The sequence below is a fragment of the Pleurodeles waltl genome, chromosome 1_2 (assembly GCF_031143425.1).
Source record: "Pleurodeles waltl isolate 20211129_DDA chromosome 1_2, aPleWal1.hap1.20221129, whole genome shotgun sequence".
NCBI classification, from domain to species: Eukaryota; Metazoa; Chordata; class Amphibia; order Caudata; family Salamandridae; genus Pleurodeles; species Pleurodeles waltl.
The window spans coordinates 90,762,630-90,906,808 of record NC_090437.1 but is presented as its reverse complement, the minus strand read 5'-3'; positions in this window follow the sequence as shown (position 1 = coordinate 90,906,808).

Sequence of the window (144,179 nt, the reverse complement as noted above, 5' to 3'; positions counted from 1 at the left end):
AAATTCTAACCTGTTTATCTCCTCAAGTGCCCCCTGTAGAATGCAGGTACAGTCGCAGCTCGCATCGCTTAAAAGGAGCAGGGCGGGCTCAGCGTGACAGGTAGGGGAACGGGGCAGTGGGGCCGGCCAAACACACATGCACTCTGAAGGGGAGTGCTGAGCACTCCCCCTCAGTGCATGTCACCCAGTGGCCCCTCCCCTTTCAGAACGAAAGGTTAATAAACATAGTTTATTATCCTTTCGTTCTGAAAGGTTTGCAGCTTCTGCTGCTGATGGGGGGGGGGGGGCGACGCTCCTCCGCCATTATGGAAGAGCCACCCCTGTGTAGATATCAAGGTTATCTATAAAGGTTTGCAGCTTCTGCTGCTGATGGGGTGGGGGGTGAGGCGATGCTCCTCCACCCTTATGGAAGAGCTGCCCCTGTGTAGATATCAAGGTTATCTATAAAGAGGCTCCAGTCAATCTCAGTCATCTTGAGATGACAGGTAGGGGAACGGGGCAGTGGTGTTACATTAAATTATTTTTTTTATTTTTTTAAACGTACCTGATCCGCCGACCCGCCTCGTTCTCCTTGCCAGCATCACTGTTGCTACAGGCACAAGGTCCCCGTCTGCCCTGCTCCAATCCTGATTGGCTGGGAGCCTGTGCAGGCTCTCTGCCAGGCTGGAGACAGCCTACAGCGCATGTGTGTTTGGCCAGCCCAAGACAGCCGGCCAAACACACATGCGCTCTGAGGGGGAGTCCTGAGCACTCCCCCTCAGTGCACGTCACCCCGTGCCCCCGCCCCTTTCAGAACAAAAGGATAATAAACATAGTTTATCATCCTTTCGTTCTGAAAGGATTGCAGCTTCTGCTGCTGATGGGGGGGGGAGGTGACGTTCCTCCGCCATTATGGAAGAGCTGCCCCTGTGTAGATATCAAGGTTATCTATAAAGAGGCTCCAGTCAATCTCAGTCATCTTGAGTTTTAGCTCACAGACATTCCAGCTGGCAACAAATGTGTTCTCGTGTTTCGAGGCCCCAGACCCCAGTATAGGGGTCGTCCTCCATGTGAAGTAATTACTCTGGGTTTCTAGGGAGTGTCACAATCAGTGTTATGGAATTACATTTGTCATACATACTATAGTTCTTACTAGGGAGTGAATCACACAAAGTGGAAACCGTACCAGCCCCCTCTTCCTTGGCTTGAAGGACTTAATCACATAATGTAACAGCAGTTTCCATAGAACAAACAAGGGTCGGACAACCAACTCTATCTCTAAATTCAGGAAAGTCAAAGTTCGTTAAATTTGCCTCATACCCCACTGTCCTTCATTGTCATTGTCATTAAAGCTGGCAAACACAGTAAACCCACTGCTGGTAGGCGCTGTAGCATTTGTGACAAGGGTGTTAGGTCATTTGGCGGGCAAGGACAAGCTTTATGGGCTATAAAAAAAGCCCTGAAGTAACATTTTTATAGCATCTGAGCAATGTCGATTTAGAAAGGGTAAACTCAATAAAACAGCCACTACTAGGGGTTCCTGAAGTTAATGATAACACAGCCACCCTCAAACTCTTTGTTCAGAGTGTCCACCCAATCCACTCTATGTGCAAATAACATTTAATTAAGCAAGCAGCCAATGGGTTTGGTGTTCTTGTGCTGCCAGTAAATCACTTATTCAGTTATTCCTCCTGTGTTTCTGCAGCACGAATTCTAAGGTGGGGATATTGGTTAATACCACAATATAAGCGCAAGCGGCCGGAGGTGGTTCGAGGAGCGTTGCATGTCTGGCAAGGCTTGTGTCTCTGCAGTTTACAGCTAGTGTGACACAATTCTCCCATCACCCATGTTCTTTCCCCTCCAAATGTTGACCTGCTGATGGCCGTGTGTCAAAGCTACCTCCAGACTAGAGCAAGCCCTCTTCCTCCTTTACTTGGGAGCTCGTGATGGTGCATGCTGATATCTGTGTTGCCGCTTTGGCTACTTGCTTAGTAGGCAAGTTGGTTGTAGGATCCACATTGCTCCCTCATCAGCAAGGAATTTTCAATCAACTACAAGGGGCAACTAACAGACAGAGGGAATTTCTCAAAGGGGCAGGGAAATATACTACAGAGTGTTTTGATAGCCTTAATGTTTAGATGTCCTGGCTGGCAGTCGGTCTCTATCAAGTCTGAATGTGCTTTGCCCTTCCTGCCATCTCTCTTGTGCCCTTTGCAGCCTCTGTTCCATTTTGTGGGAGGGGATCAATCAGTTTGATCAAAAAGACCTTTTGTTTCAACAGTCTGTGGCAGTATGGCACTAGGTCCGCCCGTCAGATCTCCATTAGAGGCCCAACCTTGGACAACTGGTGATGCTGCAGGCAACCCAGGCAATGGAAGCAGAGCAGTTATTGAGTACATCGAAAGAGAGAGCCGTCTCTCTGCCAATTTGATTTCTTTGTCAATGACCCCCCACCGCTGGTCCAAAAAATCCCTCCAGAGTTGTAGGTTTCGCAGAAGGAGGTTTTGCGTTTCCCTGTTGCAACAATACATAAGGAACAATGACTTTTCAACCAAGGGACCACAATGGGGACCCAGCCCAGCCTCCTCCAGGTGATCACAAGGCTGCCCTTGGCCCAGGATTTGCCTTGGTGCAGCCCGTATGCGTCCCTTGCAGAGGGAGCCCTGTATGCACCATATACTGGACCCTCCTCTCTGGCTTCAAGCAAGTCACCAGCAGGCTAATGTGGGGCTTGGAGTCTTGTTAGAGGGAAATCTGTTAATAAAATAAGACAGATCAACTTGACACAATAGTATAGGTTTAATCGATTTTCAGCTGGGAACAACAGGCAGTCTCAACATAGAGGCCATGACTGAAGTTCAAAGTTCTAGTTCACAAGCAGTGGTATTTATACTGTAAAAACCACCAAAAACTATGCTGACAAGTTCAGCATTGACTTAAGCAAGAACAAGAGGTACAGATAAGATAATAGGAGAGGGAGAACTCTTGACAAGAGCACATTCACGATTACTGGTCACCTCATGGGTGGGTAAGTAACACTGACGTCATTCAGCATCTCTATCTTTCCTGCACAACAAATTAATATATTTTACATGATTCTCATGGTAGCCCTGCCTTGTGCTAATGCTTATCTGACCCTAACACAGTTCACCTCACCAAGAAATGAATGACTTGTGGTTTTTAGGACCCTTGTGCTAAGGCAGGATACACCCTTTTGTTCCACCCTGTTCGTGAACATTTTGAAAGCAACAGTTGGTGCAGCTTTAAAGAAAAACTCTCATTCTAATGTGGCTAGGGCATCATGTGTTTTTCAGCACAGCTAACTTAACAATGCAGTATGTGTATAAATTTCCTAAGTAATAAGCGTTTGTTTGTTCTAAATATGACCTGCCTTTTCTATTGAACCCACAGTCTGTCTTTTTTTAGCATTTCATGTATTAAGCCTTTCACTACTTACATTAGTTTACAACTATCCCTAGCCTAAAATGTTTTTATTGGAATTTTGGAACGTATGTTTGTTTGTATGTGATGTATTCCTATTCTTCCTATTCCTATTCTTCCTACATCATTCCCCCTTCTAGTTGATTATTCAACTACTTTTCCTACCTTCCCATCTACTAAAGAAACTTGGGGAATCACCACATACCCACTACTCTGTCCCTCCCAATTTAGCTGTCATTCTTTTGCAACATGCTATTATTACCTGAAAAATAAGACACATCAAGAGCAACAACACGATCAAAGGCAACAAGGCCTTGAACAACCCCGACATCCAGGACGGCACCCATTCGAACTAGCCCTCGAACCACCCATCAGGGGCACCCCCCTCTTCAATCATTTTCTTTTGTAGATCATGCAGTGTCTGAATGGCCTGAGTTAATGTCCCATTGTCCGCATCATTGGCCGGCACATAAGTACAACAGGCCGATCCAATCTTCTTACACACCCCTCCTTCCATGACCGTCATTAAATCAAGTACATATCTGTGTTGCATTACCATCAGCCTAAGGGCTCGGAGTTCTTCCTTGATAACATTGAACCCATCTTTGGTTGCATTTATGGTCTTCATCAATTCAAAGCTTGTGATCTGCAGCCAGCGTGCAGTTGCCTTTGCCTGAATAAATGGTAGGATGCTACCAAAAAAGATTTGGGCATCATTGTCTATGTTCCTGTGGAACGTCTTTCCACACTTCAGTACCAAGAAACTCAGCAGCTCGTTTTGTCCGGTAATGGTGAAGCAAGGTTGTTGGACGGCTTATGGGATGGTCATGTAACTGAGAGATGTCCACACCTGGTATCACCAGGGAGGGGGGGTGCAAAGTCACTAGGGAGCAGAGGCCATTCCAGTTCGGGGGTAGTTGCATGTGGAGCCGGGCCCCACACATCCAGTATAGATCCATCAGGCTGGAGGTGCCGTCTTGCATATCAGCGTTGTAGTTGGTGATGTTGTAGTTGAGGTTACTCCCCACCTTCACTGTCCCATTCCCTCTGAAACAAAGAGAAAACTGTGTTAATTCCATTGCTGTTCTAGGGTGTATGATAGTTCCTGTCCATGTATATCTCTGTATGTTCGCATCCCATATTTCCTGACATTGGCCTATTATCTTATTAAAACTTAATCTTGTGTCTCAGTGCCATTCCATAATGATATTGCTCTTTGGCCTCGGTATGCCATTTATCATGGGCAAATGCTGATCCTGTGATACTAAGAACTGGTCTGCCTGCGCAATTAGGGGGCAGGGGATTAGCTAAATAGTTACTACATTCAGATGATAGGTGAGACCTTCCAAAAATACCTTTATGTAAAACCCCTTTTTCCCAATCTGGGTGAGACCTTTTTTGCCCTGCTTTCTTCATTTTTGATATTTCTTCCATTATCTCTTGTTTTCCTGTCAGGACTTGTAGGACTTCTGGGGTGGTGTCAAATCTAGTTGTGTTAACTAGTGCAGTAACAGGACTAACGTGAGTTGGTTGTAGCTGTGCTCTCATTCTGCATAAAAATAGGTGCAAGAGACAATGTGTAATGTTTGGGGATACCTCTTTTGGGAGATGCAATATACCTACTCCAGCAGCATGGGGGATGAGAGAGCATACATAACAACTGGTGTTGGACGTGGATGTGCCTATACTATGCATGTGCTGGTACCACATATTATCTAACAAAACAGTAGGGAGAGGGTGATGGTCAATATCATTATCAACAGTTCTATAGGATCAAAAAAATTTAAACATCCAAGGGCTAAAAACATCAATATCAATGCACAGAGGAGGAAAAACAAACATAAAATACATAACTGGAAAGAAGAATTGTCTAATATTGGAGCTTTAGAGGGAGGCTTTACTCTGGTTGTTTATCTCCTGTTCTCCCCCCTCTTTTTCCTTTTCGGTGTCCAAAGGGATGGATGGCATGGTTGGGGCCAGGCAGATGTCCTGGAGGTGGTACCATGGTTTGTGGCCTTGGACTTTCACTGCTGTAGTCGTGCTGTCTGTCACTGGGAAGGGTCCATTGAATTTGCAGTCCTTTCACTTTCTGACAAAATTGTGAATATATATACTAAAGTTCCCAAAGGTAATGGTGTTTGTTGATCCTTTACAGGAGATGCATGGGCACGCTTCTTGACTGCACGTGTAACCTGTTTAGAGAAGAACTTTGCAACTTTGGTTAGCTCAGACATGTATTCATTCATTTCAGTTTGTACAACTTCAGGTGCACTCTCAGTCTCCAACTTATGTCTAGTTGATGGCACAAATGTGCTCATTGTTCTACCTGTCACTATTTGATGAGGAGTCAAATGGTGATCTGATCCTGGGGTATTTCTCAAAGCAAAGAGTGCCATAGGGAGGCAGTATAACCATTTCTTCTTCAATGTCACACATAGTTTACTTATTTTGTTCTTGAGGAGGCCATTAAGGCACTCCAAAATTCCATTGCTTTGCGGATGATAAGCTGAGGACAATTTATGTACTATTCCTAGCAAGGTGGTGAGGTGAGAAAATATATTATTGAGGAAGTGGGTGCCATTGTTGGATCTGATCCCCTCAGGGACACCCCATTAACTCACGGGTCAAAACATTTGCAGCAGACTTGGCATCACAGTGAACACAAGGTCCTGCTTAAATCCACCTTGAGAATGGGCAGACTACAACTATAAGATAGCGATAATGATTGCATCTGTCAATCATAGCAATGTAATCAATGTGCAGTTCCTTAACGGGACCTTGTGGGAGAGGTATTGTGGAAGCTATTACCTCAGAGGTGGGACTTGGTGAATACTGCTGGCACACTGTGCAGGTGTGTATGTACATTGTAATACTCTCATGTAAGATAGGGACAAACCAATCCTGACGTATTTGGAGGGACATATTGTCTCTAGCAGTATGTGAAGGAAGATGTAGCTGGTTTAGAGCTATCAGTAGCAATGCTTGGGGCATGACAGGCTTCCCTGTTGACATTTGTCTGAATATTAAATATGTTCCTGTCTGTGTGCATCTTCTGGCTTCCCACAACTGTTTCTCATGCTCTGGGGCATTTTCTTGTATCTCTCTTATATGCAGATGAGCTGTCTCTGTGTAATGTCTGGATGCATTCAAAGGGTCTGGAGGTGTCAATGTTTCACTAGCTAACAAAACTGTGGTATGTGTGTCACTAAGAGGGCGTGTTGCTGCATCTTTGGCTGCCCAATCAGCCAGAGCATTTCCACGGGACACAAAATCCTGACCATTAGTGTGGGCTGCGCATTTCACTACTGCAACTGCATGTGGCAGTGTTAAAGCTTGTATCAAGTCCTCTAAAAGGGGGCGGTGCATGACAGGGCTTCCATCAGACTTGAGAAATCCCCGTCTGTTCCACCGCATAATGCTGGAATGCACTGTTGTAGTGACACAGGCTGAATCAGAGTATACTGTTATTGTTTCTCCTTCCCCTTGTTTGAGGGCTGCCACTAAAGCTACAAATTCAGCAGCCTGGGCTGAATATTGAGATGGCAAAGTTATCTGTTCAGTTATCTGCAATGTGTCTGAAGAGTTGTGCTGCATCGCTCTGACCACTGCAGCACCTGTATGTCTTACCCCTGTGTCCTGATCTAATGTGGAAGACCCATCCACAAAATATACAACACTCCCTGGAATTAGGTCTTCTGTTGCTTGGCTACACTCATCTGGAGTATATGTGGCACAATCATGGGCATCATCGTCAGTGTCTGAAATGGGGTGTGCAAAGAAGGTAGGAGGATTGACTATGTGGCATTTAACCACCTTCAAGGATGGTAATGATAATATTATCTCATAGCCTGATACTCTCTGTGTTGTTAATGTTGTTTTAGCTTTCTGAATTAATGCAAACACAGCATGTTCGGCATACAGTGTCAGAGGTGCACCCATGACAATGGGGGCACTTTTCTCTACTGCAAAGGCCGCTGTGGCTAGTGCTTGTTCACAAGGGTAATGGCTTTTCATGACAGAATCAAGTAGGCCACTAAAATATGCAATTGGTTTGTGGCCTAAAGGATACTTTTGGGTGAGGACAGCTGTCATCACCTGGCCATTACAGTGGCAAAAAAGAAAAAACTCTTTGTTGTAGTCTGGTGTTCCTAACACTGGTACATTGGTTATCTCTGCTTTTAGCTTACTGAAGGTTTGTTCCATCTCTGTAGTCCATGTTATCCTGTCTTTCTGTGTTTTTGCCTGTTTGATAGATGCAAGCAGTGGGGATATTAAAGTACTGTAGTCAAAAACCCATTGTCTGACATAATTACATAAGCCTAGGAACTTCTGCATTCCTTTCACAGTCTCAGGCTCTGCCATCTGCCAAATGGATTCTGCTCTCCCAGGCATAATTTGTCGGCCTGATCCTGAAAGTAGTTGCCCCAAGTATTGAACTTCTTCCTGGCAGTGCTGTAATTTGTCCCTGTCCACCTTGTAACCTCTTTGAGCAAGGGTGCACAACAGGGACACAGTGTCCTTTCTACACTGCTCCTCTGCTGGACTACAGATCAGTAGGTCATCGACATACTGCAAAATTGTGCTGTCACATTGAAAATTGGTGAGGTCATTCTTGACCGTCCTGTTAAAGACACTAGGGGACTCACAGTACCCTTAAGGTAATCGGGAATGAAGGTACTGTGAACCGCGATAGGAAAATGCAGTCAAATAGTGACTGTCTTGGTGCAGGGGAATGCTGAAAAATGCATTCTTCAAGTCTATGACTGAAAAGTATTTAGCATCTTGGGGTATGTTTGTTAGGATGATGGAAGGGTCAGGTACTACAGGGAATTCTGGTATCACTATGTCATTAAGGGGACGCAGGTCTTGAATCATGCGCCACAAATTTCCCTTGGCCTTCCTTATAGGGTAAATTGGGGTGTTGCAGGGGGATACACCTGGGTATATGACTCCCTGCTCCACAAATGCCTGTATAACAGGTGCAATGCCCTCCTCTGCTTCTTTGGATAGAGGGCATTGTCTCACTCTTGGTAGGATTGCTCCTTCCTTCAAAATTATTCTGAATGGTATTGCTTTGCGGACAAGGCCTACATCATAAGGGCCTTTTGTCCACAAGTTGGAGGGTACCTGCGCAAGGTCATTATCTTTGATAGGACTGGAGACATTTATTGGTATCACAGGCTTTGTCTCCAGTGTGGTGCGTAGAGGTATACTGTTTTGAAAAACAATCTTTGTCTTTCTAAGGTCATCAGCAAACAAATGGTCATCTGATATGTCTCCCACCTGCATGTTGTGATCATAAAAGATGACACATGCCCACATCGCACCAGTGTGGTCACTTGTTATCAGTGTCCCATAGGTGGGGGACACTTCTAGAGCCTCTATTTCCAGAATGAGGTTTTTGTCTAATATTTCAAAATAGGGGCCCTGTCGTCTAAAGAGAAAGCTCTTGGGTAATTCAGCTAGCTTCCCTGTCACTTCTGGTGTTTCTGCTATGATGGTGTACACTGCTCTAGTAAAAGCTAAAATGTCTACAGGCCTGGCTCTAACTTGGTTACCATCTGGGGGTGTGTAACCATTGTCATGATGCGTGTACTAGATACTCCAGGTGTTGAACAGATCATAGTCCCATCCTCTTCAAAGTGAATAGTCATGTTTAATTTTGCCATGAGAACACGTCCTAACAGATTAGCTGGTGCACTTGGGGAGAATAAGAAACATCCGTCAACATACCTTCCCCCTATTTTCATCTCCACAGGTTTAGTGAATGGAACCCTCATTACATCCCCGGAGAACCCCTGTGTGTCCATTTATAAATTTGACAATGGCAGTCCCCTCTCACGGATACAGGACCTAGTGGCCCCAGTGTCAATGAGAAAGGTGTACTCGTTGTCATTTATAGCTGCCATCACAGTGGGTTCCTCGTCTGGCCTGTGGGTTACCGATAAGACTGGGCACATGAGACTTCTCCTTGGGCACCTTCATTGGGCATATCCTCCCATGTAGTTTTGCTGGAATGGGTTTCCTCCCCTGACAGTTACCCCTCCTTTTAAGTTCTGGTGCTGCAAGGTGGGCTGCACTGTCTGCTGTGGCCCATACTGTATTTGGGGCACTGATTGCTGTAACTGCTGAGGCTGTATCTGTGGTTGAGGCTGCAGTTGTATTTGGGGCTGTGGGAGATATATCACTTGGGGACTCGTGGCAGGTTATGCTACAATGCCACCAGGCTGTACCATTTGTTGGCCATAATTTGCCCTTGTCTGGTTACTAAGTTCATCTTCCTTTTTAATACTACAGTCTCTAATGAAATGTCCTGTCATCTTGCAATAGTGGCATGTCTGTCCACTCTGGAATGTGTTTACTCTATTTCCCCCAAACCTTCCTTGCCCTCCTCTTCCATTATTCCTGTTATTGCTTCTCTGGGCATACTGGTAGGGTTGCATTGGGGTGCCTGAAGGGGGCACTTCCAGGGACATTGCAGCTAACTGGGTGGTGGCAGCGACAATTCCTTCCTCTGTTTTCTTAGACAGTTTTTGCTGGACCAATTTAGCTGCTGCTTTCTCTATTTTATCTTTCTTGTTCTTTTTCCTTTTCTTGTCTCTTCTTACAAAAATGTATTATGTGTGCTTGTATCTCTATCCATGGTTTGGCCTCTAAGGCCACTATATTATCTAATTTATCCTGCACTTCAGCTGGCAGACCCTTTTTCACTATATTGTAAAATAGTATTGCATTCTGTCCAGTTACATCCCAACTCTCCCCCACTTCCTGTGTCCATTTTTCCTTCATTCTGCTAAGGAATTGGGCTGGGTCCTCATTTGGCTGCATTGTTTGTGCCATAAGGGACCCAATGTCTGGCCTGTCAGAATACATTTTTCTCAGTTGTTTCCAAACAATTCCCCTTACTCTATTAAAGGGTGCCCCATCAATTTTGGGTTGGTCAATGTCACATCCTTTACTCCTGCCTTTGTGAACAGTAGGTCTGTCTCATCTCCTATAAGGGAACTTAGTAAACTCTTAGGCGGTCATTCCAAGCCTGGCGGGCGGCGGTAGCCGGCCGCCAGGCGGGAACCGCCATTTGCCCGCTACGCGGCCAAAAGACTGCTGCCAGCATTACAACCTTCCCGCTGGGCCGGAGGGCGCTAACCATGTTAGCACCCGCCGGCCCAGCGGGAAGGAGGCCTGCAACACAGAAGCCGGCTCCGAATGGAGCCGGCGGTGTTGCGGCCGTGCGACGGGTGCAGTGAAAAGTCGGCCGGGGCCCTGTTCGGGGGCCCCTGCACTGCCCATGCCAGTGGCATGGGCGGTGCAGGGGCCCCCAGGGGCCCCAAGACACCCGTTACCGCCAGCCTCTTCCTGGCGGTGACAACCGCCAGAAACAGGCTGGCGGTAAGGGGGTCAGAATCCCCATGGCAGCGCTGCTTGCAGCACTGCCATGGCGGATTCGCCCAGCCGGGGCTAAAGCGGCGGGAAACCGCCGGCCCCGGTTTTCTGACCGCGGCTTTACCACCGCGGTCAGAATGGGCTATGAAGCACCGCCAGCCTGTTGGCGGTGCTTCCGTCATCCGCGACCCTGGCGGTCATAGACCGCCAGGGTCGGAATGACCCCCTTAATGTCCCCTATTGCAAGAGTAATCCCTGCAGTATGTTTTTCCAGAGCTGCTATCCATTTCCCAGCACCCTCAGCAAGTTGTGGCAACTGTTTTTTAAGATTTTCTTTGTCCATCTGGGGCCATGGTATATACTGAGTCGCCCCTGGGCCCTTGAATATCAAGGGCAGTTGTGACAGGACTGTGGTCCTATTGCCAGTAGGGTGACGAGAGTCATACTTACAAGCATATTTCTGCCACACTCTTAGACTTTTCTGCATATAGGGATAATCCCAGTAAGGATCCCCTGTGCCCTGAAAAATGCACATTTCTGCATTAGCCATGTCTTGGGGTTCAAAGGAACCCTCTCGCGGCCATGGTGTCATCTGTGATGCCAATCCTTCTGTCCAAACTGCTAGGTTGTCAGTAAAAGGGACAACATTTTACCAACTATTTTCATACTGAGCTACTATTTCATTGGGCGTCAAATTATTGCCAGGGCATACAGGGAATGCATGTGCCATGTCTTTCCTCAGTGTCATTTTTCCTTCCATATCAAATGTTCCCTTTCTCTCATATGGGCGTGCATGCGCCCCATCAAATACTAATCTCTGTAATTCTCTTGGCTTCTTTTGTAAAGCCTGTCCGGTCTTATTGTTTTCTTCTCCCTCACAGGCATATTGTGACTGTTCCCTGTTATGGTCCTCAAGAAGGGACATTCTTTTAACATGTTCAGTGATGTCATCTAATGACCCCTCTGATCCTTTGTAGGATTTTTCTAAATCCAGATCTTCTTCACCTAAGCTGCTATGTGTGGAGACTGTGTCATCTAGTCCTTCTTGTTCAATCATTTGTGGCCTAGTGAGGGCCCTTGATGGCCTCAAGGGTCCTTCCTCCTTTTCCTAAGTCGCTCTTTGGTCTACCCGTCCATTTTACTGCACTGTGACCCCCTTGCCTACACTATTCTCCTCTGCTCCTGGGTGCATAAACCTCCAGCACTCTGTGGGAGGACTTTCTGGTGTCTAAGCTAACCTTCTTGTCTCATTTTTAATGTTGGTTTTTGGTTTTTACAAAACACCTTCTTTTTTTCTAGTCCCATCCATTCTCTGTGCCTCTCTTGACTCCTCATTAGGTATACCTTAATATTTCCTAGTGGGGGACATCTCGTCCTCTAAATGAAGTGTAAATGTGGCATCTAATGTCCCTATGTATTTAGTACTGTCCCCACCTAACATTTCCCGTGGTGCACTGGCCATTTGAGGACATGGAGATGGGGGGACATATTCTCTATGTTCAGAAAAAGATTCTAATGGTGGGCTATACTCGGGTCTGTATATCCCACAGCAGGGGGATGTGAAGAGGTGGGTAGTGAGTGTGGGGTACCAGGTTGCATCGTATACATGCCCTGTACCTTTGCACTGCCTAACCTTAATTGCACGTCTTGATAGGGGGGTGGAGGAGCCGAAGGGAGGGTCTGAGGCTTTGTATTTGACTCAGTCATATTTGTTTCACAAAAGACCCTCCATAGGTCTAGTGTGATCTTCCTTTTCTCTAGTTTATTTCCCTTGAATTTACTCTGTAGGAAGGTGGTCATGTGTTCTATTGTACTATCAAATGTGCCCTCTTTGGGCCAAGCATGTGCAAGTTTTAATGTTGCTTTGTGCCATTCCTTACAGTATTTTCCTATCCTGTCCTTGTCTCCTGAGAACACTTTAACCATGTGTTCTGAAGGAGACCCCATGTCTGTTTAGTGAACTTAGGGCCAGATGTATCAAAGGGTTTTACCCATTCTATGTCTATGGGAAAATGTGTTCGTACATATGGCCCTTAATCCTTTATACTATATGGTTTACACTCTAAATGGACTTCTATTTACTTCCTGGGGTATTTCCAGACTTCACATAAACTATTACTAGGTTGTGAAGGTGAACATCAGATATATATATCCCTAATCTCTGAAGGACTGCTCTTTTATATATATATTAGGTAGGTGCATTTATGTGTGGCTTAACTGGTTTGTTTGCCTGACACAACAAACAATAATGTTATTGTGATACATATATACATGTTTATAAGTTACTCATATCCTTAATTCCACACTGGGAGGTCCTTAATAAATGCATACAGTAGGAGGTCTAATACTAAATATGAGTCTGTTGTTATTGCAGGGAATTCACGTGACTGTTGCCCATGGTTCCACTGAAAAATTGCAGTGACTTCCATATGTTCACTTTCTTGCCACAAGGTGGCACCAGTGTCACCCATGAAAAATTAAACTGAATATTTTAGGGGCCTTCAAAGGGGTGCCTCACTCTTGGAAAGACAACTGCAACAGGTTTTGTAGCTTTCAAAATAAACTCTTTTATTCTAACTATGCGAAGGTCCTGTTCACATCTATCTGAAAGGTAGTTAAATATATTTGTATGTATAGTAGCTGATAATTCTCCTTCTATCTGTATACCCTCAAGATATGTGTATATGTCCCAGTCTATACTGTTTGATAATTCATCTTGCCTCCAATCTTGAGGCTCTATAGTTTCATAATGGGGATAATAATTAGTAGTGTCAGTATTTGTTATGGGGTTCATGAGGCTACTAAGCTACATTTAACTTGGAGGACAATGTCCTTATATTAGTTCTTTGAATAATTATTTATAATTGTCTAACGGGCATTTCTCTTATGTCAATGTAGGTTGTTTTAAGGCCTAGAGATGATATACTATAAACACCTAGGCATTCATAAACTTTTGACTTAAACATAAATGATTCTATGTTATTGATATTACTGGTCTACTAAGGTCAGTTCTGTTGCAGAGGGCGACAGCCTGACCATTATAAAAATGAATAATTAATTCAGGAATGTGGAATTAATTAGTTTACTTTTTTGGGACATTTGCTCAATCCAGTCAATTACTTTACTTTTGAGTATCCTGTTATAACTTAACCTTCATAAGAATAGGATGGCTGATACGTATTCCTAAATTATACACTAAATAACATAAATTTATATATTGATATTATTATGTGGCCACATTTCTATCTATACATGCATATATATACAAAGTAATTCTTCATTTCATACTAGTGCAAACAAAATACTACTGGTCACTTCCCTCCGGATTCATAGAGGGGACAACTTTTCACTATTTGCAACTACAAATTGTGACTTCCAGACTTAAGGTCTGGGTTAGGTTGACATGAGTGTTCTTTAGAACATACACTGATTGCTCAGCCTCAAGTCCAACACTACTCTTGACCACTTTTGACTTACTTAGTCAAGCTCCCTGTATCTTCCGGACTTACCACTGGGTTCACTTAATATTGAATCATTTCATGCATAATCTTGCATGCAAACACCAAAATTATATACATTACAGTGTCAAAATTGTAAATGGCTTTATAAAATAAAAGGAACAGACCTCGTACTTTGTCCACCTCACTACCTTCAACTGAGTCCCATCTGTCCCCACGAAATCAGAGATTTTTACATAAGTGTTGGCATCTCCTTTGCCTCTTTAAAAAGTGCGCAAATCACCTCGTAGAGACAGGCAGGGCCACCAGTCCAGCAGTTGGTGAGATCAAAATAGAGCTCCTAGCTTAGCTGGCCAATATGTTAGAGGGAAATCTGTTAATAAAATAAGACAGATTAATTTGACACAATAATATAGGTTTAATCGATTTTCAGCTGGGAACAACAGACAGTCTCAACATAGAGGGCTAGACTGAAGTTCAAAGTTCTAGTTCACAAGCAGTGGTATTTATACTGTAAAAACCACAAAAAACTATGCTGACAAGTTCAGCATTGACGTAAGCAAGAACAAGCAGTACAGATAAGATATTAGGGGAGGGGGACCTCTTGACAAGAGCACATTCACGATTACTGGTCACCTCATGGGTGGGTAAGTAACATTGACGTCATTCAGCATCTCTATCTTTCCTGCACAACAAGTGATTATATTTTACATGATGCTCACGGTAGCCCTGCCTTGTGCTAATGCTTATCTGACCCTTACACAGTTCCCCTCACCAAGATATGAATGAGTTGTGGTTTTTAGGACCCTTGTGCTAAGGCAGGATACACCCTTTTGTTACACACTGTTTGTGCTAAGTGAACATTTTGAAAGCAACAGTTGGTGCAGCTTTAAAGAAAAGCTCTCATTCTAATGTGGCTTGGGCCTCTTGTGTGTTTCAGCACAGCTAACTTAACAATGCAGCATGTGTATAAGTTTCCTAAGTAATAAGTGTTTGTTTGTCCTAAATATGACCTGCCTTTTCTATTGAACCCACAGTCTGTCTTTTTTTAGCATGTCATGTATTAAGCCTTTCACTACTCACATTAGTTTACAACTAACCCTAGCCTAACATGTTTGTATTGGGATTTGGGAACTTATGTTTGTTTGTATGTGATGTGTTCCTATTCTTCCTACATCAGTCTCCTGCAACCAGTGTTCTACGCAGCGGGAGACCTCTGTGCCCTACATAGCACAATAATACTTGCCCCTCCTGTCTAGCTTCAAGCAAGTCAACAGGAGAGCACTGTGAGGTTTGGAGTCCCCTGCAACCAGCGTATCAGTTGAATCTACTTATTGTTTTTAAAATCTCTTGGATATAAACATACAGAAAACAATGGGTGAAACATCTTAATATTCCATGGTTCTTTGGCCAAAATGCTTTTTACCCATTATTTTCATGCCCAAATGTGTAAACTTTTTAAGACAAACCTGAACAGTTAAAGGAATAAGGGCCAGTTGTAGGAACCGGTTTGCATGTCGCAAACTGCGAAAAATGCAGTTTGCGACATGGAAAACGCCGATCGCGATGCTGATTCACATTTTGCGAGTCGGTACCGACTCGCAAAATGTGAATCCGACTCGCAAATAGGAAGGGGTGTTCCCTTCCTATTTGCGACTCGCACCGCGATGCAGAATTGCTTTGTAACCGCGAAAGCGGTCGCAAAGCAATTCGCAGTTAACACCCACTTGAAGTGGGTGGTAACTCATTCGCAAACGGGAAGGGGTCCCCATGGGACCCCTTCCCCTTTGTGAATGTCGCTGAAAATATTTTTTCAGAGCAGGCAGTGGTCCAATGGACCACTGCCTACTCTGAAAAAATGAAACCAAATGGTTTCATTATTTTTTTTAATTGCAACTCGTTTTCCTTGAAGGAAAACGGGCTGCAATTAAAAAAAAAAAACTGCTTTATTAAAAAAGCAGTCACAGACATGGAGGTCTGCTGTCTCCAGCAGGCCACCATCCCTGTGAGTGCAGGGACTCGCTATGGGGTCGCAATTTGCGACCCACCTCATTAATATTCATGAGGTGGGTCTTTGCGACCCCATAGCGAGTCGCAGAAGGTGTCTGAGACACCTTTCTGCATACAATTTTGCAAGTTGCAAATTGCAAGTCGGTATGACTCGCAATTTGCAACTCGCAAAATTGTCTGTTGCTACATCTGGCCCTAAATGACTTTGTGACATGTAATTAAGGTATTGGCAATTGTTCACTATCTTGCAAATAAAAATAAGCAGATGAATCGGATCTTCTATTGGTATCAAAACAGGCAAACATTTCTTAGGAGTCCCTCAACCTACCAGCTCAAGGAGACCCACAGTGTTTCTACTGAGTGAAATTACACAGTTCATATTGGCCAGTTGGTTGATGAATGTAGTGTTTTCCATAGTGATGAAAACCAAACATTTTATTATAGTTTTTTATGCCAAAATGAGTATTGTCATTACATGATAAAGCATAGGTATTCAAATAATCTAGTAGCTATTTGTCTGTTTTAATTTAATAACAAGGCATACATGTAATTTACTGAAGAATGCACAATGTTTCTGTACGTCAGTGGACCCCCATATTTGATATGGATCCCTTTCCTAAAAAATGCCTTCATGTAATGGATAAGCAATAATGTTAACAGCACCATACCTCCTTGCCACATGAGGTGAGGATGAATGTGGTTACAGCTTTTGTATTTACATTTGTTAATTAAGCACCCGGTTACCTAAAAAGGATGCTTGGCACAGTTCTACTGATCTAATTGAAATGGAAGAGTATTCCATAGCAAAGCAACCACACATGAGAATGATTGTCCCCCACATCTGTATTCAGAGACTGTATGATGGTTTGACAAAAAGAGAGAGATTTGAACCGTATGTGCTTCTCAGTAGGTAGCCAGTGTTTATGCTTCGGTGTTGAAAGACTGACGTCAACCAAGGAAGCCCCAGCTAAAATATGCTGTTATATTGTGTTTAAATGGAAGCTTCTGCAGCAGATATACCAGAAGGAAGAGATGGAGGTGAAGAGAATATCAATAATTCAGGCATGATCCTGAGAACGCACAACTTTGGCTGTGCCATTACGCGTCACAAGACTGACACAATAATGCAATCAACAATACGCAATATGTGTGCACATTTATATTCATGTACTTTGAATGCAATATTATGGTGAATTTGCATTTTATCATGTTAATTCATAATAAGGGCTCACGGTTTTATGGTATTTTTTTTTTTAAACATTTCAGTCTGTATTTATCAATATTTATTTCTTGCCCATCTTATTGGTATTTCTCCATAGTTATTTTGTGTTTTGTGAACAGATAAGGTGATAACTTGTATGCTTCTACATTTATTCAATGGGAAAACCTGCACTCATTTTTTGATGCCTGTTAACTTTTAGCACATTACACAACCAGAAATGATAAAATAATAAAGCCACATGCAAAAAGAATTAGAATAATAGCACAAATACATGTTGAGATATGCAGTAACTTAAGCAAATCTCATTCAGCTTTGTCACTCCTCCTGCTGCCATTATGTACTGCTAGTGGCCTGAAATTCATCAATCTCATTGTGGATAGTCACTCAACGGAAGTCAAATTATCTGTATTTTTCTGCTTTTAACAATTAAATACAGACATGAAACACAATGGCCCTCATTACAACCCTGGCGGTGGGTGCAAATGTGGTGGTAAAACCGCCAACAGGTTGGCGGTAATTACCGCCAAATTATGACCATGGCGGAAAGATCTCAGATAGACAGCCACTTTAGCACACCAACCGCCATGGCGGAAACAACAGCCACCATGGCGGTAGCCGCATACAGCCAGGCGAAAGTCAATGTTCCGCCCACCGTATCAAGACATGCCAGTCCACTACCTTTTACGGGGCAGTACCAATGACATCAAAAGCCTGGCGGAAACCGAGCTCAGAAGTGAAAGGACTCTCCATTGGAGACACAGGGAACAACCACGCCGCCATGGAGCCTGAGCTGAATGTCTTCCCCATGCTCTTCTACGTGCTGCTCCACCACGAACACAAATGACAGCGAAGATGACGACGGTGAGTACAGCCGCCTAGCACACAAGGGAGGGGGGGGAGGAAAAAGAGAGTGACACACACACTCACAACACACACACACCCCCAACACCATACACACAACCAGATGCACAAGAAACCAAATTATTCCCCCTAAATCGGCTGAATAATGGAAAGACAACATGAATTTACTAAAGTGAGTGTAACAGGATCAACACAGTACAAAAATAACAGCCAATTTTACAGATATTTACAATTGTACAGTTCAAGGGACACTGCCCAGTCCTCAGTTTGCGTGGGCCACATGGCCGCAGGGCAAAGTCCAAGGCTCCACTTGTCACCTGCATGAACACACAGAGAACACTGCAGGGGCATCAGTTAGCAAATAGGCAGGGCACCTTAGGGAGATGGGGGGGCACTTCATCCAGGAGATGGAACAACACCACTGTTTCTAGAGGGGGCAACATGCCCTTTGCATGATCCTGGGGAGTGCAAGGCCACAGTCTCTCAAGTGGGTGACATGCCCACATGCTCTGGAGGGGTCAACATGCCCTGTGCTTGATCCTGGGGAGTGCAAGGCTGCAGTCTTTCACGTTGGTGACTTGCCCACATGCTCTGGAGGGGGCAACATGCCCTGTGCTTGATCCTGGGGAGTGCAAGGCCACAGTCTCTCAAGTGGGTGTCTTACCCACTGGTTCTGGAGGGGGCATCGTGCCCTGTGTGTTTGGTCCTGGGGAGGCTGGGTTTGGTGGGTGTCTTACCCACTGGTTCTGGAAGGGGCATAGTGCCCTGTGCTCTTGGTCCTGGGGAGGCTTGGGTTAGTGGGTGTCTTACCCACTGGTTCTTGAGGGGGCATCGTGCCCTGTGCTCTTGATTCTGGGGAAGCTGGGGTTGGTGGGTGTGTTACCCACTGGTTCTGGAGGGGGCATCGAGCCCTGTGCTCTTGGTCCTGGCGAGGCTGGGGTTGGTGGGTGTCTTGCCCACTGGCTCTGGAGGGGGCATCGTGTCCTGTGCTCTTGATCCTGGGGAGTGCAAGGTCACAGTCTCTCAGGTGGGTGTCATACCCACATGATTTGCAGGGGGCCGGCCTCACAGCAGCCCTTGGAGGCAGCACTACATACCGTCCGCCGGCGGTGATGGCTGCTCAGTGGTAGAAGTGGTGCTGCTGCAGCCGCTGGTGGGAGGAGGCTCCAGCCCATCCCCTGCAGCCTCGGATGGCTGCCCACTGGTGGTGGTGGTGCTGCTGCTGCTGGTGGGGGGGAAGCTCCAGCCCATCACCAGCAGCCTCAGGTGGCTGCACAACCATGATTGGTGGTGGGGGCTCTGTAAGAGTTCCTGCCCCAGGCCCCTTTCCCTTCCTGCCTGCTGGTGCTGGTTCCTTGGTCTTCCTGGTAGCAGCTGGGGCAGGCTCCTTACCCGAGAGGCTGCCTGGTGCAGGCTCCTTCACCCTCAGGACATGTGCCCTGGATCCTTTACTGCCATGAGTGGGTGTGGTGACTGCTGGGCCTGTGGACTGGGTGCCTGAGGTGCTTGGCTGGGTTTTTGCCACCCTGACCAGACGTGCAAGATGGGGGTAGGGGTTGGGAAGAGGTCAATGGTGGATAGGAAAAGCTTTTTAGGGACATTGGGTCGGGAAGAGGGAGAATGTTTGGAAGTGGAGGAAGAGGGAGTGGTTGTAGGAGGTTTCTGTATGCTGATTTTGTGTGTAGGTGCATGGGCTGGATGCTTTTGTAAGGTGGATGGCTGTTGTGTGCTTGTGTTTGTGTACTTTAGGAGGGGGGGACAGACACAGTGGGAGAGGACACAGGGGACGTGTGCATGGCTGTTGTGGAGGTGTCTGCCAGTGAGGTGTGTGTTCTGCTAGGTGGTGATGCTGGTAGTAGATGAGGATGTAGTGAATGCAGGTGTGAGGGTAGACGGATCTGGGAGGGAGGAGGAGGAGGAGGGGGAGACAGTGAAAATTGTGGATGTTGGTATGTCTGCATTTGGATGGTGTTTCTGTGAGTGCCTGTAGGATGATGTGTGGTGCTTGTGTTTGCCTGTGCCACTCTTGTGTGTTGTCTTGTGTGCATGCTCGCCTGCCTTTGTGCTTGGGATAGGTGGGGGTTGAGGGGAATGGGATTGGGAAGAGGAAGCTGGAGGGGGAGGGTGGAAACAGGGACAGTGGCTGCCATCAGAGAGGATGCCAGAGCCTGGATTGATCTCTGTTGGGCCGCCAAGCCAGTGTGAATGCCCTCCAGGAATGCATTAGTCTGTTGCATCTGGGCTGCCAGCCCCTGAATGTCATTTGCAATGGTTGACTGCCCTACAGAGATGGATCTCAGGAGGTCAATAGCCTCCTCACTCAGGGCAGCTGGGCTCACTGGGGCAGGGCCTGAGGTGCCTAGGGCGAAGGAGATGCCCAACCACCTGGGTGAGCAGGTACGGGCAACTCGCTGAGGGGCTGCTGGGAGGGCTGTGCTGGTACGGGGGAAGGCAGCTGTAACTGTAGCTTGGGTGGTCACAGAGGTGTCCGCCACCACCAGGGAGCTTCCATCGGAGGAGGTATCTATGTCCGAACTGTCCCCTCCAGTCTCCGCCGTGGTGCTCCCCTCTGTCCCATTGGTGCCCTCACCGTCGGTGGACTCCACCTCCTGATCCCTATGGGATGCAGCTCCCTCCGTTGCCGGTGCCTCTGCTCCTCTGCCAGATGATGCTAATGCACATAAGTACACAGCACACTCACCCACAGGAAGGAGGCCTATGCACTATTCATTGCACTACCAGTGATAATGCTAGCCAACAAGGCATGGGGAGGGGCACACACCGCCAAATCCAGTACACCTTGGACCCACCCAGCCTTGACCAGTAGTAGATGCCTACAACCTAGGTAGCAGGATTATCCCTTCAGGACCCTAGCCACCATAGGACCTATACTGCAGTATCAGGCCTGGCCTAAGGGCACCCATTGACACACATCCCCCACCCGGATACCACCCTACCATGCGTAAGTTATAAAGATGGGCACTGTACTCACCCCGTTGTGGCTGCTGTGATGTCCTCAAGTGCCCATCCAGCTCAGAATAGGCCACCACCAGTATGCAGGCCATCAGAGGGGTCAGGGTTCGACAGGCACCCCTTCCTCGTTGGGAGGCCATCCCCAGCTGGGCCTCCGTCGTCTTCCGTGCCCAGCGTCTCAGGTCCACCCACTGTTTCCGACAGTGGGTACTCCGTCTGCCATAGACCCCCAGGGTCCGCACTTCCTTGGCAAAGGCATGCCATTTACCCTTCTTTTGATGGGCGCTGACTTGCAGAGGGAATACACACAGGAAAATAGTATTAGTTAGACAGTCCTGCCTGTTACACTTATGGCCCACCATACCCCTTCACATCACCATTTACACACACATGGCCCAGCACACAACCTGTAGGCCGCCCAGGGGACATCCACCCACCCCCCTTCCACGATGCCTTCACACCCCACTCCATGCATTCATGCAACATGGATCGTGCCAACAGTGTACTCACCTGTTGGTCTGGAGGCCCATACAGCAGTCCGTACTGGGGTAGGACCCCATCCACCAGTCCCTCCAACTCTGCTGAAGTGAAGGCATGGGCCCTTTCCCCAGTCACACGGGCCATGGTAGGTTCCAGACACAAGTCACAACAGCACATGCAGTGTAGGTCCTCTCGTGTTGAACGTCAGGTAGCAAGTGAGGAATGAGATAGAAAATGGCGGTCACGTCCACGGCGGTGCATACCGGTGTACATCATCATTGGCCACTGTACCCCGTAGGGCTCAATTATAACCAATGAGGAGTTGCACAGTGGTCCCCAACCGTCTCCCGCAATGGCTCACAATGTCAGCGGAATTACCTCACATTCACCTGTCCCTCCACACAGGGCAGCCGGGCGCCATTTCGGGGGGGCAGGCCTTGAATAATTACTGCGTCACTGTTTAATTTTGGACATACAGGACAATTCTCACTGACCCATTACAATTTGACAGCATGCATCATACTGTTGTAGCCCCATTGTTCTGTTTGTGACCGACTTTTCACTCTTTTGTCCCTTAGATTGCTACCACTGTGGATGAATAGGAGATGGAGACATACCCCGTGTACAGACCCCTGGTGGACTTGGCAACAGTGGAGGACAGGCACATCATCCTCAACTATAGACTTGACAGGGCCACAATCACAGAGCTATGTGCCCAATTGGAGCCTGACCTGATATCTGCTATCCGTCACCCCACTGGGATCCCACACTTGTGCAAGTTCTATCAGTTCTCCATTTCCTGGCAACTGGTTCTTTCCAAGTGACAGTGGGCTTGGCAGCAGGAATGTCCCAGCCAGTGTTCTCAATAGTGCTGACCGGAGTGTTGTCTGCCCTGGTTAAACACATGTGCAGCTACATTGTATTTCCCCAGGTGGAAGATTTGGCCACAGTGAAGGCTGACTTCTATGCAATGGGACATATCACAAACATAATTAGTGCGATTGATAGAACACATATTGCATTTGTGCCCCTGTCAAAATGAACAGGTGTACAGAAATCGTAAGAGTTTTCACTCAATGAATGTACAGATGGTGTGCTTGGTGGACAAGTACATCTCCCATGTCAATGCTAAGTATCCTGGGTCTGTGCATGATGCCTTTGTCCTGAGGAATAGCAGCATCCCAAATGTGATGGCCCAACTACAGAAGCATAGGGTGTGGCTAATAAGTGAGCCCTGGTTCCCACCCAGTAGATGTTGGGGTGTGGGTATGGTGTGGGCTACATGGGATAGTGTGTGGCTAAATGTTGTCCCTCAATATTTGCAGGTGACTCTGGTTACCCAAACCTATCATGGCTACTGGCCCCTTTGAGGAATGCTAGGACAAAGGCAGAAGAACGTTATAATGAGGCCCATGGGCGAACCAGAAGGATCATAGAAAGAACTTTGGGCCTCCAGAAGGCCAGGTTTCTGTGCCTCCATCTGACAGGTGGATCCCTGTGCTACTCACCCAAGAAGGTCTGCCAGATAATAGTGGCATGCTGGATGTTGCACAACCTTGTCTTGAGACGCCATGTACCTTTTCTGCAGGAGGTGGGGGCTGGAGATGCCCGTGTGGCAGCAGTGGACCCTGTGGACAGTGAGGATGAGGAGGCAGAGGAAGAGGATGAGGACAACAGAACAGCAGTGATCAGACAGTACTTCCAATGACACACAGGTACGACAGTGTTACTTCACATTTCATTGTCATTATTTTGAAAATGGTTTGGCACTGGCATGCTGTTATTTCCCACTTCTATGCCCCCTTACTGTACCCTTTGGCAATTCATTTTACAGATGTTGGTGCCTCACAGTAGCTCCTGGTGTGATCACTGCAGCCAACTACATATCTTTTTATATGTGATCATTTACTGCACAGTTAATTTGCAATGTTTGTACATGGTTAAACATATACATACTTAAATAATGTGACATACTCTATACTTCTATTTGTTTCAAGGGTGTTTATTTAAGTGCTAAGATATTGAGGGGCAAGTGCAATGGGATGGGGTGATGATGGAGAAAATTCCAAGGTATAGTTCCTGTCTGTAGCACAGTTGCATTGCCCATGGGGACATAGGAAGGGGAGCAATGGCAGTTCAAGGTGGACAGGGTGACAGAGTGGGACACAAGGGTGACAATTAGGTGGGTATCATTTCCTGGCGGGGCTCTTGGCAATAGTCTCTGGCTTCTGCCTGGATCGCAGGGAACATTTGCGGGGTGGTTCTCCTTCTGCAGGTGGAGGGCTTCTGGAAGCCTCTTTGTCCTGTGACAAGGCCTCCTGTCCACTAGCGGCAGCAGAGGTGGAAGGCAGTTCAGATATCTGGTTTTGGCACGAGCCCGCTGTTGTGGGACTGCCTCCCTCATAATATTGGCCATGTCTGCCAGCACCCCTGCTATGGAGACCAGGGAGTTGTTGATGGCCTGCAAGTCCTCTCTGATACCCTGGTACTGTCCCTCCTGCACCCGCCTGTTCTCCTGCACATTGTCCAGGATCTGGCCCATCGTGTCCTGGGAATGTTGGTATGTTCCCAGGATCTCTGCAAGTGCCTCCTGGAGAGTTGTTTCCCTGGGCCTGTCCTCCCCCTGGCGCACAGCACTCCTCTCAGTTTCCCTGCTGGCCTGTGCCTCTGTCCCCTGAACCATGTGCCCACTGCCACTGACCCCAGGTCCCTGATTGTGTGGGGTATGAGGTGTGCCCTGGGGTCCCTGTAGAGGTGGACACACTGCTGATTGGAGAGTCCTGGGGACAGTGGTGTGGGTACGCTGGGTGGGTGCTGTGGTGGTGTTTCCAGGTGGGGAGGCTCTGTGGTTGTCTGTGACTGGGCTTGGGTAACTCAAGAAGGTCTGCCAGATAATAGTGGCATGCTGGATGTTGCACAACCTTGTCTTGAGACGCCATGTACCTTTTCTGCAGGAGGAGGGGGCTGGAGATGCCCATGTGGCAGCAGTGGACCCTATGGACAGTGAGGATGAGGAGGATGACTGTCCAGAGGTCCCTGATGGGCCAGGTTGGTCATGCAGATCCAGGCGACCAGACTTGCTGTCATCACTGTGGGCCTCTTCTGTGGGGGGACTGGATATTGCTGGCACCTCCTCCCCGCTGACATTGGCTGGTATACCTGTTGGGATGTAAATGATGTGTTATTGTTTCTGTGTGTGACATATTGTGCATCAGTGGGTTGCCCTCTTTGGTTGTATTTGCCCTGGCAGCTTTCACTTGTGTAAGTTGGTATGTGGTGGGCTAGCTGATTCTTTCTAGTGTGCATGCTTTAGTGATAGGTGTCCATGGAGCTCTGTGAGTGGTGTCCATGCATTGGTAGATCATGCATGGCTTGGCATTGGGATGACTGAAATGGTGATGGTGGGGTGTGTGGGAAGTGGTGGAGTGATGGGATTGAGGGTGAGGGTGGGGGTATGTGTCGGCATGCTGGTAAGGGGGTAGTAGTAGTAGAGAGTTCACTTACCAGAGTCCATTCCTCCTCCTACTTTGGCCAGGCCCTCAGGATGCATGATTGCCAAGACTTGCTCCTCTCATGTTGTTAGTTGTGGAGGAGGAGGTTGGGGTCCACCGCCTGTCCTCTGTACAGCGATTTGGTGTCTTGCTGCAATGAAATGTACCTTCCCCCATAGGTCATTCCACCTCTTCCTGATGTCATCCCTGGTTCTTGCATGCTGTCCCACGGCGTGGACCCTGTCCACGATTATCCACCATAGCTCCATCTTCCTAGCTATAGATATCTGCTGCACCTGTGCTCCAAATAGCTGTGGCTCTACCCTGATGATTTCCTCCACCATGACCCTTAGCTCCTCCTCTGAGAATCTGGGGTGTCTTGGTGGTGCCATGGGTGTTGTGTGAGGTGTGTAGGTGAGGGTGTGTAAGTTGATGTGTTGGGGTGTGTGATGTGGGGTGCTTGGGTGTGTAGGTAGTGTGTGGCTCTGGTTTTGTCTGTAGTCGTGGTGTCTGTCTCGTGCCAATTGTTTGTAATGGTAAAGGGTTGTGGGTAATGTGGGTGTATGTTTTATAGTGGTGTGGGTGTGGTGTGTGTATGGGTGTCAGGTGTGTATTCTTAGAATTGTCCAATGTGGTGTTGTTTTGTTGGAGAGTGTGTATTTTGAGCACAGCGGTATCTACCGCCAATGGTTTCCCGCCATTGAATATCCACTGTGGTGATTCGTGGGTCATAATGTGTGGGCGTATTTCTGTTGGCGTAACGGTGTGGGTTTTGATACCGCCAGTTTATCACTGACCTTTGGTGTGGCGGATTTGTGTGTGTGGCTGAATAGTGACAGATTGGTGTGTGTGTGTCATAATATGGTGAACAGATATCCGCTGCGGCGCCGATATGTTGGAGGCAATCAGCGTGGCGGTAAGTGGGATTTACCGCCAATGTCATAATGAGAGCCAATGTTTCCTGCCTGTATTTATCTGTAAAAATCTGTAAAAACAGAAAACAGGGAGCCCTAGTCAAAAGCATGTTGCAATCATAATTGAAGATGCATGTATAATCATATACTTCGAATGTGCTTTGAAATGCCAAATTAGGTTAGCTTAACTAAAAGGCCTGAAATCTTGATTTTGGGTGTTTAACATAGAGTTTGTTCGCATTGCAATATGCTTATTTACAGAACCACTTGTCTGAGTCTATATGAAATGAAAAGCATATTGAGTATTTGAGATACTTTGAGGAGGATACTTTGGCAGGGACAAAAGGAGCGCTAACAAACTGAGAAGAGAGACTCCTGTTTGTGTACCATGCTCCTTGAACCTGAAGGGAATTTCTAATTTCAACTGTTCTGCAAGGTTTAATTAGGATTTCCTTAAAGCTAAGCTAGAATACTTAGATTAAATTAGTTTTCAAATGATAAGGCAAGAGGACTGCTACTTATATACTGATCACTACATTTTATTCCTTATGTTTTGTATTGCTGCAGCCGAGATTCTGGTATGCCGTATGTTTGTACGATTTAATCTGAGTTGACGCATTACTTAACCTGTGGTGATTCTGTACATATATAGCATGTTGTTGAGACTCATTTACATAAGTTTGGCCTTAAATTTGTAACAAACTTTTAAGTGTTGATTTGAACTCCCTTTAGCCCTAGAGACTCCTACAAAGGCCTGTCGGAAGAAGAGAAGTAAGAATATGTGTCCCTAATGTCCTCAGATGGTTGCAGAGTGAAGATGGTTAGGATCCTGAATGAAGGGGAGCTAAAACCCTTTATTCTAGAATAGTTAGTCCCTACAGCCCAGTCTCTAGTGTCCATGTATAGAATTTGGAGGATGGATGGAGTTCCAGAGATTCCGGAAAGAGTCAAATCAGCAGTGGAGGAGTGAGTATCAATAGGGTCATAAATTACAGTGGTTCATGTCTAGCTTGCAGTGTTTTGTGGAGTTTGGATGGTGTTTGTGGAGATGTTTTGAATGTTGTGTGTGTGCTGTTTTGTAAAAGAAGCTGAAGTTGTCATTGAGTCCAACGTGGCCTAAGATCGCAGGATAGTATTAAAAAGTGTAGAAGACACTAAATTGAAATTGTCAATAGCGCTTCTGAGATAAGGACTTTGGCCCTCATTCCGACTCTGGCGGGCGGCCAAAATACCGCTTCCCGCATTCGGACATTCCCGCTGATCCGGCGGGCGCTAACCAAGTTAGCGCCGGCCGGCCCAGCGGGAATGGGGGCCGCAACACAGGAGCCGGCTCCGAATGGAGCCGGCGGTGTTGCGGCGGTGCGACGGGTGCAGTTGCACCCGTCGCGCTTTTCACTGTCTGCTAGGCAGACAGTGAAAAGCTTCATGGGGCCCTGTTAGGGGGCCCCTGCACTGCCCATGCCAGTGGCATGGGCAGTGCAGGGGCCCCAAGACACCCGTTCCCGCTAGCCTCTTCCTGGCGGTGACAACCGCCAGAAACAGGCTGGCGGGAAGGGGGTCAGAATCCCCATGGCAGCGCTGCTTGCAGCGCTGCCCTGGCGGATTCGCCCAGCCGGGGGAAAACCGCCGGGAAACCGCCGGTCCCGGTTTTCTGACCGCGGCTTTACCGCCGCGGTCAGAATGGGCATGGAAGCACCGCCAGCCTGTTGGCGGTGCTTCCGTCATTCGCGACCCGTCAGAATGACCCCCTTTATCTTTGCATGAATGTGAGATGGTTGCTATGGTGGATCTCAATGTGCTTTATGAACCTATACTGATCTGAAAGATACCCCACAGGTCAAGGTTTCATTCAAAGTACTTCATTACTTTGACTCTTGTGTGACTGAATACTGTCAATTCTTTAGTAGAGCAAACAAAGGTTATTGTATTGTATTTTGTTAGAAGTATTTGATACTGAGGAGAGTGTGTGCGTACAGATCGTAAAGGAGGGTGAGCCACTACAAAGAGTGAGATTGACACCATAAGTATGTCACACTGGTATTGTCTGGTTGGTGCCACACTGCCATTGGTTGTCAACCTCATAAGGGGTGGCGCTGTGATTGGTTGTTGCTGCTGAACAAGGAATTGTGGATAAAGAGTTATTTCCTGATAGGGAACTAAAATTCTATTTGTGATTATTGATATTTGGTTGAAAAATGAATTGTTTTAAGGCTATACAAGGTTTATATAGAGGAGATGTGCCTATACCTAGTAAAGAGGGATACGATGCACCTCCTGAAGATACCCCAGGTTATTATCTGGCAATAAATGTAGGGCTCCACACATGTATTTGGCTTAGTCAATGGCACAAGATCACAGAAAAAGACGCATTGAGTTTTCCATGTTATGGCACATTTAATTTGAGGATCATTGAAAACTTGAGGAGAGTGTAATATGAGATGAAACCATCTCCTAGACCTGCACAATATGAGTTGCTTAATGCTTGGGATCATGCTGCTCATGCTGTAGAGAAAGAGAAGTGTAAGGGGAGAGCTCGGAAAGCAGTGCCCAAATACACTGATGCTAGATGGGATGCCAATCAAAAGAGATGGAGAATTGATATGATAGTTAAGTCAGCGATAGTGATACTGGCTATAGCTTTTTGGATATATTATTGTCAGATTGTTCACCTACATATACCGAGACCTGAGTGGAGGGAAGCGATAACACGAATGGTGGTGGAAATAGTGGATTAGCAACCAATGGGAGCAGGTTCAGGAATTCATATTCTTGCTAAACCTCCTATCCCAAGCCCAACTATCCCAAACACTGACGCTCTTACTTTCCTAGTTAGTATTGGCCCTGCCGTCCAAATGTATAAACTTGATCTTCCATGAAAGACAAATTATAATTTGGTTCTCCCCGTAGCAGTGGATGGTCCAGGCAGTGTTGCAGCAAGTCCTGACACAAGAGGATTTGTTATTTTAGTCCCAACATACACAAGTTCTCTATGCTTGGCGAGTACTGATTCAACTATGAATCTTTCAGGATCGGTTCCATTGCACATATCAGAGAATACTGATGTCTGGTACATCCATATGGGAGCTGCAGTACCCATGGGAATAGGTCTAAGGTCTCTGAAGTGTCACAGAGTTTTAGTGCTAAGGAAAGAAATGAGTGGGTGAAGGCTTTTAATACTGATACTCCTTCAAGAGAAAGTGGGAGTTCTGAGGTGAGTAATGGAACAATTCAGCCACTGGAGAGAAAGATGGGTGTGGCTAAATTAAAGTTAGAATTGGATGAGATGATTAGCTGGAACCTTGATACAGCTCGTTTATATTCTTATCGTGAAAATGAGCTTGTGTTCATGTGTAAGGATATCACCAGGTGTGCAGGACAAGTTTATGACATATTATCTCAGTTGGCTCAAAGATATGTTTATGTGCCTTGAAAGTAGAAGTGATCTTGCATCATTCACTAATGACTTTCCAAAACTGAGAGAAAAGCCAATGGAATGGTACAAACAAGGTGGAAGATTTGTGAAGATTTCAAAGGTGTTGTGGGTCAATTTAAACACTCTGTTCGACATTGTGGTTCAAAGTGACTTGTGGGCGGAATGTAAAATAGCTGTTGAATGGCCTGAGTCAGAAATGCCAAGGATCCTAGTGATGAAAGGCCCTTCATCTTTGGTGATGAAAAAGTATCAGCAGGTGATGACATTTTTAAAGTTGAAAGTGTTTCTGAAAGATATTGATTGGATTAAGATTGATAGAAAAACTCAGGAACCTAAAGAGTCGATTCATGCTTATTTTGAAAGGCTTTCACGGGTGTTCAAGCTGTTTAGTGGAATGGAATTTAGCCCAAGGGTATGGGTCATTTTGTGTTGAGGTATGTGACAGGATTGAGACCTGAAATTAGCATGATGATTCAACAGCATGTAATTTGTTGGCAGGATAAATTAGTTGATGAGATATTGATGCATGCAAAGTACTGCAGTGATTAAATTGACATGAAACAGAAGAAGCTGAAAGAGAAGTTAATGAATGGCAGATAAAGGCTGCTCATAGAGGTAGTCAAGTCCAGCCATTTGAAGGGAATGTTGGTGCTCTGCAACATATGTATCAGCAGGGTACTAATGCGATGCAGGGTAGAGGTTGAAGAGTCCCGATAGACCCTAGTACAGGAATGGATGTGGTTAGTCTGAAGAAGAAAACCCCTTGCATTTGTGCAACAAGTTGGGGTATTGGAAGAGGGAATGTTTTCTTTATCCAGCCCACAGCTCCAGAATTCTGGGTTTGTACAACCCCAGAATAACCACCCAGTACAGATGCAAAATGTAGAGAGACAGAGAGGGCAGTTTCACAATCTCTAATGCTTCAACAAAATGTGAGTGGCCCCAGATTAAATTCCAGTGAAGTTCCAAACATGAATTTGAATGCATTTCAAGACAATAATCCCTTCCAACATCTTCCTATGTTTGAGACATTCAAAAACTATGGCTCCAATCAGTCAGCCTGGTGGGGAGGAAGATTGCGCATTTGGCGCAGTCTTGGAGGTAGACCAGAGTGGTCCATTCATAGATGGTGAGGTGTCCTTTTTGGTTGACACTAGTGCTACCCGTTCTACTTTGAGAACAGTAGAAGTCCCAAACCTACCCCTCTTGGGAAAAACAATCCAAGTTATAGGAGTTGCGAAAAAACAAATGACAACCCAAGAAATAACAGATGTGCCTGTGCAAATAGGATCCTTTGAAGAGAATAACCAATTTGTGGTGTGTGATTCTAGTCCAGTGAGTCTCTTGGGAAGCGATTTACTTTGCAAGTGGAATTATGATATCTATTGTATGCTGAAAGGCATAGAGATGTAAACTCTTGATGAGGATGTCACCTTTAAGCTTGTGAACAATGGATCTTACACTGCATTGTTTACCATGCTAACCATTAACGATTTGCCAATAGTCCTTAAAGACAGGAGTCAGGTCTGAGGTTTAGGATTTTTCAAGAAAGGCTATCGGGTTGATCAAAGGTGTTGAACCTGTTTGAATCACAGTGAAACCAAAATACTGAATGTTGAGAACACCTCAATACAATTTAACACCTGAAAGGATTGCTGGGATTACTCCTGTAATTTAAGCCATGATTTAACAGGGAATCTTGAAGTTAATTATGGGAAGTCCCTGCAATTCACTCATTATGGGCTTGCAGAAGCCAAATGAAAAGTATTGCATAGTGCAGGACCTGTGAAAGGTAAACAAGGTTGTTCCTTGTTGTCCTGTGGTACTAAATCCAACTGTAATTTATTTCAGACTCCATGTGAGGCTGAGTGGTTCACGGTCATTGATTTGTGCCAGGCTTTCTTTTTGATACCGTTTCATCGGGACAGTCAGTTCCTCTTTGATTTTGGTTTGGAAATCATGTCTTGGCATTGTGTTGAGTCCCACAAGGCTATACACCGGTATACTGAGAGCCTCTCCATCTTTAACCAGATTCTGAAGAGGAATCTGGAGTCTCTGGTCATACCATGTAACCTAGGGCCAGATGTAGGAAAATCCGGCATTGCGACTCGCAAATTGCGAGTCTGAGTGACTCGCAATGCCGGATGCAGGATGGTGTCCACCTCATTAATATTAATGAGGTGGGTTGCAATTTGCAACCCACTTGTGAGTCGCAGCACTCACAGGGATGGTGGCCTGCTGGAGACAGCAGACCTCCATGTCTGTGACTGCTTTTAAATAAAGCAGTTTTTGTTTGTAATGCAGCCCGTTTTCCTTAAAAGAAAACGAGATGCATTACAAAATGAAAAAAATGAAACGTGTCAGTTTCATTTTTTCAGAGCAGGCAGTGGTCCGCTCTGAAAAAATGTTTTCAAGGCCATTCACAAAGGCGAATGGGTTACCACCAGTATGACACTGGTGGTCACTGCGATTGCTTTGCGACCGCGTTCGCGGTCACAAAGCAATCCTACATCGCGCTGCAACTCGCAAATAGGAAGGGGAACACCCCTTCCTATTTGCGACTCGCAGTCCCATTTTGCGAGTCGGTAAATAGGTTACCGACTCGCAAAAGGGGAATGGGCATTGCGATGTGGGTTTTGCGCCTCGCTGTTTGCAACGCGTTAAAGCCTTTCTACATCTGGCCCCAAGTCCTAAATCAATCCATCAATGACCTGTTGGTGGTGTTGAATACTCAAGAAGCCTGTAAACAAGATACAATTCCATTATTGAACCACCTGGCTGTGAATGGACATAACTTGTCCCCAGGAAAGTTACAGTGTTGAGAAAGGATCAAGGAAATTGTCATGAGAGGATTTCAGCAATTGTGAAAATTAATCTTTCAACTACCCAGAGAGGTCAAATAGCCACCTTACTAAGTATGAACAGAATATCCTTGCAGCAGAAAATGTGACTGTCAAGATCCTTGCTGTTCTAAATCCTTTTGCCTATACCTGACAATGGAATTAATGAATGTGAAGTGGAACATGAATGCCTCAATGTCACTGAACTATGCACCAAGATGAGACCAGATATATAGGATGGTCTACTACCTGATTCTCATTTTACGCCATATGTTGATGACTCGTGTTTACGAGACAATGGAGGACATCTGAGAGATGCTTATGCAGCCTGCACAATTTTAGGAGTTGTTTAAGCTTCCTGTTTTCAGGGAATATTTTCCTCACAGGTATCTGAATTGATTGCTTTTACTAGAGAATACTGTGTTTTAGACCAGCTGAAGGTGACAATCTTTACTGATAATCAGTACGGCTTTGGTGTCATTCATGACTTTGGATAGTTATGGTTCCAGAGGGGGTTCATGACATCTTCCGGATCTCCAATCCAGAATGGAAAGCAAGTGAGAAACCTCCATGAAGTGTTAGAGTTATGTGAAGAGGTTGCAGTTGTTTGCAGTTGTTAAATGCACTGCACACCATAGTGGAAGTGATCATATAACTTTGGGTAACAATTATGCGGATGAAGTCACAAAGTACTGTGCTCACAATGTCTGTACCTTTAATGGGGAATATACCAATGAGGGAATGGTTGAGACCAACTACAAGCTTTTGTCAGCAACTGCAGATACATGGGAAGAGGTAAAGAAGCTTCAGGAAGAAGTGTCAGAGGAAGAACGGCAGTGTTGCGTTAGAGCAGGTTGTGTCAAGAGAGACAATGAGAATTGAGTTTGAATGGATGGAAGACCACTGTTGCTGAATAGTTTAGCTCCAATGGCTAGGCACTTCAGTGGTCCAGCTCATGTTGGGAGGGATGCAATGATGCAATTGTTTAGACAGACCTGGTTTAATCCCAAGTTCAGGTTGATGGCTGAAGTGTTATATCACAGATGGGGTGGGTGCTAGCAGAATAATGGTGTGAAGAGAATAGCAGTAAGACTCAGCCACAGGAAGATCAGGAGGTCCCTTTAACAGGATGTAGTTGGACTTTATCGAAATGCCTGTGTGTAACTGTCTGAGATATGTTCTGGTGGCTGTATGTATCTTCTTTCAATAGATTAAAGCTTACCTGACCAGAAGAAATGATAGTCTTACTGTAGCAAAACAGTTGTTGAGGGGGGAGCTCATACCCTGGTTTGGCTTTCTGACTTTTCTGGAATCAGATTGAGGGACTCACTTTAATAATGTGGTCCTAAGATTGTTGCGAGTAGCATTGCTAGTGGAGCCAAGACTACATTGCAGCTATAGACCTGAATCTTCTAGTCTTGTCGAACAGGTGAATGGGACGTTAAAGTCCATATTGGCCAAAGTGTGTGCTTCAACGTCATTGAAATGGCCTGATGTTTTACCCCTAGTATTGATGAATCTTTGGAGTGTATGGATCTCAGCCTGATCAGAAGACATGACTGTTTCCCCACGAGATCCTTATGGGCAGTGCTATAAGATTTCCAGCTATTTCTGCGAATGCACTTGTGAACATTGCAGATGATATTATACTTGATTACTGCAAAAGGGCTAGATGATGTGGTGTGTTCTGTGTCTCATTAGGTCGGAGCAGCCAAAGCCCCTCCGCATCAGAAACAGTTCCAGACCTCAGTCCTGACGACTAGGTCCTCCTGCAGAGACGTGTAAAAAATACATATTTGGAGTCTCATTGTTGTGGGCAATTTCAATTCATCTCGGTAACAATGACTGCTGTTGTATGCGGAGGTCTCCCTAACTGTATACACGCTTACCATACTTGCAGAGTTGAGTGTCCCCTTGATGTGACAGCACCTGTTCCTGAAGTACCAACAGTAACAAAGAGATGACAGGAGCAGGTTAGTCAAGCTGTCAGGGTCAAACAGAGTCTTATCTAGCACGTTTTGTCTGTGGGGGGTCTGGAGGGATCCACAGTTGAAGTCGAGATAGAAGAGTCTTGTCCTGTAGTGGTAAATGAGTTGACTTCAGATTCAGACCCTGACGAAGGACCTTGTGCTGTGAGGAAGCGAGTAGAAGCTAGAGACAGTTGGCTCAGAAGACAGTAAAGGGAAAAACTGAACCTGCCTAAAGAACGTGTGCCTCAGACAATTCCTGATCTTAGTGAAAGTGAGAATGAAGGATTGGCACTGAAGAGATCAAAGAAAATGAAAGTGCCCTGTCGGAGGTACTCTTCACCTGGATGTACATACTTTGCTACAGATGACAGAGAGAGAACATTTTGAGAGTTTGGGGATAACACTGCAGATCCATCTGCACCTTCTTCAATTGAACATTGCGTTAGAATTTTATTTTGAGTTTCCTCTGCTGCTGGATGGACTGAGAAATTTAATTCTAGATTTTATTATTAATGAATTTGAACTGCATTTTTTATAGACTTTGCATTGACTTTGTTAGAGAATTAAGAAGAGTTCTGAGGCATAAGTGAAGGAGCGGAAGGTTGCCCTTTAGAAGAACTCAGAGTATGGATAAGGAAGACTCACAAAGACCTTGTAAATCAGATAATTTGCTGTTCATCACTTGGATTTTGTTTAGCTGCTTTGCACAGGTGGATGTTGACGGATTATACTTTGTTGCTGCTGCTGTGTTCCACCCTAACGAACTGATTTTAGAGAAATCATGGAAGTTAATCAAACCCATAGATGCAGATACATATAATGTGTAATATTTCTTGTTTCTGTTGTAGTATTAATCATTTAATTCATAGGAGCATTTTCCCCTAATCCTTCTGCAATAAATGAGCTATCATCTAGTGTTCCCCCACCAACACTGAGCCCTAGAGATAGTTGCCTATATAGACTAGATGATAAGGCTTTCCACATAGATGATTCTAGAGGAGATTATTATATAAATGTATATCTTAGATTGCTTTATGAATATATTGATACTATTGGCACAAGGGATTGCTATGCCTGCACGCAATTACTTGCTTCCATTTTAGAAATTATCACTTATCTACACGTTCCTTTGCCTTATGGAATTTCCTGTAGTCTTTTGTTTAGTATATTCTATAGACAGGGTAGCTTTCAATATATTTTTTTAAAATTATGATTCAGTTCTTTCAGAAGCTCTTATGTTCAACCATCTGAATAGGAATGCTTTCTTTAAGGGTGCAGAGATAGCAGGAAAATATTTTGTATCTCTCTCTGCATATGCATACAAACATAATTTGACTTGTTCAATGACCGATGGGGAGAAGAAATTGGTGAATCTAGTGAAAGACAGGAGAGATCTAGACTCCAAATTTGAAGCAGTAAAGATCATAAGAGCACTATAGGTGGAAAAGAGAAGAAATTGAACATCAAGTGAAAGGACATTTTCCAGCATTACCTTTAGATTGGCAGCATAAGGGAAAGTTGTGCATACACATTAATCAGAGTTATTTGGATCCATATTTATAGAGAAGAGTGAATGTGAGCACACCTTTGATGTTACAGTGAAAAATAATTCTTGTTAGATGGTAAGTATCCTGTGATTCTTGGAGTTTTGTTTTATTTGTGGACAGTATGTGTAGGAGGCTGGACTGGCTTGTAGTGAGTACCTAGGGGTACTTGCACCTTGCACCAGGCCCAGTTATCCCTTATTAGTGTATAGGGTGTCTAGCAGCATAGGCTGATAGATAATGGTAGCTTAGCGGAGCAGCTTAGGCTGAACTAGGAGACGAGTGAAGCTCCTTCAGTACCACTTAGTGTCATATGCACAATATCATAAGAAAACACAATACACAGTTATACTAAAAATAAAGGTATTTTATTTTTATGACAATATGCCAAAGTATCTCAGAGTGTACCCTCAGTGAGAGGATAGGAAATATTCACAAGATATATGTACACAATACCAAAAATATGCAGTATAGTCTTAGAAAACAGTGCAAACAATGTATAGTTACAATAGGATGCAATGGGGACACATAGGGATAGGGGCAACACAAACCATATACTCCAAAAGTGGAATGCGAACCACGAATGGACCCCAAACCTATGTGACCTTGTAGAGGGTCGCTGGGACTATTAGAAAATAGTGAGGGTTAGAAAAATAGCCCACCCCAAGACCCTGAAAAGTGAGTGCAAAGTGCACTAAAGTTGCCCAAAGGACATAGAAGTCGTGAAAGGGGAATTCTGCAGGAAAGACACAAACCAGCAATGCAACAACAATGGATTTCCAGTCGTGGGTATCTGTGGAACAAGGGGACCAAGTCCAAAAGTCACAAGCAAGTCGGAGATGGGCAGATGCCCAGGAAATGCCAGCTGTGGGTGCAAAGAAGCTTCTACTGGACAGGAGAAGCTTAGGTTTCTGCAGGAACGACAAGGGCTAGAGACTTCCCCTTTGGAGGACGGATCCCTCACGCCGTGGAGACTCGTGCAGAAGTGTTTTCCCGCCAAAAGACCGCCAACAAGCCTTGCTAGCTGCAAATCGTGCGGTAAGCGTTTTTGGATGCTGCTGTGGCCCAGGAGGGACCAGGATGTCGCAAATTGCGTCAGGAGAGAGAGGGGACGTCGAGCAAGACAAGGAGCCCTCTCAGCAGCAGGTAGCACCCAGAGAAGTGCCAGAAACAGGCCCTACAAGGATGCGTGAAACGGTGCTCACCCAAAGTTGCACAAAGGAGTCCCACGTCGCCGGAGACCAACTTAGAAAGTCGTGCAATGCAGGTTAGAGTGCCGTGGACCCAGGCTTGGCTGTGCACAAAGGATTTCCGCCGAAAGTGCACAGGGGCCGGAGTAGCTGCAAAAGTTGCGGTTCCCAGCAATGCAGTCTGGTGTGGGTAGGCAAGGACTTACCTCCACCAAACTTGGACTGAAGAGTCACTGGACTGTGGGGGTCACTTGGACACAGTTGCTGGATTCGAGGGACCTCGCTCGTCGTGCTGAGGGGAGACCCAAGGGACCGGTGATGCAGTTCTTTGGTGCCTGCGGTTGCAGGGGGACGATTCCGTCGACCCACGGGAGATTTCTTCGGAGCTTCTAGTGCAGAGAGGAGGCAGACTACCCCCACAGCATGCACCACCAGGAAAACAGTCGAGAAGGCGGCAGGATCAGCGTTACAGAGTTGCAGTAGTCGTCTTTGCTACTATGTTGCAGTTTTGCAGGCTTCCAGTGCGGTCAGCAGTCGATTCCTTGGCAGAAGGTGAAGAGAGAGATGCAGAGGAACTCGGATGAGCTCTTGCATTCGTTATCTGAAGTTTCCCCAGAGACAGAGACCCTAAATAGCCAGAAAAGAGGGTTTGGCTACCTAGGAGAGAGGATAGGCTAGCAACACCTGAAGGAGCCTTCAGAAGGAGTCTCTGACGTCACCTGGTGGCACTGGCCACTCAGAGCAGTCCAGTGTGCCAGCAGCACCTCTGTTTCCAAGATGGCAGAGGTCCGGAGCACACTGGAGGAGCTCTGGACACCTCCCAGGGGAGGTGCAGGTCAGGGGAGTGGTCACTCCCCTTTCCTTTGTCCAGTTTCGCGCCAGAGCAGGGCTAAGGGGTCCCCTGAACCGGTGTAGACTGGCTTATGCAGAATTGGGCACATCTGTGCCCAAGAAAGCATTTCCAGAGGCTGGGGGAGGCTACTCCTCCCCTGCCTTCACACCATTTTCCAAAGGGAGAGGGTGTAACACCCTCTCTCAGAGGAAGTCCTTTGTTCTGCCATCCTGGGCCAGGCCTGGCTGGACCCCAGGAGGGCAGATGCCTGTCTGAGGGGTTGGCAGCAGCAGCAGCTGCAGTGAAACCCCAGGAAGGGCAGTTTGGCAGTACCAGGGTCTGTGCTACAGACCACTGTGATCATGGGATTGTGCCAACTATGCCAGGATGGTATAGAGGGGGCAATTCCATGATCATAGACATGTTAAATGGCCATATTCGGAGTTACCATTGTGAAGCTACATATAGGTAGTGACCTATATGTAGTGCACGCGTGTAATGGTGTCCCCGCACTCACAAAGTCCGGGGAATTGGCCCTGAACAATGTGGGGGCACCTCGGCTAGTGCCAGGGTGCCCTCACACTAAGTAACTTTGCACCTAACCTTTACCAGGTAAAGGTTAGACATATAGGTGACTTATAAGTTACTTAAGTGCAGTGTAAAATGGCTGTGAAATAACGTGGACGTTATTTCACTCAGGCTGCAGTGGCAGGCCTGTGTAAGAATTGTCAGAGCTCCCTATGGGTGGCAAAAGAAATGCTGCAGCCCATAGGGATCTCCTGGAACCCCAATACCCTGGGTACCTCAGTACCATATACTAGGGAATTATAAGGGTGTTCCAGTAAGCCAATGTAAATTTATAAAATTGGTCACTAGCCTGTTAGTGACAATTTGAAAGAAATGAGAGAGCATAACCACTGAGGTTCTGGTTAGCAGAGCCTCAGTGAGACAGTTAGGCACCACACAGGGAACACATACATATAGGCCACAAACTTATGAGCACTGGGGTCCTGACTAGCAGGGTCCCAGTGACACATAACAAACATACTGAAAACATAGGGTTTTCACTATGAGCACTGGGTCCTGACTAGCAGGATCCCAGTGAGACAGTGAAAACACCCTGACATACACTCACAAACAGGCCAAAAGTGGGGGTAACAAGGCTAGAAAGAGGCTACTTTCTCACACAACCCCCCCCCCCAAACGAAGAACAATAAGGCTAACCTTGGCCAGTTGAGACTTTATTGTCTAAGTGGTGATAAGTAGAGAGTAGCTCTGCAATAGACTCGTTACTCCCTTTATCATCCACTATATGGTTACTTCCCTGTGGGGATGTAAACCACCCTGTTTGAAGTTTTATAGCTAAGCAACAATGTGAAGATGTATTTTCAGAGTTTCTATCAGTAAGTTTTAGTTTAGAGCAGTGGGAATTATCCACTGAACCTATTTGTAATGATGGAAACTCTGATACAGGCTGTCATAATCAGTAACTTTACTGCCATGTAACCACCCCTCCAAGGCCTTCACTGAATGGTCAATGAAATCAACCCAGTCTTGTGAAGACTCCTTTTTGGTCTCTCTGAACTTTATCCTGTATTGTTCAGTGGTTAAGCCATAACCATCCAGGAGTGCATTCTTAAGAACTGTAAAATTATTGGCATCACTTTCTTTCACAGTAAGGAGCCTATCCCTACCTTTTCCACTAAATGATAGCCATAGGATAGCAGCCCACTGCCTTTGAGGGACATCCTGTACAACACAGGCCCTCTCAAGTGCAGCAAACCACTTGTTAATGTCATCCCCCTCCTTATAAGGGGGAACTATCTTATGCAGATTCCTGGAATCATGCTCTTTTGCAGGATGACTATGGGGAATACTGCTGCTGCCACCATGGGTTTCAAAACCCAACTTCTGTCTTTCCTTCTCTAGTTCTAAAGACTGTCTATCCAAATCCAGCTGTTGCTTTTTAAGCTTCAGTCTGGTTTGTTCCACCCTCAACTTATTGAGTTCCCTTTCTAACAATCTGTCATCAGGGTTGGTGGGAGGGACATTCCTAGACACAGAAGTATGATGAGAATGAACAGAAGGAGACCTGTCCCTTACAGAGGGCACCCTAACAGCTTGGCTAACAGAAACATCATTTCTACTGTGATGAGAATGAATGCTCTTGCTATGATGTGAGACAACACTATCTGTACGGTGTGACTCAACATCAGTACCAACTATGCTAGACTGTCTAGTAATGGGCAGGCTTGGAAGTTTCTTTCCTGAATCTTTTCCTGGGGGAGTCCCTGGATCAGATTGGGAACCATTAGCTACTTTTTCAACAGATGGGGCACTTTTAGCCTTATCATGTTCTCTAAGCATATTAAGTAACAATTCCAAGGAAGGATTCTTCCCTACACTCAAACCTCTTTCTACACAGAGACTCCTTGCTCCTTTCCAGCTAAGGTGGTCATATGCAAGTTTGGACAGATCAACATTTTGGCCTGTGCCAGACATTTTTAGAAAGAGTTAAAGTGATAGAAAAAGAGAAAAAGGTTTGTCAGAGCTTTTTAGAAAGACAGAAAAAAAACTTTTTAAACTTTTAAGAACTTTTTGAAAGTTTAGAAGTACTTTTCAGCACTTTAGAAAAGAGTGAAAAGAGGAAATGCAAAACTTTTTAGCTATGTGTACACACACTGAACTTGTTTTGTATATTTTTCTCTTATGAAAAGTACAATGACAAGAGTGGTAAGTAGTCTCAAAGCACTTATCCCACCGCTGCACAACCAATGTAGGAGGCTGGACTGGCTTGTAGTGAGTACCTAGGGGTACTTGCACCTTGCACCAGGCCCAGTTATCCCTTATTAGTGTATAGGGTGTCTAGCAGCATAGGCTGATAGATAATGGTAGCTTAGCAGAGCAGCTTAGGCTGAACTAGGAGACGAGTGAAGCTCCTACAGTACCACTTAGTGTCATATGCACAATATCATAAGAAAACACAATGCACAGTTATACTAAAAATAAAGGTACTTTATTTTTATGACAATATGCCAAAGTATCTCAGAGTGTACCCTCAGTGAGAGGATAGGAAATATGCACAAGATATATGTACACAATACCAAAAATATGCAGTATAGTCTTAGAAAACAATGCAAACAATGTATAGTTACAATAGGATGCAATGGGGACACATAGGGATAGGGGCAACACAAACCATATACTCCAAAAGTGGAATGCGAACCACGAATGGACCCCAAACCTATGTGACCTTGTAGAGGGTCACTGGGACTATTAGAAAATAGTGAGGGTTAGAAAAATAGCCCACCCCAATACCCTGAAAAGTGAGTGCAAAGTGCACTAAAGTTCCCCAAAGGACATAGAAGTCGTGAAAGGGGAATTCTGCAGGAAACACACAAACCAGCAATGCAACAATGATGGATTTACAGTCGAGGGTACCTGTGGAACAAGGGGACCAAGTCCAAAAGTCACAAGCAAGTCGGAGATGGGCAGATGCCCAGGAAATGCCAGCTGTGGGTGCAAAGAAGCTTCTACTGGACAGGAGAAGCTTAGGTTTCTGCAGGAACGACAAGGGCTAGAGACTTCCCCTTTGGGGGACGGATCCCTCACGCCGTGGAGAGTCGTGCAGAAGTGTTTTCCTGCCGAAAGACCACCAACAAGCCTTGCAAGCTGCAAATCGTGCGGTAAGCGTTTTTGGATGCTGCTGTGGCCCAGGAGGGACCAGGATGTCGCAAATTGCGTCAGGAGAGAGAGGGGACGTCGAGCAAGACAAGGAGCCCTCTCAGCAGAAGGTAGCACCCGGAGAAGTGCCAGAAACAGGCCCTACAAGGATGCATGAAACGGTGCTCACCCAAAGTTGCACAAAGGAGTCCCACGTCGCCGGAGACCAACTTAGAAAGTCGTGCAATGCAGGTTAGAGTGCCGTGGACCCAGGCTTGGCTGTGCACAAAGGATTTCCGCCGGAAGTGCACAGGGGCCGGAGTAGCTGCAAAAGTCGCGGTTCCCAGCAATGCAGTCTGGCGTGGGGAGGCAAGGACTTACCTCCACCAAACTTGGACTGAAGAGTCACTGGACTGTGGGGGTCACTTGGACACAGTTGCTGGATTCAAGGGACCTCGCTCGTCGTGCTGAGAGGAGACCCAAGGGACCGGTGATGCAGTTCTTTGGTGCCTGCGGTTGCAGGGGGACGATTCCGTCGACCCACGGGAAATTTCTTCGGAGCTTCTAGTGCAGAGAGGAGGCAGACTACCCCCACAGCATACACCACCAGGAAAACAGTCGAGAAGGCGGCAGGATCAGCGTTACAGAGTTGCAGTAGTCATCTTTGCTACTATGTTGCAGTTTTGCAGGCTTCCAGCGCGGTCAGCAGTCGATTCCTTGGCAGAAGGTGAAGAGAGAGATGCAGAGGAACTCGGATGAGCTCTTGCATTTGTTATCTGAAGTTTCCCCAGAGACAGAGACCCTAAATAGCCAGAAAAGAGGGTTTGGCTACCTAGGAGAGAGGATAGGCTAGCAACACCTGAAGGAGCCTATCAGAAGGAGTCTCTGACGTCACCTGGTGGCACTGGCCACTCAGAGCAGTCCAGTGTGCCAGCAGCACCTCTGTTTCCAAGATGGCAGAGGTCTGGAGCACACTGGAGGAGCTCTGGACACCTCCCAGGGGAGGTGCAGGTCAGGGGAGTGGTCACTCCCCTTTCCTTTGTCCAGTTTCGCGCCAGAGCAGGGCTAAGGGGTCCCCTGAACCGGTGTAGACTGGCTTATGCAGAATTGGGCACATCTGTGCCCAAGAAAGCATTTCCAGAGGCTGGTGGAGGCTACTCCTCCCCTGCCTTCACACCATTTTCCAAAGGGAGAGGGTGTAACACCCTCTCTCAGAGGAAGTCCTGTGTTCTGCCATCCTGGGCCAGGCCTGGCTGGACCCCAGGAGGGCAGATGCCTGTCTGAGGGGTTGGCAGCAGCAGCAGCTGCAGTGAAACCCCAGGAAGGGCAGTTTGGCAGTACCAGGGTCTGTGCTACAGACCACTGGGATCATGGGATTGTGCCAACTATGCCAGGATGGTATAGAGGGGGCAATTCCATGATCATAGACATGTTACATGGCCATATTCGGAGTTACCATTGTGAAGCTACATATAGGTAGTGACCTATATGTAGTGCACGCGTGTAATGGTGTCCCCGCACTCACAAAGTCCGGGGAATTGGCACTGAACAATGTGGGGGCACCTCGGCTAGTGCCAGGGTGCCCTCACACTAAGTAACTTTGCACCTAACCTTTACCAGGTAAAGGTTAGACATATAGGTGACTTATAAGTTACTTAAGTGCAGTGTAAAATGGCTGTGAAATAACGTGGACGTTATTTCACTCAGGCTGCAGTGGCAGGCCTGTGTAAGAATTGTCAGAGCTCCCTATGGGTGGCAAAAGAAATGCTGCAGCCCATAGGGATCTCCTGGAACCCCAATACCCTGGGTACCTCAGTACCATATACTAGGGAATTATAAGGGTGTTCCAGTAAGCCAATGTAAATTTATAAAAGTGGTCACTAGCCTGTTAGTGACAATTTGAAAGAAATTAGAGAGCATAACCACTGAGGTTCTGGTTAGCAGAGCCTCAGTGAGACAGTTAGGCACCACACAGGGAACACATACATATAGGCCACAAACTTATGAGCACTGGGGTCCTGAATAGCAGGGTCCCAGTGACACATAACAAACATACTGAAAACATAGGGTTTTCACTATGAGCACTGGGTCCTGACTAGCAGGATCCCAGTGAGACAGTGAAAACACCCTGACATACACTCACAAACAGGCCAAAAGTGGGGGTAACAAGGCTAGAAAGAGGCTACTTTCTCACAGTATGCCTATTTCAAATTACCCAAGGATGGCATGGTACATATTTTGGTATAGTTTTTTTCAAAGATTTATAATGTGGAGCATTTCACTAAACGTGAATGGTATAAGAAGATAAGTACTGGAGAGGTAGTAGGAGATATATTTGGTGCATTGATCCTGCCTGTAGGAGTGATTCTGACTTATTTAAAGATTAGAAAACTGTCCACTATAGTGGATAAATTAGCAACCAGTGCAGCACATTCCTTATTGCATGTGAATACAGAAATGGTAGCAATAAGATTTATGGTTGTGCAGAACAGATGCGTTATTCCTTCTACTTGCAAAAGAAGGCGTAGTCTGCTGGATGCTAAAAATTTAGCAATGCTGTACTTGCATTCCAGACAAAAGCAAGGATCTAGAGAAGTACATTCAGAACATGTCTGGTTTGACTAAGAATTTGAAAGAGCTGGAAGCAACAGGAGCATGGGAGGCTATCAGAGATGGATTTCCTGCTATAGGCAGATGGTTTGGAAACATAGGAAGTGGAATTGTGGGTTTTGTTTTGAATCTGTTGTTGGTGATTGCCATATGTCCAATAATTTCATTTATGTGGTTCGGCATCTATCAGAGGATGAAGGTTGAACCGGCAAAGAAGAGAAAGAGGGCAAATGTTGAGCTGGATTGTATATTTGAGATAGTGGGATGCGGGAGGATATTTTGGCAAAAACAAAAACAGTGCGAACCAATTGGTAATGAAGACTCATGTTTTTTTTAATGTATTTATTTATTTATACAATTTTACATAATACCAACAACAACAGCCCGAAAGCCCGCTAAAAATCCATGAGCGTGTATAAAAGGCAAGCCGGGATAACAAGGCGGAGTCAAAGAAAGCAAAGTCCGCCGCAGGGTCAAAGCCCTAGATTCAACTACCATCCCATATACATGCCGATAGGAGCTACAAAAAGCACACCCTCAGGGGGAACCTAAATACAGAAGCTCTAGGGGCAAAAACTAATAACAATCTTAACATCAGAAGGACGGAGGCGGCCGGACAGATCTACACAGCAGCAATGCCCAGCAAACATCATTTTCCACACATACAGGAGCAATATTCAGTCCAAACAGTTCTGCACATAGTTTCACACCCATCAAAAGGATGCTCTCAATTTTAACCTGTGGATTCCATAAAGGAGCGGAAAGGCGCCCATATGTCGAGAACGCGCCAGGCCAACTCCCAAAAGATGGACAGCTTCTCCTGACAGAATGCAGCATCCCACAGCCAATCATCCCTCCGCGGAGCCCTGCCCCTCCCCCAGCATACCGCCACTCTCCGCTTTGCCAACAAGAGCAACATACCAACGAGACGTCACCACACCAATGGTACCCCATCCAGCAGACCCAGCAGCGCCACCACGGGGGAGAAAGGCAAATCCAGGCCAGTCATGCCAGTTATCGCACACATCACTTCACCCCAAAAGACGTATACCGCCTCACAAGTCCACGCCAAATGCAGAAAATCAGCGTCCAGGTCAGAGCATCGTTCACAACGCACATCATCCCGCAACCCCATAGCCCGTAAACTGAGGGGGGTATAATACAAGTGAAGCAGGAATTTGAAGTGTATGAGCTGTAATCTATAATTGGGCGACAGTGCTCTCATGTGCGCACAGCAGCTTCTCCACATAGCATCAGTGATCTCCTCCCCAGCATCTCTCTCCCATTTCACTCTCGCAGCCTCCACCACCGCCCGTCGCTGCTCCTGCGCACACCTATAAAGTTTGGTGATAAGCTGATGCGGGAACTGCACGCGCCAAAGCAGCTCAAGCGCCTGACAAGCTTGAGGCATAGTCGGAAGACCAGAAAATCCCCCCCGGAGTATCACGTATACCCGTAACAAATACAGCCTATGCATCGCATTATCAACCCCATCGCCTAGCATCTCCTCAGGTGACCGCAGATGCTCATTCAGAAACCAATCCCCCAGCAAAAACAGCCCAGAAGCAGACAGGAAGTCCCACAGTCGCACTTCACTTGACATTCTCTCATCCGCAACCTCCAGCACCGGCATCGTAGGGGCAAAAGGCACACATTCGCCCTACCGACACAACAATGCAGCCCAAGCCCCAGACGTACACGCAACCATGTTCACACCCCTGGGACGAGTCCGAGTCATACATCCAAGCACTCTCGGCAGCCGGTCCGGCCATACTGCATCACTCTCTGCCGCAAGATGAGGTCAATATCTCACCGGGCGGATCCAAAAGTACGCAAAATGGGCCTGAGCACAGTAATAATACAACTCTAGATCTGGGGCAGCAAGCCCAACCAGCTCAAATGGCAGTGTCAGCTTCTCCCACGCGATCCTGGGCTGCCTTCCCGCCCACACCAGCCGCACTAATGCCGATCAAAGTCTCCGCAGAAAGCTCAGGGGCAGCACCAGCGGAAGATTAACGAAAAGATACAGAAATTTGGGTAAAACCGCCATCTTAGCAATGCCAATGTGCCCAATCAGCGAAAGCGGCAAGGAGCGCCACATTTCCAGCCTGTCCTCCAACCAGGCCACCAACCTACCATAATTGGCAAGCCAGAGGGTCTCGAGGTCACAGCTGAGCCATACGCCCAGATAACGGACCGGGCCTTCCGCCCACGCGATGGGAAACGCGCGGTGCGATGAGTAAGAGGAAGCACCACCGACTTGGACCAATTCATCACTATGCCAGAGAAGGTACCGAAGTGGACAACCTCAGTGAGCAAAATATCCAAGTTCTCACTCAGCTCCCGCATGTACAGCGCAATATCATCCGCATACATAGAGACCAATATCGGGCGCTGCCTAAACTGCAGTCCCCTATGATTGTGGTGCTGCTTCAAATAGGCCGCCAACGGCTCCATCGCAATAGCGAAAAGGAGCGGGGACAAAGGACACCCCTGCCGAGTTCCTCGGGCCACCGGGAAGGGCTCAGAGATACATCCATTCAACCGGAGCCTTGCAACTGGATCCGTATAGAGAAAGCGAATCAACCCAAAAAAGCGCGCACTCATACCGACCCTGCCCAGCACCGCAAATAAATAGGGCCAGGCCAGCGAATCGAACGCCTTTGTCGCATCCAAAAATGCTGCAGCCGCCTCATCCTCCGCCGCGAGACTACCCAACACCGCAAAAAACATGCGCAAATTGTGCGCAGTCGAACGCCCCGGCACAAAGCCAGACTGATCCGGGAGCACCAGACACAACATAAACGGCTGCAACCAAAGCGCAATCAACTTAGCCAAGATTTTACTGTCAACATTAATCATGGAGAGTGGGCGGTACAAATCACAACTGCAAGGATCCTTGCCTGGCTTAAGTATTGTAACAATCAGCGCCTCCCACAAGGAGGCGGGGAGAGATCACGCCTCCAACGCCTCAGCATAGACCTCCAACAAGTAGGGAGCCAGAATATTGGAGTACACCTTGTAAAAGGCAGGGGTCAAGCCATCGAGGCCCAGAGCCTTGTCCCCAGGCAGTCCACTAATTACTGCCTTGATCTCTTCCATCGAAAAGGGCTCATCAAAATAGGCCCTATGCTTGTCATCAAACCAGAGCAGACTGATGTCATCGAAGTAAGCCTGCGCTGCATCAAGATTTGACGCAGCAGGGGCCGAATAGAAGTCCTCATAGTACCATGCAAAGACGTGCACAATCCCCGCTGTTCCTGTTACCCGCTGTCCTTCCCGCTCGTCTATCTCAGTAACATACCCACTCGCCCAGGGCCTGCGCAGCATATTTGCCAAGGTGCGACCTGCCCTTTCACCCTCCCCATAACGTTGGGCCCTGGCATATTTCCCCAAAAAGCACACCTCGCGGCCAGATGCCTCCTCATATCGGGAGACTGCATCCCGCAAATCTGCCAACATCCCACCATCCCAGTCCGTTGCCAATTTCGCCTCCAACTCTGCTATCTGAGACTCCAGTTCAGCCAATTCCCGACGCAAGGCACGAAGCACACCATGGAGAGGCACACCCCTCGAATAAACACTTTAAAGGCTTCCCAAAGCGTTCCGGCACAATCCACCGACCCATGATTCTCAGCTAAAAAATGTAAAATGGCCTACCTCACCTCCTCATGAAAATCTCATCACGAAGAGCTCCCTGCGGCAAGCGCCAAGCAAATGCAGCCCTTGGAGCCCCAGGTATCGACAGCTGCAATCGCACCGGAGAATGGTCAGAAAGGGTCCGGGCCAGATGCTCCACCGAATGCGTCCACATCTCCACATCCCTAGTCCCCAGCCAGCGATCCAGTCGTGATCAGCTCAGCTATTATGGACTCTCCCTCAGATCTCCATGCTTAGCTCTCCATAGATCAACCAAAGCACCATCACACATCACATTCTTCAAAGCAGCAGCAGCAGCAGCAGCAGCAGCAGAATGTCTAGGCCTAGTCGAACTCTCCCGGTCCCTCTCCAGATCCAGAACCACATTAAAATCTCCCCCCCAGATCACAGCACCACTGCCCAACGATTCCACCAAATGCCACACCTCGCAGAAAAAGCCAGGGTCATCCACGTTAGGCACGTACACTGACACCAACTCGCAGGGCCTGTCCAACAATGTCCCGCCTAGCAGCACATACCGCCCATTCGGATCTACTATCACACGATGCGTGCGCCATTGAAGCCCCTTGCGCAGCAAAATCGCCACCCCTCTAGCGTAATTTGAAAACACTGCACCATGACACACTCCGATCCACCCTGCCCTCAGCCGCTTCATCATCTGGGCCACCAGATGAGTCTCCTGAAGTAGACACACATCTATACGATGCCTTTGGATATAAGCAGAGACATGACGCACCTTCCGCTGATCATTCAAACCACGCACATTCCACGTAAGGCAACTGACCGCCGTCATTGACCCCAGCATCCTCCCAACATCTTTTCCAGGCATCCCGCTGCAGAACCAACCATCACCGCCAGCCAACTCCGTCCAACACAATAACACAGTAATGCAAGTCGAACATCACAAATACACGAAATCAGAACCCAGTCCCCCCCCACCCACGCGGACCCCCGAAATGGGTCGAAGCAACGCACCCCCTCTTCCCCAAACAGAGAAGATCTGAACCCCACATCAGAAGGAAAGGACTCATCCAGGGGTCATAAGGCTAGCCATCCAGCCCATCCGAAGAACAGACAGGCCCGGAAGGGACAAAGGGCTAATAAAAAAGGCAGATAAACTGATTCAGAAGCTCTGAAAAGGAAATCCGCGGCACCACCAAGACGGCACCCGCCATGATTCAGGGCCAGCTGTCATCACAACTTCAGAACAGTCAATCAGTATCACTGAGGCGCGCCTGCTCTGAGCCCGAAGCTCCAGACTGTTCAGCCGCAGGACGCCGAGGGAGCGTCTTAACAAACTTGGCCGCCAGCTTCGGATCCGTAAAGAAATGCAGTGTTCCACCATGTTGTATCCGAAGCTTAGCCGGGTAGATGAGCGAAAAGTGAGCTGCAGTCAGACTCAGAGAGAGCTAAACCGGCAAGAACGCCTTACGCGCCGCCTGCACACTTGGAGTGTAGTCCGGAAAAAATTGCAGCTCACTGTTTCTATATACCACCGGACGGCGATCCCGAGCCAGGCGCAGCACAGCATCACGGTCACAATGATTCAAAAGACGAAAGATAACAGGTCTCGGCGGGGTCCCAGGAGGGGGCCTGGGCCCCAGGGATCTATGAGCCCTCTCCACGACCAGCATACGAGAAAGCTCACCAGGAAACAGATCGGCAAGCATTTGCTCAACAAAATCCTCCATCCTGCCCATGTCCGTGGTCTCAGGGAGGCCAAGCAACCGGACGTTATTGCACCGGGACCGCGCCTCCAAGTCCTCATTCTTGGCCCTAATGACCTCCAGTACTCGCTCCATCTGCAGCAAGCGCTCTCTCTCCCCGTGCCACTGATCCTCCATCTCCGAAGTGCGTGACTCCAGCTTCTCAAATCGAGCGTCATGCTCATCCACCCGAGCCCTGATGTGGTCCATCTGCTCTGCCAAATGGTCCAACTTAGCGTCTATTCCGGCCAAGCTACTCTTGAGATCCAGGAACATGGATATGACAGAAGCCTCAGAAGGTCCATCCTCCATCTGCACCTCACCAGATTGCAGCACGGTGGCGCCTCCCTTCCGCCTACCACCCTCAAAGGAGATCTTGGCCTGTCACTGCTCCGCCTTACCCATCGCGGCCGCCCCGGACAGCCCGATTCCAGGCACTCCACCAAGTAACCAGAGGCAGGCGGGTCCACAGCAGGCAGAGGGCAGCCGGCTACTCACAGGGAGTTCTCCAGCCACTGATCAGATCACACCCGCCGACAGCCGCCCTCCTCCGGAGGAAGTTGTCCAGCAATCGCAGCATCGTCTTCTCAAGTGCACGCAAGGTACCCCAAGTGCCTCCTCAGCTCTCCACAAGCCCCAAAGAAGAGGGAGACAAAAGCTCTCCGGCCCCCGCAATGAGCAACAGCGAGGCTTCCCCCCGGCCCGATCCGGCCGGCGACAATGCAATGCAACGCATGCCCCCCCAGCTTGGGCTCACCACCCGAGGCCCAGATCAAGGCCGCCTCCCAGTATGCCACAGAAATGGGCCCTCTCCAGCCTGTATCCCACGGGGCCCCCTCACCGCAAAAGTTCCACCGCCCTGAGGGGCCCCCGCAGACCTCCCCCAGATCAGGCCTCTCCGTCTCCAGTCCCACCTCCAAGGCAGGAAAGGCCCACAGCCGCGATGCGCTCCTCCAGGCAGCCGCGCGTCACCAATCTAGGTCTGACTAGGCCCACCACTTCCCAGGGGAGAAGGGGGGCCGCGGCCCAGCAAGACCGCCGATGGCCCCCCCAGCACATCAATCAATCAATCAATCAATCAATTAATTTGTAAAGCACGCTACATACCCGCGAGGGTCTCAAGGCGCTGGGGGGGTGCTACTGGTCGAAGAGCCAGGTCTTGAGGAGTCTTCTGAAGGCCAGCAGGTCCTGGGTCTGTCGTAGGATGGTGGGGAGAGTGTTCCAGGTCTTGGCGGCGAGGTAGGAGAAGCATCTGCCGCCGGCGGTGGTTTTTCGGATGCGGGGGACTGTGGCAAGGGCGAGGTTGGCTGAGTGGAGGCTTCGGGTGGGGGTGTGGAAGCTGAGTCGGTTGTTGAGGTAGGTGGGTCCGGTGTTGTGCAGTGCTTTGTGTGCGTGGATCAGGAGCTTGAAGGTGATCCTTTTGTTGACGGGGAGCCAGTGCAGACCTCTCAGGTGGAGTGTGATGTGGCTGCGGCGGGGGACATTGAGGATGAGTCGGGCCGAGGCGTTATGGATGCGTTGGAGTCGTCTCAGGAGCTTGTTTGTAGTTCCTGAGTAGAGGGCGTTCCCGTAGTCGAGTCTGTTGGTGATGAGGGCCTAGGTAACATTTTTTCTCGTGTCGAGGGGAATCCATTTGAAGATCCTGCGGAGCATACGGAGGGTGTTGAAGCAGGACGCGGAGACGGCGTTGACTTGCCTGGTCATGGAGAGAGTGGAGTCGAGGATGACCCCCAGGTTGCGTGCGTGGTCCGTGGGTTCCGGGGCTGTGCTTAGTGACGTGGGCCACCAAGAGTCGTCCCAGTCTGATGGGGTGGGTCCGAGAATGAGGACCTCCGTCTTGTCTGAGTTCAGCTTCAGTCTGCTGTCCTTCATCCAGTCGGCTATGGCCTTCATTCCTCGGTGGAGGTTAGCTTTGGCGGTGTGGGGATCTTCGGTGAGGGATATGATCAGCTGGGTGTCGTCGGCGTAGGAGATGATGTTGAGGTTGTGTTGTCGTGCGACGTGGGCGAGGGGGGCCATGTAGATATTGAACAGTGTCGGGCTGAGGGAGGATCCCTGTGGGATGCCGCAGATGATCTCGGTGGTTTTGGAGCGGAAGGGTGGGAGGCGGACGCTCTGGGTTCTGCCGGAGAGGAAGGATGTGGTCCAGGCCAGGGCCTTCTCTTGGATACCGGCGTCATGGAGGCGTGCTGATAGGGTGCGGTGGCAGACCGTGTCAAAGGCTGCTGATATGTCCAGGAGGATGAGGGCGGCTGTTTCTCCTTTGTCCATCAGGGTCCGGATGTCGTCAGTGGCGGCGATGAGGGCGGTCTCGGTGCTGTGGTTACTGCGAAAACCGGATTGGGAAGGGTCCAGGATGTTGTTGACTTCGAGGTAGCGGGTCAGCTGTTTGTTGACAATCTTCTCGGTCACTTTTGCCGGGAAAGGGAGCAGGGAGATGGGCCGGACGTTTTTGAGGTCCTTGGGGTCCGCCTTGGGCTTCTTCAGAAGGGCGTTGATCTCGCCGTGCTTCCAGCTTTCTGGGAAGGTTGCTGTCTCGAAGGAACAGTTGATTGTTTTCCGGAGGTGGGGCGCGATGGCTGCGCTGGCTTTGTTGAAGACGTGGTGAGGGCAGGGGTCCGATGGGGATCCGGAGTGGATGGAGTTCATGGTTTTGATGGTGTCTTCGTCGCTAACGCTGGACCAGACGGTCAGGCGACTGGTGCGAGTGGTAGTCACAGGGGTGGTGGACTCAGTGGTGGGTGCGGGGGGGGTCGGGGTTGAAGCTGTCGTGGATGTCGGTGATCTTGCAGTGGAAGAAGGTGGCCAGGGAGTTGCACAGGTCTTGAGATGGCTGGATGTCGTTGGTGATGGAGCTGGGGTTGGAGAGTTCTTTCACGATGCTGAAGAGCTCTTTGGTGTTATATGCGTTGTTGTCTAGGCGGTCCTTGAAGGCGGTCTTCTTGGCGGTCCTGATGAGTTGGTGATGTCTGCGGATGGCGCTCTTGAGGGCTGTGTGGTTGTCTGGTGTTCGGTCGTGGAGCCATTTCTTCTCCAGCTTCCGACAGGTGTGCTTGGAGATCCGGAGGTCCTCGGTGAACCAGGCGGCTTTCTTGTTGGTGTGGTTGGTTGTAAAGGTCTTGAGAGGGGCGAGGGTGTTGGCGCAGTCGTTGATCCACTGTGTGACGTTGGTCACGGCGGTGTCTGGGTCGGTGGGGTCAGTGGGTTGTCTCAGGGCGAGGGCGGTAGTCAGTTGGTCCTCGGTGACCTTGCCCCAGCAGCGGCGTGGTAGCTGTTGGGTGCGGTGGTGTGTGGTGGGTTTTCTGAAGGTGAAGTGGACGCATCTGTGGTCGGTCCAGTGTGGTTCGGTGGTGTGGTTGAAGGAGATGTGGGTGTATGCGGAGAAGATGGGGTCGAGCGTGTGTCCAGCGGCGTGAGTGGGTGTCGTTACGAGCTGTTTGAGTCCGAGGTTGGCGAGGTTGTCGATCAGGGCAGTGGAGTTGGCGTCGTTGTTGTTCTCGAGGTGGAAGTTCAGGTCCCCGAGGAGGATGTAGTCCGTGGAAGCGAGGGCGTGGGTGCTGATGAGGTCGGCGATGGTGTCACTGAACTGTGGGCGGGGTCCGGGAGGTCTGTAGATGAGAGTTCCTCTGAGGGTGGTGTTGGGGTTGGTGTGGATCTGGAAGTGCATGTGCTCGGCGGTGGTGAGGGTGTCATCAGTGTTCGTTGAGATTTTGATGGAGTCTTTGTGGATGATGGCGATTCCTCCTCCCACTCCGTTGGTGCGGTCTCTGCGGGAGATCTTGTAGCCCTGTGGGATGGCTATGGCGATGTCTGGTGCTGAGGTGGCATTCAGCCAGGTCTCCGTCAGGAAGGCGACGTCGGGGGCGGTGGAGTCTAGGAGGTCCCAAAGTTTGATGGCGTGCTTGCGAGCGGAGCAGGTGTTGAGGAGGATGCAGCGGAGGTGGTTGGGTTCTCTGGCTGGTGGTGTGCAGTGTTGGACGCTGGTGAATCTGCAGTTCCGGTAGGTGAAAGGACCCTGGGTGCGTTTCGGGGTGGTCCGGTAGCAGGGGTGGCCTCGTCTGGTGTTGAGTGCGTGGAGGGTGCTTGCGTCGTAGTGCATTCTGGCGTTGCGGGGGGTGCGGGTTCCAGGGGTTCTGGTGCTGGGTGCGGTCCAGGCACGGATGGGCGCAGACGGGCTTGTCTTAGGCACGCCTTTGGCGTGCCCGCTTCGCGGCCTCCATATGAGGGCAGAGGGAGGGAGGAGCAGCTGGGAGGTGGGAGCGGGGCGGCCAATGGGAGTGAAGGGGGCGGGGCAGCAGGGGCTCAGCAGCAAGGGAAAAACCCGGGGAAAAACCTGGGGGAAAACCCGGGGAAAAAACGTCGGGAAAAGACGGCGGGAGAGGGACAACAGAGCACAGGGGTACAGAAAGCAAGACACAGGGGCACAGAATGAAAAAATGAAGTGGCACAGAGGCCAAGCGCAGGGGTACAGAAAAAAGGGAACGAGTAGTCAGGCGGCAAAAGCGGCAACGGAGGTTCAACCCACAGGGGGCTGCGTGGCAGATGGGGGGAGCGACCTGCCTAGTGACAGGGTCAAAGGTCGCTCATCCTTTCCAGGAAGGCCACGGGGGAGCCCCCCCCGGCCTCCGTAGACACCACCAAGGCGGGCAGGCCCAGCAGCTGCGGCGTGCACCTCCAGGCAGCCGTGCGCTGCAAATCGACTGCGTGGTGCCGGGCCAGGCCCAGTCCGTGTCCACAGCTTCACGGGGGTCGCGGCCCGACAAGACGGCCAAGGGCCCCCCCAGCCAGCGCCACTCCTCACCTCTCGGCAATGGGGCCGCAGGGAGAGCCCATCCCGGCCCCACAGCAGCCTCGCGGCAGTCCGGCGGCTCCAAGCGCGCTGCTCCGCTTCCGGCCCAGCCAGACGCCGGCAGGGCCCCAGCACTTTACCGACTCCCCAGGCAGCAAGCCCGTAAATTCACGAACCGGGAGGGACCCGGTCCGTTCACAAATGCCTCCGGTCGGGGGGAGCGCCTACAGCACCCCTGAATCAGGAGAAATGAAGAATTTGAGCTCCTAGTCCGGCGGAGCCTCACACCATCTTGCCGGTCGGCTAGCTCCGCCCCCAAGGTAGACTCATGTTTATGTACTGTGCTCCTAGAGGCTTTCACCATCGCTCTGATGTTCGATTCATGAACTTGAAGGGAGTTGCCAATATCAACTGTGCAACTAACATGGAGCCTTACTGGTTTTGGTGACATGGATTTCTCAAAGGTTCTGTAAGGTTTTGTTAGAAATGGGGACTCTAGTTGGCAGTCAGTTTACACCCTGTCCAAGTAGGGACCCTCACTCTAGTCAGGGTAAAGGAGACACACACCTAAGATAAACCCTGCTCACCCTCTTGGTAGCTTGGCACAAGCGGTCTGGCTTATTGCAGAGGCAATGTGTAAAGTATTTGCACAAACATATACAGTTACACAGTGAAAACACCACAAAAGGACTCCACACCAGTTTAGAACAATAGTCAATATTTATCTAAATCAAACAAGGCCAAAACAACAAAAATTCAACATACACAAGTAAAGATATCACTTTTTAAAGTTGAGAAAGAGTCTTAATCCATTAAAAAAATCAATAGATGCATTGTTTTAGCACAAACTACCTACTAGCCACCTACAGTGAAGCCGCAGGAGTGAGGGTGCATCAAAAAAGCAAGCGATGAATAGATTCCTTACTCGCAAGTGAAGTCATGCGTCGATCCTTTGCTCACCGAGTAAGCGACGCGCCGATCCTTTCCTCGCAGGGAAGGGATGCTTTGGTTTCCAGAGAGGCAGCCTCGGGTCCGTGCAGTGTTGTTGACGTTTTGCTGCCCAGAGATGATGCATGGAAAATCCGGTTGCACTGTAACAATGAAGTGGAGCTGCACTGGTGATGGGTTGATTTTTGCAGCCGCCAGGCAGGTGCTGCATTGATTTTACAGCCGTGGGGTAGGTGCTGCATCGATTTTACAGCTGTGGTGCGGGTGCTGTGTCAGTTTTACTGCTGCTTGGCTCCAGTGCTTGGATTTTCACTCAGGGTCTACCAGCTTCTCTTTCCAGGGGCCCAGGGACTGGATGTGGCACCACTTGGCCAGTGGCCCAGGTGCTGGCATGTGAAGTCTTTGATGTCCCTCAGACTTCATAGCAGGAAGCAAGCTCAGTCCAAGCCCTTTGAGAAACTTCACAAGCAGGATACACAACGAGGACCAGTCTTGGTCCTCTCTACAACAGAAGCAGCAACTGCAGGCCAACCAAGAAAAGCACACACAGCAAATGGGCAGTACTCCTCCTCACAGCTCTTCAGTTCTTTTCCTTGGCAGAGGTTCTTCTTGAGACAGAAGTGTTCTAAAATTGTGGGGTCAGCAGTCCAATACTTATACTCATTTCTGCCTTTGAAGTAGGCAAACATCAAAGGAAAGTCTTTGTAGTACACAAGTCCCTGCCTCTTCCTTGCCCTGACCAAGCCACACTCTAGGGGGTTGGAGATGGTATTATGTGAGGTCAGGCACAGCCCTTTCAAGTGCAGGTGTCAGCTTCTCCCTCCCACTCTAGCACAGGAAGACCCATTGGGATATGCAGGACACACTTCAGCTCCCTTTGTGTTATTGTCTAGAGTGAATTCACAAACAGCCCAACTGTCAGTCTGGCTTGGATTCAAAGGTTCAGAGACCCCAAACTCCACATCTCTATATGCTTCAACTGGGAAATCACACTAAAAAGGTATTGAAAGGCAATCTTCATGTTAACCTATGGGAGTGCTAGGCTTTGCAATAGTGAAAACTGACTTTGGCAGAATTTCACTATCAGGATATGTAAAACACACCAGAACATGTCCTACCTTGTAAATACACTGTACCCTGCCCGTGGAGCTACCTTGGGCCTACCTTAGGTGTGACTTATATGTAGTAAAAGGGAAGGTTTAGGCCTGGCAAGTGGGTGCACTTTTCAGGTCGAACTTGCAGTTCCAAACTGCCCACGCAGACATTGCAGTGGCAGGTCTGAGACATGTTTACAGGGCTACTCGTGTGGCTGGCACAATCAGTGCTGCCGGCCCACTAGTAGTATTTGATTTACAGGCCCTGGGCACCTCTAGTGCACTTTATTAGGGACATATTAGTAAATAAAATATGCCAATCAGGGATAACAAATCACAATCAGAATTTAGACAGAGAGCACTTGCACTTTAGCACTGGTCAGCAGTGCTAAAGTGCCCAGAGTACCAAAACCAGCATAAGCAAAATGCAGCACACAGTCAAAAATACAAGAAGCAGAGGCAAAAAGACAGGGGGTGGACTGCACTAATGAAGCCAGGTCTAATTAGGATTTCCCTATAGCTTAGGTAGAATACTTAGATTAAATTAGTTTTCAAATGATGAGGCAAGAAGACCGTGACTTAAATGCCTTACCCTTGTACAATTTAATCTGATTTTTCGCTTTACTTCACCTTTGGTGATTCTGTACGTATATAGCATGTTTTTGAGACTCAGTTACATGAGCTTGGCCTTAGATTTGTAATAAACTTTTAAAATGTATTCTCAGCCTCCAGGATTTAATGTGTGACCAAATAGGTTTCACTGTTAATTGATCTGAAGTGTTGTTTTTAATTCCCTTTACACTGCAAGACTCCTAAAAATATCTGTTGGAAGAAGAGAAGGAAGAATATGGGCCTTAGTGTTATCAATCTCATTGCTTGAATAGCAGTTAACTTTGATTCCAAAGCAGTAAATGAATTATTTTCCTTAGCAGTCTAAGGTGAAAGAAGGAGGATGAAAATAGCTCTGCAGTTTGGCTAGCGCTGTCCAATATAGTATAAAATATGAATCCCAGATTGCAAAATGAATTCTCAGTGTTTACAGGAGTAGGACCTCAGTCTTTTCTAAATTAAGTTTTACAAATTATTTCTCACTCAAGAGGCCAACAAATAGATATATTCATGAAAATTGGACTGGGTTGTATTAACAGCCCCATCACCCCATCCGTTCTAATAATATGGATATTGTCCACATATGTCATCTCATCCAGGTTAAAGGCTCTTATGAAACTGGCTAGGAGACCCACATATTTGGTAATCAGTGTTGAGGTTAAAGATAAGCCCTGTTGTGCCCAACATTTTAGATTCTAATATGCTGAAGTTTAAGGAAGGAGAACTGGTGTTTGAGTGTGTGACTCTGTACAAAGGATTTCAGTCAAGCAAGCAACCTCTACTCCCCTTCTTTGATTCAGTGAATATGCTGAATTTTAAGACTCAGGACCCAAAATCTCCATATCAGGCTTTGAAGGATTAGGGAGTCATGTTTATGTAACAAATAAACTATCATGCTTGTTGCCCCTTATTAGTTTGTACATATTGTGAAGCAGATAAACTAAAATTCTGGATGCAAAATATGATCTGTTCCAACCATTCTTTTTGTGAACTGAAGCTCTTTTTTCTAACCAATTTATGTGCTAATAGGTTGCTTTGCAGAATAAGGGTTCGGAATGAGGTGGAATCTGACCTCCCTTATCCCTTAGCAGCTTTTTGAAACTGATAATTTTCTTTCCTTTCACCTTTCAGGTTTTGTTGGACCATGAACCTTGGACCATGATGTGTAATTCTGCAAAACTATTTTGTGTTTGTTAGCAGAACTTCTTCTTATTTTTTTTTAAATGCGCTTTATTCATTTTAACTAATACAGAAGGCCCATCTGGACTCTTTCAATTATCATCTTCACATTGCATATATAAGAGCAACTTAACAAGAAACATGTTGTTCAATTCTGTTATGTCCAGTTACTATGTTGCATGTATTACTCCAAGCGTCCGTTGGCAATCTTCGGTCTCAATCAACAATAAACAACCCACCTCATCTATCTCCACCCCACGCCCTCCTTTGTTTGCATCTCCAATGGACCTTAATACCACTGGTCTCCCAGTTATGTCTCCAGATGCCATATTATGTTCAGTTCTCCACTGCCCAATCATAATCAAAATGCATCCCTTAAGCAAGGGGAGCCAATCCCTTATGGGTCCAACCAGTACCATACCAGCATGTCCTTACACTTCTCCCAGGCTTTGATTCTTTAGGTCAGTGCGTCCCCCTCTGAAGTGGTCACCCCAAGGTCAGCCACCAGAGCATCCCAGGCATTTGCCATCTCCAATGCCGTGATCCCTCTTTGCCTCCCTAAGCAGCACTTCCCCCTCTATAGCTGCCCACTTTGCCAACTCATGTCGCCATTTCAGTAATCGGGGTCCACCCGCCTCTTTCCAGTTTCTAGTTATTTCACGCATTGCCAATAAGAATGGCAAGTCTTGGAATCTACTGGTGACCTTAGTTTTCGCGGTGTGTGGGAACCAGCTCAGGACACAGTGCCCTGTTCACAGGGTATTCCCTTATCTAATATGGTGGCCAGAAGCTCTGTGATCCCCTGCCAATATTGTCGGAGCTGTGGACAGCTCCACAACATATGCAATAGCACTGCCCCATTCTCCCCACATCTGGGATAGCCTGAGTCTTTGATCTGGAAATATCTCTGAATACCTCAGGGGTTAAATAAGCTCTCTGCAATATATGACAATTAATAAGCTTGAAGCGGGCATTTCGAGACACATGTGGTATCCTATCCAATATTTTGTCCCAGACCTCCTCTGTTATTGGAGTCCCCAAATCTTCCTCCCATCTTTTTTTCAGGTTTTCAAGAGGGAAGCGCCAGTCCTCTCCCAGGGATCTGTATAGACAAGAGACTACTTTGACGCTTCCTGAGGAAAGGCCTATATACTGACAGCTAATCGGGGGTGGCCGGAGGCTCAACAGTGCCATTTCCCCAATGTTGTCTTATCATCGCTGTAACTGCCCTGTATAAAAGGAAATGTCCTTGTGGCAAATCAAATTCCCCTCTGAAGTCCTCATAGGAGAGTAACTCCCCCTCCTTATAAAGGTATCCCAGTGTGGAAGCCCCAACTTCTTCCCAATCCGCCAGGCCCCTCCAATCTCTGCGGTGAGGGAGAGCTCTCAGCATGGTAATTGGTAGGTTTGGGGAGGAAGGGGCTCTGGTATTAACCCTCCTTATGCATCTTGCCTAACATTTGCCAATCACCCTGAACTCCGCAGTATCTCATGTGGGTATGCAACTGAAGGAGTTTTGTTGTTCCTGTGCCATCTGTCAAGCCAGTGGCAAGACAGGCGGCACCCCAAAGGCCCCCTTAATTCCACTGTCAGTGGTTGGGGTACCGTTTGAGAGGGTGGAGATAGACATCTTTGCCCCCCTAGACCCTCCAACTGCATCTGAGAACAGATTTATACTGGTGGTGGTGGACCATGCCACCGGTTACCCAGAGGCAATTCCCCTTAAGACATCTACAGCTCCTGCAGTGGCCAAGGCCTTCCTGAGACTCTTTTCCAGGGTGGGTTTCCCTAAGTAGGTTGTGTTAGACAGAGGTGAAAACTTCATGTGTGCATACCTGAACGCAATGTGGAAGAAGTGTGATGTAGCCTATAGATTAGTCACCCCTTACCATCCACAAGGAAATGGTTTAGTTGAAAGGTTCAACAAAACCTTAAAAGACATGATCATGGAACTCTCTGAAAAACTCAGAAGGAGATGGGATGTCCTATTGCCTTGCCTCCTCTTCGTCTACAGGGACGTTCCTCAGAAGGGAGTGGGCTAGAGCCCATTTGAGCTTCTGTTTGGACATCCACTTAGGGGTCCACTTGCTCTTGCAAGGGAAGGTTGGAAGCAACCTCAAACACCCCCAAGCAAGACATGGTAGATTATGTACTACGCCTAACATCTAGAATGGCAGAGTACATGAAGAGGGCAACCAAAAACCTTGAGGCCAGTCAGGAACTGAAAAAAGCAGTGCCATGACCAAAAGGTTGTATTGACTGTTAATCAGCCAGGACAGAAAGTGTGGGTTTTAGAGCCTGTGGCTCTAACGGCACTCCAAGACATGTGGAGTGGCCCCCACACATTGTGGAGAAAAAAGGTGAGGACACCTCTTTGGTTGACCTAGGCACACCAAGAAGCCCCCACAGGGTGCTTCAATGAACCACCCGAAGCCCTATTATGACAGGACTGACAGGACTTTGCTCAAGGCCACTGATGAAGGTCAGGAGGAAAAGAATAACCATCTCCCTGACCTTTTCTCCCACACCCAGTTAATGGTTCAGTGGAGAGAGTAGTTCTTGCTGATCGCCTCTCTGACCAACAATCTGACTGCAAAAATCTCAGTCAGTTCTCAGAACTCTTTTTTTTTACCCCTGGTCAAACCACCTGGTGTGAACATGACATTGAGGGGGTCATTCTGACCCTGGCGGTAATTACCGCCATGGCGGAGGTCGGCGGTAGAACCGCCAACAGGCTGGCGGTGCACCGCTGGGCATTCTGACCGCGACGGTTCAGCCGCGGCCAGAAACGGAAAGTCGGCGGTGTACCGCCGACTTCCCGCTGCCCTTGAGAATCCTCCATGGCGGCGGAGCGCGCTCCGCCGCCATGGGGATTCTGACACCCCCTACCGCCATCCTGTTCCTGGCGGGTCTCCCGCCAGGAGCAGGATGGCGGTAGGGGGTGCCGTGGGGCCCCTGGGGGCCCCTGCAGTGCCCATGCCAATGGCATGGGCACTGCAGGGGCCCCCGTAAGAGGGCCCCACGAAGAATTTCAGTGTCTGCTTTGCAGACACTGAAATTCGCGACGGGTACAACTGCACCCGTCGCACCTTCCCACTCCGCCGGCTCCATTCTGAGCCGGCGTCCTCGTGGGAAGGGTGTTTCCCGCTGGGCTGGCGGGCGGACTTTCGGCGGTCGCCCGCCAGCCCAGTGGGAAAGCCAGAATGACCGCCGTGGTCTTTTGACCGCGGAGCGGTCTTTCGGCGGGAACCGCTTGGCGGGCGGCGACCGCCGTCCGCCGCGGTCAGAATCACCCCCTGACACAGGTGACAGTCTGCCTGTAAAAAGTAAAACTATAGGCAGCCTGACCATGTCAGGGAATGCATCAAAGCAGAAGTGCAAAAGATGCTTGAGTTAGGAGTCATTGAGCCTTCAGACAGCCCTTGGGCTAGTCCTGTAGTCTTGGTACCCAAACCTCACTCCCAAAATGGAAAATGAGAAATTAGGGTTTTGTGTTGATTACAGGGGCCTCAATGCAGTAACTTGACTGATGCCCATCCAGTCCCTAGGGCAGATGAACTGATAAATAATTTGGCTGCAGGCAAGCATCTCAGCATATTTGACTGCAGGTTATTGGCAGATCAGGTTGTCTGATGCTGCAAAACCCAAAACAGCATTCTCAACACCTAGTGGGCACTATCACTTCACAGTGATGCCTTTTGGGTTGAAGGATGCCCCTACAACATTTCAAAGGGTGGTGAACAAAGTTCTTTAAGGCCTGAAAAGCTTCAGTGCAGCATATCCAGTTGATATAGCTGTGTTTAGCTCCACCTGGAAAGATCATCTGGTCCACCTTGGAAGTGTACTAGAGGCCTTAGAAAAGGCAGACCTCACTGTCAAGGTATCCAAATGCCAGATAGGGCAGGGCAAAGAGGCTTATTTGAGCCACCTGGTAGGTGGAGGCCAAATTCAGCTACTAAAGGCAAAATCCAAACCATAATGGTTTGGGTTGCCTCTAGCACTCAAACCCCAGACAGATTCTTTAGAGGTAGGAAAAGGACAATACTGTCCCAACTTAATAAAGAGGGCCAGGATCAATCAGTTGTTTTTATGAGTAGAAGGTTGACCCCCAGCTAAAAGCGTTGGTCAGCCATTGAGAGGTAGGCCTTTGCTGTGGGCTGGGCCTTGAAGAAGCTGAGGCCATACCTGTTTGGCACTAACTTCCTTGTTCAGACAGACCACTAGCCCCTCCTATGGCTCAAACAAATAAAAGGTGAGAATCCCAAACTATAAGGTGGTCTTTCTCCCTACAGCAAATGGATTATTCAGTGGAACACAGACCTGGGAGTAACCAATCCAATGTAGATGGACTCTCCAGGTATTTCCACTTAGCCAATGAAGACTCGACTGGGCAAGGTTAGCCTTATGTTCCTTCATTTGGGACGGAGACCTGCGGCCCTGCCATTTAACGCACTGAGAGCAGCCGGCGGAGCACCTGGGACTCGTCCTGAAGCACCCGGGTCCAGTGACTGAGACAACCGAGGCCTGGATTAGTAGACAAATCAGCAGCGAACAGCATAAGCGCCTGGACTACGTGCCGGGCCCACTGGAACGCCTCTCCCTGCCTGATCAATGCCCCCCAAGGGCAGACATAAGAACAAAGCCATGGACCCCCCGACACCGCCGGGGGACAATGAGTCGACCATACAGAACCAGTCACAAATCAAAGTACAAGACACCCTAGATAAGATATTGGGTGCCATTGAAGACACTAAGGCGGTCATTCTGACCTCGGCGGTAAAAGGCGCTTACTGCCGGTCAGAAATCCTCCATAATTCCGCCGCGGTCGCGGTAATCCGCCACGGTCATTCTGACCCGCAGCAGCCAAACCGCCGAAAATCCGACAGCCACAACAGACCGCCAGACCAGCGGTCGGCGGAAAAGTGGAGGTGACCAAACCTCCACCGTCACGCCAACAGAAATACGCCCATGCCATTCTGACCCACGAATCCACGCGGCGGTCTTTCAAACGCGGTTTTCCATTGGCGGTACACACCGCCGCGGTCAGAATACACACAAACGAACAAAACTCAGCAACATTGGACGATATGAATTCCACACACCTGATACACATACACACACCACTCCCACACACACAATACAATATAAAACACACACCCACATCACCCACAAACCCCTTCGACCAAAATCCAAAAAGAAGCACTGAGAGACATAGCAGCGATCATAGAACACCATCACACAGAGGCACACTACACCATCACCCACACAATATCCACACACAAAACAACACACACCACCACACTCAACACACCTAACTACACATACTCCACCCCACACATCATACACACCACTCCATGGCACCCCAAAGACACCCCCGCTTCTCAGACGAAGAACTCAGGGTCATGGTGGAGGAAATTGTTCGGGTAGAGCCCCAGCTCTTCGGCACACAGGTCCAATACACCAGCATTGCCCGGAGGACGGAGCTATGGCAGAGGATTGTCGACAGGGTCAACGCTGTGGGACAGCACCCCAGAAATCGGGAAGACATCAGGAAGCGATGGAACGACCTACGGGGGAAGGTGCGTTCCATGGTATCCAGGCACAACATCGCCGTGCAGAAGACTGGCGGAGGACCCCCACCTCAACCCCCACAATTTACAACATGGGAGGAGGAAGTCTTGAACATCCTGCATCCTGACGGCCTCGCAGGAGTCGGCGGAGGAATGGATTCTGGTAAGTTGAAGCTTCAATACTGCTTCCCCCCCACCTGCATGCCAAATCATACCCCAACCCTCACCCCCATCCTCGAACCCCACCCTCACCCCCACCCCCATCCTCACCCCCACCCTCACCCCCACCACCATCCTCACCCCCACCACCATCCTCACCCCCACCCCCAGCACACCTATTCCCTGCCAATGTCTCACCATCACAACCCACACATCCCAAAACCTAGGCCTGCATGCGTCCACTAAGCATGGACACCCATCACCAAAGCATGCCCAATGCATATACACATCCCCCCCACAAGCCACCCTCACCAAAGCCCCCACACACGAATGCCAGCACTTGGGGACACGGGAACCCACAGATACACCCATATGGCACACATTGAAACTATAACCATACCTCTATACCCCTGCAGGACCCGACCGCCAACACACCGCCACGGAGGGCCCAGAATTCTCCACACCCCCCACCCAAGAGGCCGTCAGCGATGACAGCAGCTCTGTCGACCTGGACACTGATGACCAGCCCGGACCATCGGGGACCTCTGGACAGTCGGTTCCCCTCAGACAGCCACAGGCCACTACAGACCCAAACCCCTCTGGGAACACCAGCACAGCTCCCACCCAGCGGGCCCATGCCTCTGTCTCCAGGGCGCGTCAATCAGCGGTGTGTCTACCACTACAGGGCACCCAGGATAACCCACCACCCCAACAACAACAGGGACCTGGGGGCAGTGGTAGTGGGCACACCGGCCAGGGGGCAGAGGCCCAGGGAAACAGGGGAACTGGGAGGGCAGCTGTGCGACAGGGGGGGGACGGGCCCAGGGAACCCACTCTCCACGAGGCCCTCACCACCATCATGGGAGCATACAACCGCTCCCAGGAGACGATGGCGACGGTACTGGCCAGGTTCCAGGAGATCCAGGTACTGCAGGAGGAACACTATCGGGGGTACAGGGAGGACATCAGAGCCCTCACCTCCACCCTGGTTACCATGGTAGGGCTGCTGCAGGAACTCATCAACACCAGGACGGACACTCAACAACAACAAAGGGCCCCTGCCACTAGCCTGGACCAAGAACAGCCAACCACCTCCGCCGGCGCTAGTGGACAGGAGGCCCCCGCACAACAGCAGCCCACCAGACCCCCACCTCCTGCAGGAGAAGAACCACCCCGCAAGAGGGCCCTGAGATCTCGCAAGAAGACAGAGTAGGATGTCAAGACCCCCGCCAGCAAAGGATACCACCTGATGTCATCCCACTGTCCCACATTGTCACCCTGTCCATCCTTGAACTGCCCATGCTCCATCACTCCACAGGCCTATGGACAATGCACCTGTGTGACTGTTACTCTGGACTCTGCCATGGACATTCCTTCACCATAGCCCCCACCCACTTGAAACCACCCATCCCATTTTGAGCACTGAAATAAACACCTATTTTGCACAAAACTATCTGGAGTCTGGCTGTGATTTCAAAATATTGTAATTGACATGACAGTGCAAATATGTCCTTGTACATAGTGAAGTCAACAAACCGCTGCCACAAAGCTGTAGTCCATGGGGAAACGAAGCACAGGACTCGTAGTGGGGACCCCAGATCTGAAATAGGGAGGGAAAAGCCACAACTCAGTCATCATACACTGGGGCAAATAGACAGGCAGCAGAGATGCAGGAGAGTAGTTTACATTTACTAAATTATGTTTGAATTGTTACCTGTGTCCTATTGGAAGTACTGTGCAATGATTCTGTCCCTGTTGTCTGTTTCAGCCCCCTCGTCTTCCTCCTCGTCACTTTCCACAGGTTCCACAGCTGCCACAACACCACCGTCTCGACCATCCTCCTGCAGGAAAGGCACCTGGCGGCGCAAAGCCAGGTTGTGAAGCATGCAGCAGGCCACGATGATGTGACACACCTTCTTAGGTGAGTACATTAGGGATCCACCTGTCATATGCAGGCACCGAAACCTGGCCTTTAGGAGGCCAAAGGTGCGTTCGATCACCCTCCTAGTAAGCCCATGGGCCTCATTGTACCATTCCTCTGCCCTGGTCCGGGGATTCCTTACTGGGGTCAGTAGCCACGACAGGTTGGGGTACCCAGAGTCCCCCAATAGCCATACACGGTGTCTCTCTAGCTGTTCCATCACGTAAGGGATGCTGCTATTCCTTAGGATGTAGGCGTCATGCACTGACCCAGGGAATTTGGCATTGACATGGGAGATGTACTGGTCAGCCAAACACACCACCTGGATGTTCATAGAATGGTAACTTTTCCTGTTCCTGTACACCTGCTCACTTCCTTGGGGGGGAACCAAAGCCACATGGGTCCCATCAATGGCACCAATGACGTTGGGAATATGTCCAAGGGCATAGAAATCACCCTTCACTGTAGCCAATTCGCCCACCTCAGGGAAAAGGATGTAGCTCCTCATGTATTTCATCAGGGCAGACAACACTCTGGATAACACCTTCGAAACATGGGCTGAGACATCCCAGAAGCAATTCCCACTGTTGTCTGAAATGACCCACTTGCCAAGAAATGGAGTACTGACAGGACCTGCACCAGAGGGGGAATCCCTGTGGGTTGGCGGATGGGGGACATCAGGTCGGGCTCCAGCTGGGCACACAGTTCATGTATAGTGGCACGGTCAAGCCGGTAGGTCAGGATAATGTGGCGTGCTTCCATTGTCGACAGGTCCACCAGCGGTCTGTACACGGGAGGATTCCTCCTTCTCCTCGCCAAACCCAGCGGACGGTGCCTTGGAAGGACAACATGGAGCACACAGTCAAGCAACCCACAGGTACGTACTCACAGCTTGCACAGTAAACGATTCTCTATGCAGTGAATGGCGTGTATGAGTGGCTATGCAAGGCCTAGGCCTGTGTGACGCAGTTGAAATTGAGCCATGTGGACCCTCGAAATGGCGGCTGCCTGACCTGTGAAGTGTGACAATGGGATGTGAGGTCAATGCGCTGGCGTGGCACACCGTGGCGGTAGGCGGTCGAAGACCGCGGCGCGAAGCCGCATTGGATAACATTGAAGCCTATGGGTATCAGGAGCCAATGGCGAAGTGCGCCGGCGGTGGCGGTACGCCCCGCCGCGGTACGCACCGCCGCGGGCGTGACCGCCATTTTCTATCTACTTATTCACTCGCGACTTGAACTTTCACAGGAGAGGACCTATACTGCAAGTGTTGCTGTGACCTCGGTCTGGAAGGGACAATGGCTGCTGCGACTGGGGAAAGGGCCCCTGCCTTCACTGGAGAAGAGTTGGAGAAACTTGTGGATGGGGTCCTCCCCCAGTATGCGCTACTCTACGGTCCTCCAGACCAACAAGTGAGTTTAATTCAATATGGATTTGGGGCCACTGGCTGGCTTGGGGGCCTGGCGGGGGGCATGTAGGGCCTGGCGGGGATGGGGGGCATGTTGGGCCTGGCGGGGGGCATGGCGGGGATGGGGGGCATGTTGGGCCTGGCGGGGGGCCTGGCGGGGATGGGGGGCATGTTGGGCCTGGCGGGGGCATGGCGGGGGGCATGGTGGGGATGGGGGGCATGTTGGGCCTGGCGGGGGGGCATGGTGGGGGGCCTGGCGGGGATGGGGGGCATGTTGGGCCTGGCGGGGGGCCTGGTGGGGATGGGGGGCATGTTGGGCCTGGCGGGGGGCATGGCGGGGATGGGGGGCATGTTGGGCCTGGCGGGGGGCCTGGCGGGGGGCATGGCGGGGATGGGGGGCATGTTGGGCCTGGCGGGGGGCATGGTGGGGATGGGGGGCATGTTGGGCCTGGCGGGGGGGCATGGCGGGGGGCCTGGCGGGGATGGGGGGCATGTTGGGCCTGGCGGGGGCATGGCGGGGGGCATGGCGGGGATGGGGGGCATGTTGGGCCTGGCGGGGGGCATGGCGGGGATGGGGGGCATGTTGGGCCTGGCGGGGGGCATGGCAGGGATGGGGGGCATGTTGGGCCTGGCGGGGGGCCTGGCGGGGGGCCTGGCGGGGGCATGGCGGGGATGGGGGGCATGTTGGGCCTGGCGGGGGGCATGGCGGGGATGGGGGGCATGTTGGGCCTGGCGGGGGGCCTGGCGGGGGGCATGGCGGGGATGGGGGGCATGTTGGGCCTGGCGGGGGGCATGGCAGGGATGGGGGGCATGTTGGGCCTGGCGGGGGGGCATGGCGGGGGGCCTGGCGGGGATGGGGGGCATGTTGGGCCTGGCGGGGGGCATGGCGGGGATGGGGGGCATGTTGGGCCTGGCGGGGGGCATGGCGGGGATGGGGGGCGTTGGGCCACTGGCAACGAAAATGCAGACAAACTTGAACGTGGTATTTCTCCCTCCCTGTACGTGTCACATAGGTCCGCGACCATGAGAAGATCGGGATTTGGCGTGCCATCGCCAAGGAAGTCCGGACCCTGGGGGTCCACCAGCGACGGGGCACCCACTGCCGCAAGAGGTAGGAGGACATCCGCCGCGGGACCAAGAAGACCGCCGAGTCTCTGCTGGGGATGGCCTCCCAACGTAGGCGGGGTGCCTGCCGTCAACTGACCCCCCTGATGTTCCGGATCCTGGCGGTGGCCTACCCTGATTTGGATGGGCGCGTGAGGGCAGCACAGCAGACACAAGGGGGTGAGTAGAAGCATAATCTACTCTGTTGTCGCGCAGTGGAGGTGTCTGGGTGGGGGAGGAGGGCTGTGGGTCCCCCTAGGCCAGGGCGATATCTGTAGGCTGGGCACCCCCGTAAGCCCCTGTGTCCCCAGCCACCACCCTCAGTAGTGTGCCAGTACAGCCATCCCTGGGCCGTGTCATCCATGGGTGCAGTTATCAACTCTAGGCGTGTAGGGCATGTTCCACGGAATGCGTAGCGGACCCCAAGTGCGCAACTTAGTGCAGGGGGCATCTGTGTCTGTCATGTCCGCTAACTGTACCGGTGATCCATGTACTCAAAATCTCTTTATTTCTCTCTCCCCCCCCCCCCCCTTTTTGTTTGTCTTTCTGTGCTTGTGTGCATCAGCATCATCAGGCGGAGGAGAAGTGGCATCGGGGCAGGAGGGAGCTGCATCTCACATGGCCCAGGAGGGCCATGCCACAGAGTCTGACTGGACCAGTGAGACGGAGGGCGAGGGGAGCTCCACAACAGGGACGACTGGAGCCTGCAGCGACACGGACACGTCCTCGGAAGGGAGCTCCCTTGCGGGGGTGGCAACATCCGTGCCCCCCGCCATTACAGGTACAGCCGCCACCCAGCGCACCATCTCCGCCCTCCCAGCAGCCCCTCAGCGTTCGCCCCGTGCCCGCTCTGCCAGGAAGCCGGGCATCTCCTTCGCCCCAGGCACCTCAGGCCCTGCCCCTGTTACCCCCGCTGCCCTCAGTGAGGAGGTCATTGACCTCCTCCGAACGCTCATTGTTGGGCAGTCTACCCTTTTGAATGCCATCCAGGGGGTGGAGAGGGAGGTTCATCGCAGCAATGCGTACCTGGAGGGCATTCATTCGGGTCAGGCTGCCCATCAGCGATCATTCCAGGCTCTGGCCTCAGCACTGACGGCAGCCATTGTCCCTGTCTCCTGCCTCCCTCTACTAACTCCCTCCTCCCAGTCTCCTGTTCCTCTGCCTGTCCCACCCACACCATCAGACCAGCCTGCACACACCTCAACACCCAAGAGCAGCTCATCCAAACATAAGCACCACAGATCACGCAGACATTCACACAAGCAACATTCCGATGCAGACATGCCAACAGTCACTACCACCTCTGTGACCCCCACCTCCTCGTCTCCCTCCTCCCTCCCTGTGACGTCTACACTCACACCTTCATTCACCTCACCATCAGCCAGTGTTTCCATCACCAGCACACCCTCCAGTACAGTCCGCACACGTGCAGTCACCACCCCCACTGCCATTTACACGTCCCCTGTGTCCTCTCCCACTGTGTCTGTCACCCCCTCTTCCACACCACACAAACGCAGCCACCCACCCACCCAACAGCCATCCACCTCACGACAGCCTATCCCTCCTGCACCTGCACCCAAAGACAGCAAACGTGACTCACCTACAACCACATCCTCTCCCTCCACTCCCATTCCCACTGTACCTACCACTCTCCATTGTCCCAAGAAAATCTTTCTCGCTACTGCTAACTTCTTTCCTGACCCTGAGCCCCCCCCTCCTTCTCGTCGGGGTAAGAAGAGCACCTCAGCCACCACCAGCCCTGCAGCCCCCTTGACAAGGGTGCAGGGGTATTGGAGCCCACCAGCCCGCATGTCTGGATCTTCGCCCAGCAGCAAGGGGACAGGCAGCCCACCCCCTGGGAAGAGGAGCAGAAGGCGGAAGGGCCGCCGCAGGAGCCCGGGTTCTATATCCCCCCAGGACACTAGCCAGCCACCGTCAACAGCCACAGCTCCAAAGAGAGGAAAGGGCCACAGACTCCCGACTGAGGAGGGCAAGGGCAGCAAGGCGGAGAAGTCAGGCAGCAGGCCTGCTGCCCATGGAGGACCCGTCACAGCTGCCCAGGAGGAGCCCACAACCCCCATAGCCGCTGCCCATGGAGGACCCGTCACAGCTGCCCAGGAGGAGCCCACAACCCCCATAGCCGCTGCCCAGGGAGGAACCGTCACAGCTGCCCAGGGAGAGCCCACCATCCCCATAGCCGCTGCCCAGGGAGGAACCGTCACAGCTGCCCAGGGAGAGCCCACCACCCCCATAGCCGCTGCCCAGGGAGGAACCGTCACAGCTGCCCAGGGAGAGCCCACCACCCCCATAGCCGCTGCCCAGGGAGGACCCAGCCCAGCTGGCCAGGAGGGCCCCACCACCCACAGCCCAGGTGGGCATTGAAGGAGCACCATCCCCGCTGCCCAGGAGGGCACCACCAGGCAATGAGCAGTTGGCCATAGAATGGCCGCCGTCTCCAGCACCGCTCCGCTGGGGACCGCCGTCTCAAGAACCGCTGAACTGGGCCCTTCAAGGCAAGAACCGCTGAACTGGGCCCTTCAAGGCAAGAACCGCTGAACTGGGCCCCGCTGTCTCCAGCACCGCTCCGCTGGGGACCGCCGTCTCAAGAACCGCTGAACTGGGCCCTTCAAGGCAAGAACCGCTGAACTGGGCCCCGCCGTCTCAAGAACCGCTGAACTGGGCCCTTCAAGGCAAGAACCGCTGAACTGGGCCCTTCAAGGCAAGAACCGCTGGCCCTTTGGCAGACGTGGCAGGGCAGGATCTGTCTCGGGCAGGGCTGCAGGATGTCCTCTGGCCAACATACCTCCTCCAGTGGCAGTGGAGTCTGTTATGGACTGTTTGGACTGTGGCTTTGCACTCCCCAGGATGGCCCAGTGGGCAGGCCACCCACTGTATGGACTGTATGGACTGTGGCTTTGCACTCCCCAGGATGGCCCAGTGGGCAGGCCACCCACTGTATGGACTGTATGGACTGTGACTTTGCTCTCCCCAGGATGGCCCAGTGGGCAGGCCACCCACTGTATGGACTGTGGCTTTGCTCTCCCCAGGATGGCCCAGTGGGCAGGCCACCCACTGTATGGACTGTGGCTTTGCTCTCCCCAGGATGGCCCAGTGGTCATGGAGTCCCCTCGTGGATCTGGCGTCGTGTACTCAAGTGGCTGAGGTGCCCCCCCTTCCCTTCCCCCTGAGGTGCCTGTCCTTTTTTCTTTCTGATGCCCCTACAGTGTTCTCTCCGTGGAGTTCTTGTCGTGGGACTGGGCCTTGCCCCTTTGCTCAGGACCCCTGTGGTCCACGGACAGTGGTTGGACTACATATAGTAGATGTATATATTTTGTACATGGTTTATTTATTTATTTGGATTACTGCTGTCCATTTTTCAATATATCTGCCCGTTTAAGATCTCTTCTTTTGGTCTTTGCATTATTTCGGAGGGGGGGGTTTGTGGGTTGTGACAGTGATCTGTGGGAATGCATTGATGTGTGTGTTGTAGTGGGTGTGGGTGGGTGGGTGTGTGCCGGTAATCTTTTCCCTCCCCTGTGTCGTAGGTGCAGTACTCACCGATGTCTTCCGCACCGCCGGGCGTGCTCCTGGTACAGGAGCAGGTATAGGAGTGCGGGGATGACCTGTAACTCGGGTTCCATACTGCCGGAATCTCGCGTGGAGTATGTGGAGGTGAGCGTTTTCCCGTTCGTAGTCTGTTTCCGCCGTGTTTTTATCGGCGGGGCTCCCGCCCCGGAAAAGGTGGCGGATTGGTGGGTCGTTATCGGGTAGGCGGTACATTGTCTCCCGCCGGGCTGTTGGCGGTGACCGCCAGGCTGTTTGTTTGTACCGCCGTGGCGGTCGGAGTGTTGAAGCGGCGGTCTCTGTTGGCAGTAACCGCCAGGGTCAGAATTCCATTTTTTGGACCGCCAGCCTGTCGGCGGTATGGTCGCGGCTTTAACACCGACCGCCAGGGTTGGAATGAGGGCCTAAATCCACATTACAGCGCAACATCAATCAGGTGGCGATAGAGGTGGGCCTCCTGAGAGCTGATCATCATAAATTGGCCGACAGAGTAAAGGAAACGGAAGCAACGCTAGCGGAAGTCGTCCCAAAACAAAAAGATGTGTCAGCAGGGGTGACCTCCTTGGCTGGCAGAGTGGCAAAGCTTGAACAGCGAGCTGAGGACGCAGAAGGTAGAAACAGGAGGAATAATGTGCGCGTGGTGGACCTCCCCGAGGGGGCCGAGGGGACGAATATGGTGGAATTTCTGGAGAAATGGCTAAGCACGGTCGTCGCACCAGGAAGTCTGACCCCCTTCTACTCACTGGAGCGAGCACATCGTGTGCCATCTAGACCACTGGCTCCTGGCAGGCCACCGCGGGCTGTAATCGCTAAACTCCTGCACTACAGAGACATCCTCTTACAGAAAGCCAGGGAAACGGGTCCGTTTAAGGTAGCCAATGGCGAAGCGACACTGTTCCCTGACTTCACTTTGGAAGTCCAAAACAAGCACGCCTCCTTCCTGGCGGTTAAAATAACCTTGCGAGAAGAGGGGATACAGTACTCACTGCTCTATCCAGCAAGACTACGAGTGGTTGCGGAGGGAAAGACCACGTTCTTCCAAACCCCATAGGAGGCATGGGAATGGCTCGAAAGGCATGGGACACAGCCGGCGCGGCCTACACTCGAGAATCATGGGGCGAGCGGGACCCGCTGGGCCCCGAGGGGGAAAAAACCCAGAGATCGCCCACGACTGACGCCAACGTGGATACAGAGGGAAACTGGCAAGAGAGAGGCTCTGGAGGCGACGGCCTAGGTGGGTGGTGAGACATCGCCCCGGGAGGGCTCCGAAGAAGAATCGGATGACGCGGTGGTGTCCTCGCCCGGTGGCTCTGGGGGCTTGACCTACACGCCGAGGGTGACCCCACAAACCGCTGACGAACTTGTATAGTTTGAACCTGCACTGGCGCCGAAAGGCGAGACAAGCTGAGCAGAAAAATGGCCCCTCCGGACCTGGCCACCCCCCCTGACTTGACTCTCGCCTGTCAGATTCGGCCGGCGAGTATTGCATTGATGTGTTTGAATAATTTGCAGTGTTGCATAACTTGTTGGGCAGCCTACAGTTCCGGAGGTGCCCTGGGGATAGGGAGTTGGGGTTTGCAGTTACGAGTTACATCGGCTATATGTGTGAATTGGATCAACCACAATGAGGGTACAAGCTTGCGGCGGAATCGGTCAGGGCCCTGGGCGCGCCGAACCTACATACAACAGGCTTCAAAAATAGGATGGCAGACCACAATATCATAACCTGAAATGTCAGGGGGATGGGTACTTCAGCTAAGAGACATAGAATTCTTTCCTTCCTAAAAAGAAGAGGGGTGCAGATAGCTATGTTACAAGAGACCCACCTGGCACCTGGAGAGGGAGAAAAGCTAAGACGGAGATGGAGGGGACAGGTGTTTGCCACAGAATATTCAGCTTACGCGAGAGGCGTTCTGATTTGGATTAGGGCAGGGGTCCCCCTAACGATTGATTCCTCCAACATAGATAGAGAGGTCATACTAGAGGGGAACTTACAGGGGCTCCCATTGATCCTGAGTTGTATATACGCCCCCAATCAGGACCAAACCTCATTCATGACGGGTCTGTCTAGACACCTCACTCGCCAACACATGGGGGAAGTACTAATAGGAGGAGACTTTAACGCAGTGCTCGACATAGGCTTGGACAGATCCACCCCCCCACTACAGGGGGCAACATCTACCAAAACAGTACAAAAACTAGTTGAGTGGCTAGACACCTGGGGACTGGTAGATGCCTGGCTGTTGCAACACCCGACTATCAGGGACTATACGTTTTACTCGGGCCTCCACCAGGTACACATTAGAATTGATAGGATGGTTTGCACTGCGGGATTGGCGCGAAGTGTGACCCACTCTGAGTACCTTGCTCGCACAATATCGGATCATAATCCTCTATTGCTGACACTGAGGGTATCACAGGACAGACCCCCCATACCATCATGGAGGATGTTCCCTGCAGCGCTAGAGGACCAGGCATATAGAGAGGAATTGCGATGTTACCTAACAGAACACATAGAAGCTAAGAAGGGATCCACCTCCACCAGAGCCATAGAATGGGAGACACTCAAAGTGGTGACGAGGGGTTACTGTCTTGGACAGTCAGTGGGGTTAAGACGCACACTAGAGAGAGAACTAAACGCACTGGAGAAGGTCATTCACGAGGGGGAGCTGAGGCAGGGCCCTGCAGTGCAAGTAGATGAAGAGTACGATTGTGCACTCAGAGAGAACTCACAAGTTGAAGAGCGACTTAGATGCCACAGCATGCAGAGATACCTGACATCCTTGCAGTCAGAGGAGGGGAGATCCGGTAAACTCTTGGCATGGCTGGTGCGCCCGAACGGAGACAGTGACCCCATCACAAGCCTATTGGACAGAGGGGGAACACGCAGACTCAGCCCAGAATCCATTAATGATGCATTCCGAGATTATTACACGCACTTGTACAGGAAGCCCACAGACTTGGGGACGGGGATTCTTGACAATTTCCTGACTCGGATTCCCCTGCCGGTACTGAACCTAGAAGACAGGGTCAGCCTAGGAGGGCCAGTGACCACAGATGAGATAACCGAAGCAATTGTGCAGCTGGCCCCTGGGAAGACCCCTGGCACAGACGGTCTTCCTATGGACTTTTATAAAAAGTATAAATCATTACTAGTCCCTAGATTGATGGAAATGTATATGGAATTGGCACAGAGTGGAGAACTCCCATGCACACTTCGTGAGGCATTGGTAGTGCCACTTCCCAAAACAAATAGCAGGGAGGCATCAGTAGCTGACTACCGCCCACTATCAATGCTAAATAGCGACTTTAGGATCCTCAGTAAGATCTTGGCCAACCGGCTATTGCCCCACATGCCCACTCTGATACATCCTGACCAGAACGGTTTCATACCTGGTCGCAGCACCTCTCTGAATCTCAGACGAATTTTCTCTATCTTACATATGCCCAACGAATCGAAGCCGCCAACCGGGACCATGCTAGCGGTGGACTTTGAAAAGGCCTTCGACTCGATCAGATGGGACTACTTGAGGGCGGCAATGTTAAAAATGGGCCTGGGGGAGGGCTGGGTCAGATGGGTGGACCTATTATACTCATCCCCACTAGCAAGGGTCAGGACGGGTAGGACAATCTCCGGTGCATATCCAGTACACCGGGGAACCAGACAGGGGTGCCCTTTTTCCCCATTGTTGTTCGCCCTGGCGATGGAACCCCTAGCGGCCTGGGTACGTGGTGACGGGGCGGGCAGAGGGATTCGGCGGGGACCAACTGATCACATTATCTCGCTATATGCAGATGATATTTTGATCTATCTCAGAGATGGGGCGAGTGGTCTCCCCTGGGCCCTGGAGGCCCTGGAGGAGTTCGGAGAGGTATCAGGATTAAGACTTAACCGTAACAAAACATATGTGTTCCCTCTGACGCCTGGTTACAGTTGTCCCGCAGTGTGCCCAACGGACCTGAAATGGGCCCCACGGAACTTCAGGTACCTGGGGATTCAGATTTACCATGACCTGGGAGACTTAAGAGAGGGCAATCTTGGTAAAGCGCTCCGATCCCTGAGATCCTCAGTAGGATTTTGGCGCTCTCTGAAACTGCCAGTGATGGCCAGAGTGGCACTATCCAAGATGATCATGCTTCCCTGACTTCTCTACTATTTCGCCAATTTGCCACTATTGATCCCCCAGGCATGGTTCCATGACCTGAATGCATTGCTCAGGGAACTAATATGGGACGATGGACGTAGACGAACTACACTCACGACTATCTGTAGGCCACCCCACACGGGAGGATTGGGAGCCCATGACTTTGAGGCATACTACCTGGCATCCCAACTACAGTGGGTATCCGGTTGGCTGGCGGGCCGGGGCCAACTGTATTTATGTACTGCCCAAGGAGTAACGGACACGGCATGGATTGCGGCATGTATGGCAAACAGGAAGATAACCCCCCCCCCCGGAACAATATAATGATAAAAGTTGGGATGGCATGCTGGAAAAGATGCACGAAAAGGGTGGGAGTGGGTTCTCCATATTCCCCAGCTCTACCACTGTCGGTGCTTGCCCTGGAACCTGGGGGGAGGGGACCGGGAAACATGGGACTTGGCCCTTGGTTGGCAGCTGGAATAGAAGCAGTGGGCGGGCTCTTCAAGGAGGGCGTGATGAGGGGATTTGCTGAACTAACGGAAGAGGGTGTTCCCAGGGGGCAGTTTCTACTCTATGGGAAGCTAGTACACACTCTTAAAGCTCACTGGGACACAGTGAATGCGGAACCTGCCACTCACGAGGTCCTGCACTTACTGTTGACATTAGGGGAGGAATCACATCTGATCGCCAAAATATATCGAGCCCAAGTTGAGGCAGCCTTAGACCCTTTACAGTTGCTGAGAGGGCGGTGGGAGAACACGATTGGGCGGGAATTATCTGACTCAGAGTGGAATAGAGTACTGGCCTACCCCCGGATGATATCACGTAACACGCGGTTAAGATACATCCAATACAACTATTTGCACAGGACGTATCTCACACCCCACAGACTGTTCCGTATATACGGAGGGGCCCCTAAGACTTGCCCGAGATGTGGAGGAGGAGGGGCGGATTTTGACCACATGGTTTGGACATGCCCAGTGATCCAGTCTGGCTTGAGGGAAATATTGCCCATCCTAACTGAACTGTTTGAGTTTGAGTTGAGACCTACCCCTGAGCTATGCCTGCTGGGCCTCAGACCAGCTGCGCTCTGCAGAAAAGTGAGGGGACGCTTCCTGGACCTAACCCTGGCCCTTTACAAGAGACTAATCTCGAAGGGCTGGAAGACTACAGGTCACCCTATACTGACTGACTGGAAATGGGATATCTCAGCATGGTCTAGAGCTGAACTACAGGTCCTAAAAGCAGAAGAAGCAAGGAATATCCGCCAGGTTCCTATTGCCACGGGGTGGGAAGATTTAATGACGAACTGGGACAGTATAAATAAGAGGCTGGCAAACCCAGTTGGAGAAACAAGTGAAATCCAACCCACACTGAGGATAGAACCAAATGGGGAAAATACATAAACAGACACCCAAAACTGGCCCAAAACCACAAATAGACCACACCGAGAGTAAGGATGCAAAGACAATTAGCCCTCTGACCCCCACTCTACCAACAGAAGTAGCAAGAAGTACGAGTGACCTGCCGCCCTCACTGCGCGCCGGTGCGCCCTGGGTTGACCTTTTCTCCCGCCCAAAAATCGATACGCTATCGTACCTTATACACTAACAACTATAAAAGCCATTCACACAAAGCCGTAAAGTTGACCTCTTGGGGTCTTTTTCCCCCTTCCTCCTTTCCCTACCTCCAATCAGATCAACATTAATGTCACTTGGAGTTATATACCCTCCACTTCGTGTTTTCCCTTCCTTCTCTCTTCCCTCCCCCACTCCCCCACTATCCTTGTCCTCCCACCTTTAACAACCCCACCTCCCTCCCAAGTTACAAGAAAGAAGGGGTTTAAGTTTATTGTTTGATTGTTAATTATACAGAACAGTGAAATGTAAAAAGGAAATACACTTTAGCAAGTAAATGAACACAATTTACTAAATAAGGAACAAAAAGATTAACAACAATAAAAGTAACAAACAATGAGCAAAAAGCAAAGAATAGTATAAAAACGAAATGTGTACCAAATGTGGAAATGCAATATGAACAAGCATGTAACTGTATAATAACAAAATGTTAATAAAAATATATAAAACAAAAAAAAAAATGTTTCTTCATTTGGAAGGAGGTGCTGTGTAGGAAAGTCCCCTCTTTCTGGCATGGCTACCCCCACTTTTTGCCTGATGTCAGTGCACCTAGACTGTTTTTACTGGGATCCTGCTCACCAGGACCCCAGTGATTATGCTCTCTTTTCCAAATTAAGTTGCTTTGGTATTTCTTACACCCCACAGTTGGCATACTGGTGTACCCCTGTAAGTGGCTAGTATATGGTACTTAGTTACCCAGGGCATAGGCTGCAGCGTGTATTATGCCACCCGTGGGAGCCCATGTAAACTGTGTCTGTAGGCCTGCCATTTGCAGCCTGCGTGAAAAGGTGCATGCACCCTTTCACTACAGGTCACTACACCAGGTCACTGTAAGTCACCCCTACGGTAGGCCCTTTCAGCCCAAAGGAGAGGGTGCCGGTCCCTTTTTGCAGGCACCCCTTCATAAGCAGGGGTGCCCCTACAAACTCCTGTTCCAATTCACTGGACTTCGTAGGTGCGGGAAGCCAGTTTAACTATGTACTGGCCATAGTTCACTACCTGTGGTCCAGCTACATAATGGTAACTCTGAATCGAGGCATGTTTGTTATAAAACATGTCGGAATCATACCCCAATACTGATTCCTGTATTGGTGGCATGATTCCAAGCACTCTGGGGGTTCCTTAGAGGATCCCCAGTTCTGTTCCTGCCAGTCTTCCAGGGTCTGCGGGCAGCCCGCACTGCTGCAGCCCTTCAAACACAATTCTGCCCTCCTGCTGCTTGACCAGCTCAAGCAAAGGACAGAAGAACAAAGGATTTACTGTAAGAGAGGGGTGCAATCTCCTTTCCTTTGGAAATAGGTGTTACTGGACTGGGGAGAGGTAGCCTCCCCACACCACCCGACTACTTTGAAGGGCACATTTGGTGCCCTCCTTTCATAATCCGGCTTGCAGCAGTCCAGGGACCACTGGTCCGTGCTCTGGTGCAAAACACACAAAGGAAAGGGGATTGTCAACTCCGCTGTCCAGCACCACCTTGGAGGTGGTGCCCAGAGCTCCTCCAGGTGGCCACTTGGTTCTGCCATCTTGGAAACAAGATGTGCAGAGGCCTGTAGGAGCGTCTGACTGGGTAGGCCAGGTACCTTACGTCAGAGACCCCTCCTAATAGGTGGTCACTCCAGAGAGTGAGCAAACCCCCTTTTGGGCAATTTAGGGCCTCTCTTGAGGGTGGCCTCAAATTCGACGTGCGAGATTCCACTAGGACCCCTCTGCAAAAATCACTTCTGCTCCTGGCGTCCAAAACTGCTGCTGGGCAACACAGGAACCGCACAGTCTGCAACGCCTGAGAAGACCTGCTTGCAACATTGTTTCCGTGGCTCCTGTCAGCAATCTGCAACATTTTCATGGCTGTGCATCCTCTGAGGTTGGCAAGTCTTCAGCTGCATCACGAAGCAAGAAGGAATCTCTCTTGGAGTGACTGAGTCACTCCCCTGCATCTACAGGCACCTAAGGCAACAACGTCCGGTTGGTGGAATCTTGTGTCCTCTGGATCTGCAAAGATTCTCCAACACAGGTGGTGTTTATGAAGGACCCTCTGGGTCCTCTGTGCCTTCTTTCCAACGGGAAGCCTGTGAGCCCTTGCCTCTTCCCTGTGCACCGCAACTGTTGCACCAACCAAGACTTATTGACTCCAGCTCCGAGGGTTCTTCAGGCTCCAAGTAGCGCCGGCCCCCACTACTCTATCTCTGCAAGGACAGTCTCCTCTCTGCTGCTCCAGTGACGTGAGACTCCGCTTCATGTGTGCTGACTGGGCCTCAATAAGACTTACTGTTCATGCTGCCTGTGGGTTGCTGGTGGGGGCTCCTACTGCTTCTGCTGTCTCTACTGTCTTCAGAGGGTCATCCCAGACCCCCCTCCAAGGGTCGAGTTCCCAGGACCTTGCTGGTCCTTCACAGCTCTGCAGAACTTCCACTAGCTCCTCTTGAATTTGCTTGTGCTTGTTGGTGGCCATCCTAACCACTGACCCATCTGCAATCTGGCGCCCATCAAGGGACAGCTTGTAGGTGACTTCAGGGACTCCTCTGCTGCTCCTGGACCCCACAACTGTACTTCATTTATCACCATTGAGCCCTGAGCTTCAGCTACAGAAGGGTAGGCATTGGCTCCTGCACCGCCTGGACACTCATGCGTGGACTGGGCTCTGTCCCTTTCTTTTACAGGTCCTCATCACCCAGAATCCGCCATTGGGTTCCACTGGTCCTGTTCAGCTTCTGCAATTTCCAACTGCGACGTCCCCATGTTAGTCTATTGGAAAAACGGGTAACATACCTATCTATGCCAGGCGCTGGGGCTCTTCTAGATACTTACCTTTTGTGGTTCCACTGTCTCCCAGTGATTGTCTTACTATACCATACACTCTGGTGGGGGGCACCTGTTTGCATTCCATTTCTTTAGTATATGATTTGCCCCCCCTACAGGGCCCTAGCTAATTGATGCTGTTCCTGATTATTACCTGTGTATATTTGTTGTATTCATATATCCAGAGGGAAGTATACCAATGGTAGTCTTGTTTGGTGTGCCTATAAGAAAGTACCTTTATTTTTGGAACACTGTGTGGTTCCTTTCATGTGTGATAAGTGACTGCGTGACTACAATGGTATTGCAAGTGCTTCACATGCCTTGCAGATCAGTTTTAGCTGCTCACCACAGCTACCACAGAGAGCCCTGGCTGTCTATACACTGTAATACTCACTAATAGGGCTGCCTGGACCCAGTATAAGCTGTAGCACCATAGGTGTCCACCACACGTTGGTCCAGCTTCCTACAACTCCCACTTCAAAAGCACTACTGGAAATAAAAACTGGGCTTTTGACCTTACCAAATCAGTACACTACTGGACCTGAGGATAGTCTCCCAGGAAGAAGGACTACTGTGTTGCTGAAAGGACTACCACTCTGCTGGTCTTTGCTGGACTCCTGCTTTGCTATGCCTGCCCTGCTTTCCTGGGGTGAGAAGGACTGGACCTGCATCTCATCATCCCTACAACCAAGTGACTCCAAGGGCTTGCTGGCTTCCCTCCTGTTTTGGAAGTTTCAGGGCCATCAAAGACTTTTTTCAACCCTGCTTCAGCTGCTGGACTCTACCACTGTGAGTCCTGCCCTGTGAAGAGGTGCCAATCCAGTTCTGGGCCTTGATGGTTGACTCTGCAGCTCTTTCTGTCTAAACATTGATGCATCGAGGCCGTTGTGTTGCTTGAAACCAAAGCACTGCCCTTTGATGCTGATGCAGTGCAGATTCAAAGACGACATGGACCCCGAATACAAGGCTAGGCGATATATCACCGACACGAAGACATTGCTGCGTGGCTTGATGACAACACATTGCCTGCATCTAAAGGGGTTCAAAGACGATGCAGGACCCGACTGCGAGGCTTGATGACAATGCTGCCCGGTTTGGAAATGATGCATCAAGTCTTCCATGCAAACGCTTGCTCCATCCAAGGTACTTTTTCAGCTGGCCTCCCCTTACATCATGGTTGGCCTGAACTTTGGATTTACTCCTGTCTAGCGCAGCCTCAAGTAATCTTTTAGCGCTATTGCTTTCAAGCACTACATTGCAGTTTATTCTTTCAAAAATCATATGTTGAGCTCTGCTTATTGGATTTTTGTTGTTTTGGTCTTGTTTTACTCAGATAAATACTCTCTAATTTTTCAAACTGGTGCGGAGTATTTTTGTGGTGTCTCTCATTGTGCTACTGTAATTTAAGTGCTGCACAAATGCTTTACACATTGCCTCAAGTTAAGCCTAACTGCTCTGTGCCAAGCTGCCAGAGGGTGAGCACAGGTTAGTTTAGGGAGTGTAACTAACTTACTCTGACTAGGAATATGGGGCCAGATGTAGCAAGTCGGCAATTTGCGACTTGCAAATTGCGAGTCCCTGCGACTCGCAATTTGCAAGTCGCAAATTGCTATGCAGTACGGTGTCTCAGACACCAACTGCGACTCGCAATGGGGTCGCAATGACCCACCTCATGAATATTCATGAGGTGGGTCGCAAATTGCGGCCCCATTGCGAGTATAGGCACTCGCTAACATGGAGGCCTGCTGTCGTCAGCAGACCTCCATGTTTGCGACCTGCTTTTCAATAAAGCAGTTTTTTTTTTTTTTAAGTGTAGCCCGTTTTCCTAACAGGAAAACGAGCTGCACTTCAAAAAAAACGAAACCTTTAGTTTCGGGTTTTTTTCAGGGCAGGAAGTGGTCCCTTGGACCACTCCCTGCCCTGAAAAAATATTTTGGGGTCCAGTCACAAACTGGAAGGGGTCCCATGGGGACCCCTTCCAATTTGCGAGTGGGTTACCATCCACTTGAAGTGGATGGTAACTGCGATGCCATTTGCGACTGCATATGCGGTCGCAAATGGTATTGCATCCCAATGCGACTCGCAAATAGGAAGGGAACATCCCTTCCTATTTGCGAGTCTGAAATGCATTTTGCGAGTCGGTAACGACTCGCAAAATGCATTTCTGCATTGGGATACGCGTTTAGCGAGTCGCAAACGGCAAATTTTGCCGTTTGCGACTCGCTAAACGTTTGCTACATCTGGCCCATGGTTCCTATTTGGACAGGAGGCATACCTCGGCCAACTAGAGACACAATTTTTAACAGTTACTTTTTTTAAGTCTGGCAATGTAGTTCAAAACTTTAGAATTTCATAGAAGGGGCTCAACTGATGCCAGACAAGGGTCCAGAACCTGGGGAGGTGACTCTTGGGCATCAAGAACTCACTTCAGCAGAGGCTAGTAGGGCTCAGGCAGGTCCCATTGCAGGTCCAGGTAGGGCCAGTTGCGGGCCAGAAACAGGGTCAGGTAGTCAAAAAATGTGTTTATTTAGACCATAGTCTTTCAAACAAAAATCCAATAAATACATATGTTAAAATGTATTCATTTTAAAATCCTACACATCAAATTAAATACATGTACTAAGCAGATCGCCTTATAAATAGTATTAAAACTACATGATTACTGCCTAAAACGTTTTCTTTACCGCCGAAAAAAATCTTCTTGTTTCACAGGTCACATCCAGGTACTTTATATCCATTAAAAATTCATCTGCATATCTCTGCTCTAATATTCCGTATTTTTCAAAGACTAGTCTTAACAATGCTTCATACATATTCAATAGCTTGAGGCAGTCCAATAAAACATGTAAATAATCACCTTTTACATTTAAACCACACGTGCAGTTTCCCTTGGCGTCTGCCATTACATACTTTACCGAGTGAATCGCATAATACAGACTTAAACCAACTCTATACTTTAATGCCGCTAATCTAAAGACCAGATTAGGTAAAGCATCAATATTTGGAAACCCTTCCTTGTTTTGCCATGAGTGTCTGAAACACTTCATCGATATTTTACCAGGTAGAGAAGTGATGCAATTTTCTTTAGCACTGTTTTTGTTAGCATGTGGAGTTCTGCCTTAGAAGTATTTGTTTGCAGATTTGGCTCTCCTATATTTATAAATATCCTCCTAGATATATCGCCTAATATATTTCTAATTATTTTGCCCAGTTCCACTCACCATATACAATCTCATTTTTATACAGGGTAGCAAGTTTTAGACTTTCTCTTTCCTTTCTATTTGGAGCCAGAATCTCACCACCTCCGTTTATGCCTTGTAGCTCTAGGCAGTTACACGTTTCCTTTTTTATAGCCTGGATCATTAGTGAAGACGGCAGAGATAGCAAACTCTTTAGGCATTTTCCTTCTTTATAATCCCATTCAACTTTACCATTTAGACATAACAGTTCCACTTACTATTCGAGCTGTGGACAGATCATTGCGAGGTAAGCTAAGAGGACTATCCTTCAAGATAGGCCACCATGTTCATTGTTCATTTTTTTGAGCCTGCTTACTAAAGTTAGTGTTTTGGCCTTTAGGAGTACTATGTGGTTGCTCTACTGCAACTTCTCCCCCAACCCCATCCCCAAGTACTTATAATTATTAACAACCTCTATTTTAAGTGCCATTTATTAATTTACTTGTCCTTGCCCTAACACCAGCACTTTTGTTTTTATCCATATTTACTGTAACTTTTTTCTTACCGCAGTAATCATTAAATGCCTCTAGTTTTTTTTAAGGCCTATTTCTGTCATATCCAGAATAACAAGATCACCTGAACATAGGAATGCATGAAACATGAGCCATTCGTTTTTAGGCTTAAGCCTTTTGATGCTGCTAGAACTGTAGTGAAGCCTCCTAAAACATATAAAAACAACAAAGGTCCAGCACACACCCCTGTTGCAGTCCATTTTTATTGTTATTTTACAAGTCTATTTTTGTCATTCCTAAGTGCCATTTATTAATTTACTTTTCTTTTCCCTAATGTCAGCACTTTTGTTTTTATCTATATTTACTATAACTATTTTCTTACTGCAGTAAAAATGAAATACCTCAATTGTTTTTGAAGGCCTATTTCTGCCATAATGCATGGCACGTGAGCCGTTCATTTTTGGGCTTAAGCATTTTAATGCTGGTAGAACTGTTGGTAAGCCTGCTAAAAACATAAAAGAACAATAAGGGGCCAGCTCTCCCTGTTGCAGTCCAGTTTTTATTGTTATTTTACAAGTCATTGTTCCTTCTGTATCTATTACTACTCGTGCCCAGTTCTGATTATGTAATTGTTGCAGAATTACAAGGAGGCCCACTGGAAGATCAAATTTTATCCAGGTTTACCACAACTGTTTTGCAGTGCACCAAATCAAATTCTGGGCCAAAGTCTACAAAACAACAGAACAGATTACTTCGTTGTTCCACCGACTTGTGCACTAGCGACTAAAAATTAAAGCAGTGGTTGAGTGACTGTCTTTGAACCCTCCCTGTTCTATAGAAATTATATTATTTGCACCCATCCACTTTTTCAATAAACCCATGATTATTTTTGAAAATTATTTTACACCTACACCTAATAAATTCTATATTTTTTAGGCATAGTAGGATCATTTCTATGAGTAGGTCTTATTATAGATCCCTTCCAATTATCGGGAATCTGGCCTGTCTGTAAAATTCGATGGTACACTAAGTAATATAATTGTGCCCACTAATCCACATATGTTTTGATTATGATTGCTGGCAGGTTATCAGGTCTGGCCGCTCTTGTTAATATTAATGACATTAGTGTTTCCTAGATAGTCTTAGGGGAAAACTTTGTAATAATGTCTATATCTACTATAAAACTTTAATCACTCTGTGCCTCACCATACCATGTACAATATATTTCTTCTAGGTAGATTACCCATGCATCTTCACTAACCAGATACCTAATGTCCCCTACCCCCTTCCTTTTCCTTTGTTGCACAACCTGCAAAAAATGTTTTTTTTACATTTTTCGTTTATATCACTTCCAACATATTTTCCATCATTTCTCGTGGCATACCTTTTATTCTGATTTAACATTTTCGTATACTTTCTTTCATCTGGAGTCCTCTCTCCCATGTTTATCTGCCTCTCTAGGTTTCTGCATTCACAGTCGAACCATTCTTCTTCCGCAAATCAGTCCTTACACCATTTTGTTGTGCTTGTGTACCTTTAATTCAACCTTTACACGATGGGCCGCTTGCTTAAGGATTTCATGATGTCAGTTAATAAGATTGATCAGCACTATGCCCTCTTGTGTTATATCCTATTGCTGCTAAAAGCTAGTTTCAGAAGTAAGTGCTTCCCTAAGATTCTGGTAGTAGTCATCTATGTTCCTGTAATGGGAGATTCTTCTCTCTAATCTTACGTGCCCGGTTATGGCAAAGACGGAACACCACTTTCTTTCATTTGTAAAACTTTAAAATTCCTAACGCTATTTAAAAAATGTCATGTAAATGTAATTGTGTTCGTAAAACCATACCAAAATATATCCCAATAAAATAAGATAAAACAATTATGTTAAAATAGCAAGTGAACTGTAAATAAATGCGTTGGCTAGAAACCTGCTGCACATTCCGCTCCGCGATCCCTGCACAAATCACTTAGTGCTACGGGTATCAAAGTACAGTCCTACAGTGCTACACTTGTGCCTGGGGGAACTTCATTGGTGAGAAGTTAGAGCTACATCGCCAGGGGTAGTAAGCGCTATATAAATACGATTGCAATACAATACAATACAATCCATGAGATTGCTAAACAAAGTGCTTAAAAGTACAGCGATATTATGAGGCAAAGTTAACACGATAGAAGATTCAAGGAAAATCGTTGGTTAGCGAAGTAAAAAGGACATGAAGTGCAAAATCTAAATGCTTTCAAAAGTGCAGCAAAATGTGATGGGGAAAGGATGGCACAGTGAAGTATACAAGTGAAAGTTTATTAGTTAGGTAACTTAGAATCCAAAATCAAGAATCTTTATAAAGTGCAGAAATTATTATAAGGCAAAGTTGACACGATGGGATAAAGAGAGGATATGTTACTAATCCTGCACCCTCTAGCAGCCGCACCTGTTGATAATTATAATAATGAAGTGTCAGTGCCCCTGGTCGTTTTGCCCCATTTCGGGCTGAATGCACCTTAGTTGTCCTGATGGCGCAGTTCAGATCTTTTAGGCAACAATAGTCTGTTATCAGCATTTGTCTTGGGCTTGTGAGAGCTGGTGATTTGAGGGCGCAGCAAGGCCCTGGGTTCTTCTACGAATTTCCTGCAACTCCATAGAGCACATGGTCCAGAGTGAGAGAAACAGAGGGCAGAAGTTTCCAGGCAGGTGCAAATAACTAGTGCCCTAAAGATTGGTTTCAGCAGTTTTCTCTTTGGTGAGTCTAACTTAGGAGAGCAACAGAGGAGGTGCAGCCATGTTTTGTGTCTGTACCTGTATAGCCTGCAAGGCCCTCCCACATTATGGTGGGCCAATGCTGGATTAAATTCTATCATTGGTAATTACTTCGCATGTACAGAATTTCACATCTGATAGATATGGTTGAGGCCTCCCCGCCAGGTAAGAGTTTTTCAGTGGGAGAAGGGTTGCCGAATTCTTCAATGAAGTTAAATCCTAGGCCCTCGAAATTACCTTGAATTGTCTGTTTTTTTTTCAAACGCACTTTATTGCTTTTTATTCAAATGTAGCGTTATCATCTTCAGTTTTCATGACATCTTCACCATAGCATGGCTATATAAATGACATCAACATTATTGAGATTATCACAGTTTACAAACTGTTGTTAAAAAGTAACAAAAACCGTTAACCCATTCCCACCCTCCCTCTGCCCACTTAGTCATGTCACCCATCTACGGAGCAGTGTATACTATCTTTCGAATGAAAGGGGAGCAGGAGCATAGGCTACATACAACGATGAGAGGCAATTGATACAATCTCATCAGTCAGATGCATAACTCATAATGGCATAGCTGTGATCAGAAGAGCACACTAGGTATCTAGTAGCCTGTAAACTATGTATTTTGAGTTATGGAATTAATAAACAGGGCCTATCTGATATGTTTTGAGCCTTTCAAGCAGTGCATCCCATTCCAAAGAAATAGGCTTCTTACCGAGGCCTTGCTATTCTTCACATCGAAGAATGTCGCTCTCCGCCAGTCCCCATTTCAGTACTTCCTCGCCCGCTCTGGCCAATCTAGGTGCTGTCTGAGCTTTCCACTGACTCTTAATAAGACGCTTTGCTAATAATAATGCTAGGTCCGTAAACTTCAGTGAGACTTTGGGACTGAGCGATCATGCGCACATCCCAAGAAGGCATTGAGCCAGAGTATCCTGCTGGTCCAATCCTGAAACGTCTGTCAGAATAGTCCTTACCCCTTTCCACTACTCGGACAAACGAGGGCATGTCCTTAACATATGTAGTAAATCGGCTTTTGTATCTGCACAATGATGGGAAATTGGAAGATATGGTCGGAAATATTTTAGCTAGTTTTTTTCTGAGTACGATATGCTCGGTGAAGAATTGAAAACTATATAAGTTTAAATCTGGCATTTTGTGAAACATGTTTAGGATATTCAAGTATCCGTATCCAATCTTTGTCTGGGATTTCCAATAAAAGATCAGTCTCCCCGGTGTGCTAGTGAAAAGTCCAGACTCGCTCGAAACCCTCGATGAAGCCATCTACCTAAGGTGGTCATTATGAATTTCCCGGTCCTAGGAACGCCACGGTGGTGATAGGGGTCGCACCGCTGGCGGCCTGGCGGAGAAGACCGCCATATTATGAGCATGGCGGTGTTCCCAAAAGAACACAGCCAATGCACTGCCAGTACCGCCAGTTCAGAAGGACCGCCGCGGCCGGTGGCAGGCATCTTCAGGCCGGCGGAGACCATGTTACCGCCGACCATATTACAAGGTTGCACATCACCAGGATTTCCAGGGCGGCCTCACCTCCACGAAAAGCCTGGCAGAAATTAACAACATTAAAGGAGACTCTCACCTTCAGGAACACAGACACATCTGCAGTCGCCATGGAACCCGAACTTGAAGTCTTCCCACTGCTCCTGCTGGCCAACAACTCCAGAACCAGCGACGAAGACAACCACTGTAAGTACACCCACCTAGCACACACTGGAGGGAAGGCGATCAGTACACACCCACACACAACCCCGGCATGCCTAGCCACTGCCACACACAAGCAAACATACACCCGTACCAACACACAAACACATCTACAGACACACACCAACACACAAACAACACACACCACGGCCAACATACATGTGCAATACACACCACACCGCACACACACACACCACCGCCACTGTCAAACACATCCACACACAACACCACCGAGTCATACAATGACAACACCATCGTAACCACACAAACACATTGGCAAAGAGGCACATTGCACACCTCCACAGGAAAACACATATTGACAAAAACACGTAACAACAGCACACAACCAATACAAAAAATAACACTACCAAACAACATGTCAGATCACATGTCACGTCCACCCAACACACAAATTATATCACAGATGTATCATAACACATACACCACTACCACACAATGCCACACAACACCAACACAATACATCACAACAAGTCCATAGCACAGCTCACCCACACAACTCATGCTGCTACACAAACACATAACATACACAGAAGACACACACCAAATCATACATATACAACACATACATGTGGAAGGAAAGGCAGGACAAGTTTGTAACCCTCAACACCATCGGTTCAGTGGTGCAGATATAATAAATATATATCAAATGATGTTAAAAAACTATATACAAAATGGGTCTACTGGCTAGCTCAATTATTCACAGTGCCCCAGGCACACTGGGCGATGTATTTGGGCCCAACTTGACTCCGGACTGCAAAGTGGCCTCCACATGGCAGGGGCATCAGTAGGGCAGGCATGCACCTGAGGGGTGATGGGGGGCAAGTGGGGGCTTGGGTTCGGAAGGGGGTCCTTTGGTTTTGGTTTGGGGGGGTTTGCCCTTAGATTTTGAATTTGGGGGGCGGCACTTAGTTTTGGGAGGGGTGACCCTCGTTTTTGTGGGGGTCAAAGTCTTTGGTGTGGGAGGGGCATGGGCAGTGCCAGGGGGCCATGGGAGGGCTGGGAGGTGGAAGGACTGGGTTTGGGGAGGGTAGCAGGGTGCTTAGGAGAAACGGACTCAGTCAGTGGGAGGGAATAGGGCAAACTCATAGAGGAATCTTTTTTTAGGGTCACAAGGGAGGTCATGGGAAAAATGTTTGGGAGTGGAAGGAGAGGGAATGCTTGAGAGGTGTGTACGTGCCTTGGGTGCTGCTGTGTGGGTGAATGCCATGTGTGTGCTGTGTGAGTGAGTGCGGGCATTTAGGTGTACTGGGAGGAGGGGGGAGGAGATGCAGAGAGATGCCAGGATGGATGTGAGTGTCTGTTGGGGTGGTGTCTGCAGGTAAGGTGGATGTTCTGCATGTGAGGGTGTTGGTAGTCATAGTGAGTGCACATGTGGTGTATGTGGTTAATGTATGGGGTCTCCTGTTGTGGTGATGGTGGGCATGAGGGGATGATGGCTGGATCTGACAGTGCTGATGTGATGATAGCAGAGTGGTGTAGTGTCCGTGAGGGAGGAGGTGGTGGGGGAGTCTGTGTAGAGAGTGGATGTTGTTGTGTATGCGTGTGTCTGTTGTCTGTGAGCATGGTAGTTGTGTGACTTGTGGTGCCTGTGTTTGTCTTTGCAAACCTTTTCGGTTGAGGTGGATAAATGGTGGTCTCACTGTGTGATCTGGGTGGGATTGGGAACAGGTAGCTGGAGGGGGCGGAAGATGAAGGGACACTGGCTGCCGTCAACAAGGAGGCCAAAATCTGAAAGGATCTCTGCAGGCCAGTCAGGGCATCATGAATGAGGCCAGTCAGGGCATCGTGAATGCCTTCCAGGTAGGCAGGACAAGTTTGTAACCCTCAACACCATCGGTTCAGTGGTGCAGATATAATAAATATATATCAAATGATGTTAAAAAACTATATACAAAATGGGTCTACTGGCCAGCTCAATTGTTCACAGTGCCCCAGGCACACTGGGCGATGTATTTGGGCCCAACTTGACTCCGGACTGCAAAGTGGCCTCCACATGGCAGGGGCATCAGTAGGGCAGGCAGGCACCTGAGGGGTGATGGGGGGCAAGTGGGGGCTTGGGTTCGGAAGGGGGGGTCCTTTGGTTTTGGTTTGGGGGGGTTTGCCCTTAGATTTTGAATTTGGGGGGCGGCACTTAGTTTTGGGAGGGGTGACCCTCGTTTTTGTGGGGGTCAAAGTCTTTGGTGTGGGAGGGGCATGGGCAGTGCCAGGGGGCCATGGGAGGGCTGGGAGGTGGAAGGACTGGGTTTGGGGAGGGTAGCAGGGTGCTTAGGAGAAACGGACTCAGTCAGTGGGAGGGAATAGGGCAAACTCATAGAGGAATCTTTTTTTAGGGTCACAAGGGAGGTAATGGGAAAAATGTTTGGGAGTGGAAGGAGAGGGAATGCTTGAGAGGTGTGTACGTGCCTTGGGTGCTGCTGTGTGGGTGAATGCCATGTGTGTGCTGTGTGAGTGAGTGCGGGCATTTAGATGTACTGGGAGGAGGGGGGAGGAGATGCAGAGAGATGCCAGGATGGATGTGTGAGTGTCTGTTGGGGTGGTGTCTGCAGGTAAGGTGGATGTTCTGCATGTGGGGGTGTTGGTAGTCATAGTGAGTGCACATGTGGTGTATGTGGTTAATGTATGGGGTCTCCTGTTGTGGTGATGGTGGGCATGAGGGGATGATGGCTGGATCTGACAGTGCTGATGTGATGATAGCAGAGTGGTGTAGTGTCCGTGAGGGAGGAGGTGGTGGGGGAGTCTGTGTAGAGAGTGGATGTTGTTGTGTATGCGTGTGTCTGTTGTCTGTGAGCATGGTAGTTGTGTGACTTGTGGTGCCTGTGTTTGTCTTTGCAAACCTTTTCGGTTGAGGTGGATAAATGGTGGTCTCACTGTGTGATCTGGGTGGGATTGGGAACAGGTAGCTGGAGGGGGCGGAAGATGAAGGGACACTGGCTGCCGTCAACAAGGAGGCCAAAATCTGAAAGGATCTCTGCAGGCCAGTCAGGGCATCATGAATGAGGCCAGTCAGGGCATCGTGAATGCCTTCCAGGTAGGCAGGACAAGTTTGTAACCCTCAACACCATCGGTTCAGTGGTGCAGATATAATAAATATATATCAAATGATGTTAAAAAACTATATACAAAATGGGTCTACTGGCCAGCTCAATTGTTCACAGTGCCCCAGGCACACTGGGCGATGTATTTGGGCCCAACTTGACTCCGGACTGCAAAGTGGCCTCCACATGGCAGGGGCATCAGTAGGGCAGGCAGGCACCTGAGGGGTGATGGGGGGCAAGTGGGGGCTTGGGTTCGGAAGGGGGGGTCCTTTGGTTTTGGTTTCGGGGGGTTTGCCCTTAGATTTTGAATTTGGGGGGCGGCACTTAGTTTTGGGAGGGGTGACCCTCGTTTTTGTGGGGGTCAAAGTCTTTGGTGTGGGAGGGGCATGGGCAGTGCCAGGGGGCCATGGGAGGGCTGGGAGGTGGAAGGACTGGGTTTGGGGAGGGTAGCAGGGTGCTTAGGAGAAACGGACTCAGTCAGTGGGAGGGAATAGGGCAAACTCATAGAGGAATCTTTTTTTAGGGTCACAAGGGAGGTAATGGGAAAAATGTTTGGGAGTGGAAGGAGAGGGAATGCTTGAGAGGTGTGTACGTGCCTTGGGTGCTGCTGTGTGGGTGAATGCCATGTGTGTGCTGTGTGAGTGAGTGCGGGCATTTAGATGTACTGGGAGGAGGGGGGAGGAGATGCAGAGAGATGCCAGGATGGATGTGTGAGTGTCTGTTGGGGTGGTGTCTGCAGGTAAGGTGGATGTTCTGCATGTGGGGGTGTTGGTAGTCATAGTGAGTGCACATGTGGTGTATGTGGTTAATGTATGGGGTCTCCTGTTGTGGTGATGGTGGGCATGAGGGGATGATGGCTGGATCTGACAGTGCTGATGTGATGATAGCAGAGTGGTGTAGTGTCCGTGAGGGAGGAGGTGGTGTGGGAGTCTGTGTAGAGAGTGGATGTTGTTGTGTATGCGTGTGTCTGTTGTCTGTGAGCATGGTAGTTGTGTGACTTGTGGTGCCTGTGTTTGTCTTTGCAAACCTTTTCGGTTGAGGTGGATAAATGGTGGTCTCACTGTGTGATCTGGGTGGGATTGGGCACAGGTAGCTGGAGGGGGCGGAAGATGAAGGGACACTGGCTGCCGTCAACAAGGAGGCCAAAATCTGAAAGGATCTCTGCAGGCCAGTCAGGGCATCATGAATGAGGCCAGTCAGGGCATCGTGAATGCCTTCCAGGTAGGCATTCATCTGTTGCTTCTTGGATGCCAGTCCCTGGATGGGATTCACAATGGTTGACTGTACCACAGGGATAGACCTCTGGAGGTCAATAGCTTCCTCATTGAGGGGAGCAGGGCTGAATGGGGCATTGGGCAGATGTGCCTGCGGCGAAGGAGACGCCACCCTCTTGGGTGAGCAGGCACAGGCAACTGGGTGGGGAGCTACAGGGAGGGCAGTGCTGCTAAGGGGGTTGGTGGACAAGGATGGTGCTGGGCTGGGACCAGATGTGTCCACCACTGCCAGGGAGTGTCCATTGAAGGAGGAATCCAAAGAGAATGTTGATCTGACCTCCCCGTGGCACTCCCCTCACCCTCCATCCCACTCGTCCCCCCGGGTCTGCTGGTCTCAGCCTCCTGGGTCCCGTAGGCTGCAGCTTCCCCACTCGCTGGTACCCTTTCTCCTTTACCTGATAATGCTGATGCACACAAAGACAGAGGAGGGGAGAGAGGGAGGGTTGGAGAGAAAGAAAGGGTGCAATGGGTCAATACCTACCCATCATTCACACAGAGTAACAACCTCAAATTCTGCTGGTATGCCATGGCATTGCATGCCTTTACATGGACATGCACATCTGTGTGAAATCATAGGGAAAACAAAAGCTTTCCAGTGAAAACCTACCAATGTGAAAACATTGGCACTCTTTGACTTGATGAAGGGTCATACAATGCACAGTAGCACAGAACTTGCCACATGACCATGGTTGTTTACATAGACACACCCTTTACTCCTTACTCAAACAATTCCTGCATGGCTGGTGGTGGGACTGCCTCTCTCCTGCACTCGGTCGGTCTGGCAGTGTCGGATTTGTGGCTTTTGCTGGGCGGTCTTCAGTGAGTGACTCGTAATACGGCGGTCGTGATACCACCATCACTGCCGGTATTTTGCCGGCCATCACCACAGTGGTCTTCCGAAAAGAACGCCAAACTCGTATTGAGGGCCTAAATGTCTCCTGTTACCTATAGTGTGCATTGCCTGTAGGAGTTTGTATGTATGGGGTTCGGCACAGCCAGGGGACCAGTGCTGCCGCACATATCGCAGTGTAACTACTTGTAGTAAGAATAATGAGTAAAATCAGCATGGACATCAGTGTATTGTCATGGAACAGCAACCTTATCGTTGTGAACCCCTTCCGCTCTCTCAACGCTATCTGAGGGGATGTAAGCAGGCCTGAAGCAATAGGAAGCCCTCGAAGAGGCACGTTTGGTGCATACAATGTGGGAGTGGTGGTGTACCTCAACGATTACCTCCAGTATGTGAGTGCTATTTGCAATAATAGAGGGCTTGGTTTTGGTAGGTCCACCCTTGGACATAATTATCTATGCAACTGTCCACGACCAATCTGCACCGTGTATAGGCAAGTTTGACCAAATTGCATCCAGACCGCCGGTATGCTAGCCACTGTAATTGGCCAGCAATACAATAAGCTTAAAAGTCGGGAGCTCACAGTCCACCCTTAGTCGTGGGGAGCTGTAGTGTGCGAGTCCGATCCTGCGTCTACCCTTGCCTCAGACTAGTTCAAAAGTCAGAACAGGCTGGCGGGTACTAGTATAGGTAGGTTCACAAAGTAATATAGGAGTCGCTGTTGTATGATAATTTTAGACAGGGCCAATCGGCCGGTCGTTGACAAAGGCAAAGTGATCCAGAAGTCAATTTGAGGTTTGGGCAAGTTTATTGTTCTGGCAAGATTGCCATTAAGGGTGTCTTTCATATCACAATAGGTATTTATGCCCACGTAATGGAAGGTATGTGGGACTATGGGCAATAATCTACCATTAAGATATAACAGTGTAGTTATGGGGACATCTGTGAACCGAAATGTGCATGACTTATCTATGTTAATAAGTAGCGCCGAAAGGGCACCAAAGGTGGACAATACGTTGGAAATATCTTGCAGTCCAATACTAAGATCTCAGAGATATAAGATCATGTCATTGACATACAAGGACAAGGAGTGTAATGCGTGAGCTAGCGGTATACCCCAGTTGGCAGATCCCCACCGGATATGCTGTGCTAAGAGTTCTAAGAGTTCTAATGCCAGGAAGAAAAGGAGTGGGGACAGCGGGCATCCCTGCCTCGTCCTACGTCCTATTCGATATGTATCAGATACATGGGATCCAGTCTTCGCTTTTGCTATGAGGTCTGCATATAAAAGAGAGACCCAGTTAATTAAATATTGCAGAACATCTTAATCTGTTAACGTTGATAACATGTATCCCCACCCCAAAGTATCAAATACTTGGCTAACATCCAGTGCTATGCACCCTACTAGGGGGTGTGAATCTCTCGACAACTACATCACTTGGAACAGTCTACGGATATTCAGGGAGGTACTTCGGACAGGCACAAATCTGCATTGATCCTCATGTATGAGCTGCAGTAGGAGTTGGAGTAGCCTACCTGCCAATATTTTACTTAAGGTTTTGTATCAGTTTTCAGAAGAGATAGTGGCCTATAGAAAGTAAGTTCTACAGGAGACTTGTTAGGTTTCAACAGTGAAGTCACTACTGCCTCCCTGGTGTGGGGTAGGTGACCCTCCTCCATAGTGGTGTTGTATAATCGTTCGAGATGTGGGATTAATTTGTAGGTATACGTAGCATAGAATTCAGATGAGAATCCATCTGATCCCGGCGATTTATTCCTAGGCGATTCTTTAACCCCCTGGGTGCCTTGGACGAGGTGATCTTGTCCCAGCACACGGTTTCCATTTGCCTGGGACGAGATCACCTCGTCCTGCACCCGGCCCATGGGGGGAGCGCTAGCGTTCACCCCGTGGGCCCCCCACCCACACCCCCGGTCAGGGATGGAAGGGGATTCCCTTCCCCTTCCACCCCCGACAACCCCCTCGTCATCAATTGTTGCCGAGGACACAACAAGGTGAGTCCTTTCCTTTATGGGGGTTTTGGGGGGAAAACAGATACAGGGGAAAGGAAAAGGTTTTCCCGGGCAAGGGTCGCTCGCGTTGGGGGCTATTTATTATCCTATTTCGCCCCCCCGGGGGCAGATCAGCCGTTTTTTTGGCTGATCTGCCCCCAGGGGGGGATCGAAAACCACTAGACCACAAGGGATTTCATTTTCCTTATGTTTTTGGGGAGCGACCCCTTGGGCAAGGGTCGCTTCCACAGGGGGCCATAAAATAATCCTATTTCGGTCCCCCCTAGGGGTAGATCGGCCGTTTTTTCGGTTGATCTGCCCCCGGGGGGGGGGTCGAAAACCATTAGACCACCAGGGATTTCATTTTCCTTATGTTTTTGGGGAGCGACCCCTTGGGCAAGGGTCGCTTCCACAGGGGGCCATAAAATAATCCTATTTCGGCCCCCCCTAGGGGCAGATCGGCCGTTTTTTCGGTTGATCTGCCCCCGGGGGGGGGGGGGGTCGAAAACCACTAGACCACCAGGGATTTCATTTTCCTTATGTTTTTGGGGAGCGACCCCTTGGGCAAGGGTCGCTTCCACAGGGGGCCATAAAATAATCCTATTTCGGCCCCCCCTAGGGGCAGATCGGCCGTTTTTTCGGTTGATCTGCCCCCGGGGGGGGGGGGGGGGTCAAAAACCACTAGACCACCAGGGATTTCATTTTCCTTATGTTTTTGGGGAGCGACCCCTTGGGCAAAGGTCGCTTCCACAGGGGGCCATAAAATAATCCTATTTCGGCCCCCCCTAGGGGCAGATCGGACGTTTTTTCGGCCGATCTGCCCCCGGGGGGGGGGGTTGAAAACCACTAGACCATCAGGGATTTTATTTTCCTTATGTTTTTGGGCAGCGACCCCTTAGGCAATTTCTGGCCCCCCCATTTCTGGCCCCCTTCGGGGCAGGTCAGCCAATTTCTTTTACGCCCATCTGCTCCAAGGGGGGCAGAATCCACTTAGGCACCAGGGATCCTGTGTATGTGTGTGTGTGTATTGGGGCGGCACCTTTGGCAAGGGTCGCTCCCCCAAAGGGGGCACGTTACTGATGGCCATTTCTGCCCACCTTGGAGGCAGGGGGGCAGAAGGCACCAAGATGTCAGAGATTTTTTTTTTTAGTTCCATTTGTTTTTTTGTGTGCTGGGGGCACATGCTATCTACCATCCATGATGAGAGTACTTCCCGCATGACTGTTTGGGGCCAGGTTGCCAAAGCGCGCAAACCTGCATGCATTTTGGACTGCAATAGGCACATGTGTGGTGTTGATAGAGTAGATCAGAGGTTGGAACCTTACACTGCTTTGTGTAAGTCTTACGTGTGGTATAAAAAGTTGGCCCTACATTTATTTCATCTGGCAACATTTAATGCCTTTATTGTGTTCAAGGATTGTTCACCTGAGTCAAGGATGACATTTGTTAAATTTCAGGAGTCGGTGATAGAGAGCCTTATTGTGGTGGAACAGGCAAGAGTTCCTAAAGTAGCAGTGGTGGAGGAAGTGGCTAGATTGAAAGATCGCCACTTTCCAGATCACATTCCTCCCACTCCCAAGAAAGACTTACCCACTAACAAATGTAGAGTATGTGCCCGAAGAGGTATCCGGAGGGAGAGCTGGATGTACTGCCCTGATTGCCCTTCAAAGCCTGGGCTGTGTGTGCCCGGCTGTTTCAGAAATTACCACTCAAAGAAACATTTTGAGGAAATACCGTGAGCGTAAACTGCCTGTTTTATATTTTCGTATGTTCAGTTTCACGGTTGGCATTACTGTTGTATTTAGTTAGAGCTTTTGTGTTTGTAGTTTTGTACTTATTTTATAATTAGTTGGTGGTTTCTTTGTTTATAAGTGGAAAAAAAAGTGATGGTGGTGTGCGTGGGGTGGTACTTGGCTGGCGGTGTGTGTGGGGTGGCACTTGGCTGGCGGTGTGCTTGGGGTGGCGCTTGGCTGGCAGTGTGCATGGGGTGGCGCTTGGCTGGCGGTGTGCTTGGGGTGGCGCTTGGCTGGCGGTGTGTGTGGGGTGGCACTTGGCTGGCGGTGTGCTTGGGGGGTAGTTTGCGTGGGGTGGCACTTGGCTGGCGGTGTGCGTGGGGTGGTGCTTGGCTAGCGGTACCAGCCACACGTCAGTCCACACACTCCCATCAGCTAGTGTGACTGCTGTATCAGGTATGTGGGCGTATGTAAGTGATGGGCCTTTGAGTGGCACTGTCTGTCGATGCGAGTGTTGTAATGTGCTGGTCCCGTGACTGGCGAAGTGAATGGTCTTGTGCATGTCATGTGTGAAAGGTGTGTGAATGGACTGTAAAACGGTTGATGCCTTGACGCAGCTTTACAGCTCACGAGCTGTGAGTCATTGGTTCTGTTTTTTGGCCTTTCAGTTATTAACAGTGCATTTCACTTTTGTGAAATCTCTTGTTCATAAAATTTGATCTACTGAACCATCACTCACCCTTGTGCCAAATCCAACCAGTATGTGTGGTACAAATGACAAAACTTGCTCCGCTGTAATCAGGCGTCGCAGCACACTTGTGACACACTAGGTGTCTCAGGTGGGACCCCGATGATGAAGCATGCCACCAACTTGTTTGGTGGGTGAGGGGTCTTTTTCACATAACCTAAGTGCGTTTCTTTTCACAATTTTAGTGTTTCGCACAGATTTGGTAGGTTTCCCTAGGTGTCGGCTGAGCTAGAAGCCAAAATCCACAGGTTGGCACTTTGCAAAAAACACCTCTGTTTTCTTTGAGAAAATGTGACGTGTCCACTTTGTGTTTTGGGGCATTTCCTGTCACGGGCACTAGGCGTACCCACACAAGTGAGGTACCATTTTTATCAGGAGACTTGGGGGGGGGCTGGGTGGAAGGAAATTAGTGGCTCCTCTCAGATTCCAGAACATTCTGTCACCAAAATTTGAGGAAAAAGTGTTTTTTTTGCCAAATTTTGAGGTTTGTAAAGGATTCTGGGTAACAGAACCTGGTGAGAGCCCCACAAGTCACCCTGTCTTGGATTCCCATAGGTCTCTAGTTTTCAAAAATGCCCAGGATTGGTAGGTTTCCCTAGGTGCCGGCTGAGCTAGAGGCCAAAATCCACAGGTAGGCACGTTGCAAAAAACACCTCTGTTTTCTTTGAGAAAATGTGATGTGTCCACTTTGTGTTTTGGGGCATTTTATGTAGCGGCCACTAGGCCTACCCACACAAGTGAGGTACCATTTTTATCAGGAGACTCGGGGGAACGCTGGGTGGAAGGAAATTTGTGGCTCCTCTCAGATTCCAGAACGTTCTGTCACCAAAATGTGAGGAAAAAGTGTTTTTTATTGCCACATTTTTAGGTTTGCAAAGGATTCTGGGTAACAGAACCTAGTGAGAGCCCTACAAGTCACACTGTCTTGGATTCCCGTAGGTCTCTAGTTTTCCAAAATGCCCAGGATTGGTACGTTTCCCTAGGTGCCGGCTGAGCTAGAGGCCAAAATCTACAGGTAGGCACTTTGCAAAAAACACCTCTGTTTTCTTTGAGAAAATGTGACATGTCCACTTTGTGTTTTGGGGCATTTCCTGTAGCGGGCACGAGGCCTACCCACACAAGTGAGGTACCATTTTTATAGGGAGACTTGGGGGAACGCTGGGTGGAAGGAAATTTGTGGCTGCTCTCAGATTCCAGAATGTTCTGTCACCAAAATGTGAGGAAAAAGTGTTTTTTAGCCACATTTTGAGGTCTGCAAAGGATTCTGGGTAACAGAACCTAGTGAGAGCCCTACATGTCACCTTGTCTTGGATTCCCCTAGGTCTCTAGTTTTCCAAAATGCCCAGCTGACTGGCAGCGAAGGGGTTACTGGCATTCCATATTTCTTCTGGTGAGATAGAGGTCCCCAGAGATTTCCTCTTGCTTATTGTCACTCTGGGGAGACAAGTTTGTTGAATAAAGGTATCAATGTCACTGGGATCAGAGGAGGGGGCGCTGTATATAACCATGCATAAAAATCACAGAACGTCCCATTAATAGCCTGCTATGTAGTGCGCACCTCCTTCCATGGGGTCTGTATGGTTAAAATTGGCGTTAGGTTTGTATCCATACTAATCATGCAAGCCATGCGTCTTATGTGTGTATGTTTTATGGTCTATAAGTCAAAGTCGTTCTAACAGCTCAGTATATTTGATATGCGCCTCTTGTAACAAGTGTGTATCATTATCATTAGTATATGCTCTTAGTTCCAGGGATCCGATTTCAGACTCAATCGTGAAATATCCCTAACAATATCTTGTCTTGCCCCCGCTACAGCATTGATGGCAGCCCCTCTTAGAGTCACTTTGAAGGCCTCCCATTCCACGAGGAACATGGTGGGCGTGCCAACATTTTTGGTAAATTAGTTATCGACGGTCTTGTCTAATGTGTCCCTAATTACTGCATCCTCCAAAGAGATGGCTGTAACCGCCAGGTAGGTATTGGACTTGGTATGCGTCCCCAAAGGAAAGTTATTTCAACTGGGTTGTGGTCTGAGAGTGTTTTGCCTAAATGAAGAGCTTGTGCTACATTCAGTAGGAGAGTAGTATGATGGACAAACCTATCCAGTCAAGAATGCAGTGTGTGAGGGTGGGAGTAAAAGGTGTATCCACGCAGTGTATCATTTCTACTGTGCCAAACATCTGATAGTTCCCATCCTGCCATCCACTGCCCAGGGCCTTAGATTGGCATGTCAAAACGTTACTGTGTAGAGGAGGATGTTACCTGTCTACTGAAGTGTCTAATAAATTGTTAAAATACCCCTCACCCCCAATATCCAGGGGAACACTACCCATATTGCCAGCACAGTGGAGAGTTATGAAAAGAAGACATCTTGTTCGGTGTTGGGGGCATATATGCAACCCACCACTAGTGTATCCCCATCTAAAGTACCCTTTAGTATCACATATTGCCCCTGTCCATCTATCCTGGTGTCATGTACCACTAAGGGAATCCTGGCCTTTAACCAAATGGCTGCTCCTTTGGCAAAGGCTGAATAAGAGGTGTGAAAAAGATTCCCTTTCCATTTTCTACACATCTTCAGAGCTTTGTGTGCTGACAAGTGGATTTCCTGCAGAAACGCCAATTGTGCCTGCCTTCTATAAAGTTAAGCTAATCCTCTGTGTCTTTTATGTACTGATCCAAGACCTCTCACATTCCAAGTGATTATTTTATATTTACTCTCAATCGTAGACATTCCTTATCAGTTTGTTGTATAGCCTGTTGATAATTAAAGCCTCAGGCTGGTGTATTGGCAGCCCACTAACTCTCTCATATAGTATGTTAGCTGACATTGTGTGACATTCAACCCCCATCTTAGAACAAAAGGTCCAGCACCGGGAACCTGCTAGACCAAACATTAAGAACAATAAAAACAAATCTATACTATATGTTGGAAATGGCCTTTCTGCAGGGTCACCCCCAAACGTTTTGCCTTCCTCCCTCTCTTTTTCTGACCCCATTTTTGCTGGCTTTAAGACTCTGCACACTTTACCACTGCTAGTCAGTGCTAAAGTGCATATGCTCTCTCCTTAAAACATGGTGACATTGACTCATACCCAATTGGCTTATTTAATTTACTTGTAAGCCCCTAGTCAAGTGCACTACATGTGCCCAGGGCCTGTAAATTAAATGCTACTAGTGGGCTGCAGCACTGGTTGTGCCAACCACATAATTAGCCCCCTAACCATGTCTCAGGCCTGGCTCTGCAGTGCCTGTGTGTGCAGTTTCACTGCCACTTCGACTTGGTATTTAAAAGTACTTGCCAAGCCTAAAACTCCCCTTTTCCTACATATAAGACACCCCTAAGGTATGCCCTAGGTAACCCCTAGGGCGGGGTGCTGTGTAGGCAAAAGGTAGGACATGTACCTATGTTGTTTACATGTCCTGGTAGTGTAAAACTCCTAAATTCGTTTTTACACTGCTGTGAGGCCTACTCCCTTCAAGGCTAACATTGGGACTACCCTCATATACTGTTTGAGTGGTAGCTGCTGATCGGAAAGGAGTAAGGAGGTCATATTTAGTACAGCCAGAACGGTGATACAAAATCCTGCTGAGTGGTTAAGTTGGATTTTATATCACTATTTTAGAAATGCTACTTTTTGAAAGTGAGCATTTCTCTACACTTACGCCCATATTTATTCTTTTTTAGTGCCGCATTTGCGTCGTTTTCTGACGCAAAAGCGACGCAAACTTACAAACTACAATTTTATTTTGTAGGTTTGTGCCGCTTTTGCGTCAAAAAGCGGCGCAAATGCAGCGCTAAAATGTATAAATATGGGCCTTCCAATCCACGTCTGGCTAGGTTTATTTGACTGCTCTCTTGTGCATTCACTCAGACACCCCCCAAACACAGGATACTCAGCCTTACTTGCATACATCTGCATTTTGACTGGGTTGTCCTGGGCTGGGAGAGTGGAGTGCTTGACCCTTACATGTCAAAGGACAGTAGCCTGCCTTCACACAAAGGACAGCCACACCCCCTACTGGGACCATGGCAGACAGGATGGAACTGAAAGGGGAACTTGTGCACTTCTAAGCCACTCTTTGAAGTCTCCTCCACTTCAAAAGCACATTTGGATATTGAAGCAGGGTCTCTGACCCTGCCAACTTCGACACTTCTGATGTAGACACTCTACCTGACAAGACACTTCCTGGAGAAGAGAACCTGAACCAGAATCTTCAACCTGTCTGGAAGAACTGCCTGGCTGCCCAAAGGACTCACCTGACTGCTTTCTCTGAAGGACTGCTGCCTTGCTGTTGCCCTGCTGCCTTGCTGCTCTTTGGCTGTGCTGAGAAATACTCTCCAAGGGCTTGGATAGAGCTTGCCACCTATTCCCTGAAATCTCAGGACCAAAAAACTTAGGCCCTCATTATGACATTGGTTGTAAGTCCCGCTTACCGCCATGCTGACTGCCGCCAACATACCGCCGCCCTGGCGGTTTACCGCTAACTATATTATGACCCACACATAGCAATCCGTCACTATACAGACACACACACTTGTCCGCCAGCCCAAAGGTCAGTGATAAACTGGCAGTAGCAAAACCCACACCGTTACGCCAACAGAACTGCTCCTATCACATTATGACCCACGAATCACTGTGGCGGACATTCAACTGCAGTAAATCACTGGCGGTACATATCGCCGCGCTCAAAATACACACACACATACAAAACAACACCAAATTGGACAATTCAAACTACACACATACACACACCACACCCACACCTACACCACTATAAAACACACACACACATTACCCACAACCCTTTACGACTAAAAAAAAATTGACAACTGAGAGAGAGACACACCAAGAGCACCCACAGAACCAGAGCCACAGAACACCATCACCCATACACCATCCACACACCTTACAGCATTCACCCCAACATATCACCCCACACACCCTCACACACACCACTCACACTACACCCATGGCACCACAAAGACACCCCAGGTTCTCAGAGGAGGAGCTTATGGTCATGATGGAAGAAATCATCCGCGTAAAGCCACAGCTATTTGGATCACAGGTGCAGCAGACATCCATTGCTGAGAAGATGGAGCCATGGTGGAGAATCGTGAACAGGGTCAACTCCGTGGGACAGCACCCCAGAACAAGGGATGACATCAGAAAGAGGTGGATCGACCTACGGGGGAAAGTGCTTTCCGTGGTTGCAAGACACCAGATAGCTGTACAGAGGACTGGCAGTGGACCCCACCTTCTCCCCCACAACTAACAACATGGGAGGAGCAAGTCTTGGCAATACTGCATCCTGAGGGCCTGACAGGAGTAGCAGGAGGACTGGACTCTGGTAAGCCAAATCTATATTACTATCACCCCCTCTACCTGCATGCCATCACATACCCCCACCCCTACCCTCACCCCCATCACCCCACCACCTCATATACACCCCACCATCACAACCCACCCATTCCAATACCAAGCCCAGCATGCACCACCAATGCATGGACATTACTCACAGCCCTGCATGGACACCCATCACTAAAGCATGCACATTAGAGACAATCACCTAGCCCACAAAATCACTACTCACACAAGGCAAAGCTGACAGGGCAATCAGAACCGTACAGGGCAACACACCCATGCACAAGATTTCACCCGCAGAAACAATAACACTGCATTTACATCCCCACAGGTCCCCCACACAACATCACCAGAAAGGAGGTGCCAGCAACATCCAGCCCCCACCCCCCAGAAGAGGCCCACAGTGATGGCAGAAGCTCTGGATGCCTGGATCTGGATGACCAACCTGGCCCATCAGGGATCTCCAGACGGTTGGTTACTCAGGCACAGTCCCATACCACCACAGAGCCTCCCCCTCAGGAAACAGCACCACAGCACCCACCCAGCGGGCCCTACTGCTGTCCCCAGGACACGTCAATCAGCAGTGTGTCCACCATTACAGGGACCCCAGGCCACCCCACAAACACAGGACGATCAGGGACCTGGGGTCAGTGGCAGTGGGCACACCGTTCAGGGGACAGAGGTACAGGACAACAGGGAAGCTGAGAGTACTGCTGTGCGACAGGGGGAGGACAGGCCCAGGGAACTGACTCTCCAGGAGGCATTCACCAACATCCTGGAAGCATACTAAAATTCCCAGGAGACGATGGGCCAGATACTGTACAAGTTGCAGGAGACCCAGTGGCTGCAGGAGGGCCAGTACCTGGGGATCAGGGAGGACCTGAAGGACATCCACATCACCCTTGTCACCATTGCAGGGGTGCTGGCAGACATGGGCAACACCATGAAGGAGTCAGTGGCCCACCACCAGGCCCCTGACACTAGCCACACTGATGAACAGCCCTCCACCTCCGCTAGTGGACAGGAGGCCCCACCACAGGAACAGGAGGCCACCGGAACCCCTCCCCCTGCAGAAGAACCACCCCGCAAACGGTCCCTGCGATCCAGGCAGAAGCCAGAGAACATTGCCAAGATCCCTGCCAGGAAATAAGACTCTCCTGATTGTCACCCTTGTGTCCCACTCAGTCACCCTGTCCACCTTGAACTGCCATTGCTCCCCTTCCTATGCCCCCTTGGACAATGCCCCTGTGATACAAATAGATTGGACTCTATCCTGGACATTCCTCCACCATCATCCCAGCCCATTGCACATACCACTCTACTTATTAGCTATTAAATAAACACCCTTTGAAAAAATAAAAATATGGAGTATGTCAAATGATTTAACTTTGTATTTGTTTAACAAGGTTTAAACACTGCAATACAACTGTACAGTAATGTATACATAGGAATGACCTGTAGTCGTCTGCAGTCAACACACCAGGTGCCAGAGTGGGGCACAGATATCTGAAAATAGCAATGCCAAAGGGTACAGTAAGTGGCCATAGAATTGGGAGAATCTGCCTGAAATGTACAATGTCAAATACAAAACTGTCAATGCAGAGTGAATTTACAGTGTCTTACCTGTGTGTCATTGGAAGTACTGTTGTATAATAGCTGTTCTGTTGTCCTCATCCTCATCCTCTGCCTCCTCATCTTCACTGTCCACAGGGTCCACTACTGCCACATGCCCATCCCCTGCCTCATCCTCCTGAAGAAAAGGCACCTGGCGTCTCAAGGCAAGGTAATGCAATATGCAGCATGCCACAATTATCTGGCACACCTTCTTGGGTGAGTAGTACAGTGATCCACCTGTTAGATGGAGGCAACGAAACCTGGCCTTCAGGAGGCCAAATGTCCTCCCTATAATTCTCCTTGTTCGCCCATGTGCCTCATTGTAACGTTCCTCTGCCCTTGTCCTGGGATTCCTCACAGGAGTCAGTAGCCATGAGAGGTTGGGGTAACCAGAGTCACCTGCAAATGTCAAGGGACAACTGTTAGATACACACTAACCCTTAGGGCTCACCCCATGCCCATACACCAACATACAGTGGGTGGGAATCACAGCTCACCTATTAGCCACACCCGGTGCCTCTGGAGTTGAGCCATCACATATGGGATGCTGCTATTCCTCAGGAAATAGGCATCATGCACAGAGCCAGGATACTTTGCATTGACATGGGAGATGTACTGGTCCGCCAGGCACACTATCTGCACATTCATCGATTTCTGAACACCTGTTCATTTCACTGGGGGGATAAATGCAATATGTGTAACATCAATAGCCCCAATAATGTTGGGGATCTGTCTCATTGCATAGAAGTCAGCTTTCACTGTGGCCAAATCCTCCACCCTGGGGAAAACAATGTAGCTGTGCATGTGTTTAATCAGGGCAGACAACACTCTGGTCAGCACTATTGAGAACATTGGCAGAGACATTCCAGCTACCAAGCCCACTGTCACTTGGAAGGAGCCACTTGCCAAGAAATGGAGCACAGATAGACTTGCACAAGAGGGGGGATCCCGGTGGGCTGACGGATAGCAGAAATCAGGTCAGGCTCCAATTGGGCACACAGCTCTTTGACTGTGGCCCTGTCCAGTCTATATATGAGGATGATGTACCTGTCCTCCATTGTTGCCAAGTCCACCAGGGGTCTGTACACGGGGATGTCTCCATCCTTTTGGCATGTGTGTACTTTACATGTTGAATAAAAAAAAATTGGGGTACAGGAGAGGGGGCCTTAGGCCCCCAGCACCCTGGCCTTTTGCATTTCCAAAATTGTGATTTCTGTTTCTGAAATTGCAATTTTGGACATGCTAAATATTCGCAGCTATGGGCCAACAGGCCCATAGCTGCGAATGGAGCCGATATCGCAATTTGCGATTCGGTAATAGCATTTGCGATTTTTAAGAAATCGCTATTACCGATTCGCAAATGTGATACATGGCCCTTTGCGAGTCGGTAATAGCGATTTCCTAAAAATCGCTATTACCGAATTGCAACGGGCCGTGATGGTACATCTGGCCCATAGTACCTTGTTTAAAGTGGAAAATCTCTGCAAAAGGCCGCAGAGGAGGAGATACGTGGAAAAATGGTGTGTGCGTCGGTTTCGCCCCTTCACACACAGACGTGCGTCGTTAGTTTTCACACGGGGAAGTCGTGCGTCATTTTCCGGTGCGTGGACAGTCTCCTTCTGCGGTTCGCGGGATTACCAGATGTCCTGGGGTCTGTGCGTGGAATCCTAGGCTTGTTATCCGGCTGCGTGTTGTTCCGGTGGGCTGTGCGTGGAATCTTTTCCCTCACGGCAGACGACGCGTCGATTTCCTCTCTGGAAGTTGGGCGGCGTTGTCCAGGCGAGGCCGTGCGTCGAAGTTCCGATCGCACCGCAGGCGTCGTGTCGAGCAGCGTCTTTCCGGATCGGCGTGCAGTGAATTTTTCACAGCGGATCAAGCTGTGCGTCAAATTTTTCGGCGCACAAGCCGTCCAGTTGAAAAAGAGAAGTCTTTTTGGTCCTGAGACTTTAGGGAGCAGGAGGCAAGCTCTATCCAAGCCCTTGGAGAGCACTTCTGCTGCAGGGCAAGAGTTCAGCAAGGCAGCAGGGCAACAGCAAGGCAGCAGTCCTTTGTAGAAAGCAGTCAGGTGAGTCCTTTAGGCAGCTAGGCAGTTTTTCTTGGCAGGATGCAGGTTCTGGTTTCTTCACCAGCAAGTGTCTGAGGTGGTAGGGCAGAGGTCCTGTTTTATACCCAAATGTGCCTTTGCAGTGGGGGAGACTTCAAAGAGTGGCTAAGAAGTGCACCAGGTTCCCTTTCAGTTCAATCCTGTCTGCCAGGGTCCCAGTAGGGGGTGTGGCAGTCCTTTGTGTGAGAGCAGGCCCCCCACCCTCCCAGCCCAGGAAGACCCATTCGAAATGCAGATGTATGCAAGTGAGGCTGAGTACCCTGTGTTTGGGGTGTGTCTGAGTGAATGCACAAGGAGCTGTCAACTAAACCCAGCCAGACATGGATTGTAAGGCACAGAAAGATTTAAGTGCATAGAAATGCTCACTTTCTAAAAGTGGCATTTCTAGAATAGTAATATTAAATCCAACTTTACCAGTCAGCAGGATTTTGCATTACCATTCTGGCCATACTAAATATGACCTTCCTACTCCTTTCAGATCAGCATCTACCACTTCAATAATGTATGAGGGCAGTCCCAATGTTAGCCTATGAAGGGAGCAGGCCTCACAGTAGTGTAAAAACGAATTTAGGAGTTTTACACTACCAGGACATGTAAACTACTCAGGTACACATCCTGCCTTTCACCCACACAGCACCCTGCTCTAGGGGTTACCTAGGGCACACATTAGAGGTGACTTATATGTAGAGAAAGGGGAGTTTTAGGCTTGGCAAGTACTTTTAAATGCTAAGTCGAGGTGACAGTGAAACTGCACACTCAGGCCTTGCAATGGCAGGCCTGAGACCAGGTTAAGGGGCTACTCAAGTGGGTGGCACAACCAGTGCTGCAGGCCCACTAGTAGCATTTAATCTACATGCCCTAGGCACATACAGTGCACATTAATAGGGACTTATGGGTAGATTAAATAGTCCAATTGTGTATGATCCAATGTTACCATGTTTAAAGGGAGAGAGCATAGGCACTTTAGCACAGGTTAGCAGTGGTAAAGTGCGCAGAGTCTAAAAACCAGCAAAAATGAGGTCAGAAAAAGAGAAGGAGGAAGGCAAAAAGTCTGGGGTTGACCCTGCAGAAGGGCCATTTCCAACATTTTTCTTTTTACATTTTTAGAAAAAAGAGCACTGTGTATTTATTTAATATACACGTTATTGTATTGAGGATATTGTTCTTATTGCATTGCAGCCCTGAAGAAGTCCTATGTTGAGGACGCAACGCGTTGGCTGATGTTTTTATGAATTTGTTTCAAAGAAAAGTTGAATAAAAAGAAGATAACAAAGTGAACAAACTGACGTTATATGATGTCTGGACTTTTATGACATTTTTTAATTAGTGGTGCACTATCAAAATATTTTTCACTGGGAAAAGGGCCCCTGCCTTCACCGCTGTGGAGTTGGAGAGACTGATGGATGGGGTCCTATCCCAGTACCGAATGCTGTATGGGCCTCCAGACCAACAGGTGAGTACCCTGTGAGCACGATGCAAGGGTCACGGATGCATGGAGTGCTGTGTGTGAAGGCCTCATGTGGGGGGGTTGGTGGAAGGGTTCTGGGAAGCGTGCTGCATGTATGGTGGGCAATGTCTGTGCGTAAGGGGATGTGAGGGCTATGGTGGGCAATGAGTGTAACGGGCCGGACGGTATGCCTGATACCTTTTTCTATGTTTCTTTTTCTGCAGGTCAGCGCCCATCAGAAAAAGGGTATATGGCGTGCCATCGCGAAGGACGTGCGGACCCTGGGCAGGCGGAGCACCCACTGTCGGAAACAATGGGATTACCTGAGACGCTGGGCAAGGAAGAAGGCCTAGCTGGGGATGGCCTCCCAATGAGGAAGGGGTGCCTGTCAAGCCCAGACCCCCCGATGGCCCACATTCTGGCGGTGGCCTATCCGGAGCTAGATGGGCGCTTGAGGGCATCACAGAAGCCACAAGGGGGTGATTACAGTTTCCCAATATACTACTTGCATGTGTGGGGTGGTCTCCGAGTGGGGGATGTGGGCCTGTGGGTGCCCCTAGGCCAGGCCGGACATTGCAGGGTAGGTCCCATGTTGGGCAAGGTATGATGTGAATCACCCCCAACCAAGCTAGTAGGCATCCACTATGGGGTAGGTGTCTGTGAGTGTCAGGTATGCTGCTATTGGCGTTAAGTATTCCTGTCCAGGGGCTGGTGACTAGCATTGTGACTGGTAGTCCATTGCCTAGTGCGCAGGGCTGTTCCCTGTGTGTGTGTCTTGTGTACGCCAATGGGGCCCATGAGGCTGAATACACCAACGGTGAGGGCACCAGTGGGACGGAGGGCGAGGGGAGCACCACATGGAGACAGGAGGGGACAGTTTTGATAATGATACCTCCTCCGATGGAAGCTCCCTGCTGGTGGCGGACACCTCTGTGCCCAACCCACCTACAGGTACAGCCACCACCCTGGTACCAGCACGGCCCTCCCAGCAGCCCCTCAGCGAGTTTCCTGTGCCTGCTCACCCAGGAGAGTGGGCATCTCTTTCACCCCAGGCACCTCCGACCCTGTCCCAGTTAGCCCTGCTGCCCTGAGTGAGGAGGCTATTGACCTCCTGCAATCCATCTCTGTTGTGCAGTCAACCATAGTGAATGCCATCCAGGGGCTTGCAGCCCATTTGCAACAAACAAGTGCATTCCTGGAGGGCATTCACTCTGGCATGACGGCCCAACAGAGATCAATCCAGGCTCTGGCCTCCTCCCTGATGGCAGCCATTGTCCCTTTCTCTAGCCTCCCCCCTCCAACTTCCGGTACCTACTCCCATTCCCCCAACCCCAACCTATCCCAAGCACACATTCAGACCAGCATGCACCCAAGACAACACACAGGAGTGGCTCAGGCAAACACAAGCACCACACATCATCCCACAGGTACTCACACAAACACCATCCAGATGCAGACATACCAACATCCACTGCCTCCACTGTGTCCCCCTCTTCTTCCTCCTCGCCCACTACCCTCCTAGTAGTGTCTACACTCACACCTTCATGCACTACATCCTCATCCACTATCCCCATCGCCATCATGCCTATCACTACACACCCCTCACTGTCAGTCACCACCCCTACATCCATGCACACGTCCCATGTGTCCTCTCCCACTGTGCCTGTGCCCCCTCCTCCCAAAGTACACAAACGCGAGCACTCAGACACCCAACAGCCATCAACATCACAACAGCATCTAGCCCATGAACCTGCACCCAAACACAGCAGACAGACACCTCCTACAACCACTCCCTCTTCCTCCACTCCCAAACCTTCACCCTCTTCCCACCCCAGTGTGCCTAAGAAGCTTTTCCTCTCCGCCGTTGACCTCTTCCCTAGCCCCTGTCCTTCACGTCGGGCCAGGGTGGTCAGAACACAGCCAAGCACCTCAGCCACCCAGTCCATGGCCACATTAGTGTCGGCAGCTACTGCAGGTGTGAGTGGCTCCAGGGAACCAGCCATCAGCACTTACCGTGTGCCTGCACCAGCTGCCAAGGGGAAGGGCAAGGAGGCACCACTGGCTGCCAATGGGAAGGGCAAAGATGCAGCACCAGCTGCCAAGGGGAAGTGCAAGAAGGCACCACCAGCTGCCAAGGGGAAGGGCAAGAAGGCACCACCTGCTGCCAAGGGGAAGGGCAAGGAGCCACCACCAGCTGTCAAGGGGAAGAACAAGGGGCCTGCAGGCAGGAAGGACAGGAGGCCTGGTGCTGGGACTGATTCTGAGCCTCCACCACAAACCATGGCGGTTCAGCCATCCGAGGCTGCAGGGGAAGGGCTGGAGCCTTCCCCCACCACTGCCTGCACTGCCACCAGCACCATTGCCAGCAGCAGCCCCAGTGGGCAGCCATCCGAGGCTGCAGGGAAAGGGCTGGAGCCTCCCCCACCACTGTCATCCCCGACACCAGCACTGCCACCAGCACCGCCACCAGGACCACCACCAGCACCACTTCCAGCAGCAGCAGCCCCAGTGGGCTGGAGCCTCCCCCCACCACTGACATCCCCAACACCAGTACTGGCTCTGCCACTACTGAGCAGGCGTCAACGCCGGCAGGCAGTATGTAGTCCTACCTCCATGGGCTGTAGTGCGTCCTGGACCCTACAAATCCCGTAGGTGTGACACGCAGGTGAGAGACTGTGACCTTGCACTCCCCAAGTGCTGCATCACAGGGCACAAGGCCCCCTCCAGAACCAGTGGAGAAGCCATCCACTCACCCCCTCCTTGCCAGGATGAAGCACACTGGGCACAAGGCCCCCTCCAGAACCAGTGGGCAAACCACCCACTAGAGAGACAGTGGCTTTGCGCTCCACAGGACCAAGCAGTTGGCAAACCACCCACTTGAGAGACTGTGGCTTTGCACTCCCCAGAACCAAGCAGTGGGCAAACCACCCACTAGAGAGACTGTGGCTTTGCACTCCCCAGGACCAAGCAGTGGGCAAACCACCCATTTGAGAGACTGTGGCTTTGCACTCCCCAGGACCAAGCAGTGGGCAATCCACCCACTAAAGAGACTGTGGCTTTGCACTCCCAGTGGGCAAACCACCCACTAGAGAGACTGTGTCTTTGCACTCCCCAGGAACAACAGTGGGCAAATCACCGACAGGACCAAGCAGTGGGCAAACCACCCACTAGAGAGACTGTAGGCAAACCACCCATTTGAGAGACTGTGGCTTTGCACTCTCCAGGGCATCACACAGGGCATGTAGCCCCCTCCAGGACCAGTGGTTTTGTACCATCTACCGGCTGAGGTGCCCCCCTGTTCCCCGTCCCCCTGAGGTGCCTGTGTATTTTCGACCTGATGCCCCTGCTGTGTTCTCTCTGTGTTGTTGCAGGAGTCAAGTTGGGCCTTGGCCTATGTGATGTGGCCCTGTGGCTCACAGACATTGATGACTGGGCAGTGTCCCTCCATTTGTATATATGTATATACTGTTTTGATTTTGAAGCACAATTTTCCAGTATTTTATCTTATTACACTCACTTTAATCAATTCCTTTTGTTCTTGCATTATTCCTGAGGCGTACAGTGTGTATATGTAATGTTAGTGCATCTGTTTGTGTGTATGGTGTTGGGGGTGGTGTGAGGGTGTTTTGTGGTGCGTGTGTGTGTCACTCTCTTTTTCCTCTCCCCTCCCCTGTGTGCTAGGCGGCAGTACTCACTGTGGTTGTCTTCGCCGGCGTTGCTATTCGTAGTGCATTAGGGGATATACAAGCATTGGGAAGATGTGCAACTCGGCCTCCATGGTGTTGTGGTTCTCCCTTGAGTCTCCAGAGGTGAGTCCTTTGCCTTCTTTGTACTGTTTCTGCCGTGCTTTTGTTATCGTTGGTACCGCCCAGGAAAAGGTGGCGGATAGGCCTGTTGTAATACAGTGACCGGAGCATTGTCTTCCGCCTAGCTGTTGGTGGTTACTGCCACAGTGCTTGTGGCAGTTGGTGGGTTAAAGTGGCTGTCTGTGTGGGCCGTTTCCGCAGTGGTCATAATTCCATTTTCTTTTTACAGCCGGCCTGCTGGCAGTGTTACCGCAGCTTTATCATCGACTGCCAGGGTTGTAATGAGGGCCATAATCTCTACAAGAAGGACTCCTTGTGTGGCAAAAATCGACACACAGCCTGCCAGAAATGACACAGAACCTGCATCACGGTGAAAAATTCACCGCACGTCGAACTGGAACAACGCAGCCCGACTTCGCAACGAGAAGATCAATGCAGCGCCAGCGTAGCGACTGGAACTTTTACGCACTGCCCACTGGATAGACGCACAGCTGAGCCGGAACGACGCAGCCCGACTTCCAGAAAGGAATTGACGCAGCGCCTGCCATGCGGTAGAAATTTCGACGCAACGCCCACCGGATTGACGCAGCCCCTGTGACTTCGTCCTGTCAGTGCCAGATATCCATACATCGTCCCCAGGGCATCCGAAAACCCTGCAACCCGAAGAGGATCCACGACCGAGTTACACAAATTGACGCACAGCCGTCCCTGCGTGAAAACGAAATGACGCATTGCCGTGTGCGGCCAGAGAAATCGATGCACAACTCCTGGTTTTCCACGCATCTCCTCATCTGCGGTTCTTTGCCGAGATTCTGAACGCAAACTAGGTACTTTGTGCTTGAAAGAGACATTTATTGCTTTAAGGGGCTAAAGGCACTTCTACAGTGATATCTCAACATATAATAATTGCATTTCCAACGTTTGACATGCATCTTATCAGATACATATTATATATTTTTCTAAAAACTGTGTGGTGTATTTTTGTGGTGCTATACTGTGTTATTGCATGATTTATTGCACAAATACTTTACACATTGCCTTCTACGTTAAGCCTGACTGCTCAGTGCCAAGCTACCAGAGTGTGGGCACAGGATAATTTGGATTGTGTGTGACTTACCCAGACTAGAGTGAGGGTCCTTGTTTGGACAGGGGGTAACCTGACTGCCGACCAAAGAACCCATTTCTAACACTATATAAACAGGTGCCTCCGCATGAGGGGTATATATGGCAGCATCCAGAGGCGAAATTGCCATTAGGAGTAACTGTCACTTGTAGAGATAAGGAAAAGCCCTCGGACCCAGGCACAAGTATACTGCATAACATCAAAATGGCATTAGCAGTGTCTAACAAATTATATTTGGAAGCATCTCATGTATACATGTGCAAGTTCACTCAGTATTATTCAACAACTCCCTACACATCACTCTAAGTTTCTCAGGCTTATGCCAGTCACATCAGATTGTGCGTCATTTGCGGCATAATGGACGGGAGGAGTGCCATGCTCCTAGCCAACTCTGAATCTGAAGCACTACCTCTCGACGAGCTGGAGCTACAATGCACATTACAATTTCTCAGTAATGTTGTTGTTGTGAGTGCAGCTTGTTGGCCCGGCCGAGCTTGCCGTGGCAAGGGAGCTTTGATTGTACTGTGCTGTGCAGCCGATCATTGTCTTCGCACTCTGTCCCTTTGGGGCCGAGGTGAATTAGGGTGGGGTCTGTTCTGGACACACGAGTCTGGGAAATGTACTTTCTGCCAATCCTAAGCACTTTCTGGTGTTTCAGAAAAGTAAGCTTGTGTTTCGTGGATCACCTTCAAACTGGCAGGGAACAGTAAAGCATATTGTAGTCCAGCTATTGCCATTCGCTTTTTAACTTCTTGAAATTATGATAGTTTTCTCTGGACCATTGAAGTGTAATCTTGAAACAGAGAGACCTTGGCATTTTCCATGTGAACTGGTGCTCTGTCTCGTGCCACCCTTAGCAAGGTATCCCGATCAAGGAATTCCACATTTTTGCGCCACTATAGGCCTGGGCGGCGACCCTGGGACCGGTCACCTAGTAGGGACCCAATGTGTCATCTCCACGAAAAACAAGTCAGAGAGCCCGACTGGCGCCACCTCAGTGCGGAGCCAATTTTCCACGTATTTGGTAGCATTCTGTCCCTCTGTCTCTTCCGATACCCCCACTTTTGGGATATTGTTCCTCCTGGCTCTGCTCCGCATGTCCTCCGCCTAGTCCTGCAAGCCATCCATCTGCCGTTACATTTGAGTGAGTTGGCCAGAATGATCTGCCTGGCCAGGAGTGAAGGACAATTGCTCCTCTCATTGTGTTGATCCTGTCTGACATTTTGTGCTGAGCGTCCTTCAGTATATTGATGTAATTTGTAATTACACCTAGACATTGCTCAATCACTGCCCTGGACCCACGTATCTCTCCTAAAAAAATGTCAAGTCTGTAGGGGAAATCACATTGTCCTGTTTTTGTTTGACCAAGCTGAGAAAATTGCGGAGCAGGACGTGGAGTCGGGGCTCCAGGTTTATTCTTGGGACAGTTCATAGTAGTGTCAATGGGAATAACAGTTCCAAAAGAGTCTCAGTACTTCTGCATTAAATATATGCAAGGGAGTAGAGTTGTGATGTGTTCAACTCAGGGTCTCCTCTTCTCACCTGTATCTTCTCGCGGTCCCGGAGCCCAGTCCAGGCTGATGTGACCAATATAGTTGTTATCACCAGGATCTCATCTCCAAAACAGGCATGCCAGTACTGCTGAGTTCATATAAAGTTGACTTTGTCACTATACTTTTGTGGGAGAGTCATTCACATGCTTTACCAAAGTGTACCGGCCGAAGGGCACTGCGAGTCCCAGTTTTCCTTCACTCAGGACCAGGCCCGCCAGGGCCACCCCGTCTCTGCTCTGGGTCCCTAGGCAAAGGCCAGAGCAACAGCTGTTACGCTGGAGAGCTCTTTGCACTCCCTGGAGCGGTTCAGCATTCTCAATTCTGACCCACGTGGCAGGAGGTGCAGGGAGACAGATCCGCAGCCCTAGCTCCTCCTCTACCACACAGGCAGCACTCACAGCTCGCAGCACCCCAGGGCCGATCACCACCTTCACAGCAGGGGTAGGAGGCACACTGTTGCAAGCGGAATGGGGGACCCACAGCTTCCATCACTGTTGTGTCCTCCCCTCACTGTTCAGAACTGCCTGGGTTCACCAAATGAATTCTGTGCACACGGCGAATGCTGCATCTTTAATGCATCCGTCTCCTTTCTGCACAGGGCACCCACTCAGTTCTGGGCAGCCAGTTTTCCCTGCTGTCGTCAATCGCAGACAAAGATTGGGACCAATTTGGCTATACGTCACATCAAGCGGAGCATACTGGCTCCCAGCCGCTCCGCAACTCGTCCCCGGTCCACGCCATGGGAGGACGCAGGCCTCCCACACCGCCGTGCACAGCCAGGTGCCAAAGTCAGGTAATGGGTGTGTTGGGTGGTTTGGGAATTATTGGTTTCTTCGATGATCTGCTTCCCTAACCAAGTAGTGACCTTTGGGGTATCTTCACATCTCCACTCAATTCTCCTTACAAGTTTTGCTCCTTCTACCCCTGTTGAGAAGCCCACAGTGTTACATCTTTCTGATTTGGCTGCTGTTAATTCCAGTTACTCTCAGAGGGCTATGAACACTCTCTGGTCTATTGACAATCTTGAGGTTGGCAAACTGATTCAGTAGGGGCTCTGACATGAAAACATAATTTTTGAAATTCCTTTGAAGGTGGGAGGGTGCTGACAAGGGGTACTTGTGCCTCAAATTGTTGTGCAGATGTCAACTTGTAAGTTGTCAAGATGCCCTTCATCCTTTCACTTTCCTTAAAATAAGCCAAAGGTTTGCTTGAGTTTCCCCACCCACAGATGGTAAAATCACCCACCAACAGGATTTTGTCAGTTGGGAACTATATAGAGAGCCCTTCCAGGCTGTCACTGTGATCTCTCGCTATGGTTGCCTTCAGATTTTTTGGGCACTGAGGTAGCAGTTTATTAGCAGTAAAGGTGTTGTTTTGTGCTACATTTGTTTCTTCTGCTAAAGTCTTCTTGTAGAACTGGAGAGTTTAGTTTAATTTGGATGGCTCCTACCTTATACATGTGTTTAATAAAGATGGGCAGTCCACCAGAGGGATGACCAAAGAGGCTGGGATGAAATGCTGGCTTGAAAATTTCATAGAATCCTTGTATCATTGATGGATTAAGAGCCCAAGTCAAATAGGCTAGTGCTTGCTTACTTGTCCTAATGGTTTAAGTCCACCCACATTCCAAGATGTTAATGTGAGATGGGGCGTTATATATGAATCTGAGATCGGTGCCAGGCAGCTGTCATAGTGCTAGGGCTACTGCTCTGGGCCCCACAAGCAGTAGGGAGCTGTCCACCCCACATCCCATTGTGCTCATTGCTTGATTTAGCACAACTCACTTTCCTTTGCTTTTGCGACCAAGATACAATTACAGAAGTTGAAATAATGGGTACTCTTGGGAACCTGCCATAGTTGCAACCAGTTTCACCTCTCAACTTGTTTATTCTAGGTTGCCTGCAGGGTAGTAGCACATAGGGATATTTGGGTGGTTGCGGTTTTAGGAGCTCAAGTCCCCAGTCTTCAAGTGCCCTCTTGTCACCCAGGGCAATGTGTGTGTGGGCCTCCCTCTTCCAGGTCGTCATGGAAGCTTTCGTGCTTCCGGTACCTGACATGTGCAAACTTCACCCAAGCTAAGCCGTCTGAAATGAGGTCTTTCAGTAGGGGAAGTGATGGAATAGCAATACAAGATTCCCTCTGTTAAGCAAATCATACAAGCGTTTTGGGTAATAATAAGGAATAAAGGCCAGCTCAAAACCCTTTGGGGCACGTCATAGGGGGGGTCTTGCCCAGTGTCGGAGGAGAGGGCTCTGGGTTTCTTGGGAAATGGGTTTCTAAGGGCCTTACGTTGGCTGAGCCATGTATTTTGTTATCTAAATGAGACGCAGTAGTAGTCAAGTTCTGCTGATGGTCATTAGGCTGTTGACAGTTTTGATGTCTACTGTTAGGAAAAAGCATTGCTGTGGCTGGATTCAGTGTTACCCCCTTCCCCAGACTCTTGGCAGTGTTGGTTTGTGTTTGCTGAGCCAATGTACAAAAGGTCTCACTGTGCGGCCATGGCCGCTGTTTGTTTTTCCAGGACAGCTGACACTATTTGGTTGGCTGCAGGGGTCTCAGATTTTGCCGTGTGGACCCGTATCCCCTTGTATATTCTGGCTGATGTTGGGGAAGGTGCTGGCTGATGTACCTACAATCCTAGCGCTTGTAGATAGTCTGACCATGGTTGTCTCAGTGGAGCTGTTGCCTAGTTTTACTTCTTGGGTCCCCTTGTTTGGTCTTGTGGGGGCAGCAGTGTTTGACCTAGTTTGTGGGCCAAATATGGAGAAAACCTTTGTGGAGCCAAGCCCTGGATGAGCCGCAAATGTGTTAGCTGTTCCTAGTGTCAGAGATCTTTTTAGGATGAGTTGTTTCTTTGGCTGCTTTTTCAGTTTATTTTTTGCTCTCCTCCAGAGAGTGGTGTTTGTTACAGAGGACTGGAGGACTGAGGTGATGGGGATACATGTGTTGTTCCCTTCCTCAATCCATCGCCATTAGTCGGGCTTCATGGCTTGGAGCGACGATGTAAAAGAAGTGTTCGATTCTGTGGCTGACCTGGGTGAAACCACTATAATCATGGCCGATGTTATGGGGTATTCTGATGTGTTAGAAGGGCCATTTGTGCTTGGAATTATTTCCTGTTTATTTGTATCACCCCTCTGTGCGGTGTTCTTTACGCTTTCCACAAGAGTGTCTAACATCTCGGGTAAAGCACTTAATTTGTCTATTATGGATGAGTAGGTGCATGATCTTTTCTCCCCTGAGACCCATAGTATCCTCTCCAGTGAGCTGACTTTGGATTCCAAATCAGCCAAATAATTGGCTATAGTGTATTAGGTCTATCTGCAGCTCCATCGTTTGAGATTGCCAGAGAAGCACCCTAGTGATCGTGTCTTGTGAGGCACTGATAGTAGCCTAAGTGGACTAGTGGGTGGAGAAATGTAGGGTGGTGTTGGATTAACGGCCCTGGGCAATTGACCTCTCATGAGCATGGGGGTTTCAGCCAATGTTTCTTCACTTTGGGCCTCAACTGTGGAGGGAAAGCAGTCCAAGACATTTCCTGGTCCATTATAATTTCCCTCTTTGCCTTACAAATAGGAAATGATATTGGAGATGTTACTGTTGGGGGTGTGGTAGACTCATGCTCATGTAGCTGTAGTTGGCCAAAAGACCTAGTCGGCCTTGCATGCACTTGAACAAGCACTGTCTGCTTGCTTCTACAGGCATCTGCTGCTGGGCGCCTTTGAGGACTGGGCTGGAAGACAGTGAGTTAATAAGCCATGATAGGCCTTCAGGAGCACTTTCCCGTTTGTGATTTATGTTGTTTCTGAGAGGTGAATGAGATTGGGGGCCGCTGCTTGATGATAGGTTTCTCCCAGTTCAGCAATGGGCATGATTGCAACCTGTAGTTCTTTTGGCAAGCAGTATAGAGGGTTAGTGTAAAAGTTACCTGAGGACCTTGTGCTGTGGTGGCAGACCATTGTACTGCGTGTGCAGGGATTTTGTAAATCAATCAATCAGGATTTGTAAAGTGCAGCTAATCACCCAACAGGGTATTCAGGCACTAACAGGTCTTGGAGAAAGCAGTGAAAACAAGTAGAAGGTACCCAAAAACAGGTAAAAAAAGCAAGGAGAAATCAGTGAAAACAAGGAAAAAGCAAGGAGAAGGCACATACAAAAACGGGGGAAAAGCAAGGAGAAAGCAGTGAGAATGAGGGAAAAGCAGGAGAAGGCACACAAAAAAGGGGGAAAATCAAGGAGAAAGCAGTGACAACGAAAGAAAAGCAAGGAGAAGACACATAAAAATGGGGGAAATGCAAGATGAAAGCAGAAAGCAGTGGAAACTAGGGAAAAGCAAGGCGAAGGCATGCCGAAAACTGGGGAGAAAGCAGTGAAAATACGAGAAATTCAAGGAGAAGGCACATAAAAAACAAGGGAAAAAGCAAGGAGAAAGCAGTGAGCATGAGGGAAGAGCAAGGAGAAGGCATATAAAAAAGGGGGGGAAGCAAGGAGAAAGCAGTGAGAATGAGGGAAAAGCAAGGAGAAGACATAAAAAATGGGGGAAAAGCAAGGGGAAATCAGTGAGAAGCAAGGCGGAGGCATGCAAAAAACTGAGCAAAAAGCAAGGAAAAAGCAGTGAAAATGAGAGAAATGCAAGGAGATGGCACACAAAAACAAGAGAAAAAGCCAGGAGAAAGCAGTGATCATGAGGAAAAAGAAAGGAGAAGGTGCACAAAAAATAGGTGAAAAAGGCAAGGAGAAAGCAGTGAGAATGAGGGAAAAGTAAGGAGAAGGCACATTAAAAAATGGGGGAAAAAGGAAGGAGAAAGCAGTGAAAATGAGGGAAAAGCAAGGAGAAGACGCACAAAAAACTGAGGAAAAAGCAAGGAGAAAGCAGTGAAAACAAGCCAAAAGCAAGGAGAGGGCAGTCAAAAAACAGGGGGAAAAGCAAGGAGAGAGATGTGAGAATGAGGGTAAAGCAAGGAGAATCACACAAAAAACAGGGAGAAAGCAAGGAGAAAGCAGTGAAAATGTGGGGAAAGCAAGGAGAATGGACAAAGAAAATGAGGAAAAAAACAGGAGAAAGCAATGAAAACCAGGGAAAACAAGGAGTGGCACACAAAAAAACGGGGGAAAAAGCTAGGAGAAAGTAGTGAGAACAAGGTAAAAGTAGTTAGAAGGCACTAAAAAAACTGGTGAAAAAGCAAGAAGACAGTAGCAAAAGCGATGCAGCAGCACGTGGAGAGCGTGACCTGGGAAAAGCAATTTGCTTATCAATCCTTTTGACCCATTAAAGGCAGGAGTATTTGGTGTTTGGATTTGACGCTTCCCTTTCATTCCTGAATAAACCACCTCATTAGTGGGTTATATGAGGAAGGCTGCGGGTGATCATAGGGTGGGAGAAGGGGGGTGCATCTGCATGTACTTTTTTCCAAGACAGGATTTTCCTTTTGGGCATTTTGACTTGTTTGCTTTAAGTTGGGTGAAGCCCTTCTTTGTCTGCTTTTTCTGGGGACTAGGGTCTTGTTGCGGGCTATTTGATTCCTGGGCTGAATATAGTGTGGTACCGATGGCACCGGCAGGCCCCATTTCCCCAGCGCTGTTTACTTGTCCGCTTGATGAAGTGGGGCTTCTAGTTCGTCCCTCTACTTGCCTCCCCTTACCCCTTCATCTCACCTTTGTTGCCTCTGTTACCAATCTCTCTTACATCTCCTCTGTTGTACCCGCTGGTGTCCCAGGTGATGTGTGAGGCTATAATGAGGGGGAAGGTCGGGAGGATTTAAGAAGAATGGGATGCCTTTGAGTGTTAATAAAATGTGGTGGAACGTTTTCAGTTAGACAGGTGTTATTTCTTGTTGCATCCTTTATTTTCACCAGGGTCTTCCAGTTATCCTGCTAGCTGGTGTAGATGTAAGCCTAGCAGGTCCTCACGTGGGGGTATTAGGGATTGAACAGGAGCTCACCAGGCCCCCCCAAAAGCCACAATTAGACCCAGCTGGCTCGCCTCTATGGGGAATTCTGAGCCATGTTACAAACTCCAGAAGGTGATTTTTCCCAGGGGAAAAACAACAAGTGATGGACGGAATGCTGAACAGTGTCAAACATTCACCCCCAGTGCAGTGATCTGGGCCTAAATCCATCGTTTTTTTGCTGCCCATGCCATTCCAGTTTGGACCCAGCCATATGCAAATCAGTCTTGACCCTGTTCCCCATGGGAACAGTCCAGCCCGAACTGCTAGACCAGGTCTTCCCTGGACTGGAAACAAGCATCCTGGGACCGGTTTCGGGGTTTCACCCCTCATCAGCCAGGCTAGCTTGAATCCAGTGGCTTGGGAAGCACGGGACCCACGTCTTGGCATACCCTTCCCACTTAGGGCGACAAAGCAAAAACAACAAGTGATGGACGGCATGCTGAACAGTGTCAAACATTCACCCCCAGTACAGTGATCTGGGCCTAAATCCATCGTTTTTTTGCTGCCCATGCCATTCCAGTTTGGACCCAGCCATATGCAAATCAGTCTTGACCCTGTTCCCCATGGGAACAGTCCAGCCCGAACTGCTAGACCAGGTCTTCCCTGGACTGGAAACAAGCATCCTGGGACCGGTTTCGGGGTTTCACCCTTCATCAGCCAGGCTAGCCTGAATCCAGTGGCATGGGAAGCACGGGACCCACGTCTGGGCATACCCTTCCCACTTAGGGCGACAAAGCAAAAACAACAAGTGATGGACGGAATGCTGAACAGTGTCAAACATTCACCCCCAGTACAGTGATCTGGGCCTAAATCCATCGTTTTTTTGCTGCCCATGCCATTCCAGTTTGGACCCAGCCATATGTAAATCAGTCTTGACCCTGTTCCCCATGGGAACTGTCCAGCCCGAACTGCTAGACCAGGTCTTCCCTGGACTGGAAACAAGCATCCTGGGACCGGTTTCGTGGTTTCACCCCTCATCAGCCAGGCTAGCTTGAATCCAGTGGCATGGGAAGCACGGGACCCACGTCTGGGCATACCCTTCCCACTTAGGGCGACAAAGCAAAAACAACAAGTGATGGACGGAATGCTGAACAGTGTCAAACATTCACCCCCAGTACAGTGATCTGGGCCTAAATCCATCGTTTTTTTGCTGCCCATGCTATTCCAGTTTGGACCCAGCCATATGCAAATCAGTCTTGACCCTGTTCCCCATGGGAACAGTCCAGCCCGAACTGCTAGACCAGGTCTTCCCTGGACTGGAAACAAGCATCCTGGGACCGGTTTCGGGGTTTCACCCCTCATCAGCCAGGCTAGCTTGAATCCAGTGGCATGGGAAGCACGGGACCCACGTCTGGGCATACCCTTCCCACTTAGGGCGACAAAGCAAAAACAACAAGTGATGGACGGAATGCTGAACAGTGTCAAACATTCACCCCCAGTACAGTGATCTGGGCCTAAATCCATCGTTTTTTTGCTGCCCATGCCATTCCAGTTTGGACCCAGCCATATGCAAATCAGTCTTGACCCTGTTCCCCATGGGAACAGTCCAGCCCGAACTGCTAGACCAGGTCTTCCCTGGACTGGAAACAAGCATCCTGGGACCGGTTTTGGGGTTTCATCCCTCATCAGCCAGGCTAGCTTGAATCCAGTGGCATGGGAAGCACGGGACCCACGTCTGGGCATACCCTTCCCACTTAGGGCGACAAAGCAAAAACAAGAAGTGATGGACGGAATGCTGAACAGTGTCAAACATTCACCCCCAGTACAGTGATCTGGGCCTAAATCCATCGTTTTTTTGCTGCCCATGCCAATCCAGTTTGGACCCAGCCATATGCAAATCAGTCTTGACCCTGTTCCCCATGGGAACAGTCCAGCCCGAACTGCTAGACCAGGTTTTCCCTGGACTGGAAACAAGCATCCTGGGACCGGTTTCGGGGTTTCACCCCTCATCAGCCAGGCTAGCTTGAATCCAGTGGCATGGGAAGCACGGGACCCACGTCTGGACATACCCTTCCCACTTAGGGCGACAAAGCAAAAACAACAAGTGATGGACGGAATGCTGAACAGTGTCAAACATTCACCCCCAGTACAGTGATCTGGGCCTAAATCCATCGTTTTTTTGCTGCCCATGCCATTCCAGTTTGGACCCAGCCATATGCAAATCAGTCTTGACACTGTTCCCCATGGGAACAGTCCAGCCCGAACTGCTAGACCAGGTCTTCCCTGGACTGGAAACAAGCATCCTGGGACCGGTTTCGGGGTTTCAACCCTCATCAGCCAGGCTAGCTTGAATCCAGTGGCATGGGAAGCACGGGACCCACGTCTGGGCATACCCTTCCCACTTAGGGCGACAAAGCAAAAACAACAAGTGATGGACGGAATGCTGAACAGTGTCAAACATTCACCCCCAGTACAGTGATCTGGGCCTAAATCCATCGTTTTTTTGCTGCCCATGCCATTCCAGTTTGGACCCAGCCATATGCAAATCAGTCTTGACCCTGTTCCCCATGGGAACAGTCCAGCCCGAACTGCTAGACCAGGTCTTCCCTGGACTGGAAACAAGCATCCTGGGACCGGTTTCGGGGTTTCACCCCTCATCAGCCAGGCTAGCTTGAATCCAGTGGCATGGGAAGCACGGGACCCACGTCTGGGCATACCCTTCCCACTTAGGGCGACAAAGCAAAAACAACAAGTGATGGACGGAATGCTGAACAGTGTCAAACATTCACCCCCAGTACAGAGATCTGGGCCTAAATCCATTGTTCTTTTGCTGCCCATGCCATTCCAGTTTGGACCCAGCCATATGCAAATCAGTCTTGACCCTGTTCCCCATGGGAATAGTCCAGCCCGAACTGCTAGACCAGGTCTTCCCTGGACTGGAAACAAGCATCCTGGGACCGGTTTCGGGGTTTCACCCCTCATCAGCCAGGCTAGCTTGAATCCAGTGGCATGGGAAGCACGGGACCCACGTCTGGGCATACCCTTCCCACTTAGGGCGACAAAGCAAAAACAACAAGTGATGGACAGAATGCTGAACAGTGTCAAACATTCACCCCCAGTACAGTGATCTGGGCCTAAATCCATCGTTTTTTTGCTGCCCATGCCATTCCAGTTTGGACCCAGCCATATGCAAATCAGTCTTGACCCTGTCCCCATGGGAACAGTCCAGCCCGAACTGCTAGACCAGGTCTTCCCTGGACTGGAAACAAGCATCCTGGGACCGGTTTCGGTGTTTCACCCCTCATCAACCAGGCTAGCTTGAATCCAGAGGCATGGGAAGCACGGGACCCACGTCTGGACATACCCTTCCCACTTAGGGCGACAAAGCAAAAACAACAAGTGATGGACGGAATGCTGAACAGTGTCAAACATTCACCCCCAGTACAGTGATCTGGGCCTAAATCCATCGTTTTTTTGCTGCCCATGCCATTCCAGTTTGGACCCAGCCATATGCAAATCAGTCTTGACCCTGTTCCCCATGGGAACAGTCCAGCCCGAACTGCTAGACCAGGTCTTCCCTGGACTGGAAACAAGCATCCTGGGACCGGTTTCGGGGTTTCACCCCTCATCAGCCAGGCTAGCTTGAATCCAGTGGCATGGGAAGCACGGGACCCACGTCTGGGCATACCCTTCCCACTTAGGGCGACAAAGCAAAAACAACAAGTGATGGACGGAATGCTGAACAGTGTCAAACATTCACCCCCAGTACATTGATCTGGGCCTAAATCCATAGTTTTTTTGCTGCCCATGCCATTCCAGTTTGGACCCAGCCATATGCAAATCAGTCTTGACCCTGTTCCCCATGGGAACAGTCCAGCCCGAACTGCTAGACCAGGTCTTCCCTGGACTGGAAACAAGCATCCTGGTACCGGTTTCGGGGTTTCACCCCTCATCAGCCAGGCTAGCTTGAATCCAGTGGCATGGGAAGCAGAAGCAGATTTTTCCCAGTGACCACCTGCTCGCTGCCCTGCTGGACCCTCACGAGAGTGATGAAAGAAGGAGATGCCGCAAAGCAATAGTGGGGGAATGGGTGGACCGGCGGGCAGCCAACCGGAGGCGGGCTTGGAGCCACAAGCTGCAAACCGGAGGCAGCTTGTGGCATGCTGAGCGCTGTGTGCTGAATGCTGAATGCTGAATTCTGCTACGAGGCAGGGGTGGCCCCATCAAATTTCCCCAAGCCAAGAATGGCAGGACGGCCTAAGATCCTGATGGGGAGCTGCAGCCCCAGTATTGTCTGTTGGCGTCAGTGCTCCTCTGCCCCGCCCTGCTCAGTGTCGCAGACTCACAGTGTCCCAACATGCTGCTTCACATGCATGTCTCCATGAAAATGGAATCCATCGGGCACCACTGATTTCCATTGACAAATGTTTGCCTAGCTAGGCAGTCTTAATTCGTACTGCTATTTAAACCAAACATCGCTTTTCATGAAAAAAAGTTTAGCATCCCTGCATCGCGTGCAGTTGGTGTATTTACAGGAAAACTTGCAAAACAGATATTATACACCAATAAAATATCTTTATACTGTGAGTCACTCTTTTGTGAATCCAATTTATGATTAAAATCACCCAATAATAAAATTAACTGTTAGGAGTACCTTGTGCATGTCCTTACTAGATCTTTCTTAAATAGTGTTAGCTGTGCACCATAATCATCTACATTCCTACTGTGAATATACTCATTAAAAACAATTATACAATCAAAATATTGATCCTTTCTATACAAATGAATGTGGTATGCCACAATCTATTTACTGTTTGTTTTCATCACTGTCAGTTTATTTGCCCGTTTGCTAGAGATCAGGGTCATCAGACCCCTGGGGGGCCAGCCAGCAGCCCTTTTCATGGCTTTTTTTTAACTTGTAAAAAGCCATCAATTGGAGGTGGATCTTTGCACAGCCAAATTTACTGAAAACATAGAATCTCATACAAATCCTTAATTTCCTTAAAAACGTCTAGGCACAATAATATCCTTATATATATGTATTCACTTAAAAAACCAAAGGTTATAGAGTCGTTATAGTTAGGCTCACCTTTTAAACGTACAAAACCATAGAAATTCCGCTGTTATAGTTAGAGTTATTTCAAGAAAATGGAACTCGTGCCCCAGCAAAGCATGTTCTTTTTCTCCAAAAACTTTACAGCAAATATTACATTGATATTATCAATGATGTTATGAAAGATGTCATGAGTGCTGTAATATGTGGGGTAATTAGCAGTGCATTGTGGGGGCCTGAGTTATAGTTACCTTAGGGCATGAGTTATAGTTCCATGAAATATCTCTAACTATAACAGTTGAATTTCTATGGTTTTGTACATTTAAAATGTAAGCCTAGCTATGACGTCCATGTAACCCTTGGGTTTTTAAGTGAATTTCTATGTATGTTTTAATATAAAGTAATTTTAATTACTGTAGGTTAATCCAATCATCGCTGCGCACGCCCGTCAACTCCCTATAACCACCCTGCCCCATGCCATACACGGCCTTCTGGAGGGGTTGGCCGCACAGCATGCAGCCAACCCCCTATAATCACCCAACCCCATGCCATGCACCACCTCCCAGGGGCTATCTTAAAAAAATATGTTGGGGCCACATGGACCCCTCTCCCAGGCCCTGGGGACCACCACCACATCTCTGTGGCTACCTAATAAATAATGTTGAGGGGCCACACAAAACCCCCTGGTGCCCGGGGACCGCCACCTCCCTGTGGGTACCAAATAAGAATTGTTCGGAAGCCACATGGACAGCCACCGGCCTCCAGGGACCATCACCTCCCCGGGGTTACCTAAAAAAAATTGCTGAGTGGCAACCACCTCCCCAGGCAACAAATTACAAATAGTTAGGAGGCTGCGCGGACTCCCCCCCCCAGCCCCAGGGACCACCACTCCCAGGCTACATTTAATAAATATGTGGGGGGCCGTATGGACCCCCAGGCCCCAGGGACCACCACTTACCCGGTGCTACTTAAGGCCCAGGGGGCCACCACCTCCCAGGGCAATAATATTTAGCTATTTAGGAGGACCACACATACCCCCAGGCCCCAGGGACCACCACCTTTCCTGGGCCATTTTTTCTAATAAAAAAGGGATGGTGGCCACAAGGCTCCCCCCTCCCTAGGATGATTTTGTCCCTGGGGACCGCATTCCCCAGGGCCTGACCATGTAATCCTGGGTGCCCTGGCCCCACTCAGGGCACCCAGTAGTGATTGATGGGGACCACGTGCGAGCCTCAAGGCCCCTGCAGTCCTAGCTGGCTCCCTGCCTCCTGCAGGCGCTGGCATCGCACCTATACTCAGGGAGCTGCTCAAAATGCAGCTCCCTGCATGCTCAAGCAATAGTTTCATCTGTTTCCCTGCCGGCATGACAGCAGGGAAGGAAAGAGTTGAAAACTCTGCTTCTAGCAAGCAGGAGCAGTTTTAACGCTCCTGCTTGTTGGAGCGGAGTTATGATTGCTTTTTCTTGGCAGGAGCTGCAAAAGCAGATAGCTACATCCTGAGGGTTGGCAACTTGGGTGGTAGCAGGAGCTGGCCCTGGGGGCTGGCGGTGCCCAGGGCCATGTGTGGCTCCAGGATGGGGTCAGTGTGGCCCCCCTCCTTTGATCGCATGGACCGGCCCCAGGAAGGTGGTCTTTCCCGGGGCCGTATATGGCCCAAGAGGGGGAACCACGCAGCCCCCTCCTATATTTTAAATACACTTATTGGCTCAAGGGAGGTGGTGATCTCCGGGGCCCAAGGGGTCCACGGGGCCCCTCAATCTCATTTAAAATATGTAACCCTGGGGAGGTGGTGGTCCCCTGCGTCCAGTGGGTCCACGCTGCCCCCACATATCTTTCATTTATATCCTCAGAGAGGTGGTGGTCCCCGGGACTTAGGGTGGGGTCCATGTGGGCCCTTGCATATTAACTAATTTTTGCCCTGGGAGGCAGTGGTCCCCGGGGCTTTAATAAGTCCTGGGGGGGGCCTGTGTGCCCCCTCCTTTTTAAAATGGCAATGCTCCTGGAACCTGGCCCAGCCGGGGGTAAAATAACAGAGAAACATGGGAGACTGTGTATTTGTTTTTTTTTTTAAGTCAGCGAAATCTGTGGATCCAGCCACAAATTGCACTGAGATTTATAAAAAAAATAATTTGAAGCCCTGGCGGGGTCCTGGGGACCCCTGGACCAAGGCTAGGGGGTTACGGTATACATACCCTTTCCCCTTTTTTATTTTTTATGTTCAGCCAAGTCCCAAAATTGCTGCCACAACTTTTAGTTTGAAGTGTTGGCAGGCAATCAGATCTCCTTCGGAGATCGCCCTGGATCTGTGTTTTTTCCCTTTAATAGCTTGCAAACTACTGAACTGATTTACACCAAATTAAAGAACGTGAACTACAGACCAACAGTTACCGTTTTGCCACATTTGGTGTAATTCCATTCAGTGGTTCGGGCTGTAGGCATGTCTAAAGACTCTATGGGAATTAACATGCAAAAGCACACTTTTCTTTCGACTCTCCCTGTTTCTTGGACCCTGCTTGAGGGATCATCCTGAAACTTTCCATGCACAGCAAAACCCTAAGAGGGCACTATTTTTTGAAAAGTTTGTGAAGATTTGTAAAACGATGCCGAAGATACAGTCAAGTAAAAAATGCTTTTTCTATGGAAACTAGGTCTGCTGGTAGGTTTTATTATATATATATATATATAAAGCCTACCAGCGGTCTTCAGTAGTTAGTTATAGTTAGGACCTAGTTAGGACATAAATTCCATGGTTAAACCCCTGATTCTAAGGCTATCCCTTGTTAAATTATCCAGGGAGATTGTTGCCCTCAAAGATCCTTTATTTTCTACTTTCTACCTGCCTTATATTCCATGTTTCTTGGTAATGTATTTTTACGTGATATTTCCCTAGCCATCATGGTTCCACATTAAGGGCCAGATGTAGCAAAGGATTGCGAGTCGCAAGCGTCTCGCATCGCTATTTGCGACCCTGCAAAATCCGAAATGGGATGTAAAAATCCCATTTCTGATCACCAAATAGCGATGCAACCCATTACCGACTCGCAAAATTTGCGACCTGATTTTGAAACCCGCAATCTGGAAGTCACAAATTGCGAGTCGCAAACCGTATGCAAAAGCCAGTCGCAAATTGCGACTAGTTGCAAAAAGCCCGTTTTGCACACCTAGATTACCACTGATTCAGAGCAGGTGGTAACCAGAACCAAAGTATAAAAGGAGACCCAGAAGGCATCTGGGCTACTCAAAATGGCTGCACTATACGTGATTGCATGGAGGAGGAAAGTCCAGGCTGCCCAGCAGAGGAGGAGGAGGAGGAGGAGGAGGCAGAGACAGGAGAGGATATACCGAACCAGGCAGACACTATTTCAACAAACTGAGGATGAGATTTATGACAAATACAGACTGAGCAGTGCTGTTATCTTAGAGATTATAGAACTGCTGAAACCTCAGCTTGAACGACAGACAATGCGCGGCAGCGCCATCCCCACACATGTGCAAGTGCTATGCTCACTGCACCTCTTGGCCTCGGTTAGCTATCAGGGGGTAGACCTCAGACTGCTCCAGCAACTGCTGTAACTGCAACAAAGTATCCAGAAGGGCTACTTCAACTCTGAAACTTCAGCTCCAGACCGCAACTGTAACAGTTTCTATGGTGTGCAAGCTCTGGGGACTCCTTGTCTTCGCCCTGCACCAGAAGGATCTCTCTTTGGGTCTCTTTGACTCCTCTCCTGGCGACGAGCGTTCTCCTTGGAAAACATGTGATGGACCTCTTCAACACAGAGGGGGTGATTCTGACCCCGGCGGTCAAGGACCGCCGGGGCCAGGGTCGGCGGGAGCACCGCCAACAGGCTGGCGGTGCCCCGCAGGGCATTCTGACCGCGGCGGTTTGGCCGCGGTCAGAACAGGAAAACCGGCGGTCTCCCGCCGGTTTTCCGCTGCCCTCAGGAATCCTCCATGGCGGCGCAGCTTGCTGCGCCGCCATGGGGATTCCGAGACCCCATACCGCAATCCTGTTCCTGGCGGTTCGCCCGGCAGGAACAGGATGGCGGTATGGGGTGTCGTGGGTCCCCTGGGGGCCCCTGCAGTGCCCATGCCAATGGCATGGGCACTGCAGGGGCCCCCGTAAGAGGGCCCCACAAAGAATTTCAGTGTCTGCTTAGCAGACACTGAAATTCGCGATGGGTGCAACTGCACCCGTCGCACCTTCCCACTCCGCCGGCTCCATTCGGAGCCGGCTTCCTCGTGGGAAGGGGTTTCCCGCTGGGCTGGCGGGCGGCCTTCTGGTGGTCGCCCGCCAGCCCAGCGGGAAACACAGAATCACTGCGGCGGTCTTCAGACCGCAGAGAGGTGTTCTGTCGGGGGAACTCTGGCGGGCGGCCTACGCCGCCCGCCAGAGTTAGAATGACCCCCAGACTGTCCTAAGGTTCTGCTGTCCAAATTTGGAGGAGGTAAGAGCTTGTCTTCCCCGTTTGCGACAGAACCCCTGTGCACCACATCATCTTCACCTCCTGAGGCCTCTGTGCACTATTTGCAAGAATCCTTCTTGCACAGCCTTGCCCAGGTTCCCAGCACTCTATCCTGTGACACTCAGCTCGCTGAGTTGTTCTCTGGCGGCATGGGACCTTCTTTTGTAGTGCTGCAACAACTGCAATTTGCACCTTCTTTGTCCCCATGTCCTGGGACCTCTGTGGGTGCTGCCTGGCCATCTGTGGGTTACATCCAATGTTGGGAGCCCCCTCTGCCTCCTCAGTCTGAGTTGAGGCCCCCAGGTCCCACCTGGGTCCAGGCAGCGCCATTTTAATGCAATCTGCAACATTGCTTGAACCAAGGCTTGTTGGACGAATCCAGCACTGCAAGTCACCTGCATCCAACATCTCCACGTGGAACATCCTTTGCATCATGCGGGAAACCCGCAGCCATCTTCTTTGGTGCTCTTCTGCAGACTTCTTCTAACTGGCAAATCCTCTTTTGCACCATCTTCTAGGTTGGCAGAGGCTCCTGTCCTTTCTGGAATCTTCTCTGACTTCTGGACTTGGTCTCATCTGTTTACAGGTCTTCAAGTCCAGGAGTCCACCATTTTTTGCTTTCAGTCTTGCTTGGTTCTTGCATTAACTCTATTCACAACTTGTAGTGTGTCCTAAGGAAACTTGCAGTACTTTACTCCTACTTTCCTGGGCTCTGGGGTGGGCTATTTTACTCACCTTTGTGGTCTTTTTACTCTCCCAGTGATTCTCTACACACTACACTTGTGTAGGGGGGAATTCAGGATTCTCATTCCACTTTCTTAGTATATGGTTTGTGTTGCCCTGAGACCAATTTTCTCCTATTGCATTCTATAGCATTTCCTATTGTTTGCACTATATTATGACTATTTACTTATCTTATTTTGGTGTCTAGTGTATTTATTGTGTATAATACTTACCTCAAAAAGGAGTATTGCCTCTAAGATATTTTTGGCCTTGTGTCACTAAAATAAAGCACCTTTATTTTTGGTAACACTGAGTATTGTCTTTTATTGTGTATAAGTACTGTGTAACTATAGTGGTATTGCAGGAGCTTTGCATGTCTCCTAGTACAGCTACCTCTAGCAGCCTAAGCTACTAGAACACTACTATATTACGCTAATAAGGGATAACTGGACCTGGTATAAGGTGTAACTACCCAAGGTACACACTACAAACCAAACCAGCCTCCTGCAGTGAGGGACAGTAAAAACCCAACAATGGCCACCTGCTGCTATGAGAAATGACCCCTATGGCTAGGGGAGCATATTTTTTTTAATTTTCAAGAAGAAAATCCTGTACCCTTATACAAAAAACCCTGCACCAAACAGCTGTGGCAGTGGTTCTTGCAAATGCTTTATGAATGTCAGCCTGCTTGACGGTCATTTATAAATTTGACAGGCCTTCCCTCAGTCATAGGGTCAAAGTAATTTACTCCCCCCATGGCAGAATGGTGGGTCATCTGTCCATACATATATATATATATGTGGGCGCGAAAATAAGTACATTGCTGCCGGATGCACACAATAAGTACGACGAAGCTGTATATGATTACAATGCAATTTAAATTTATGCCACGTCTTGTGCCAACAGCACAAATTAAGTTCGCTTAACCATTTCTGTGTGTGTCAAACACCGTGACTCTGTTTTGCTTTTCGGAAGATGATTACTGCCGCAACTGAGGTTTTGGAGAAACACGAAACGCGGATGAAAATGATTGTTGTTTGAGGGCTTGAACTTTTGAACCTTGGAATTGAAGCTTGCATTGCTTGGCAAAGTGCGAGCCTCAATATATAGTCAAACACTGCCTTCCCTTCAAACCTTGGTTTCTGAACAAACAGAAAATACGTGTCACACCTCACACGCGCCAGTATTTAATAAAAAGAAATTACTGTGCTGATTATAACCGCCAAATGAGGAACGCGTGCTCACTAAAATATCCAGCCTCTTCCAAAAACAGAGCTTGACAGTGTAGGCTCCTTATTAAATATTGAATGTGTGCTGTTGTAAACGTGGCACATCCTCTGGATTGGTACACCTAACAGAGCAAGAACGCCGACATCAGTAGTGTCTAAACAAAGCAAAAGAAACACGTACTTAACCAAAACGATAAAAGCACTGATAATCGCAATGAGAAGCACATAGAAGCATCTGTGTTTTTGAAGGCATTCTGGCAACAACAACAAAAGCACAAAATATAAACTACAAAGGACTATACGAGCATTATAGTGGCTTATACCGAATTCAGCATATTTTCCCCGTCATTTTTCATCACAGCACTCGGTTACTCCTGACAGCAATAGTGGCTTCTAAATCGACATAAAAGACCACCTAGCCTGATGGCACAATAAATGGACTCACTCTCCAGTAGTGGTGATTAAGGGTAAGAAAGAAGAATCTTACTAAACCACACAGGATCCGTAGACCCACATAAATTGTTAACAGATAAACAATCCCACCATCTTAATCACAACTCCATACCTGTTACAACCGATACTACTACTCTGACTAAATAAAGCGACATTAATTTTATGAGCACAATGGAAGAGAGATTAGCTAAACGGATTCAAAGAGCTGAATTAACTTTTGACATCTCCAGCAATTCTCAAAATCAGGGGCAATCTGCGACAAACGTGGGAATGACTCCGACAAATAATGTAAAACACATATTTTTACAATTGGAACGTCTTATGAAAAAATAAATTTCTAAAAGTTGGGAAACAATGACATTGAAAAAATACATACAAGTAGGAAGAGTCCCGAGTGGATTAAGGATTTTCATCTTACCTAATCACTCTGACATAAGTCCGGAAATGCTGGAAGAATGGGGCTTGAACACTACGGAATGCTCGAAACGAATGATGGAAATTTTAATCAAATATGCTGAACGTGACATTGAACAATTAAGGTTAAACATCAAAGAACTAGAAGAACAAATAGCATTGTCAGACCAAGAGGAGGACAAAGAAAAATGTAAAAAAACTATGAATACCTTTCTTGACAAATACGAAAACCAAGTTGAGGAACGCAAAAAAAGTAAATTTCTAAGAGACGCACAAGATTCTGAATCAGGACGAATTCTTACATTTGCCAAAAGATTTGATATTCTGAAACAACAACTTTATGCGGGCAACATAGATTTGAACCAGACCAAAAACACAGAAACTAGCGGATCGGAAACAGATCTGAGTGAAGGTGAAAGTATAAGCAAAAACACACGGAAAACGACTTTTTTAGACGAAATGAAACTGGTATACTTGGACCAGACAACACCGAGGAGCAGAGGAAGATCCGGAAGAGGCAGAGGTCAGGGGTGGCAAGACCCCACAGGAAGAGGAAGACGAGGCCGAGCAAAAGGAAAAGACTACATGCTACGCAGCCGGAAAGATCATTAACTCCCCAGCATTTAAAACTTGCAGCTGATCAATCAGAAAATTTGATTGTCAACTTATCCAATTATGTATTAAGCAAAGTTGAAACACAAGTTCTGTCAAAGGGTCTAAGGGCCATATGTACGAACACATTTTCCCATAGACACAGAATGGGCAAAACTGCTTGCTACATCTGGCCCTAAGTTTCTGCCCGGAGAGACATCATGACTTCGCCCAAACAAGAATTGATCTGTATAAAATTACAAGGAAACTAAAACTGGCAAAATATTTTGCTAAACTGAGTCCTACTGCGAAACCAGAAGCAGGCCACGTACATGATGAACTAGATTTAAATATCGAACAAGGCATTGATGTAAAAACTATGTATGATTTGACGCATAATTTGAAAGATGAAGAGCTGACTGAAACAGAAATATTAGCCACACTGGGTATTGAGATAAATCATAGGGTCAAAACGAAATTTAAACCTAAATCAAAATTCTGCCCTTCTTTATCGCCAGGAAATAAAATTGATATATTTCATGATCTGGTGACCAATGATCTAGAGAAGTTACAATCCCCCCAGAAAAAAGATAGGGAGAATTTGACGCAAGAACAACGACAGGCCTTGAAAGGTCTAGTGGAGAACCATACAATAATGATCAAACCTGCAGACAAGGGGGGGAATATTGTAATTCTCAACAAGGATGACTATGTGGAAGAAGCACTGAGACAATTGAATATGCATATGAATTATTGCAAATTAACGCATAATCCTATCAGTGATCTTATTTGGGATTTAAAAGAGAGGTTGGAAAAATGGTACTCAGAAGGTTTGATTAGCTTTGATGAGAAAGTATACATGACAAATAACTATCCAACTATACCAACAATTTATTTCCTGCCCAAAATCCATAAAACCTTAGATAAACCTCCTGGCAGGCCTATTATATCAAGCTGTGGTTCACTATATGAAGGTATCTCAAATTATATAGATCACTTTTTGTCCCCAATGGTAAAAGGTCTGAACTCATATATACAAGATGCTGGAGACTTTCTAAGAGCATTGGGTGGCGTAGGATGGCAATCTGACTATTTGTTGGTAACAATAGACGTTGTGTCACTATATACCTCCATTTCACATAAGGTGGGGATAAATGCAGTGAAATACTTTTTGTGGCAAAAAAGCATCCACTTTCTCAAACATTCTGAGATGCTATTAGAAATGATAGATATATGTCTCAACAATAATATCTTCTTGTTTAATCATCAAATTTACAAACAAATCTATGGTACAGCGATGGGAATGACCTTTTCCCCGAGTTATGCAAATCTCACAATGGGGTGGTGGGAGAAGTGTGTAGCTTGGGCTCAAGAGAATGATAGATACTTAGACAAGGTGATCATGTGGCTTCGCTACATAGATGATTTGTTCTTGATCTGGCAGGGAACGACAAAAGATTTCGAGGAATTCTTTCATATACTGAACCACAATGACGTAGGGTTACAGTTTACATATAAACTTAGCGATATCCGGATCGAATTCCTAGATGTACAAGTACATATTGTAGCAGGAACATTACAGACCACATTATATAGAAAACCCACCGCAACCAATAGTATTTTACATGGTACTAGTTTCCACCCTACATCTTTAATTAGAAGTATCCCTCATGGTGAATTTATCCGTATAAGAAGAAACTGTTCAGATGAACAAGATATGAACAAAAAATTTAGTGAAACCCGACAGAGGTTTATCAATAGGGGATACACATTAAAATCTGTTAAGTTAGGGGAATCAAAGGCAAAAGAAAAAACCCAGAATCAGGTGCTGGCCAAAAGAAGCAATGTGCCAGCACACTCGGAACAGAATGAAGATGAGATTAGACTCATTCTAGACTATAGCAAAGAACATCATCAAATTGTTAAAGTATTGAGAAGACATTGGCACTTAATTCAAAAAGACAGTGACATAGGACACCGGGTCGGAACGTGTCCTTCTATCACATATCGGAAAGTACCATCTTTACAGAATATGTTAGTTAAAAGTCATTTTGAGACGCCCACAACTGCTGGTTGGCTAACAGGGGGCAATAAGGGTTTCTTGTGTTGCAAAAAATGTAAAACATGCAAAATTGGGTGTGACAAAAAGTCACATGCGAGACTTCTTTTGTGGTGTATGTTTTAGAATGTTGCTGTGGTCTCAAATATGTGGGCAGTACCACATGCCCTTTAAAAAAGCGCATCTTAGAACATATAAGGGCAGTACAAAATGAAGACATGTCTTATGCCATAACGAAACATCTCAAAACTCATCCAGATCTGAATTGGATGACCATGAAATATTATGGTATAGCAGCTGTATATAAACATGAACGAGGGGGTGACAGGGTACAAAAACTAAGACGCTTGGAGTCCAAATATATCATTAAATTAAAAACCAAGATGCCCCATGGAATTAACTACGATGAGGAGTTATACAGCCACCTGTGATATTGTAATAGTAACTACAGCCAATTGTACTCATAGAAAGTCATAGATAGACGACCAGGAACTTAATAATAAGGGGAGTAGCATCCCCGTAGTGATTGGAACGTTATAGTGTGGCTGGTGTCTATCTATTATGAGCTACAGAAATCATGATAAAAGTATCTTGAATACAATGTAACATGCATGGAGGAGTAGTAATGAATTGCTTATTTCATTTACACTGTATTATCACATATTTGTTTTGAATATTCTGGGTGTGTATTTACTCACTTGTCTTCTTATAGTTGCATTAGTAACACTTTTATGATAAGTTTACTTTATCGGTAATATGCTATGGCACTAGATATGCTATATACAACTACAGATCCCAGAATGCCACATAAAGGCATAGCTTAGTGGAACAGTATAAATGGCACATGTTTTGGAGTAACAAATTACCGTGACCAAGACCGTGAAGGTCGAAACGCGTAGGTGTTAGGTGGTGGGATGTTTCGTTATTGAAAATAAAAGTGGATTCATCACAATCCTGTGAGTGCGGCATTTTTAACCTAAGTGTTAAACTGGTATAATGATTTACGGGAATAGGTCCTTCCCGGATGCCGGCACCGACGAGTAGAGCGCGCCTCCTTTTGTGGATCTGTTTGAGCTTAACATATATATATATATATATATATATATATATATATATACACATATATATATATATATATACATATATATATATATATATACTGTATATATATATATATATATATATATATATGGCCCTACATCCTTTGATCTTTCCTTCCCTTTCTTATTTTCCACTATGGTGTTTCACTAAACCCCTATACTGTACATACACCTCATGTACCTTTATACATTGTAAGAACATCCCACCCTTTGATTAAGATAGGGTATTTAGAGATAGAAACTGTTGGGGTATCTTCACTTTTTGGTGGCTCTTTCATGTTCACAATTAATCCTTCCTGCACTGTGATATTATAATTTTCTATCACTGGTCTCACTAGAGTTGGCATACAGGTATTTATCTGTTTTAGTTCTGCAGCAAATACCCTGTAAATATATTTTTGATACTTTAAGACTATGGGGATCATTACGACCTTGGCGGGCGGCATGAGCCGCCTGCAAAGATCGGACCGCCGGGCGGCCGCCAATGCAGCTGCACTCCCGCCGCGGCCATTTGGAGATCCCCGCTGGGCCGGAGGGCAGAAACCTGGTTTCCACCTGCCGGACCAGCGGGGATCTCGGCCGCAACACAGGAGCCGGCTCCAAATGGAGCCGGCGGTGTTGCGGCTGTGCAACGGGTGCAGTTGCACCCGTCGCGCTTTTCACTGTCTGCTATGCAGACAGTGAAAAGCTCCATGGGGCCCTGTCAGGGGGCCCCGCGACTCCCCTTTCCACCAGCCTTTTCCTGGCGGTCCAGCGCTGCCCAGGCGGATTATCACCGCCGGCGCAAATGTGGCGGAATACCGCCGGCCCCGGCGGTGCGACTGCGGCGCTTCCACCGCGGTCGTAATAGGCCAGGAAGCACCGCCAGCCTGTTGGTGGTCCTTCCGTCATTTTAGCCCTGGCGGTGTCGTACCGCCAGGGTCAAAATGACCCCCTATGTTTAATACTACGACTTCAAATATTCCTTGTAAGGATCTACACATTAATAGAATTCTATCCAACATGGATGAAGATGGGGTAGCTGTTACCTCCAAATTCAGTGAAGACTGCTGGTTTGGTACACCAACTCCTTTACTTTCAGTACTGACATAGCAAGATGATCCAGATTCCTATGTATGCGCCCTTGATTCTCTGTTGTTCCCTTTAAATATCACTCTATCATTGGTGAAAATAATGGTGGTGACTAGGATAGTCTTGGTTCCAGTAAAGCCTCATGAATATCTACAGTATCTAATGCATTCATAAGTGAATGATCTAGAGCAGAATCTGAAACTGTTAGGTTTAACCTACTCACTTCCCCACCACTTGAAACAGCTTCTCTTTTTGTAGATACATTATTTTACATCTGGCTGATTTTAAAATGTTTACCCGCAAAATTCTTTATTTATTTAGCTGAAACTGCATTATTTGAGGCTCCTGGATATACTTAATGCATTTTCCCTGATCTCCTAGTAGAGTCGTTAATGACAGTGGTATTGCCCTTCTTTGAATTTCTTAGATGATCTTGGTTCCGGTTCTCCTCTCCTTGACCTTTGCCTCATCATGGTCTTGGTGTTGCTACCTTTCTTGCTTTAGCTTTATTTAGAAGTTTTGTTCGTTATTTGTGACAGCTGAGGCATCTAGTTAAACAAAAGTTACTCTGCCAAGCTGACATGGATTTAAACCTCTGTCATGGCGGACGCATAGTCCGACCGCCAAGATATCAATTAGCCTATTATTCCTTTAGGTCCATATCCACTGCAGCAGCACACTTTTAGAGTCCCCCAGGACCTCAGTGGAAGCACTTAGGGGCATATTAATACTCTGTTTGCACTGAATTAGCGTCATTCTTTTTACTCTAATTTGGTGCAAAACTAACTCCATATTTATACTTTGGTGCTAGACACGTCTAGCACCAAATTTATGGAGTTATAGTCATTTTTTGGAAGTGGAAACCAACCTTGCCTTAATGAGATGCAAGGTAGGCGTTCCAGTGCAAAAAATGACTCTATGGCCTTAACGCCATATTTATACTCCTGTGCAAAAATGGTGCACGGGAGGGAGGAGGGATCAAAAAATGGTGCAAAGCTTGCTTTGCCCTATTTTATAACTCCTGGGTCAGGGCAAGCGTTAGGGGACCTGTGGGCCTATTTCCATGGTGGAAGGTGTCCTCCCCAGGCCCCAGGGGCACCCCCACCCACACCAGAGGAATTGCGGAGGATGGGGAACCCCATCCCAGTTAAGTACAGAGAAGAACAGTTAAGTATTGCATTTTATTAAGAGCCATAGGGAGCCCTGTAATGGGCACCCATAAATGGGACCCTTGTCCCCTGTGCTGGCCATTGGAGTGGTGGGCATGACTCCTGCCTTTTCTAACGCAGGAGTCATGTGGCATGTTTAGCAGTATAAAATGACGCTAATCTGGTTAGAGTCTTTTTTTTTTTACTCTAACCTGCCTAAAGTCATTTTTTTATGCCAACCCCACTTCTTCTATACCGCCAGCCCCATCTGACTAAAGTAATTTTTTTTTTTACTCTAGCCTACCCTTTGCACCGGCTTGCACCATTCCATAAATATGGTGCCCGGCTGGTGCACAGAAATGGTGCAAGACGGTGCTAAACTTTTTGGTGCAAAACTATTACATCCTGTGTAGCAGAAAAAAAGGTCACATCATGACCAACACATTTTTCTCAAACTTAACTGGAGAAAATGAATGAGCCATGTAACAAATCTGTCAGCGGCTGTCAGGCATTTCGATTTATTTTTCTAGGTTTAGGTAGCCATTTGCTCAAGTACGCACACTCAAGAAATCTACACTGCTATTTTTAAGGAGGTATTTGCAGCCCATTTCAGTGCGGTACAAATGTAACAAGATTATTGGAGAAATCAATATTCTTGTTATGAATGGGAAAGCACAGAATGAAGACATTTTGAAAGCAGACAACACAATATATGGTGCATTTTTTAAGGTTGACCACATGCCCAATCATTATCATCAAAATTTTGCTGTTCTGAAGGTTTAGTATTTGAATATAGTTGACACACTTTCATGCCTAATCCTCACCTATTTGTTTCCAGACTGAGGTATGTCGTTCAGATGAGGCCAAATTATTTTTCTGTGGAAGGACTGATATGAGAAGATGACCTTGGTGCAGCTCTTCAAGGAGCCACTCATCTCATTGGCGTCTTGGAATATTAAATCCTGTTGTCTCTCACCGAGTGGGCTGTAAACAGCTCTTTTATGTTCTCAACCACTTATCTGAGAAAAATAAATCTCATTATTCATAATGCACTTTGGGGAAATTATGTGAGAATTTTCTTGCATTGTCATGTTAAAGGCTAAAGCTATTAAGTGTTTTTCAAATCACCATCTATTCAAATCAATACATCACTTTATGAACTGCAAGCATGCTTTCAGAGTAACACATAAATGTGTTGCACATTTGTACACAATAATTAACAATTCGGCTATTGAAAGTAAATAATGACGTATAAAGTCTTAGGCATCAATGAGCAACTAAGCAAAGGCAAATACGTGATATAGAGAGACTCCTAAGAGACACAGAATGACAAACATAACACACATTGGATGCAACCAAATTGTATGTTTCATCCGAAAGTACCAACCACATCCAGACAATGCACAAAGGTACAGACCCTTTTGAAACCACTTGTAAGATGCAGTCACTGAGGACAGCTGAGTTGGGTATTTCTCAATGCCTAAAGAATGAGGCTAGATCTCAGCCTAAGTAAAGCATGGCGGAAGAGTTGTGAGAGAAAAAGAAACATCATAGAACCTCCCTATCCCTTTTGTCTGCTTTCACTTCCCGAGCACTCTCCATTGATCCAGGGAAAGACCACGGATAGCAATCGGGAAACAAGGCCAGAGTGGGGTGAGCATTGATGCACATAAACATGAGTCCACCCTGTATTTGTGTTTTTTCTTCCATATGTGACTAACAAGGTTGTTTGAATCTTTAAAGGAACAACAACAAGATCTGCACTCCATGACCTAGAATTTATCCATCATAAGCAAAGGACCTTCTTATTTCTCCCTAAAAGATTTTGGGCCTGATTACAACTTTGGAGGACGGTGTTAATCCGTCCCAAATGTGACGGATATACCATCTACCATATTACGAGTTCCATAGGATATAATGGACTCGTAATATGGTAGGTGGTATATCTGTCACATTTGGGACGGATTAACACCGTCCTCCAAAGTTGTAATCAGGCCCTTTGTGTTACACAACAAAGACTATAGCATATCTAGCCCTTACTAAAACCCCTTTCAAACATATAATAGATATCCTTCGATCTTCTACCTTCTTATTACAAATGACACAATTCTTACAGTTACTGCTTGTCATAACAGATCAGGGATTAAGACTTCACTCAAAACACTGAACCGGATTTTTAAGTCTTTTTTCCACAATTTAGTTTTCAGCTTTAGGATTTCAAAACTGCAGGCTAAAAATTAACAATTTACTCCATAAATTAGTGTGGGCGAACTTTGTCATTACAAACCTTGATCGGTGCTATTTATTTTCAGGAGCAAAAGGTGACAAAGAACATTTTTAGGTTTAGTATAGTAGCGTAAGCGCTGCTTTTTCGACGTCATTGTATCTATTTGGGCTTTAACCACGCCGACCTCATGCCCGTCACTTGACTCGTTCGTGGGCTTGCCTTTCAAAATTGGTTTCATAGACGTCATTTAGGGGTCGCAGCTGCGACCTCTGGCTTGCCCCTTGTGACCCCTGGCACTGTGTTTGCAACCCCTGCCTTCAGAAGTGGCAAAATTAGTGCCAGGAGCACACTGGCAGTGCGTCCTTACAGACGTCGTTTGAGGCTCCTTTCTCGTTGTTTCTTCTCATTTTTTTACACTAATAGTAAATAATGTTTAATTATTATCTATTAGTGTAATATTTTTAATTTTTATTTGAGTTCATTCGGTCTAGAAATCTAGGCCATTTTGAGTAACAAAGATAACAATCATACATGATAAAATAGTATTTGTTAAAAAAAACAAGATAACAATATAAAAACAGTAATAATCAGGACAGTATAACAATAAGATCAACAAGACTAAGTATTTGATTGTAGATAAAAAGTACAATAAATAAGACATGGCTAAAATGTTAAGAATAAAAAAGATAAAAGCTAGGATATAAAATTCTGTCTAACATACCAATGTGTGCAATTGTTTTCCCGTAAGACCTGGCCCTCGTCAATCCTCATATAGAGGCAAAAAATAACAGTTGAGACTCCTTCTGTCGACTAATGTCAGGATGGCTCACATGCCCTTTGAAACAATAAGCCTACGCCGGATGTACCAGGCCTCCGCTAAAAATTTGGTAACTGTAATAGCTACCACGGAGGATGAGTCGTATGTACAGATTCTGGTGGCGTTTACTCTATCATGTAATGACATATTTTTGCAGAGGGGAATGATCCACCTCCCTCTGGGACTTTTATACAGAGGGCAGAAAAATACTATATGCTCGATTGTTTCTTTACAATTTTGGCAAGAGATACATCTATCATTTGAGGCGATGTTAGATGACCAGTGAGCCGTAAAACCATTAATAGGCAGTGTACCATATCTTAGTTGGAGATATAAAGCACGAGCGTACGGAGGCATGGGAAGGTTCAAGAAGTTCTCAGGCCAGGGCTCGTGCTTGAGTTGGAGAAATTCCGTTGTTAGCCTGCCCGCCCCTTTTTGGTGAAAGGAGTCTTCATTAAGTTTCTCCCAATATCTTTTTGTGACAAGTTTCTTTGCATTATCGGGGATTTGATCCGGATATTTCCAGTAGGAAGGAAAACCTATTTTGACCCAGGCAGATTTCATTTCCTTCAGCCATGGGATTTTCTCCAGTGCCTGGGGGATGGCTATGAGCTCTCTTATAGCCAGCCTATATGGTTTGAGTTCAACAGATTTCCATAAGCGAATCCAATAGGAGAGAGGCCTTAGGGCTGCTGTGGTTTTGATACTGTTTAGACCAAGGTCTAGCCTTAGAGGGGTCATTGGTGAGCCCATACCTAGCCGGGCAATCTGTCTAAGGAAATGGTTTTCCTTGGTTTGCAGAATATCGAGGTTTTTGTGCGACCCCCAAAGTTCCGCTCCATAGAGGGCCGCTGCTCTGATTTGGACATTGTAAATCTCTGCAAGTATGTTCAAGGGGGGACTCAGAGCCTTTCTCGATCTACGGACAAGGGCCCCACCTCTCTGGCTTATAATGAGAGCCCCTTTGTCTATGGCTGCCATCCATTTGCCTGTGGTCGATAGTCTGAAACCCAAGTAGTTGAACTCTTCTACTTTCTCCAATGGAATCGAGTTCATTTCTATGCTAACACGCAAGCGTTTCTTGGAGGTAGTATATATCATGAGTTTTGTTTTCTTAATGTTTACGTCCAGACCATAGTCACTACAAAAAACACAGAATTGGTTGATCAGGTTTTGGATTCCCATTGGCGATTTAGATATCAAAATTGTGTCATCTGCATATAGCAGACACAGGATTTTTTTCCCAACCAATTTAGGTGAATCATTTATACAGTTCTCTAAGTAGTGGATGCAATTATTGATATATAGCAAAAAAAGAGTGGGTGCCAGAACACATCCCTGTCTAACTCCTTTTTTAATAGCTACGGGGTCAGTCAACTCGCCCCCCTGGCCACATCTAATTTGAGCGAAAGTATTTTCATGCAGTTGAGCAATGAGTTTCAGGAGACCAGATGGCACTCCCATGTTTGATAATGTTGACCACAGCAGGTTCCTGGGGATCAAAT